This window comes from Asterias rubens, chromosome 2 (assembly GCF_902459465.1).
Source record: "Asterias rubens chromosome 2, eAstRub1.3, whole genome shotgun sequence".
NCBI classification, from domain to species: domain Eukaryota; kingdom Metazoa; phylum Echinodermata; class Asteroidea; order Forcipulatida; family Asteriidae; genus Asterias; species Asterias rubens.
The window spans coordinates 2,640,569-2,784,747 of record NC_047063.1 but is presented as its reverse complement, the minus strand read 5'-3'; the positions used below and the strand labels follow the sequence as shown (position 1 = coordinate 2,784,747).

Below are 144,179 nucleotides of genomic sequence, written 5' to 3'. Positions count from 1 at the left end.
TAATAATTAATTTTGATTTGATAAATTGCCAGAGACCATGAGATTCCAATTTGCATGCAGAGCGAGGATAGACGGAAGAGAAAGAAAGAGAGAGGGTCTGGTTTATGCAAACTTTTTGTTGCGTTAAGTTTACCGCAGATCTTCACAAGAGTAAACCACTTGAGGTTACTCTGCAGGGGCTTCAAGCACAATGCACTTTCCTCATCTTGTTGACACTGGGTAGCAACAGAGATGCATCTGGGGTGTTTTATTTATTTTACCCGGGTATAATCATGGAGGTAGAAATTCCATGGTATAATATAGTCCCCTTCTTTACCCACTATAGGAGTCAATAGAGGTAACGATAGCCACTAAGGTTGGACTTCAGCCATGCCCTATCCCCCCCAAAAAAAAACTTTCCGAAAAGAATGTGCTGATGGCAAGTTAAATATAGACCTACTTCTCTGGATTTCATGAAGTGAAAGTTTATCTTGGATCACATTTTTATTTATCTAAGAAGACTTTGTACTCTCGTGGTACTTTTTCTTCCTTCGTAGGACAGTGTAATTATAAGAGAATGGTGGCAGGTGGTCTACATAGTTAAAAATAGTTTTTTGAAATAGTTCTTCGGAGGCATCTGTGATTTGTCCAATACATTAAAGATATCTTACATCATATTTCTGTCAAAATGCAGAAAGGCTGCATGTTCTACAGGGCTAGTATTAGACAAGTTTTTCAGAGACAACTGTGATTTGTTCAATACATTAAAGATATCTTCATCATCTGTTAAATGCTATATACATCTATTTGCTCTAGCACAAGGCTAGTTATTGTTTTTTTTTTCTGGCCACTTATAATGCTACCATTGAAGCTGTTCTTTTCTAACTGATTTCCCATGGACCCGATCCCTAACCTTGCTGCTGACACTACCCAGCTAAGTTACACACCAGACCCATGTACTACTACCTTGTCATTAATATTGATTCACTGTACTTTTAAGTCTTAACATTGTAGTGTTTTGACCAGACCTGTAATAACCATGATTGCCTGGCAATAATTTGTCCAGCTGATATTAGTCACTTTATATTGTTTTTTTTTTTTCAAACCTGTTCTGCAAAGTAACAACTGCTAGCTGCTTTAGCCTCCCCTGAAGCAATTGTCATCCACAGAGGGGCTGAGGACGTTTGCTTGGCCTTACTTTCTAAATTGGATAAGTAGAAAGGGATTGTATTGTAGGTACCCCCCTTAAATCCTATGGTTGCAGAACAGGCCAAATGTCATATAAAACAGATGATGTAAAATTTGCTTTTTATGAAATCATTCCGTGACAATCTGCTGACAGTTATGATTCAACAGATTTTAGAAGGTTGAAACTGGACTGACAGTCGGTCGGTCGAGGTTACGTCTGCCCCAACCTTTTGGGAACTCATGTAGAGATGTGTAAGTAGTAGGAATCTGCTACATTGGGAATTAGTCACCGATAAACAGAAATAGAGGTTAAATGTGAACATCTTTTTCAAATCTTGTGCCAATCTGTGGTACTTTTGAGGGCAGCACATTTTGCTCTTTTGGCCTTGCCGCTGTTGTTAATCTGATCAATCAGAGTTGCCCTGACCAAGAGTAGGTCAACACTAACAGGGGTTAATGTTTAAGTGGCTTTTTAAAAGTTGACTGTAGAATCAGCCTTAGCTTTTGATTTGTTCAAAATGTGAGGCATTTTCCCCACGGTATGTTTGAGTCGTCAACAACATCACTAAAAGTAGACGGGAAAATTATATTTGACTATACAGACAGGGGTAAACAAGGTGTCTCATTCACCTTGTTTTTTGTTGTATTAATTTCCATGTGTTTAGAGCCAGCATTCTGGCTCAAGACACAACAACCTATCAGGCCTGTTTGCTTCGTTTTAGAAAGGGCAAGGGCACCAAGGCATGTTTTCCCTAGATAAAGGACACTATGAGGAATTTGTAAATTTCTACGGGAGCATTTCAAAGGCACCAAGGCAATGACCAAGGGGCATGGAGGCAATCTCCTTTGCTGCCTTCGTGAAAATTCAGGCCTGACCTACAACCTGCCAACTTCATTTAGCATGTCGGCAGTAGGCAGGGACGTTAGTTTTGTACAAACATGTCTTGAATATTTGTTAAATTGAGAAGAATTACAATTTCCCCGGAACCCTCTGAGACGTTTGGTCATTTAAAGTATAATTGCTTGTTTTTACATTTCCTGAGAAACTCTCACAGGTGTATTCATTATAATAGTCTAGACTGTTGCTTAAACTCTGAAATTGAACAGGCATTTACATCTCAAACTCTGACTGTATACTTTGGAGACCTGTTGAACTATTTATCAGTAGGCACTTAAAACCTTTAGCCAATAACAAATGCATAGAATAGTTACTAAACAATAACATGTTTGAAAGTTTGAGACGCACATCTAGCAGTTCTCAAAACATAACTTTTTAAGTTGAGACTTACTTCCCCTGGAACAAAATATTAAAGTGCTTGTCAGACATTGTTAAGCATGGACAGCTCTATAAGTTTTAAACTCTAGAACTGACCAGGCATTTACATCTCAAATTCTGACTGTTTCTTTCATCGGGAGGCGCTTAAACCCTTTGCCAATAAAACACATTTTGATACTTACTAAACACAAACATGCTTGACAGTTTGAGACCATCAACAACTCAGCACTTCTTGAATAAGTTAAGTTTTAAAGACTTACTGCCCATGAACAATACACAAATATTGAAGGAGGTCTACTTGTTAGATAATTAGGTGAGGTTTACAGTAGTACCATGTGAAAAGCTCTTTTTGAGTAGTGTTTGTTTGAAAAGAACCAGTGATGTTTTCAGAACCAACATTACTCAAGAGAGATTGACACATGGTGCAAAGTTTCAAATCCTAGTTTTTGTCAGCTATTTTTTAAGCATGAACAGCTCTTTGCAAATTGAGGAACCTTTGGATTGTTTTAGCCCTCAGAAAAATCATCAAAAATGTGATTAAAACATCTATCATGTATTCGTGTGTAGGTTAGCCCCTGTACTCTATCAAATGTTCCTACTTTTTTTCCCTATGGGCCAAATGTCATGTCTGTAAATGTGAGATGATGCAAAGTCAAATGTTCAGTGAGCAAACTCATCAATATTAAAGTAACTAAGGGGATAAAAAAAACCACTGTAGTTAAACACTCACCGAATCCAGCCTGACAGAAGTGCTGCTGTGGGTGTCTGTGTGCACACTGACATCCAAATCCAACCTGAAACATCTCCAGCAGAACGAGAAGAACAAAACTCAAACTTGTCAATTCCATTCTGATTCTTTCAAACGAGAATCTTTCCTTCAGGGATGAGTTGATGAGCGAGAACAAAAATCACAGAGTGCTTCAGAAAAAAAAAATCAGCTTGGATACGTTTAAAAAAAAAACTAACAGTGCAGCTGTTTCGTTGGTTGCGGAATGTTGTTAGCAGGTTTCCTTTTTCTTGGGCTTTATAAGTCTGAGGTCTTACAAGAGCATCTGATGACACCATCAATAGCACCCTTCCTGAGCTTGTTGTAAACACGTGCAACACTAATGACAAACTGAACACAACTCTGTATACACTGCCGTATTTATCCTGTCAAGAGGCTGTGGGCTGTTCCATTAATGGCCTGTTGTCCCTCTGGGTGAGCGACAGCCAATGGGGTACTATGGAGGGGTTGTGGTGCCACCAATAACAATGGTGTTTGTAGCTTATTAGTGTGTTGGAATGGGCGGTGCTTTCTAGATAACCTTAGAGATTGAAAGACAGGGTGTTTCACTGCACACCAATCAAAATCTTGTACTGGGATTCCTGTTTTGAGAGGGAAGGGGGGGGGGGGGCTTTCTTTTTGGGTCAGGTTGTTGATCTCCTTTTTTGTGGGGTAGTAATGTCGTTGTTTATACCAAGTGTTGCTATGCTTAGCCATACCATTGAAGTGCATTGTGAAGATGGTATTAATTTTAACACACATCCAAGGTTTTTCAAACTCACTCGTCATCAATCATCGGCTAACAGAGATTGCTGTTTTTGTTGGTAAGGTCGAATTCACCCATTGATAAAAACAGTGCTGGGGACTCTTCCTTCATCACACAAAGTCAGTATTTCTGTTTTATATATTTTCAATAGCCTACAGACAGATGTCGCTTTGTTGCGTAATATTGCTTGCACCAGAACACGTTTCAATGCACGTGAGCTGTCCATACAATATTATTTTTGGTAGACTGGCATTATCAGTTTCATATCCTTGCCAATGTAGGATTCTACTTTACCAAACAATTTGTTGATTTAAAGGTTGTGGACACTATTGGTAATTACTCAAAATATTTATTAGCATAAACCTTTCTAATAAATGAGTAACGGGGAGAGGTTGATTGTGAGAAATGGCTCCCTCTGAAGTAATGTAGTTTTCGAGAAAGAAATAACTTTCCACAAATTTGATTTCGAGACCTCAAGTTTAGGATTTGAGGTCGAAATCAAGCATCTGAAAGCACACAACTTCGTGTGACAAGGGTGTTTTTTCTTTCATAGTTATCTTGCAACTCCGACGACCAATTGAGCTCAAATTTTAAAAGGTTTGTTATTTTATGCATATGTTGAGATACACCAAGTGAGAAGACTGGTCTTTGACAATTACCAATAGTGTCCAGTGTCTTTTAAGGCTGGAACTCGGTCATATTTTTTTGATGAATATAATATCATCATCATCATCATCCTTATCCTTGGACGGAATAGTAGAAGCAGCTTTGATGAAATGGTCCCTGGTTGCTTTATCCCTCATGAGTTTGTTTGTTTGTTTAGATGATCTTCCCATCCAGGGAACTCGGCAAACTCCCACAAGGGGATACAAACACCAAGCTGGCAACAACCAATCTCTCTCATACAAACATTGGTTTAACGCCAATGATTATGAATCACAAAAATCAAGAAATTGTGGACCAGTAACTAGACAACAATGTTTATTCTAGTGAAACCAGCGGTTAGCTGGGGATTCGAACCCACAACCTTGTGATTGCAAGTCCTGCAGTCTAACCACTTGACCACGGTTTGTTTAGATTAAGAATTTTATATGCCAATGTGTACAAATTCATTGATAAAGTCTTACAAATAGGACAATTTGTTGTCCAGACTCAAAGGGAAGGTATAATCTGGTAATCACTCTTAAAATCAATGGCAATCAAAACTTTAGTCAGAAGCCTACCGCAGATTTCAAAAGTATAAAGCATTTTGAGAAACATTTCACTTTGAAGTAATGCAAAAAGTCATGACTTTATAGACCTTTAACCATAGACTATTGCTGGTGCCTCCTATATAGCCAATGTCCACCAACACTTTTGGAGTCAATTGTAAACACTGTTTTGGTCGCAAACAGTTGACTCCCACGCTTTTTGTTCACCTCTTCAAAATAAAGTGCTCACTTCAAAATCATTTTTCTTTTCGTTCCACCTCATGTGTAAAGTCCACACAATTTACATCCCTTACCCCCAAGCACTCTTCATTATTCCTCTTAAATACCCCCACCCATTTCCCCCCCAAAAAAAAAAAAAAAATGTAGAGTGAAAACTTTTTAAAAACAAGTCAATCAAGCGTGTCTTCCATGATGCAACAAAACCTTCCAGTTACAATAGAACAGTTTTCCAGAGAGCTCGAAATAGTTTTTTTATAAATCATAACTGTATAGGTATTGACGTCATGAGGTTGTATGACTTTAATGCATGAACGAATCCAGCTGTCATCTTCAAGGTAAACCGATGATGAAACAAAGGAAATGAACGTACTTTTAGGCATGGCGCACAGGATTGGCCACTGAACAACCTCCTTTTGTCGAGGGCTCCTGAATCGAACAACGTCACTTGCATAATCCAATCTTTCAATACTGGCTCTGTTTTGAATAACAGTGTTTGGTAAACCCCAGCCCCCATTCCAGAAAGATCCCCAATTATGGTTGTTTTGACAACATTTTAGTAACAGTTTAACAATAAGTTGACAACAACACAGTTCAAAGAAAAGGGAAGAATAAACCTTTATCATGGTGCAGCCATCTTGACTTTCCCCCATTGATATAAATGTTGCCAAACCGAGGCTGGAAGAACAAAAATAGTCTGGTTCCTATTTGCAAAATGATTTTAAGCATTCATTATTGTTATTCAATACGAGGAACATGACCAAGATGGACGCATCATTGTAATGTCTATTGACCAGTAGCTCTGTTTAACCTTGGAGAGGGGCTAGAGTGAATTACCCACTTAACCTTTGCAGTAACATTGAGCTAATATCGGAAACAGATCCCATACTTCAACTATAACATTCAGTTGGTTTTCCATAGTAGTTTCCAGAAGGTCACATCACCAACAATGAACAATGTCAACTACAGCAAGTTATACCCACGCAGATATCACATTGTTGTGATGTACTGTATAAGCATGGGATTGTTATTTTAGTAGGCCTACTCGCAGTACCAATGACCTAATTTTTTTCTGAAAGTTCACTACAATTCCCTGCGATATAATTTGGATAGGGAAGGATTAATGGTACTGGTGGGATACTACATGTAAATACATATTGGATGATCTGGTCCCCTGTCCCCTCTTCAATCAGCACCTGATCCATAAGTGGGAATGGTTGTAGATGAAAGACGACCACACGGGGATGGCCTACAACTATACACTAAAACAAGTTGAATTTATTTAAGAACATGCTGCGCTCTAGTCTTTCTGATTCTTTAGAGAAAAAATTTCACTGAAATTAAGTCCATCTTTCCGAATTTGGTAACATCCCCTGGTTGCACAGTCACCATGGTCAAGTGGTTAGACTGCAGGACTTGCCATCACAAGGTTGTGGGTTCGAATCCCCCAGCTTTGCAGTTCATAATCATAGACGTTAAACCAAAGTTTGTATGAAAGAGATTGGTTGTTGTCAGCTTGGTGTTTATATCCCCCTTGTGGGAGTTTGCCGAGTTCCCTTGATGGGCAGATCATCTAAACAAACAAACAAACAAACAAACAAACAAACAAACAAACAAACAAACAAACAAACAAACAAGCAAGCAAGCAAGCAAGCAAGCAAGCAAGCAAACAAACAAACAAACAAACAAACAAACAAACAAAATCTCCCCTGATTGCAAGATGCAAATGGTGGCAACTCTGGAGCAAGTCCCTACTTTTGATTCTTCTGTTGTGTCCTTCAGGATTTCCACAACTGTCCCTTAGAACAGAACCCTTTTGCAGAACCCTTTTTCTCTGAACGATACACATACTCATAAACAATTTTAAACAACTGGTTACCAACAGGCAACACAAATTTTCTCACAAAAATTGTGTGGAATATAAGAAGTAGCCGTCACTAGAGAACTTAATTTGTTGAAGTAATGACCAAAAGTACACCCTCCCTTATAAGTTACACTTGCCTTTGTTTCCAGTATGCCCTAATCCACCAATCAGATGCTTGAACTGGGGGTGGTATAAAAACCTATGTACTACTACTTCCTCTGTTTTTATTGCACAGTGTGTATTGTGAATGTCAATGCGTCACGCTCCGTATACGGACAATGCAAAAAATTACATTCCAAACTTTGTGCGCTTCGATGCGAAATAACGTACTGAAATTTTAAATGTGCGTTGACGTGAAACTGGAAGATAAATTTGTTATAACACGTGGGGTGGATTTCACAAAGCTAGTCCTAACCTAGGACTAGTCCTAGGCAATGCTAAGAGATAGGACCAGTCCTAAGTTAGGATGAGTTACTGGTCCTAACTTAGGACCAGTCCTATCTCTTAGCATTGCCTAGGACTAGCCCTAAGTTAGGACTTTGTTTGTGAAATCCACCCCTGGCCTCATTGGATGGGACGCAGAAGTGCTAGTTTTTCGGTATTCCACTCGCGCTTGTGTGATAACTTATAATATTATTTACTAATATTATTTACTTATGACTACGACTTCTGTACAGAGGCCTTGCAGGTAGCATCCTATAACCTTGTATCTATTTAGAGACAACACTTCTCAATGTTGTTACCTTGAAACTATTTTGATACTAAAATACCTCAGTTCTATCCTTGATAGAACAAAAATAGGTTTCTACACTTGAATTTGGGAAGTGGTGTTTCATTTTATAATTACAAGGCCTACTTGACAAATCAGTTTCCAAGTCACCATTTACTCTTGTTGTCGGGCCTTTGAACTCCCACGCATTTATGCCACCATGGGCTAAATGGAGTCTTTTTTCTCAGAATAAGAAACATGTAAAAGCCATGTGTTGAAAACTTTTTGGATACTAAAAAACGTCAGTTCTATCCTTGGTAGAACAAAAATAGGTTTCAAACTTGAATCTGCACTTGAATTCGAGGAAGTAGTTGGTATTTCAGAAGTACAAAGCCTTCTTGACAAATCAGTTTCCACTCTCTCCTAATCTTTAGTCTTGTTATTATTAGTCCTTTGAATGCCCACTTGGGCTAAATGGAGACTTATTTTCAGAATCTTTATTTTCAGAATACATGGAATAAGAAAGATGTAAATGCCATGTGTTGAAAAACTGTTTCAGGAAATTTCTGAAATATTTGTGGGGTTGAATCATGTCTCTAGTAATTAATTCACTCTGACGTTGATTTGGTGCGATTGGAATGCTCTTGAAAAGTGGAAGAATGCTGGTCGCACTCCTAATTTGTGAACTTGAAACCTGTTGTTTAGAGGAACTGACGTTTTGTCTATTAAGGGGTGACAGTGGCTATGAGAAAACCTAATAAAATGCTCTGCATACCTCTGACAAAGTGTCGTAATATGATAGAGAAATATAGAACAAGTAATAAACCACAAGGGAAACTGGCAGGGTAAATTTTTCACTAACTTGGGGTTGAACAAGGAGAAAATGACTTGTGACATGCGGATTGTTGTGCTGGCTTGCGCTCAACCACTGCGCTATCTAACCCTAATGTTGGTGGTAAAAGTTAGAGGGTGCCAGTCAGAAATATATAAACAGTCTTGAAAAATGTGGATCTCATGTGATTAATGTAAACACTGTTTATTAAATTAAATAAATCAATGAAAATTTATCTCAGAGTGTGGACATGGAATAACATGTCTTCTGAATTGAATCAAATTTCTTTAAGGAAAAAAATTCCTGAATGATCACGGTCAGTTAATCTGCTTTGAATACAATGTTCTTTTGGCTCAGGATGTTTGTGCAATTTGTATGGATAAAAAAAAATTGCTTTTGCACATTTTGGAGCCGCTGGTAAACTGAATTATCGATCAAAAGTGGTCTCTAAAGTATTTGTTCATATGGGACGCAAAGTCTTTGGTCCTGTGTGGTGTGTAATAGATGGGGTTGATTTAACAAGAGATAGGACGAGTTAGTCGTATTTAGGACTAAGCTTTAAGTTTTTAACTCTGTGTGAAATCGACCCCTGGTTTGATTTGCTACAGATTGCGCAAACAAATTTTCAGGAATTTTGGAGGATTTTGCATAACTATAACCCTGTTTCAGATTTGTTTTCTTCATTCTTGTTTCTTTAAAGTATCCCACAGATGCTGTAAGAGAGAAAATACCTTATTTTGAACTCCAACCTATTTTAATGTTTTACTCCTAAATCATTGATTCTTCCCTGACTCATTCATAATCTTGGATATCAAATTTCACTTTTAGTTTCCCCCCTCCAGACGTAAAAGCCCTTGACATTTAAAAACCGGGTTCCTCGTAAGATTCTTGCGGAAGTATCGCGGTTGCGCGGTGAGAAATGACGGATTTCCCAAGGAATGAGGCTTTTCCTTTAAATCACTCCACGGCTAGAACAAGCCATGTCAGGACCAATCCAGAGAAGTACTGATTACAGGAAATGCTGAGTTAAACAATTTGAGAGGAAATCGTCAGTGTGTTTGATTTGTTTAACATTAGTTGTCCTTGTTATGTGTTATTTGAGCTTGTTTGCCTGTTGAAACTTATGCAACATAAAAAGTGGCTAGGTTGATTTGACAAATTGGGGAAGTCCTTGCTTTTTTTAATGTTTTTTATAACTTTATAAAACAATGAAACATAGCAAATATCATATCAACGGCACCCACAGCAATTGCCCTGCATGGTGCCCTGGGCTATTGCTGTGGTGCACTTTAAAATTCCAATACAAATCTAAAAATTTCCTAATAGAAATGCCCCTATTACCAAAGAAACATTGCTGTGCCCCTTCAAGAACAAAACACTCAAGGCCTGCATGTACAAAAACAATCGAAATTTTTTCAAATAAGTCCAAACAATAGGGGAAAAAAAATGAGAAGTCCTCAATTTATCTGAGTACTTCAGTGAAACAATGACAATTCTACCCCACAAGGTTGTCTTTGTTCTAGTGATACCCCACAGAAGGAGTGCTTCAGAAAAGAATAGACCCCTTAAAAAAAAACTTACACATTTGGTAATTGTCAAAGACCAGTATTCTCACTTAGTGTATCCCAACATATGCATAGTTGGGGGGTATGGTTGGCTTGTGCGTAAAGCACTCGCCTCTCACCAAGGTGACCCTGGTTCGATTCCCGGCCAGGGCCATATGTGAGTAAGGTGCCTTTAACATCATTTGTTAGGGTGTGGGTCCTTGGGAGTGGAGAGGTGGGGGTTGGGGTTGGGGTTTGGGTTGGGGTACACAATTTGTAGTCAGTTGCTCAAGTTCAAGCATAACCCATTACAGCGCATGTTATCATCGTTAAGCTGACACAATTCTACCTTGACATCTGTTCAGTGCAGCGTAGTATATCAAATCATAACTGGCAACATATTTATTTACTTTAAAAATACAATAAAATAAAATATGGAAAAAAAATTAATGTAACTGGAATGGTAATTCCCAATTGGTACCCTATCGGCGGCGGCTGACTGTAAAGACATTGCTGAACTCTGCCAAGTTATGTTGTCTTCTTGCCAAATCAGACAGAACTGGGCAAGGGGGTCGTTTATGAGTTATTGGTTCTAAATTCTAGACGAGTTGAGGAGGTTTTTTTCGATGTCGTTTTTTTTTAAGTGTAATTTGACATTCAATCATGTGGTCGTTGGGGGAAGTAATAAGAATGACATTTGAGAAATGACTGGTTCCTACGATGCATTCCTGTTAGGGCTCATGAGAAACACAACATACCTTACCATGGGTTTCACAGGGTTTAGCCTTTATTTAACCCTTTATTCACATTTTTTGAATAACTACTCTCTAAATGCAAAAGAGTGAAAATCACTCTTTGAAGAGCCATATGAGGGACAACTCCTTTTTGAGGGGTCTTTCACTCTTGAAGTTTGCATCTTTTTGAGTGATTTTTCACTCTGTCCTGGAGTGAAACCCCTCTAAAAGAGTGAAATAACCAGCACTCTTTTTAAAGCGCCATTATGAGGGACCTTGAAATGTTAAGAGTGGTGTTTTTCACTCTTTTACATTTAGAGAGTAGGGCTTATTGTTAGCATTGTTCATTTCAGTATTCACATTTGGTCTGTAAACATGTCAACAGAAATAACATGAAACAAAACATTTAGTTTTGAGTTCAGAAATTGGGATACTACGTTAACATACTATATTGACAAATTTCATATTTGGACATTACCTTTACTTTGACCTCTAAATGAGAATTGAAATAAGTTGGCCATTTCCCACCGCTATGGGCTTTTTGGTACAAGCTGCTTGTGGCTGCGAGAGGGTCTCCGAAGGGCTAATCATCAGAAGAAAGAAGGGGGAGCCCCCCTCCCCCCACCCCCTTACTCAGATCCCACCCCACCCCTCCCTCAGCAACCCCCAATCCCAAACGAGTTTTAATATTAATGGTCTGAGATATTGTATATTTAATATTGCAAACGAAAATGCAAATCCTTTGACCCACGTGCCCCCTCCATCAAATGAAAACAATGGCTTGTCACACCACTGGCTATCATTTAAGTGCTCCGGAAAGAAAAGACAGAAAAAAAAAACCTACCAAAACCTGCACACTCCTCTTGGCTCTGTAAACCTGAAACCCATCGAAAGGTTTCTGCAGTTCCATATGGCCTTGCTAGCCTTGGAAGTACAATATGTTCTTCAGTTTGATTGTCACAACATTGATCAGAAAGTCCTAAATGCCCAAATAATGTTGCCATTTAGGCCACATTAGCGTGAGATTTAAAATCAGGTGATCCGGCTATCACCGGCTTAACTGTTTCAGAAAATCAAAACCCCTTTTTGTTTTGGTGGGGAGACTAAATCCTCCCCGAGCAATTCCAAACATTTAAAAAATGCGGAAACTTTTATCAGAACAACAGATTTGGTCTTCTTGGAGCTCAGAGAGCCTTCTTTTTGCACCCTGTGTATAATAATAGGATACCCGTTGTGTTTAAAACCAATCTGTGGAAGCCAGTTGCAAGGGCGTCTACTTCAGGCCAACAATTACACAAAGAACGGTTTACTGGTATGGATCCCCAATCTCTGTGATCCCAGGTGAGCAAGTATTATTGGGCGGACAATGGAAGGCATTCCAGGCATGTGGGGAATTTACCTGTTGTGGAGGCCGCAAGGACGAGGTGTATTGATCGGGGCAAGGTGAACAAACCAGGGTTCGAGGGGGATTGGGTTGGCTCTGATATTGCACTGTTGGAAGGTCTCATTTTTATTATTTCAAAATTGGAATTGGAATAAAAGTTTCCTTGGTTTTTTTTCTTCTTTGGTTGGTGCATGACACATGTCAATGACTTGCTGGATTATTTGTTGACCGCAGACTTTTTGTGATGGTAGTGGGGCAAACCCCCTGGACCTGCCACTCATTGTGAGGACCCGTAGCGCTGCATCAGCGGGGACTGGTAAATGTCTTGTTTTGAAAAGAAACTGCTCCTGGCCCGCCCGGGCATACCTGTATACATGTAAATCAGGGACCCTTCCCCATTGTTTCCCTCCATTGTTCTTTCGGACAACATAACTATTAATTTCAGGAATAAAAATGTGCTGTGAGGAGTTGACCTTTCCAAAATTATGACACATAAAAGGCTGGAAAAAAATGTTCTGAAGGCTCCGTAGGCACTGGTGTTCTGTATGCGTTTGAATTATTACACAAAAACAATAACAAAACGTCCATGTTTATTTTCCCCTGACACCTACGCTCTGTTTACATAAAAATATTTGTTCAAATAAACACTTCTTTATTTTGTATTTACCTTTTGCATTCACAGTACAGAGAGTAGATTCCTGTTGAATATTTGACCAAATTGACTAGTCTCAGAAGTTAAGTAGATCTTGCCTGAAAAAGAAAATCGCACCAACCAAAGAGAAAAACACCATAAAAAAGCCCAGGCACTGTGCTTAGATAATGGTGGAATACCAGGTCCACAAAGAGTTTAAGCGTCAAAATATGTGGCCAATCAGTACATGATTAAAGTGGGATTGAAAAACAATCCGATTAAAATACATTAAGTCCTCTCGGAATGCATTCTGCTGCACACCCTTATCGCTGTACTTTAACACTGCATCTTAAAACCCCCGCGAACAACAACAACAGTATCACAGGTGACCTATTGGTGGGCAGTAGACAATGTCAGCCACTTTAATAATGCCATGGGATATCTTCTGGAGTGTCTTGGAAGAATGGGGAGGCATTCCTCAGCTTGTGTAAAGGATTGTAGCTCCGGAATGCAGAGGTCTTGTGGTAACCTTTTGTACCCATAGGCCAGCTGAAGAAGAAGAAGCGTGGTGCATTGTCATGAACTCACTTTTTTTTTAATGCTTGGCTCAATCAGAGGTCGGGGCACATGAGTCTCTCTTGGTTGTGGATGGGAGAAGAGGAGTGAAACATTTTCTACCTTGATAGGGGTTGGGGGATTACAATGAAGGGATGACACTTCTCGTTTGAGCGGTGCCAAGATTTAATCCAAGTCTGTCTGGCACTGTATACAACCAATGGAGGAAGGATTTCACCACGGTACAACTCACTTATCAGGACTGTGAGAGTTTGTCAACATCATGAGAATTATCCCTGTGAATCTCTTTCCTATAGCAATTAAAAGCTTCTATTATGTTGTAGTCCCTATTTTTTCTTTTTATACAACGAATCTAAGTATTATTGATGGGTTTTTACTCTGATGAAGAAAGCCTATAAGTGTGAAACTGTTTGGTGCCTGCTTATCTACAGAGCTGGCCTTCTTAGGAACTCTAGCCCCTCCCCCCTCCAAAAGTCAAGCCCCTCCCCCCTCCAAAAGTCAAAACGGTAAAGTTGTATCAGGACTTGAATTTTGTCTGTGAAGAGGCACAGCAATTTTCTGGTACCGGGGTATGCACTTTGTTGGGGAAAATGTTAATTTTGTGTTGGAACTTTTGCAAAGGAAACCATAGCAATCGATGTGGGTGCCTTCGGTTAATTTGGGCCCTACCATTCAATTGACTCATACTTTTTAAATCTTGCATGTTTCAGTCATTTCTTTTAAAAAGAGGCAACCCTACCTACTTTCTAAATACTCCCTAAAACCTTGGACGAATGTGTCATCATGTTACATGACAAGTCTGGGGAAACTTCATTGGTTTGACCCCCAGTAATGTGCACTTCTTAATCTTCACTTCAGAGAAATCTTATAAAAAAGACCCTGTGTTTCACTGACAAACCAAAACGCCAATACCTCGAAAATGTGACACCTGGTTTTGACATTCCAGCTGCTTTGTTCCATTTGTATGAGCTAATTGAGTAGCTAATTAACAAGCGATATAGTTCTTTGAATCAATTAAATCCAGCATACATTGTCGCCATTAACCACAGCGAACGCTTGACAATGTTTGCCCATGAGCTTTTTGCAGTTGTGTTGCTTCAGGAGAAAGAGAGGGTCGTTGTTTTTTTCCTTTTCTACAGCAATTGTGAGCGGATGTTTTATCATAGATCAGATTATTTACCCAACACTAACTCTGTATGCCCACTTGAGGAGCTTTGAATCACCTGGCGTAAAAAGGAAAAGAAGCAAATTTCTTTGCATCTCATCTGGCTCTTATTTGCACATCCCTGGGAAAAGTGTGAGCAAGGTGTGAAGAAGTATGCCAAACAATAACTGGGGCGCTGGATTTGGTAAAAGTGCCCACAGCGTTTGCCACCATCAACAATAGCTTGATTGGCATCTTGGCAAGTGGGGCATTTTTTTTTTCTTTCTTTCACTGTTGCAACTTGAAAAGACGAACCATTATTTAACAAAATAGCCTCCTTGTTCATCGGAGGGGATTCTATATACACCACATATAGAACACTTTCATCTTGTTCTTGTCGCTCAGCAAGGGTTTACTCTCAAATAAGTTTTTGTGTAAATTTGAGCATATACTTTGTAATGGCAACTTCTGCTCGAAGTGAAATGCCCTAAATGCACAGCATACCCAGACATTGCATTTGGGGGTGGGGGGGGGTGGGGTCAAAGTCATTAATTTGGAAGATATTTAGTTGGCGGTCCAGTGGGTTGGCATATTGAAATCTTTCTTCAGTTGGACCCCAGTTCCAATCCTGTTGTGGGAGGAGGGGTGGGAGGAGGGGGGGGGGCACACTGAGTGGATTGGGTTTTCAGTTCCTACCTGTACTGCATGGGTTTCCCTGAAATAATTCTCTTGGGTTTTCCCTCCCACAGCTAGACACTAAAAAAATCCTTTAGAAACTCCATTAGGTCCAGTTTTTAAGTTTGTAATTCTGAGAATTCATGGCTTTACAGCTAGAGTAAACAAATATCGAATCTATTTGGGAATTTTCTTGAGCTCATTCAGGAGGGGAGGGGGTGGGGGATTCCCTTTGATGTGTAATGGAAGTCATTTACAGCAAGTGGGCTGACCATGGACCACACAGGTTTATTGATGTTTTCTGTAAACACATTTCTCTGACATCCTCTCATCCCTGAACAAACTTGGTGGATCTGGCAATTTCTTGGAACTCCAAGCTGTGTTTGTTTTGAGGCTCTTTTTATCTATCCTACAGGAACAATAACTTATCATAGAGCATGAAGTTAAAGAAGATGGTGACATCACTGGTTTATACAAAAGAGCCACAGGGCCGCACTTCCTGCTATGAGAAGGACACAGAAAATCCGATACTTTGTGGAGATCACACTGATTTTGATCAACTTTTTAATAGGAGGAAAGTGGGCACATCTCTCTAAACTTTTAGAGCTGTAAAACTATAACTTTTAACTTTTCTGTGTGAGGTTTGACATAAAGTGTCATAAATTTTCCAAATGACTAGTGTAGCATCTTGCCTGCCTGAAAGGCTCTTGAGTGTACAAGGTTCACTCTTTGTCCAACGCAGCCCAATGTCTTATACTTTATGGACATTTCACTGAATTTTATCAACTTTTAATAGGAGGAAAGTCTCTTAACTTGTAAATGAACTGTAAATTTTCACTTTTTGTTTTCTTTGGAAGGTATATGACATAAAGTGTAAAACTTCCCGTATGACTAGTGTAGTAACTTGCCTGCCTGAAAAAGGTGCTTGAGTGTGAAGGTTCACTCTTTGTTCTGAGCATTGAATACACAGACAATCTTATTCTGTATGGAGATTTCACTGATTTTTATAAACTTTTAATAGGAGGAGGAGAGTGGGCACATCTTAAAACCTGGCAGCTGTAAATTATAATATGAGACTTTCTGTGGAAGGAATGACATCAAGTGTTAAATTTCCCATATGACCAGTGTAGTATTTTGCCTGCCTGAAAGGCCATTGAATGGACACGTACAAGGTTCACTTTTTTGCAAAGCAAAGGTTACACTGTCTGTGGTACAACACATTGAATTTCAGTCAAAGGATAAATCCGATCGAATCAGCTCCTGTAAAGTAAGATGAGTAAAGAACAGGTGTTTATAAAAAGGCAATACACCCAAACCTGTTAAAAGCTACGTGACCAGACTCCCCAAACCACACTAACCACAGTGACGTCAAATTTCAACCAGAGTGTTGCCTGTGTGGCCGTGGGGTGATTCACGTGGTATGTCCTCCTTCCCTTCTGGCATTAGCTGCGGTCTGATGATCAGGGTCCAAGGAGGTGGGTGGACTCCTAGGTACCAGATGGCCATCGGCTCATCTTCTGGGAAGGCCGTTCAACCTGAACTTCCCCAATTACCTCTGGGATAAACCCAAACAACTGAATCCCATTCTTTTCTGAAAGCCAGAGGCTTAGGTTTTGGAAAGTTCTCTTGTTTCTATTGGGAAATATTTCTTGTATTTTTGCTAAATATAATGGTTCACTGCTATGATGGCAATGGTTGATTTGAAATTCTTTGGACTGCAACACTTTGAAATGAGTGCCTTCTATGTGACAGTAAAGTTAGTTTGATATTGAATATTAGACATTCACATAGATTTGTACAGCGAATATCAACTTTGCATTTTGAGTATTGGACATTGAATATTCACATAAATTTGTACAGCGAGTATCAACAGTGCTTTTTCGATATTGGAAATTGGTCATTCAAATAACTTTGTATAGTGAATGTCTACTTTGTATTGGACATTGAACATTCAAATAGCTTTATACAGTGAATGTCTACTATGTGCATCGATGTTGGATACTGTACATTCACATCTCTACAGAACCATACAACTCTTCCTTATAAACACATATAGCCAAGCATCTCATGCAAATAGACGTGACTCTTCCAATAACCAACTCATAACATTCATGACATTTAGCTGATGACTTATACTTCCTTGAAATTGAACAGGGCCCGCTACACATGAGATGTTTATTTTCCCTTAAAGATGTAGTACAGCATTGGTTTACTGTGATAAATTAGCGACTTTCACATTTTAAATCTTACTGACCAATAACTATTTCGCCGATAAAACCTTTCCAAACCTCTGGTCCGAATCTCTGCGAGAACAATACATCCCTACTGTCAGGGCCCAACTTCATAAAGCCTCTATAAGCACACAAGCACACTAAGCACAGAAAAATGTTTTTTAGCAGAAACAGATAACCAGCCCAAATCACTTTAAGTTTGCATTATGTTTTTCTCAAAGATTTTTTTAAATTAGCCGAAACAATAACAGGACAGGTTAATTTTTTCGAGTGAGTATTTTTAGTTTTAAAGATACTATAAAGGTTGCTGGGTATAGAAAAGCATTTTTTTTTTGTAGCAAAATTCCTTCCTCCATGGCAAAATACAAGCCAAGAAGATGTGGGATTTGAAGTAATTTTCCCAACAAGCGTAATGAAGTAGGGTTCAGAATTAACACTGGGCCTTTGGTTTTAATGTCCGGTCAGTAAAATCACAATGGGACAAGACTGGCATTGTGTTTTTCCTTTGAGCGAAAATCCTCATCGTGTCAAATCTTTGAGAATAAAAAGTTGGCTGTGAGTGTGATAAATATCTCTATCTTCAAGTAGGTTTGAATCCTTGATTCTGATTGGTCTATCCATAGCAACAAGAGTGTGATATAAACCTATATTGCACGGCCCATATCGCGCGCCAAGTTTGCGTGAAAATAACGCCTCGTTGGATATGGGTTGCAGAAGCGCTATACTTTTTTTCGTATTCCACTTGCCCTTGTGTGATAACTTATATTCAATTAATTTTCAAGAGTATCAAAGTATTATACTATGGCACATAAACACAAGTAAAATAGATCTTCTCTGAGTGCTTGTTCAACTCATTTTGATTCTGTTCTTGTAAAATGAATTCTGGTCCAGTCAACATTTTGAGCTACAAGCCCGGTAGTCTCTTGGATTTCCCCCAAAAAATTGAGCTTTGTGAAGCTGCCAAATCCCCTCGTATTCTCAATGCTGTTGCGTATCTTTAATGTGGGGCAGGAAAGCTTAATTTACTGAGGTCTAAAACAAAACTAGGCTCGCATTTTATTGCAACTCCCTGTGGACAAATATTTTGTGCTTTGTAATTGTTAGGGCAATGCTTGCAAATTTAAATTGTCAGTTTTGTTTTCCTTTCTTTGACTGTGAAATATTGAATTTCTAGTTTGCCAAACCCCAAAATTATGTTTGAACAATTTCTCTGCAACACTCTTAAGTCTTCCACTTCAGAATTCAAGCCTTGATTGTGCTGATCATTTCAAGCTGTGTTTTATTCTGAGACAGTCTCATTAAAGGAACACATTGGCTTGGATCGGTCGGTTTTTAAAAAGGGTTTGTAACAGTTTGTTATGAAATACATATGGTCAGAAAGATGTTTAAAAAGTAGAATACAATGATCCACACACATTTGCCTAGAAATTGCGTGGTTTTCCTTTTACTTTGCGAACTAACACAGTCGGCCATTTATGGGAGTCAAAAAATTTGACTCCCATAAATGGCTGACTGTGTTTGTCGACGAGGTAAAAGGAAAACCACATAATTTTGAGTGATACTTGTGTGGATCGTTATATTCTACTTTTAAAATATGTTTCTAATCATATGCATTCTATAACAAACAGTTACAAACGCTTTTTAAAGACCAACTTGACCGATCCAAGGCAACGTTTTCCTTTAATCACTCCTGGTAAGAAACGAGGGTTGAGGTTATCCCCATTAATCTTTAATTATGTTATGAACTTTTGTATGTTATGAACTTTTAAGTTGACCCAAGTGACCACAGTTAGTCCTGATCTCCTCTTGAAACCTTAAGATGCGCCTCATTTGACTTCCCTCTCTACCATCGCCTAGTTGTTATTGAGTTGACTTAAGATGGCAGCAGTAATTAGTCTAGAGTGCTCAAGTCTCCGTTCCGATCTTCTCTTCAGCCACTTCTCCTTGAAGATACCGCCTCCTTTGACTTCCATATCCCTAATCCCAACTGCTGAGAGTATGGTATGCCCATTTCTTATTGTTATAAAGTTGACCTAAAATGCCCAGTTAGTCTACAGTGCTCTATTTTCAGTTCCGATTGCTTCTGAAGCTGCAATGCTTTCTTGGGTTCTCCTTAAGAGGTTCCTCCGAGATCCCGCCTTCATTGACTTCCTCCTTCGCTCACCCAAAACACACCCTGACAGAATCTGTATGTCCCTTCCTTAATATTATAGAGTTGACCTTAGATAGCCACATTTAGTCTACAGAGTCTAGTCTCCGTCCTGATCTTCTCTTGAAGCCACCTTCCTTGCAGATGCCTCCTTGGGTTCTCCTGACGAGGCCTCTTTAAGATACTGCCTCCTTTGACTTCCCTCTTCACCATCTCCCAAAACCTACCCTGACATAGTGTGGTATGCCCCTTCCTTATTGTTATAGAGTTGACCTATGATAGTCACAGTTAGTCTAGAGTGTTCTAGTCTCCGTCCTGATCTTCTCTTGAAGCCACCTTTTCTTGCAGATGCCTCCTTGGGTCCTCCTTAAAAGGCCTCTTTAAGATGCTGCCTCCTTTGACTTTTCTCTCTACCATCCCCAGAAACACGGCCCTGACAGCTAGAGTGTGGTATGCCCCTTCCTTATTGTCATAGAGTTCACCTAAGATGGCCACATTTAGTCTAAAGTGTCTAGTCTCCGTCCTGATCTTCTGTTGAAGCCACCTTCCTTGGAGATGCCTTCTTGGGCTCTCCTTAAGAGGCCACTTTAAGATGCTGCCTCCTTTGACCAGAAGGAAAGTTACACTTGTTTAACCTTTAACCAAAAAGGCAACTTGTTCCCCAACTACCAATAACTTAAAACATTAATTATTAATTAGTTAAAAGAGATTTGATTTTCAAAAGTACATGAACCAAAGAAGTCGCAGTGAACTCGAGATATTTCTGGTTTTAATACTAAAAAGTTTCCATCTGTGAAATCAAATTTGCGCGGACTGTTGCTCTGAAAACATTGGACATCATAAATGAGCGCTTTGTTCCGTTATGATATTACTGCGGTAATTTTTCACCACAGGTCTTTGATTAGGCTCAATTTATTAACGAGATATGACAGATATTATTGGAAGGGTTGGCGTATACAGGACAAAAAACCTACAGGTTTCTCTGTCGCTGGTGGCTACATCGGAAATATGGTTAACAAGATAAGTGTTGGGTTAGTTTCTTAGTATGGAAATCCAATAATCTGCAGTGTCTTCCTGTTCCTTCATCCATCACTTTAGTTTGGGTTGCCCGCCTCTCCTTGTTTCTTTATGAAGCTGTTGCCTTTTTGTTATTACTACTTATCAGGGCTCGAATTTGAAGGGGAAAATCCACAAGATGGCTGCAGAGGTTGTAGCTCAAAACTTTTTCTGGACCAGAAAGTTTTTTACAGGACCAGAGTCAAAATGAGAAAAAGCTGTCAATGAAACTTATTATAAATATATATTTTTAGGGGTACAACTTTCATAAATACTCAACAGAGTTGAAAGATATTTATCTGACTCAAAGTCAATATTTAAAGACAGTGGACACTATTGGTAATTGTCAAAGACCAGTCTTCGCACTGCGGGTATCTCAACATATGCATAAAATAACAAACCTGTGAAAATTTTGAGCTTGATTGGTCGTCAGAGTTGCGAGATAACCATGAAAAAAAAAACACCCTTGTCACACGAAGTTGTGTGCTTTCAGATGCTTGATTTCGAGACCTCAAATTCTTAACTTGAGGTCTCGAAATCATATTCGTGGAAAATTACTTCTTTCTCGAAAACTACGTCACTTCAGAGGGAGCTGTTTCTCACAATGTTTTATACTAGCAACCTCTCCCCATTACTCGTTACCAAGTAAGGTTTTATGCTAATAATTGTTTTGAGTAATTACCAAAAGTGTCCACTGCCTTGAAACATAATTTTTTTGGTAAACAGAGATGAGGTGACATATTTTTCTTCAATCACACAAAACCACCGAACTTGCCAGTCATTAGTTTACTGGACCACAGCTTAAAGCACTGACTTTGCCTGAGGTCCAGTGAACATTTTGAGCCCTGCTTATGTACTGCCCACAGGGTGAGTTGCTTTTTGCTGGAGGCGTAAGGGGAAAGTTAATTGTGCAAAATATCGTTGCTGCTCAACTCAACTGATACATACAAAAAAGCACCTGTACATATCTTCTTGAAGCCAGGTTCATACTTCCTGCCATAGCATCCACTCAACTGAAATGTGCTCAACTCTTGCAAATCATTTGCTGTGAAAACAGCCCTGTGACGTCAATCGCTTTGCATTCGTACCTCAATCATGCCCCCCCCCATCAATCCAACTTGTGTCTGTTTATGATGCTTGCGTCACATTGTTGTTTACAGACATGGTTGAGATGACGTTATCCATTCTGTCACAGTCTGTTAAGTTGTTTTGCAAGATGATAGTTCCATTCTACATGATAACTTTAACATCTGTCAGCAGCAAAGGGAAAACTTTTGATTAAAGTTCGAACTCTTCCATATTTGAGTTGGTTGTGAGCAGGTTGACAGGGGCCAATTTAATGGCTCTGCTTATCGCAAGCAAATAATCTTCGCTTACGGAAGCAGTGAATTCCAAACTGACTTCAGGCATTCTACGCTTATACAGCTAGCACAGAAATTGGGCACTTGCACAACAGTAAGCAAAGAATGGTGATCTTAAGCGCAGAAGTTTGATTGTTTAGTAGAGGCATTAAAATTTGGCCTTGGTGGATATATTTTTCGGCAGGATTTCTCAAATTATTATCAGGTCTTTGAACCAACCCTAAGGGTTTGAGGAAATGTCAGATCATTTCATTAGACCCTTTAACCTATTTTGTGCGAGGCAAAATGTTTTTGAATGTTTTCGCTGGGATTCCCGTAGGAAGTGCTTCAGTTTTTCCCCAAAGAACTCACATTATGCTTTAATTCGTCTTGTTATTGCTCGGTAAATCCTTTTCCCCCGCCCCTCTGTTTTTGCACATTTCCTGATCATAAACCAACAGACAGTCCCCCCTCCTCTCCATTTAAAGCTTATGACCCTAACTACTAATCTAGAATGATCATGAAATACGGGAAATCCAGAAGATTTTGGTGTGTGCATTCTGTGAATCACTTTCCCCAAATCTTAATTAAGACTGTAAGCCTGATCGTCCAGGTGGCTTTTGGATTGCGTCTCCCGTCCATATTTCATCATATAGACCCAGATCTAACTGGTTTCCATGAATATGGGGATTAGAGTCACATACCAGTATCCATGGTAGCCTACTACGCCCAGCAGCTATGACCCCAAGTAAACCCTGGATGACCTCAAGAGGACACCTGTTTTGACCCCTGGTGTCCAGCGTCCGTCCAGCCAATCAGAGCCTGATTTTGGCATGATTCGCTCACACGCTCACATCGGCGTCAAACATGATTGGTTGAAACAATTCTGTAAAGAACATTGGAGTTGTCTGAAGAACATTCCGTCTTTGCGTGTGAAGTTTTTCACCCAAATTCATCATGACATACCATGGACATACTAACCAGTCAATGTGGTCATATTATGTGTTATTTTATTAGATTTATTAATACCAAAAACATGTTTCCTGTTTCCCTGTATCTTAAATATGTCTCCTGTAAATAAAACCACACACATTTCCAAAATTTTGTGCTGAAACACTTAAGTTTTAAACTCAAAAACAGATAGACAATTTCTCTCCCTAATTTGAAAGAAAATAAAACTTTGTCCTGATTGCTCTAAAAATTTATACTAACATCTGTAATTGGAAATACACCAGTTAGGCCTATTTGGTTTGAACTGAAGATGTTTTTTGATGAAATGTTATATTGTAATGTAATTGATTGGCATTTAAAATAGTATGGTGTGTCATTCAAAATCAAAAGCCAAAAATAACTTGAAATTTCAACTTTGTGTGTACTTCAAAGCTTTAAGCTTTAACCTGTTTTTTTTTTTTTTTTTTTTTTTTTTTTAATAAGAATGCTCCAAAAAGCAGTTTTGAAAACTCTTAAGTTTGGTATGGTTTTCTCATCTGAAAATTCTTGTCTGATTGATTGTTTTGTTGTTGTCAATGTATTGATGATTTATGGGCAAAAGTTTTAGGAAAGATACACCAAAGGTGATCTGTGAAAATCACCTGGGGATCCGGATGTGAAAAGCTGGATGTGAAATCTTTATAAACTACTTAGCCTGCATTACCTTGACAGGTATAAAGAAAGTATTTTACCAAACGGGTGTGCAGCCTTTAAGCCTAAATAATCTGTTTTTCTTGGTTAATTCTGCGTTAAATATCTATAAGTACCATTAAGCGGTTTGAAAAGTCGGGTTCACTGACCAAAGAAATGTCCAGTTGCCTTAAAAGGGAAACATCGGGAGTTTTGAAAAAGCAAGTCGACACTTTGTGGTACTATAATGCTATTACATAATAGTTTATTACACTTTGTCATCTCAAATGCTCTAAATGTATAAATTACTTCACAAACACTTAAAAGCACAAGAACATTTGTGCGAAATCAAAATAATTTGAGAATTAATGCTAACCTCTGCGTATAACTTCACAAATCTGTTTCTTTTCTCCCCCCATAAATACGTTTAAAATGAGGGTCATGAATTGGTAATGTACTTAAATGGCCATACAAATTTACTTGGTGAGCAGCACTGCAGCTGTATAAATTATGTTTAAGAAAGGATTGCCTTCGAAGTAATAATGATTTTGATAGTTTTTCACCCCAAAACATTATATTATGTGCAGCCAGAGATGTGGTTTGTACTCGCTGTCACCTTGTTAAACAAAGATGGATGTGCGTTCTTGTAAAATTACCTGACAGGTTTTGCTGTTCTGGCGACAAGTAGACTGTTGCATTCAGATGAAACCTCACATGTGACTATTATTGTAACTTACTCTTTTTAATTTTGCCCATAAATCAGAGTTAAATCGACACCAACCAATCTACGTATGACCGGTTTAGTCAATGAGATTGCACTTCATATAAGGGTGATTGAACTAACTGTCTGTTTTCCCAAGTCTTTTATTAGGTCTAGACTTCTTCCATCTTCAGTACTTCCTTTCCTTTGGAAAATATTCTTTTAAAAAATCAGCCATCTTTTTAACAACTTTATAGGATAGTAGTTCCTTTTTTAACTGAGAGTAAGGAGCCCTTGAAGCATAATATTATGGGAGACATGAGTGGCTAGTTTGGGAATTATTTTTTAACATCGGACCTCCTGTTTTGTTGTCGTGCCTGTAAGGTGTGATTATGCTCTAATGCTGATCAATCAACAAGTTGTGTTTAACAACACCTTGCTGCGCTGGTCAAAATGGAAAATAAGTGCAACGTCATCTGTGTGTTAGAAAACATGGCCATAAGAAATGGGATGGGTGGGGGAATTAATATAGAAATACAAAAAGTCCACTTGATTACTGTGCTTTTTTTAATAGTTCATCTCATATAACTTGTTTTTCACCAGACACTGATCAGTATTAAAAGCACTACGTAATCAGTACTTTCCCAAGTTCTGTGAAAACAAATCCAAAGGCAAATCACTCAGGTGGGATTCGAACCCACGACTTTTGCATTGCTTGTGCAGATGACTTACCATTAGACCGGCGAACTAGCCCGGTTTCTAGAGGCAGTTCGAATGGGATAGCATAGTTCATCTCAATGCAGAGCACTTTTATGGGAATGTTCTAAAAGTTGTCTGGATGATTCAAGATCAGGCAGCATGTTTTTGTTTAACTGTTTGACTTGGGTGTGATACGATCCCTGGTTGGTAAGGCATTTACAGGTTGAACGGCTTCTGACTGACATCCTGAACAAAGATATTGACAAAGTAGAGTGCTGCATGTTAATCTGCAAGTTACAGGTTCAAGTCCTGCTGTAGTCATTATTTCCGAGTTCAACCCAAGTTTTCGTTACTGAATTTCTTTAATATAATGTTGAAAGATTTGGGATATATCTTGAGTTTCTTAGTCAAAACTTAAGTCAAGAATTAAGCTGACAGGATTCTTTCTTTCTTATTTCTTGACTTTGCTTGCACCTTCGATCTCAAACTGATACAACATTGTTGCGAAATTACACTGCCTGACATTAGTTGGTACAACATTCGTTTCTAAAAACTTACATTTTTAAATCAAATAACTTTTAAATCTTTTTTGTCCCTTCTTTATTTGAATGTCCTCTGATTTAGCATTAATGAACATTTGCTGTTTCCTTTACCCCAAGGTGTAACACTGACTCATTTCTGGTCCTTGATGAACATTCTGAGATAGTTTGCCAAGAAAGTCAATTTCACTTGTGATGACTGACATCAGGTTTTTTTCCTGTGGTTTCATTCAAGTAAAATTCCTATATCCTCCCCCAATTTATCACATTTCCCTCCGACATCAATGAGGCGTATTTGTGAACACAGCTGGCGATCTCACTGCCGAATATATGTTATTATTCTTGTGCCCTGTTGTATACCCCTCACTAGTTTTGTGAAGTGAAGTGCTTGAGTAGGAAGTAGAGAAAGAGTTGGATGCTGGAAGTTGGACCAATTCCCCCCCCCCCCCCCACCGCAAGGACAGCATGCTGTTGATGTTTTGACCAATGGGTCAAAATGATGACACACTTTTAAACTAAAGTAGTTTGGCTGAAAAAGTAGCTCCATTACAGAACCCCCCCCCCACAAAAAAAAATATAATAATAATAAAAAATATAAAAAAATCCCATGCTACACTATTTAAGGCATAACCCTGCCTTTGCAAGTCATATAGAAATAAATACCTTTTTTTCCATGTTTTGTTTTGTTCGGAGGGTTGGAAAAGAGCAGTCACATCAGGTTATATTGTTTGTTACATTACACTGATGTGTATTAACCATTGTATAGTCTCTGTACTTTCCTGACTTCTGTCAAAAATATTCTTCGGCAAATCACTTGGGTGGGGATCGAAACCATAACCTTTGCATTGCTAGAGCAGATGTCTTTCTACTAGACCACCGGGCCACACATTTTGGCCAAAATGCATCGACTTTACTTTTTCTTGGTTCAAGTTGAGCAAACTGGTTGGATTGACAGCTTGCCCCTCCTGCTGGCACCCCTCTCAAAAATGGCACTTACCCCTTCCTTGTACCGGGAGATGCTGAAAGGATTTCCTGTAGTTTGTCACGCAAGTCATCAACGTATAATTGCATCAAGTTATGTCTTATATGATAAAAGTTTTAAAGGTGAAACACTTTTCAATTAGCGAGGCAGATTGTTGTTTAAGGAACAGTCGAGTTGGTCTTTGAAAAGCGTTTGTAATCGTTTGTTATAAAATGCATATGGTTAGAAAGATGTTTAAAAAGTAGAATACAATGATGCACACAAATATGGCTCGATATTGCGTGGTTTTCTTTTTACCTTGACGACTAACACGGTCAGCCACTAATGGGAGTCAAATGTTTTACTCCCATAAATGGCCGACCTTGTTAGTTTGCAAAGCAAAAGGAAAACCATGCAATTTTGAGGCAAATTTGTGTGGATCATTGTATTCTACTTTTTAAACATCTTTCCAACCATATGCATTTAATAACAAACGGTTACAAACGCTTTTCATATAGACCAACTCGTCCAAACATGTTCCTTTAATCTTGTTTAGATTGTTGTTAATCTTGATTAATTTTAGACATGTGGTTGTGTTCTGGCCGAGCGGTCAAGCGCGTTGGACTCCAGCACTGGTGTTTCTGATCAGCAGAGTTTAGGTTCAAGTCCTGGTCTTTGATACTTGTAGAAACTTTAACCTTAGTATTGCTTCTGAAAAAAGAAAGAATGGACTCGCCAGTTTACTGAGGAGGGTCCCTGTGTCTGCTTACATGTATTTTATTCACTGAGTATTTTTTGACGAACACTTGTAATAGACGTTAAATTTGCATCGGGGATAAAGAATACTGATTTTGTTTTTGTTACGCATACACTGATGTGTGTTAGCACTGTATACTCAGTACTTTCCTGAGTCCTGTAAAAAAAATAACCCAGGCATACTACTCGGGTGGGATTTGAACCCACGACCCTTGCAATTCTAGAGCAGTGTCTTACCAACTAGACTACCGAGATTGCCCGGTAGCTAGAGGCCATTTGAATCCATGTTCATATCATACATACACTTGGTTCACATAACAACAAGTCTGTAGAGGTCCCCTTTAATAATGAACCTGAAGAATTTTTATTGCACTTTCTAGCCTTGGTCAACCTAGCCCAAAATGTTGTCAAATTGCCTGGATTAATTTTCCCTGATGAAAATTGAGCCGAAATTGGCACTGGAGCATTCCTGGAGTGCAAAAACAATATTCGGTCATCAATCATGTTATATTAAATGGAGCCCTGTCAGAGCGGGTGTTTATGTGGGAGTTGGAGTCTAGTGATGTAAGATTCGTAGCTAGTGATCTCACAGCTTCGCGACGCGGATCAAATATGACAGGTAATGACCCTGGGTGTGTGTTTACTATTAAGTTGGACCAATCTGAACAGCCTGCTGACAAAAACAAGGGGGAAAGAATCAATTTGGGAGGAGGTTTGTGTGAGACAGTGAAGCTTGTTTACTCGAGACGATGTCAATTCTTATGACAATGACAGTTATAAAGTTTGGCGTCAAAGAGTATCCTGTTAATCTGAAGAATGAAAAAAATCAACAGTTGGCCATAATTTTGAAGTGATGTGGTTTTTTATATTGACAGGGATCCACCTGCTTGTATTTGAACCTGTTGATGAAGTAAGATATGTTAAAGAAAGTTGTAAAGAAAAAAGGGAAACTGACCAGGTACTTATCTGTTTGTTTGTGTCACCCCTGATTAAAGAGGGGGCAGGGAAAGCAACCACTGAGGCAGCCTTACTCCCCTGAATGTGGTTCAACCATGTTCTGGTTACAGACGGGATTCAAACTAGGGTCCACAGAGGGGGAAAAGCAGGGAAAGAAACAACCAAGGCAGCCTTATTCCCTTAACATGATTCAACCATGCTCAGGTCAAAGGCGGGATTCGAACCTAGGTTCCACCGAGGAGAAAATCAAAGATAGAAACTACTTAGCCAACCTGATGCCCCTGATTATCTTGATTTCATTTCTTTCAACCCGACTGAGGAGCAAACTTTGGGTTATGATGTGTCATTTTCTAGAGAGTTGTGAATCCAGTCATAGGACTTGACATTCTTTGACTGCACCCCCCCCCCCTTCATCCCTGAGAAATAAATGTAAACAAAGTTGTTACTTTTTATAGGAGCAACAGATTTCTTAAACTTTACACCCCACTCCATAGATTTGTAATCAATCATCTGAATCTTCTTATGCTTAAGAGTTATCCCCCATTTAAGCAATACTCCCTTACAAAAAAACCTCATAAGAATCTTATAGGAATCAAAGAAGTGACGGACAATCTATAGGAATTCTATAGGAATCCTATTAAAATCCTATTGGATTCTATAGATATTTCGCCTATAGATAGGACTTTTTCGTAAGGGCTATTCTGTGCTTAGCGAGTTTTTTTGCTTACACTACAGGCTTTATGAAATTGAGCCCTGCTAGCAGATGAAACTAGCAGAAAAGTAGGCGAAAGTAGCTGAGATTTTCACTAAGCGTAAATTGTTCTTAATCAATATGATGATCCATCTTGTGGTGTAAGCAAGGACATTTCTGGTAACTTGTGCGTGTCTACTTTTGAATGACTAACTCTACGCTTCTACCGCTTAACAGCTGTACCAACAAATCTTCACTAAACCTGGAAATTGTAGAGAATGGTCGCGGGAAAGCACGTTGCATATTTAAAGGCAAAGTAAACATTTGGTTTTTGTGGCCGGTTTGATTGTTTTAATCCCATATGAATGTAGATGTGTACAATAAAACCTATGAAAAAAAAAATTCCAAAGATTTTCACATTTTATCCTGAAAACCCCTCGTAAGAATACCAAATCTGAGAAGAGAGTGAGTGTTACTTACAGATTTAAATTTTGGGCCATCAAACTGATTTCTTTTTCTCATAAGCACATTACTTCAAATTGAAATGTTTCTCAAAGTGCTTTATACTATCAAAAGCTGCTGTAGGCTTTTAACCAAAGTTTTTATTTGCATTAACTTTAAGAGTGATTACCTAGCATTATACCTTCCCTTTAAACCTAAAATCATGGCATGGTCTTGACAAGTGCTACCTGGCGCACTCCGAAGGTGTGAGGGTCCAGACATGATTAGAGAGTATCCGAAATGGCATAAGTTTTCAGGAAAATGTTGTGGCTTTGTAAATGTGAAAAGGCTGCTGGGGGAAGTAAGGGTTTTTCGTTCAAAGTGCCGACAACTTCTAATTGGTTGACAAGTGCTTTATTTAAAGTAAAACTAAGTTTTCTTGGGAGAGAAATGTTTGATGTTTACTCAAAGCTTTCCCAGCTCTTTCTTGCAGCTTAAAATGACTTTCAAGGGTTAATAAGAAACCTGAATTTCAAATCCTCTTTGAAATAAATTTTGAACAAATTTTGTTTGTTTTTGTTACTTTTAAACGTCACTTGAAAGTTGTTATTATTGGCCCAGAACTTTTGTTTGTCTAGTAGTTGCTTTTTTTACTCAATGCACAAATTTTAAGTCCGATTGAATGTGCTTGGCAAGATTTTATTTTAATTTTAAAATGACTTTATTTTCAGGATTATTAGTTGTAGCGTCTGAAGGCCCTTAGGCTTTTAGTTTAACTTGCTCTATGGTTTAACACATGTAGGCCCTATTCTACCATTTTTAAACAAAAATTATAGACTGGCTTAAGCCGTTCACAATCTGTGGAATATGACATTTACAGCAAATCAAGTTAATTCCAAAGAAAACATGCGTGTAATTTGAGGAATTTCTTGCTAGTTTATAAATTCTCCGAGGGTGTTTTTTTTTCCTACCGGCAAAACCACAAAAACAGTCTCGAGCCCAAAAGGTCACCCTTTTTGTCCCCATATCCAATGTCCCTTTGACGTCACACATTGCCTAAAAGGGCACTCACTGCATACCCAGCAGGTTCTCTGGTTCCAATGACTGGAATGTCCATATATGGGCATCAAACATCTGTGATGTCACAATGAACCATAGTGGGAGGACGACCACACAGATCCCAGGGGTGGGCGGGTACTTGAGTTTGATGTGGGATTCCTTATACTTCAGACTTTGAAGACTTTGTTACTATTACAAGTCTTTCTGGAGACTTTGGTATAACTCTTTTATCGGACTTTTAAGGTCCAGCTCCACTGTGCATGTAATTGCTACATCTTTTGTTGCGTGCTACACAATTCAAAAAGTCATTTATTATCCGAATAAAAAAGATCAAGATGTGACGCATAGGGTAGTTAAGGGCTCAGTCCTGTGGGGGAAATCCACAAGCCCCTCAGGTCTATAAATTTACTAGAGTGATCATCAAAGTGTTTATTTACATCTTTTAACAAGACCAGTATCGAAATGAGAAAAAAAGTCAGTTATTAACACAGTTTAAATTGCACTTATAACTGTTTCCATTGTAACAAGTTTTAAGACGCGTTAGAGAAGTGTTATCTTATTTGTCTTAATGAGTATGAAGGAAACTTAAAGACACTGGAAACTACTGGTAATTGTCAAAGACCAGCCGTCGAGACAAAGACTCATGAAATATGCCCAACGCCGGCCCCAATGTAGAATACAAGACAACATTATAGTTAATATGCAGGAAGGAAAACCCCAGATACACACACAGGTAAAACCATAGCTTTAACCCTAATTGTTGTGCCACCAACAGAGGGCTCACTTGTATTGCCTGGTGGTCTGTTGAGTGAAAGGGCCTGAACACAGAACACTGTAGTTGAATACATCATCGACTCAATGTTGGAATGGAACAGCGCCCTCATTGTTACCTTTTTGTCAAGTAAGTTACCCAAAACTCAACTTTAACTCATAGCATTTACAATTTTGTTTAAAGAAATTGAGGGGGAAAAATGATGTGGTTAAAAAAAATAACAAGAGACTTTTTTTAATTTAATTTTGTTTTACATTTAATTAAGACATTTATTGTTGCTCAGTAGGCATGTGTTATACAGGTTACAAAAATACATGGTCGCAGTGAAAATATATTTGCATAAATGCAAAATTTTATTGGATCAATTGAATCAAGGTAAACCATTATAATTTTTTTGTTTTATAACTGTTAATATTTAAATATTTAATTTTAATATTTATTTAGGCTGTAATTGGTTTGTGCTATCACCATGTGTGCTATCTTTGCTGTGTAGATGCGATTGGAGTCTTTGTGCAAGACTTTGTTGTTCTCTTTATGCATATGTCATGTAGCCACAAACCATCAAGTTATTGCAGGAGTGTTTTATTTCCAGCGAATTTCCTCTATTAGTGGAATAGTCTCTTTGCGTTGAGTTGAGTGTGCACAGTTTTACTACAATAACTTCCAAATGTCTTCCACCAAGACAACGTAGATCTGTAGATATTCTACACAGCAAAGTAAGTTAACTAAATATCCATCTCTACCCATGGAGGTCTCCATACTCCACCATTGCCTTATATCTTATAACTTCATTTGATTACGTGGAAGTGTCGTGGCCGAGCGGTTAAGAGCACTGAGTTCAAACTCGTGTGTTTCTGATCAGCAGAGTGTGGGTTCGAATCCCCAGCCGTGACACTTGTGTCCTTAAGCAAGACAATTGACCATTGCTTCGTCCTTCGGATGGGACTTAAAGCCTTTGGTCCCATGTGTTGTTTAACGCATGTAAAACTACCCAGTGCACTTTTCGAAAAGAGAAGGGGTTCGCCCCGGTATTCCTGGCTGTGGCTGCTGTATGCGTCGTAGCACCTTGTAAACCCTTATAAGGTGCTAAATAATTGGGTCTCAGAATCCATCACTGCAATTACCTATCATTCTGAAAGTTTGTATATATACTCAGCGCCTTGAGTACCATGTTTTGTAGATACGTGCGCTAAATAAGACTTTGATATTATTTTTATTATTATTATTATTATTATTATTACTCAATTCTTCATAAAACTATAGATCTCACTTTGGTCTCTATATATTGAGTTAACCCTCTAAAAAAAGTTGGCAACTTTTATTTTAAGATGCATTAAATACTTTTAGTTATATATTATATAACTTTATATTGCGCGCTTTGTTTATTGTATTTACAGCTAGTTAGTTACTCCCATCCACTGAAAGACCATGCCTAACTCCTCGGCCGTTACTAACTTGTTCTTGGTTCCAAGATGCTCAAGTGTTGTACACCGCTAGAGTTCGCTATAATTCCTGTAACCGCTATCTTGTTATCAAACCACTACCGGAAGGATAGCACCCTCTTGTGGCGATCATTTTAGATATCAGTTAGATTTTCAGGACTATATCTTGGAACCAAGACTATTGTCACTAAACCTGTTCACATTTTCCTTATCTAGAACTCATCAAAAATGCCTCCAACATTATTTTTTATAATAAAAATTTTAAATTATATGTTCGACTGCAATAAAAATGTACAACTACAGCCAAATGTATTCTCTAGACTTGCAGACAGATTCAGCAGATATTTATATATAACACAGGGGGAGAAATACATAAATTATGAAATACATTAACAAGAAAGACATACACTGGTAACAAGAAAACCATCAGAACAGCTCAAGAACAGTTTTAAGGATTCAGAGGTCGTCAACTTTACCAGTGTTGTAGCCACGGTTGGTGGTGCCGGGGCCGGGCGGGCCTGCCCAGAACCAGCAAGTTTTGCCCAGCACTTTCAGCAAATGACACTGTTCTGCCCAGCACAGACTTCCCCCAGATTTCACTTCAGCATATCTAAACATGAATCATTTTGTTGAACCTCTCGCCCTTGGTGGACTAAATTGGATATAAATCCCACCACTAAAATTGGTCTAGCTACAGCACTGAAGTTTACATAAATAGGAAGTTTTTCCAAAGAATTTGTTTCCATATTCATGATCTGTTTCCTTTATTATTAAATACTATTTTGAAGCCATAGTCTCACGCGCCAAACATCTGGTTACCAGCTGACACCGTTATCGAGCCTCTTTGCACCAGTTTTCTGTTCTTTCTTGGCCGATTTTATCTTCTTCTGGCGTTCCTCGTGACATTCTTTGTAGCTACTGGTAGTGAGCCAGTTGCATCCACCTTCGGGATTTCTCACGCAGCTTGAGTATGCCCCCTCGCAATCCTCCACTTTGTGGCGGTAGGGAGCGAAGGGATTGTAGAAACACCCCCGGAAAGAGTCCAGTGGTCCTTGGGAAAGCGAGCGAGCGGGGCTGCTGATTTGTATCTGCGTTAAAAAAACACCATCAAAATTGTTTTAAAGATTGATTTTAATAGTGTTACTATTCTTGTTTTTTAATAAGAAAAACCCAGTGACCAATTTGCGGAAAGTGGCGATAACATTTTGTGGTTTGTTTATGTTGCTTCACATTGGCGAGTTTATTGCAGTCAAGTTGTCAAATGACTTAATCTACAATCCATCAAGCCTGTAACATTCTTTTTAACCTCTGTGATTTTAATTTTGTTCTCATTGTATAAACATTTCTAGTTTTGATTTTTTTTTTACTTCGTTAAAGGGAGGGTATACCTTTGGAATTATGTTAACAAAAAGTGACCGCAAAAATTGGATTGGTAAGAAGCACTGCAGCTGTTGATAATGTTAAACATTGCGAGAAATTATTCCCTTCAATTTTCTGTATTTTTGGGGGTTTGAATCCCACTCTAGTCAGTTCTTTGTTCAACCCAAAAATCATTTCAAAATTTACCCAGTCAGTTTCCCTGGTGGTTTATACTGATATCTGAAACAAAAAATCGCATCCCCTTAAGGTGATCCCCTGGATGCCGCTTCCCAGGTTGTATCGTAATTTTGGTGTGATCCCTGGCTACACTGCAGTTAACAGTTGTATGGCTTCTGACTGGCACCCCCGAAAAAAGGATATTGACAAAATAGGGACACTGCCAATATAGGGCTAGATAGCTCAGTTGGTAGAGCGCCGGCACGATATTCCGGAGGTTGTTGGTTCGAATCCCACTGACACTCTAGTCAATTCTTTGTTCAACCCAAAAATCTTTTTAAAAAGAGATATTACAAATGAAAGTCTGAGAAACGTTTTATTGTAAGCGAGTTCCAAGATGTTCCTGAAGTATTTTTGAACCAGGTCTTTATGGTTGAGGGTCGTCTGAGTCACCTAATGTTGCAATAAGTTATTGTCTTTGTCTCTAACTTAATAACTTATAATTAAAGCTTTCCACTATAATTCAATTTAAAAAATATGATGAAATTCATCAGAAATAATTAGAAAACTAATCACGCAAATCAGACTGAAAGTCAAGTGTTTTCTCGTCATCGTAATTGACATGGACCATTGGACTAGAAACATTTAATTAGTGGTGATCAAATTAAGGAAGTTTTGTTCTCCCTTGAGAAGTAATTGTTTTGAATCAAGAGATCGTCACAGTTGACGTCAACTGTCACATAATTGTACAGCAGCGAATGTGGCATAGGTATCATAGTTTGATGGATCACTAAATGAACTACTCTTGGAGAGACATTTGCCCACAATATCAGGCATGCAACTCCTCTGCGTTTCTGCGATTTTTAATCCTAGTATATGCCTGGCAACAACAATGTATAACTACAATCATGTAAAATAAGCCTAGTACATGCTAACCATGCACCTTAGAGCATAATAAACCTCAACATTTTCTAAGTGCCATTGTGGGTCTCATGTTCCGCGGCGTTTCGGCTGCCTCGCTCCGCACTTGCAGTGTGCCTTCGAAAATGTTCCCCCTTTTTTTTTTTCAATGGGCAGTTGCATGCCTGCAATATGTACTACTACTTTAGTTATAGGATCCAATATGACACTTTTGATGCGCTGGCAGCAGCAAATATAACAGTCCTTTTTGCGGTTCCGAGCATGCGCACACATGCTCATTACTGCGCTCGTAGGTTTGAGCACGCGCAAGACTGTCTAAAAGTCTCCCATTGATGCTACAACCTCTTTGAATTTAAAACCCCAACACAAAGCAACAAAACATTTTATTTATGAATGACTTCTCTAGAGCTGTGCACTTGAACCTGGAGGTCACAGGTTTAAGTCTTGGTTTAGTAAAAAAAAAAAAAATTGTTCAATCCAGAATTATAGTTTGCTTTTAATTTGATGATTTTATTCAAATTTAATATGATTTGAGGCATTGCATGGTGAGGTATCAATATATATTTGGTTTGCGGTAACATCATGTGTGTATCTACTTGCCAGGTAGAGTTTGCCAGGTACAGTTTGTTATTCAAAGTTGTTAAAAAAACAATTGATGATACAACCTCTTCTTAAAAATAGTAAAAAAATTGTTTAGTGTCTTACCGGGCATTTGCTGCAGTATCGTTGATACATATGTTTAAGTCCTTGACGCTGCGATCGAGTTACGGACTCCCACTCTGGTACCCAGTCACAAACGCTAATCTGCAGTTTGTCATCTCGTAGCTTTCCTGAGATGAAATATCAACAATTGATTACAAAATATTACTAGGTTCTTATATAGCGCTCTAATTCTAGGTTCTAGGTTTATAAGGGTGTATTAAAGTGCGCAGTATGAGATTTATTCTTTTATAGCACCATTGTGGTTTAAAGGTGCTGTTGCACAATCGCAACCACTTTTGTTTACGATAAGTGCACTGGATTCCTTTACATGCATTACACACTTAAACTACTATACGCTCGAAGGATGCAGTTAGTTTTACTTAAGGGCACAAGTGCTGCAACCCGGGACTTGAATCCACACTCTGCTGAGCAGAAACAAGTCATATAATTATGTAGGTTTTTGAGAAGTTTGACTAAACACATTACATTTTATGAAGCTGATCAACTAACCTGTGATGGCATATGTTTGTCCGTCCCTGAGCATTGGTAGCCCACACAATGCCTCTGAGGAAGGCGTGATGAGCTTAGCTTCTTCTCCTATCCCGTACTCCTCTCCTTTGAAGGTCTTCTGTACTTGGATGCGGTACTCGTACTGCCCTGCATACCCTTCCACAGGGAGCCTCGATCGCCCCAATACTGTGCCTCTGATCACTGCAATTGCAGAGGATGAAATTAAGGGGGAAGGTATATACTCAGGCCTGTGCATGCTTCGATTTTGAAAGGGCAAGGGCACCAAGGCATTTTCTCCTTGTTAAGGGCACCATGAGAAAGTTGTACATTTCTACTGTAGCATTTCAAGGGCATCGAGGCAATGGACCCTTCCCATGAAATATGCTAATTACATTCACGCATGCGTACAGACCCTGTTGGTTGGCAAACACCATAGAGTTGTGCACTAAGCAGATGCGCAATCGCGTCTGCGTCACGCACCCATAGCCGTGTACAAAACAGCGCGAAGTTCCCTCATTTTGCCAACCAAAACGTTAGTGCGCACGCGCTATGTGCAATTTACATATTTCATGGGAAGGGTCTATCACCTTTGTTGCCTCTGTGAAATATATTATCAGGTCTGGATATGTTTGGTAGTCACTCTTAAAATTATAGGCAATAAAAAACCTTTAGTTAAAAGCCTACAGCATCATTTGATAATATAAAGCGTTTTGAGAAACAGTTCACTTCGGAGCTAGTAATGCTGTTACATGTATAAAGATATCAGTTTTTATATGTCCAAAGTTTGAATGTGACAGTAACGTACACTTCTCAGATTGTGTATTCCTAGCCCCTATTTGAGATTATTCTTCCTCTGTGGACATTTCCATTTATACACCGATGTGTATTAAGCACTGTGTACTCTGTATTTTCCCGGGGTCGGTAAAAAAAATCCACAAGCAAATCACTCGAGTGGGATTCGAACCCATAACCATTGCATTGCTAGAGAAGCTGCCTTACCACAATTTTTTTTTATAAAAAGGTGCAAAACAAACACTTGTATTAACGTATAGAAAACACATGGAAGCATATGAAGGTCTGTTTAGACCAATTAAAAGAGGTGCTTTAAAGCAGATTTATTGTGCTCCTCATCATGAATAATGAAAGACCTGCTAAAGATCAAGAGAATGAAGTTGTGTTAGATAAAATAAAGTACTTACCGAAATCAGCGTCGCATACGTGCTGCTGGGGGTGTCTCTTCTGACAGGTGCAACTCAGTACCAACGAAACGCCGACAGTCAGAAATATACAGACGAACAAGGTAATGGAGTTGCCGCGTGTATCCATTGCGTGTAGTGACTCGTCGAAACCACAGCCTTCTGATAGAAACACTTCTACAGATTTCAAGTTTGGGGTTTTGGTTTGGTGTTTATTTTTTCGCACTGGAATGTCAACCACTCACCTGATTTGAAACTTGTGTCATAAGTTGAAAGTTTCCAGCTCTTTTTATTTGTATTGGATGGATGTTACATTACTAAAACTTACACCCTGTTTAAAAAAAAAGACGCCCACTCTATTAAGTCAGTTACACAGGTGTGCTGTCCAAAGGGGTGTGATGCAGAGAGTAGAACAGCAATTTCTTATGTCCTGTGGACTTAATTTAATCCTAGCATTCTCCACTCTGTGTGAACTGTTTTTTTATTTCCATTCATGCGTGGGTTGCATAACTTGATGAGGCTAATATACACTTGCGCCAAAAATTGTTTTAATGCCTGACAGATCTTTTTTTTTTAAAGCATATTCCGGTATTTCTGAAACTCAGCCATAGGGCGCAGATGACTGCTGAGTCTTGTGGGTGTGTAAGCCGTAAATAAGTCTTGACGATCAGAAGCGATGTTGTGGTTTTCTTAGAGTGGGTAATTTTTAACCACATGAGAAAGTTCAGCTGGGATAATTTGAACTAGTTTTGATTTGTGTCTCACCTAATTTTCTTTGCTGTGTATGTGACATTTGTGGACATGAACAGTTTAACAGCATGTTTTTATTGACTTTGTTTTTCTGTACCTTTGTAAAACGAAATTTAAGGTGATGATTTAATTTGAGGCCTTAATGTCATTGCACAGTTCAGTTGACTTCTCTGTAAAGTCCATAGGTGGCTCGGGATTTAAGTTCCTTCCAAGTTGGCAAATGTTTTCAAAACTTATAATTTGAGTAAACAGAGCTAAACTTATTCAGTAAGTGTGAACTGTTGTCTGTTGTTTTTTAGGTTATCCATGGAGCCCATTGATTAAAAAAAAATAAAAATAAGATTCTGCCACTTTAAGGTGAGGGCTGATTTGCGCTAAATCAACTGCCATCAGGGGCACGTTGCCTGCTACTCTTGTGGCTGAAACGGGGGTTATACCCCCTTAGGAAAGATGAAGGCATGGGTATCATCCATTAGGGGCCTGGCTGGTAGAGCTGAAGGCAATATCTTCCCAACTTGCAATGAAGCAATTATGGTTAAGTGTCTTTGCACTTCAGTCTCACGACCGGGGCTCGAACCCACACTCAGCTGCTGACAACACCAGAGCTTGGGTCCCACAGTGACATTTGGCTCTGGCTTCATCTATGACTATGGCTTCGCCTTTAATTGGCTCAGCAACAGCATATCCTTTCTTCAAATCAAAAGTTGTTAAAAATGTGATAAGATTTAATGTTTTCTTCCGTTGAGCTGGGAACAAATCGTGCTTGCAAGTCCAGGCTCTGTGGCTCTTTGTTTATAGTCAATCAATTAAGGGATTTTAGAATGAATTTAGGTTTTTTTTCCCCCTATCTCTCTTTTTTTCCACACATTGGATGTTCTGACCCTATTATTGAAATCTCAATTAAATCAGATGATGCCCTGATATCTCCAGGATGTAATTGGCATCCTTTGGAGTTAATATCTGTTTGGATTATGTGTCATTTTAAAGGATGACAGAGATGAAAAAATTACTAAAATCCAAAGTTCTTCTTCATTGGACATGGGTCTGTCTACCAATCACCCGCCTGATTTTTGCCATTGTTCCTTGTTGTAATCTTTAACAATTTTCCATTTTGTTTTTTCAAAGATCTTAAAACTTAAAATAATGTTCTTCTTGCTGGAATGTCCACATGTCTTTGATTGTGTGGTTTGTCTGTTCTTTCAGAGTACTTATTGTGGACTTTCACTTAACGGTGTTTTTAGCCCATTAGTCATCATCATTATCATTCAAAATGGTTATTGATATTGTTTTACTGCATCTTTAAAGTTCTTTGGGCAATCTTGGTGGTCTAGTTGGTGAGACACTCCGATCAAACTAAAATTGCACAGGTTGTGGGTTCGAATCCTACCGGAGTAATATGCCTGTGATTTGTTTTCACAGAGCTCGGGAAATTACTAGGTATACAGTGCTAAACACACGTTGGTGTGTACGTTTAAATTAATGTTCATAAATACCTCAAGTTTCGCTATTCCTATTGGTGGAGAGTGCCTCACGTGGGTGTGTATAAACCTTTGTTTATGACCAGTAAAAAGTGTTGAAACATGGGCGTGACACGCGAGCTTGTACCTGTGCTTATAAGACAGTTTCTTAATTCATATTGGTCGAGAGCAAAGGCCGGGACAGCTGTGCCACATAACGCGATCTGCGCGACGCGCACAGCATTCCCTTATAAGGAGTTGTTTACCCGAGGGCGACAGAGGGCCTTACCAATTCATAGCTTTGCCTCGGTAAAATTATCAAGAACCAGGCCTTGTTGGGTTTAAACCACTAGTTGAAAACCTCTTCACCACACATTGATTCCCTTGTTCTTGATCTCTGTGCAAATTTCCTTCTATTAAAATGATTTTGCTTTACTGCCTCTTTAAAGTTCAGCTCAAGGTAAATTCATTATATGTCGTCTCCATTACACAGCGTGAGTTGCACCATGGGATATTTTCTGTTAATCCAATCTCATAAGATACAATTCACTGATTTCACCTCATTTTGATGAGTTTTGTTTCTGCCGTTGTTTCTGTTAGTAATAAATGATTGAAGGATGCTTTAAAGCTTTGCCCATTCAAAGCAAATCTGGGTGACTGATCGAAAGCTTTTCAAAATTTGAAGCTTTCAAGGGATTGTATATGTTTGATGATTGGAACTCCTGTTGATTTTAAACCATAACACTAACCTGTGAAAATTTCATTTCCCAAAAAAAATATGGAGCAGTTATGTCCACACAGGAAGAATAATCTGCAATTGGAATTCAAAATCTGAGAAACGTTACTGTCAGTAATGCTTCTCAATTTCAATTTTTTTTCTTTTTTCTTTAATGAACAACTTATTTGAAAAGATGGGTCGCTCATGAATTTTGGACATACAATGAACTTTAGAAATAGTTGGTTGAACTGCAACCAGAGTGTCTGTTACAATGAAAGCTGTTTTTCCAAAAATTTATCAACATATATCCATTTCAGTGATCCAAAAATATCCCAGTTAGTCACCAAGTCAAAAATGTTACCATGGGGCCTACACCCACTATTGTAAGTCCCACATAACTGCCAATAACTTTCCCAAGTACTTATTGAGTGATTGTGATGAAATACATTTCCATTGACGTCTAGGTTAATTTTGTTTTGTCCTGTTTAACAAGACTGAGGAATGCAGACAAAACAACAGACGTGACGGAATTTGAGTTGAATGGGGGCTAGCAAACGGGAAAAACAACAAAGCTTCACACACCTGTGAAGTTCAGACGCACTTAACACTTCTAACCCAAATAATGTGTGCATTTACTTCTCTCCAGGGATTACCCTAGTCTTGGTGCAAGACATTCGTGTTAGTTGCTAAAACATCTATGGTAATACCATAGGCCCTACATGCAAATACACTCACACAAGTGTGTTTATACGCCTGCAACCGTGGACCTCCTATTGTCCCTCTTTTGTTTATACTCTAACTTTTTCGCAACCTCCCATTGTTTTTGTATATGTTTTTAAACCTTTCCCTGAACCGTGGACTCTAGTGTCCTCATTTGTTATAGGTCCTCGGTTTGACTGTGTATACCTACTAAACGCTGCCTTTTACACCTTAATGGACTTAATACACCTAAATGGAGGGTGTTTTTGTGAGCTGTGATTTCGCCTTGAATGTGGTGTGGTGTGGTGATCTGAAAGTATTCCAACAGCGCCCCCTATCATTCAATAATAATGTGCGCGTAAGGAAAGAAGTAGAGCCGAGGATCGCGATAGTTGAGTGATAATGGTCAACAACGTCGGTCTTGCACCAAGACTACAATTACCCCTTAACAAATCTTTTGCACACTTTCAACAGGTAAGGGCTACTATAAACAACCATTTAATTATGACAGGGCAAATGTCTTTCTTTAAATCCTACTTGGTTTAATTGACAAGAAAGATGCTGAGAATTCACCAAAATAAACTCGCTTTTATTTCTTCTACAAACGTTCATGTTTTATTCTCACTAACTTTGCATGCACCTCTAGACAAAACAAACTTGTATACTTTACTTATAATAACACAAACATTTTACCAGGGACAGGATGTTTTTAATCTTCAAAATGAGTTCAAATGGTATAGTCCTCCTTCAAGGTTTCGTATGGATTGTCATCTTTCAAGAGAGTGCACAAAATGTTTAATTATCAGTGCTGGCAAATATCCTCAATTCTAAATAGCAGGCATGATAATCTTCCTAGTTTTTAGTCTGTCTTCTGATTTGTTTGCCCTCAGAAAATCTGAGATTTTTGATGTCGAAAATATAATGCTGTTTAAAAACTTCTTTAGACATTTTGTTGACTTTTTACACTTCTTCCTGTGATAATTCTGTGTTTAACTATGGCACATATTTTAATGATATCATATATTTTTAGGGAGAAATTACAACAGAATATGATATTCAAAATACTACACTAAAATCATGCAAAGTTAAAACTGTAAAATGAGTTTCATTACTCCTTTTTATATTATTAACACTCATCTAGCCATTCATCAAAATCATTGAAAAGTTCCAACTCTATCAACATATTTTTGAATTTGTGACTTTCTTAGAATTGTTGTGAATTTAGCTTTCCAAGTGTTCAAAGAGATACCATTGGAAGGTATGGGTTCTGTTTGAGTGCCTACGGATACACACTGATCTTATTTTATGAGGGAATAATTTGTGTTATAACACCCCGTACAAATATTCTGCCTTTTCATTGGGATTAGAGTGCGTCACATGATATGTCTTATGTTTACTAGGCGGCGGCCGTGTGATAGTGCATCGTTTGGTGGTGATAGTGCATCGTTTGCCGTGTTATAGTCTGACGACTATCACACGGAAGTCTTTTTACCCACCTCGAACCCAATCAGTTGTGCACCTGTGTATCTGAAACAGGCGTACGAATATTACGTGTCCGAAGATGATAAATAGTCTGTTGGGGTGTTATAAAACAAATATTGACTGCTTTAACTTGTTGCGCCTCGGGAAAATAGAACGCTCTGAGGATCACCTCGGGAGTCGTAGTTTTAACCATAGCACTCGAAGCAGTCAATATTTGTATATTATCACATAGCAGGCCTTGAATAAAACGTATACCTGGAGACCACAGAGGCTATGGTCTCTGCCTCTGTTGCCCCTGGTCTTCTTGGTGCCCTTTCAGAAGTTTCCCATAGACTTTCCAATGGAAGTGCCCTTTGCAAAGTGAAAATGGCCTTGCCCCTCAAAGATGAAATTCCAGGCCTGATGTAGGTACAGTAAACTTGCTGGTAATAGATTGGTATTGGAAATGGAATTTGCCACGCAGAGGCTGCAAGATATAGGTCTGTTTTTATTTGTATCAATCTGGGCAAGCCTGTCAAAGTGTAGCGCTCAAGGCCAAATTTCATAGAGCTGCCTAAGCGACGAATACTGCTTGAAACATCCCTGCTAAGCAACAATGAGCAGGATACTAGTCACAAATTGTACATGTGACTTGGTATTTTGGCTGGTAACCTTTTTCTGCTTAGCACAGTTTTGTTTTACTTAGCTTATTTGTGTGCTTAAGCAGCTCCATGAAATTGAGCCCAGGTTTGATATCAATTTATGGACCCTTGCCACCTTTTGCAAGAAGGGCCACCTGTTTAGCCTCATTGAACTTATTGATTCGTTTCTCAACGCAACTTTTGTAGCGTTGGCCGCCTGTCCAAGCACAGTGCCCCTTCTTGACTGGTTTGCAAATGGAGTACTCAGTCTCGCAGTCTTCAATTCCAAGTTGTTCGGAGCCCAACGGGTCATGGTAGCAATCAGTTTCGGAGGCTGTGTCGTTATGGATGCCAGGAATACTACTGCCTTGCTGATCAATCTGTGAATTATACGAAATAGTCCAAGAATTCATTTAAATTTTCGGTTCAGTTTGGTGGGGTCATGGCCTAGCGGTTGAGAGCATCTCATTCAAACTATGGTGTTTCTGGTCAGCAAAGTGTGGGTTAGAGTCCCAGTCGTGACACTTGTGCCCTTAAGGAAGACATTTTTATGTGTGATGCTTCGTCCTTTGGATGGCACGTAAAGCCTTTGGTCCCGTGTGTTGTGTAACGCAAGTAAAAGAACAAAGAACAAAGTTTGCCCCTATGTTCTTGGTTTGATTGAAAGCATGTTACATAGTGCTATGTAATAGGAGTAGGCCTTATAATAAAAAACATGATATTTCTCAAGTTACTTGTAAGTTCCTTACCTGACAAGAGTCGCATCCCCGCAGAAATTCTTGCTTCAGACCTGCTTTTTGATCTGGTGAAAGTTCCTTATACCTGTGTACCCATTCGCACTGACTGAAGAATATCTCCCCTCCAATCTCCAAACCTGAAGGGGAAGGGTTTGTAAAAATAAAATATCTGTACAAATTTTGTCTTCATTGGCGGTTTTTAAAATATATTTTTATGCAAGACGCCAAACACACAAGGCCTGGGGGCTACTTCAAGGTGTGGGCTACAAACAACTATTTGTCCAGGGGCCATTTTTGGGCACATAGTGGGTGCGTTCGTTTAGCTTCCCTGGGTCGACCCTGGTCTGCCCCGGTACATGTATGTTCGTATAGCTTTGACAGGGCTCAACTGGGTCAGCCCCGAGTGCCCTTCTTGTGGAGTGGGTCACTTGGGGGTGACCTGAGGTGCATGTCGTCACCACGAGAGGGCGAGTGTGATCGTTAGTTTAGCTCTTGTCAGGGACACGCCCGGGTGAGCACCGCGGGGTAGACCCAGGGAAGCTAAACGAACGCACCCATTACTGTGGCTGAAACAGAGTTACCCCTTTACAGTCCATAAGGATGTAATGTAGGCTTGGGGATCATCCATTAGAAGCCTATAAGTATTGTTTTGTTTTACGGCAATTATGATTGCAGTGTGATGCTAGTTGTTATGTCTTTCATCGCTTTCTAGTGAGTGAGGCATAGTTCAATAACCATTATTTCAATTCTTTTCTTCTTCTTTTTTATTATCGTGGGACAGTCTGTTGAAATAAGCACTTAGCTAACCCCATGGAATATTTTACTTGTTTTGGCTGAGGTACTCCTTTAAAAAGAAAAAAAGAAAAAAAAATCAAAAAAATTACTACCTCCCCAAGTATAACCAGTTGTTTCATTAGTAGAAGCAATGTACATTAGTAATTGGCTGGTCGATACTTCTGGAGTTACTGTGAGACTTATCTTTAACTATCATATCTTGTAAGTGTCTGGGCTCTTCTTACGCAAGGAGAGAGGGATGAATGGTGAAGGAATGCCCCCACAGTAGAGGAATAAGGTACTTTGGCATTGTACTTTTTTGTTTTTTTGTTTTTATTGGAAGATGACTCGCACAAAAGAAAATGCTTTACCTGTCATGAGATACAAGGCTCCAGTTTTCATCTCCGTCACTCCACAAAGTCGGTCCGAGCTGGATGTGATCATAGCAATTTTGCGTCTCCTCTTTCTGTTCAGGACACCTTCTGTGTCTTTAAAGACCTTGTTGACCTTAACGGAGTACTCCAGCAAGGCCACTGTTGAGAGAAGACCGTCACCGGGAGATTTCACCTCCATAATCCGCCCCTGTATGACTGAGATGAAAGATACAAATCTTTTTCTGATACATAAATCTGAAAAAAATTACAATATTTATTTGGTTTGCGGTAACACCATGCGTGTGTCTACTTGCCAGGTAGAGTTTGTTCTTAAGAGAACTGTCTTGCTAGATATTCTACGACTGCGGATTTTTAACCACTAACTGGGCGTGTGTTCTTAATTGGTTTCTTAATTAGCTTGCTCTATGTCATCGTCAGGACACTGAAGTAAATGAATAAAGTTATGCATGAAGTGTTTAATTTTTGTAGTATGGCGTGTCGTGGCTGACAGAGGGAGCACCAGACTCAAGTTCATGTGTTTCTGGTAAAAAAAGTGTGGGTTCGAGTCCCAGTCAGAAACACTTGTGTCTGCAAGCAAGACGCTTAACCATTATTGATGGATCCTTCAGATGGGATGTAAATGATTGCGCTACATATTTGGCGGCACAGGCTGTATACTCCATAGGGAGCTGAGATGGTTTAAGGAATGATTTAAGGCCCAGTGACCAGGGGTAATAATGTTGAAGCGCCATGAGCGTCACTGCGTGACGAAACCTGAGCGCTATTTAAGAAGCCACTATTATTATTATTTTTATTATTATTATTATTATTATTAATATTAATTCTGTTGCTCCCGTGTATTGTGTGATCCACTTAAAAAATACCAGTGCACTTGTCGTAAAAATAAATAAAATGTAAAACATTACATGTGCTTTAACTAAGGTAGAGGTATCATACTTCAAAAAACATAGCTCCACATATCTTAATACATGGGAAAAAAGTGATTTGACACACCCCTTGGGCGTGATCTAGTGCTATATAGTGCTAGTGCTATATAAGTGTAGTACTGGTAGTATCCTATATAAATGTAGTACCGGTAGTATGTTTCAGAAGGCCTACCATCAATGACTTTTTATTTCTTCTGTGCCTCAGCACCTTTGAGCAAACTTTTGATTTAGGCGCTATACAAATTACATTTGATTGATCGATTGATTGATTGATTGATTGATTGATATCCTGACTAGGATGGGGGTCAGGTTAGAATGCCATATCGTTTCCCTCCATTCAACTCTGAGGACTCGGGTTCGAATCCCACCTCAGACCATGGCTTTGCATTTTTATTTTAGGCCCTAGCTGATTTGATACATCGGAGGCATTTTCTAAACACTTATTTTTCCGTTCGGTCCTTACTTACTTATCTCTTTTGTCTAACTTTAATAAGAATAAGAATAATAACATGCATTTATATAGCGCTTTATACCAGGTTTCTAAGTGCTGAAACAAGAAGTGTACGATAAAAAAAATAATGACAATTTAAAATGGGATGAAATAGCAAAAACTGAACAGCTTAGATTGATTTAAATAAGTGTGTTTTGAGAGCGGTTATAACTTCTCTCTTTTTTTTTCCATTTCATAAAGTGCATAGACTTCTTTGTGATTGTGATATGACGATACAATAATGGTTCAATATTACATGCCATGCACTCTAGGGCTAAAACAAAAAAGACAATCTATGAACGTCCAAAAATCCACCATATATTTGGGTCTGGATTAGCCCTATATAGGACTCTTTCTCTGTACACAGATACAGAGTCCTTACTATTGAGGCCTGTTTCTGGGGCGGAAAATTGTCAAAGCTTCATAACTCAGATCTTACCTGCAACAACAAGCCACTAATTTCAACAGATTCACATTCCAGTGCCTCATACATTTTTCTGCGTTGGGTTGTGGTCGTCATATATTTTTCACAAATCCGTCATTTTCGTGAAACAATGCAGCTCCCACCGCAGAAATATGTATGCTGCCATGGAATTTGAATCTGTTGATATTAGTGGCTTTTTGCAGGTAAGATTTGAGTTATGAAGCTTTGAAAAAAAATTCCCCCAGAAATGTACCCTGATATCCAGGACGTCACTGTAGTATAATACGAAAGTGTAAGGCCGCCAGGGCTAGGTCTGGATATGAGCGAGGATTAGAGCAAGTTGCTTACCGATATCGGCCCGGCATATATTCTCCTGAGGGTGTCTTATCGGACAGTTACACTGAGATGCTGGGCGAGGTGGCTCACTTGACGGCTCTTGCTCCTGCTGCCCGGATACCAGTGGCATCACAAGCATTAAGATCAACGATACCTTGGTCAATACCTCCATCTTTGGAGTGGAAAACGAAAACAAACTGTCTCCAGACAAACTGGAGGCACTGCTGTGTTTTCGCTCAGTGAAGAGGGTTTGATTTTTTTTTTTTTTGGAGACCACCCCCGCTTGGTTCGTTCGCCTCAGTGGCTGATATAAATGTCAAAGTGTTTGAGAGCCAAGACAGAACCTCGTTGCGCTCTTGAACCCCTAACCCCTTCTCCCTATGAATCCGTCATGATGACAGATATCTCATGTAGAAGTAGGTCTCATCAGCGGGAAGTATTCGATCCAACAACACAAATAAAACAAATTAAAGGGAGGTTGTCTTTTTTTATCTATAAAGACAATTTGCTTTGGAGCATACTTGAGCGATTTCTGCTTATTTGGAGGGTTTCTCATGGCTTCAAGACATAATGCAAGATCCGACCTGTCGTCTTCGTTCTTCAGTGGTTGTCAAGAAATCAAAATGAATTTGAACTCTACGATCCCGCACTAACCGCTTCAGAATGTCATTTCTGCCTCATGCTTGCCACCTATTCAACTCTAAATTCCAAAGATGATCCCCTGGTTTTTTTCCTTCTCTCCTTTCTTTTTTCCTGGTTTGCTAGCATCAAAGAGTAATTTAGTAGGCCTCCTTTGTTCTTGTGATTTTTACTAGCCCTTTTACTTTTGGCGGTTTTAATTTGTTGGTCGCCACTTGTAATTTTCAATGGTTGTAAAAAAACTGTCACTGTATAACTAATGTCTTGTTAATCTGTTTATAGTGCTTTATACTTTTAAGTGTGGTTGACTCTAGTCACCCACCCAAAGGATGCATCCCTACAGGGCTTGCATTTAGAGAGAAAGCCCACAAGGCCTTTGGGCTTGTGGCTCAAATAGTTGGTCAAATACTGGACCAGAATTATTTTTTTTTGTTCAAGACCAGTTATCAAGTTAACCCTTTTTAAATTGAATAAATGCTATTTGATAATATTTATTTCATTTGTCTTTATGAGTATGAAGTATTATGCCTTTACTCTGTAGAAATGAGAGGTATTTTATAAGACGTACAGTCAACATTTGAACAATTTTTTTTGTTCAAGATGTTTCACACGGATGTATTTTGCTTCACTGATATTCAATTACAAAACACAAGACTGCGTGACTTGTCTGGTCAAAAGTATAGTGGCTCAACACCAAGTTTAATACTGGCCCAACACCAAGTTTAGTGGCCCAACACCAAAAACTACTGGCCTGTGGGCCATAGTAAAATTTGAGCCCTGCCCTACTAGATATTATTTACTAAAAGTAACCAACTCTTTTCAAACAAAAGAAGAATGATAAGATTTCCACTAAAGCACGCAAAAAACTTTTTTTTTTTTAAATTGTAATTATGCAAATGTATTTATTTTTTTCACAAAAGAAGCTACATTACAAATTAAGGGTGACTTTAACAAAACAAATTGCACACAGCTTATGGCACAAACAGTGGTAAAGGGGGCACAGAAAACTCTTATTGCTAGGTTGTCTTTAACCATTTTTACAATTTGGTTTTAAGGTAAAGGCACACATTCAATTATTGATTTGAAAGATCACTGGGTTTAAGTACAAGTACCTATTTCTTGTTAAAACGTTTTCCATTTAACAGTCTCGTTGTTGACTCGTTGTTTTTGTTAATCCACCATCTAGGGAAAGAATTTTACACAGAATTTTATAAATTTGCTGTGACGTCCCCAAGGTCTATACTGTCATGTTGGTCTTATTTTAAACTTCCCCAAAACAGTTATTTTCAAAAATATTTTGTACTTATTTGCCATTAACTGTAAATTTTGTACCATAAACTGAAACTTTCAAAATTTGTAGTCATAACCCTTGGTTAATTAAATTTTATGATTTGTAGCCAAAACAGCTGTTATCCAACAAAGGATAAATATATTGATTTTAGCCAAATGATATACACATTAAGAAAATAAATTACAACACTTAAAAACAATTTACTTATTGCATATAATACAGAAATTTAAAATATCAATAAGAAATATGAAAAGTCATGCAAATATTATATAAATTAACATACAGATAAAATGGATTTCATGCAAGTGAAAGACTGATCAAGCAATATTTACAAACAAGTGGTGTCTGTACATAAACACCTTAAAAGCAGAGTTAAACCAAACGGAAAGGGACACATAATTCATCTTAGGTGAAAAAGAGAATGTAACTGACTCTAATGGGAAGGATCTTTGTAATGATGTTCCACAACATAGGAAGTCTTACATTACTTTAACATGATGTGATTGAGCCATAAATTGTCATTTAACTCATTACACATCCAGCAGCGCAACTAGCTCCAACAACAAGAAGAAAAGGACATGAAGATATGGGCCCAATTTCATAGAGCTGCTAAGCACAAAAATTAGCTTAGCATGAAACTTCTTCCTTGATCAAAGCAGGATTACCAACTATGAAAGAAAAAACACCCTTGTCACACGAAATTGTGTGCGTTTAGATGGTTGATTTCGAGACCTCAAGTTCTAAACCTGAGGTCTCGAAATCAAATTCGTGGAAAATTACTTCTTTCTCGAATACAATGGCACTTCAGAGGGAGCCATTTCTCACAATGTTTTAGCCATCAACCTCTCCCCATTACTTGTCACCAGTAAAGGTTTTATGCCAATAATTATTTTGAGTAATTACCGATAGTGTGCACTGCCTTTAAATATGAGCTCGGGTCTGAACCATGGCCACAGAGGTGGAAGGCAGGAAAAAGAACTACTGAGCCGAAACCCGACCCCACAATCAAGGCTAACATTATGCACAAGCTCATGCTGACTAACTTACTGAGTTGAAGGGCATCTTTAAAGGGTACAAACCAAAGATTTAAAGTGTGAGTTTTATACCAAAATCTACACAAGGGACATGTGTTATTCATCAGAAAGTGCACTCTGCCAAAAAAATGATTAGGCCTATAATGTTTTATAAATTTATTAATGGAGGTAGCGCATAAATATACAAGATAAATAAATTATAGTAAACATTGGTCTTTCTCGACCAAAAACAATCATTTTGGGCAATAAATACATTGACCACGGGTGTTTCTTCACTGGGATTCTTTTAGTGTCACATGGCTTACTCTCAGGTGTACCCTTTTTTAAGAATCGGTGAAGATGGTTAGTGTGATAAGATTCAGCTGTCGTGATTTTATAAATATAATTTAAATCTAACTTATTACCATAATTTTGTACAGGCCGTTTTTCTTTCACTTTTTTTGTTCTTCTGATGGATAACATTTTTACAAATGGCGATCTTCAAAATTAGGTCTCTAAATAAACACACTTTGTGTGGTAAAAAAGTACTAGTGCTGTTTAGCAGTTTTGCAGGTAGGTGACACTAGCATTGGTTTTTTGCATCGGCTTATGGATCCATCATTCATCAAAGACAACAGACCACTTAGCTCTTAAACAAGTCGGTTGTTATTTCTTTGTTGAAATTATGATGAAATTTTCACCCTACACTGTACAAATCTCTGTTCAACACATATTTTCTCTTCGCCTACTAGTTAATTGTTGATGACATTGGACACTTGGTTGTCATTAGCGCAGACGTTTCTGTAATTACTGTTGCGAACCCAGGTACAACCTTTTCCGTACCTGCAATCTTTGACGCAGCTTCTCTTTCTGGACAGTGAGTCGCTGGCGTTGAGATCAAGAAAGCAACCATTACCGACTGATTGGTACTCTGACTCTGCTCCGTTTCCATATATTGGGTTCTGCATGATGGTTGTAATAACCTGAAGAAAGAAATGGTAAAATTTGATAAGTCTAGGAAATATTAAGTGCATACTTTATCGTGGAACGGGGGAATCCTGCGATCATCATACATTGTTGTTTACAAACAGTATTACAAAGTGCATCTTGGTTTTATGACGCGATCCCTGAATAAACAGGGTCACATTGTGGCTAGTGATCATTTGATTGGGCCTAGTGAACCGCGCCACAACGTTGCCGCCTCTGATTGGACGAAAGTTCCCTACATAGAAACAGCATTGTCTGTGCGTTTAACTCTGTCTTTAGCTTCGCCATTACAACAAGCACACAACACTCCATACAGGTAGCTTTCAATGAATAAATAAGTGTAGAAAATATAAACAAATAGGCTAAATAAATAGGACTCCTAAACCTAGAAGAAGTATGGATGCGCTTCTGCGTCCCCTATTCAACGAGGCTGGGGGCAAACTTAGGGCGCTGCTTAGTTAGAACATGGAGGTAGAATAGAACGGGGTATGACATCGACCTTGCAATGTGGATCAGTATATTACACACGTGTTGCCATGGATCGACCAATCAGAATGGATGATTCAAGTTTGTGTGAAGATTCATCCTAAGCTCATCAATCACAGACCTGTTACATATTCTTGATGCAAACATAAATTTACCACTCTACCAACTGAGCCGTCTAACCCTAACTCTAATGTTCAGCCAAAAATGTACTTAATTTTACAGGCCCTGTACTTCTTTCTTGAAGGACCCCATCAATTTTCCTCTGGTAAGGGGCACTTCTATGTGGAAAATGTAAATTTGTTTTGAAAACTTGAAAGGGCATCGCAGCAAAAGTACAAGACACTCCAGCCAATGATATGGGTGCTGTGGTTAATTTGAGGCCTAAATTTACCTAGAGTCAGTTGACCTTAGTAGATATTTCTTACCTTACAATCACAGTTTTCGATGTAGACGTTCTTGTTGAGACCAAGCTTCTGCTGTACAGTCAGACCACTCCACTTCTCATTCCACTGACAGCCTTCGGAATTCAACATCCCACTTTCTAGCTCTTCAATTCCTGATTGAAAAAAAAAAATCAAGCAAACCAGTCCGAGATAAGAACGAGATGTAAAACAACATACTGGTTTATACTAAGAGAAGTTTGCGGTAACACCTTGTGGATATCTCTTTTTAGTACTGTTGGTTCTAAAAAGAACTGGGGTTGATTTCACAAAGAGTTAGGACCAGTCCTAACTTAGGACTAGTCCTAAGAGATATCAAAAACGCATTGCTAGTCTTAAGTTATGATGAGTAACTCGTCCTAAGTCGAGATAAGACTAGTCCTAACTCTTTGTGAAATCCACCCCTGGTGGTTTACAGCTCAATGTTCCGATCAGTATGCTCTGACCCTGATCGTCTTCAGGAGACGATCAGAGCATCAGTGAACATACTGATTGAAGACGATTAGAGCATTACCGGTAACTTAAGAGAGGTTTAAAAGTAACACCATTTGGATATCTCTTTTTGAGTAGTGTTTGTTCTGAAAAGAGCCGATGGTTAACGGCTCAACGTTTCAATCAGTATGCTGTGACTCTTACCGCCTTCAGGAGATGATCGTACTGATTGAAACGTTGAGTCGTAAACCGCCACTTCTTTTCAGAACCAAACCTACTCAATAAGAGATATCCACACGGTGCTTTTACAAACCTCTCTTAGTTACACACGCCTAACAGAACACCCAACATTCTCATCTGCTCACAACCGGACTTTCTCCTTTATTGCTCCGTGAATATGGAACAACCTCCCAGTACGCATCAGAAATTGTAACTCTTTGCCTTTGTTCAAAAATATCTCAAAACTCACTTGTCTCAGATGTAATTTGTTGTATTTATAGTTCCATTGGTTTTGCTCTTTCCAGCGCTTTGATCTTGATGTAAAGGCGCTTTATAAATATTTAGTTGTATGTATGTATGTATGTATGTATGGATACTTTCACCATGCAAAGTTTCAAATCCAACTTAGCATACAGGCAGTTCAAATAAGTTAAAACTCTTAATTAAGATGCATAACAAATTGTCTGTTGAAAAGCGCCCTCTTGTCGTCAAAAAACTGTGGTTTATTGCAACATACGGTCTTGTCAGAGTACCCAAGCATGGCTTTAATCATTGAGCTGTTACATAAATCTTCATAAACACTGTTGTAAATACCAACCTGTCAGCACGTACACATCACCAACTGCCAGACTGGGATAACCACATGGTATTGAAACGTCAGAGTTTGTTGAAGTGATCGTCAAGACGTCGTCTTCTTCGAGGTGTCTCGAGACGAGATCTGAGCCTTTAAAGACGCTGATTACTCTCACTGTGTAGTGCGCAATCTCCTTCACTCCAAAGAGGAATGTCTCCTCCTCATGGACGGCTTTTGACACAATTTGCGCTTTGATCACTGTGAGAATAGAAAGTATGTAGGTTAAAGGCACTATTGGTAATTACTCAAAATATTTGTTGGCATAAAAACTTACTTGGTAACGAGCAATGGAGTGCTGTTGATAGTACATAAAACATTGTGAAGTAACAGGGTTTTTTTTTTGAGAAAGAGGTAATTTCTCACTCAAATATTAACAGATTTTAGAAAAACCTTGTGTAAGCATCTGAAGACACAACAACTTGTACAACAAGGCATTTGACCTTTCATTCTCCTGTTCGATGACCAATTTAGCCCAAATTTTCACAGATTTGTTATTTTCTGGGATATACACCAAGTAAGAATACTGGTCTTTGACAATTACCAAAGGTGTCCAGTGCCTTTAATTGTATTGTGAAAAAGCCTCTTCACCAATTCTCCTTTTTACTCTATCCTGAGCAGTCTTTTGCCAGAAGCAATGCCCATTTATGTACCTAGTTCACCTCTCGGGGTCACCATGGTCCAGTGGTTTGACTGCTGGACTTATAGCCACAAGGTTTTGGGTTTGAATCCTGCCAAACTAATCACTGATTTTACAATGACTAGAATAAGTATTGTCGTTTAGTTACTGAATCATAATATCTTGATTTATTTTTAAGAGGATTGCAGCGAGTTTCTGAGTTTAAAACATTTTTAATAATAGAAGAGACGGATTCAAGGAGATTGTACCCGTTGCTCAAAATTGTAGACCTGATTAATTCTACAGTATTATGCCTTTCTTCTGGGCACATGGACGAACAGATTAACCCCCAAACATAATCAAAGATAGATATTTATTGCTAATATATCCATGCTCTGAAATTAAAAAATTCAAGAGAATTGCAGTGGTCGGTCACCATATTTGTACGCACGGTTCTACTTCAACATAAAGTCACCGAAACATAAATTCCACTTACCAAACTGTGCATCACACACAAATTCTTGAGGGTGTTCGATCGGGCAACTCCTCCTGCACCGGTTTTCATGATGACCTGGGTATGTTATCCTCCCTGCTTGTGCCAAGACTAGGCACCCAAGGATACACATCATCTCTACCACACACCTTGAATTGAGACTAGTTGCTGGCTTCATCTTCAATGTGAATTTGTCTTACTGTACTGTCACACAAAAATTGATCTATACTTTCACTAACTTGGTCAATCTGCTCCAGATTCGGAAAGTGCTCTAGATACCAAGATTGATGGTGAAGTAGTAGTCGGTAGTTGATCAATGCTCTGATTCTGATCAAACACGGCAGCTCTAGCCCTTTTTATCCCTTTCTGGGGTTTTGCCAGTCCCCTAAAGCTCCTCCCACTTTCTGTGCCACTCTGGGAGCCCCCAAACAGGTGGCGTTGAATTTCGTAACTTGATAATAAGAGTGTTGGTTTCAACCTGTGGGTGTCCAGCCAGCCACCGGAAGTCGTGATTCAATCATCAAAGTGCACCCTCCTCAATCATTGTTTTTGTATTGTCTTTTCCATTATGAGTGGTTAATCATGCGGAGAAACTTTATATTATTTGAAGTAATTTCAATAACAACTGGTCCATCTACTTGTGATGACTCTTTGCTAGATTTATTAAATACTTTCTTAAAGAGTACTTTCCTTCAAGGATAGTCCTTTAAATAAAAGGTTCTTGGCAAAACGTTCAGGAAGTTGATTTTTACAGTGACACTATTTTGTTGTTTTTGAGGCTCTATTTCATAGTATTACTTTAGCTATAAAAGACACTGGACACTATTGGTAATTGTCAAAGACAACTCTTCTAACTTGATGTATTTCAACATATGCATAAAATAACAAACCTGTAAAAATTTGAGCTCAATTGGTCGTCGATGTTGCAAGATAATAATAAAAGAAAAAACACCCTTGTCAAATTCGTGGAAAATTACTTCTTTCTTGAGAAGTACATTACTTCAGAAGGAGCCGCTTCTCACAATGTTTTATACCATCAACAGCTCCCCATTACCTGTAACCAACTAAGGTTTAATGCTAATAACTATTTTGAGTAATTACCAATAGTGTGCCTTTAAACCATATGAACTGATTCTTTACAAGATTTCTTAAAAGGCAGTGGACACTATTGGTAATTACTCAAAATAATTACATGTATTAGCATAAAAACTTACTTGGTGACGAGTAATGGGGACGTGTTGATAGTATAAAACATTGTGAGAAACGGCTCCCTCTGAAGTAATGTAGTTTTCGAGAAAGAAGTAATTTTCCACAAATTTGATTTTGAGACCTCAGATTTAGAATTTGAGGTCTAGAAATCAAGCATCTGAAGGCACACAATTTCGCGTGACAAGGGTGTTTTTTCTTTCATAGTTATCTCTCAACTCAGACGACCAATTAAGCTCAAATTTTCACAGGCTTGTTATTTTTTCTATGCATATGTTGAGATACACCAAGTTTGAGGACTGGTCTTTGACAATTACCAAAAGTGTCCAGCGTCTTTAAGAAAAGATGTTTCCGTCAAGGATATCAATCCAGGTTGGCAAAACGTTCAGGAAGTTGATTTTTAATGACTTTGTTTTGTTTGAGTAGAAGCTCAATTTCATTACTTTAGTTACAATGAACTGGATTGGTGTGCCTCAGATATTTCAACAGCGAGACCATCTGGACTCCAAGTTCAATGGAACTGGGTCGTAGTTGGTGTTTCTTGTGTCTTTACTTTATGGTTGCGTTTTTCTTTGCCAATGTCTGCTTGGAATATGGCTTTTTGGATAATTGTCTGTTAAAGGCAGTGGACACTATTGGTAATTACTCAAAACAATTATCAGCTTCAAACCTCACTTGGTAGCGAGTAATGGGGAGAGGTTGATGGTATAAAACAATTTGAGAAACGGCTCCCTCTGAAGTGACGTAGTTTTCGAGAAAGAAGTAATTTTTCCACGAATTTGATTTCGAGACCTCAAGTTTAGAACTTGAGGTCTTGAAATCAACCATCTAAACGCACACAAGTTTGTGTGACAAGGGTGTTTGTTCTTTCATTATTATCTCGCAACTTCGACGACCAATTGAGCTCAAATTTTCACAGGTTTGTTATTTCATGCATATATTGAGATACACCAAGTGAGAAGACTGGTCTTTGACAATTACCAATAGTGTCCACTGTCTTTAATGCTTTGAGAATGGCTTTTCCGATAATCGTCTTTTTCGTTTGGCTTAGTTTAATGACAACGTTTTGATTTTGTCTTGACTAATTGTCAAAGACCAGTATTCTCACTTTAGTGTATCCAAACATATGCATCAATTAACAAATCTGTTAAAAAATTGGGCTTAATGAGTCATCAAAGTTGCAAGAGAATAGTATATAAAGAAACATTGTTGCACAAATGTTTGCTTTTAGATGCATAATAAAAGGCTTCAGGCCTGAAGTTTTTAAACATTTGAGTGAGAAATTACCTCATTCTCAAAAACTACCTTACTTCAGAGGGAGCCGTTTCTAACATTTTTGTTATACTACCGACAGCTCTCCATTGCTTGTTGCCAAGTAAGTTTTTATGCTAACAATTATTTTGAGTATTTACCAATAGTTTCCAGTGCCCGTGACTTGTAATCTATCACTTGGATGCAATATTGACAATGTTTTTAAAAAAATTGTGAATTTTTCCAGATACTACACTTGGATGTGAGCTAGATTCTTGTAAACCACCCCATTAGTGCATCTGTATTTTGTCAGAGTCCCGGAGGATTGGACATCTGTAATTGATATTATATTCTGTCTGAATTAGGTCATTAGTGGTGAAAATGTGAACGATTTTCATCTTACCAAGTTCTGATGTTATAAAGGTTGGATGAAATAGCCATCTGTCCAGTTCTCATAACTGTTCCCTTAGGAAAGACTTTAAAACAAAGCCTTTTGTTTATTCACTTTGTATACATTTATTTTGATGATGGATTACCAGGAACTTTTAATAAAGCATGGCTTTAAATAATGCTCTTTTTTTTTGCGTCGGCGGAGCATTGACGTCAATTTCTTTGTCGCAATAGCAATGTTGCATTCTTCCAGATCTAATGACTTATAATTAATTAAGATCAAAATAACCCACTGATTGTGCATGATCAGCCAAGGAGAATGTCTCACAGATGTTCGGTCAAAGACTTGCGGCCGTGAAACCTGGATGACGATGAAACAACAATAATCATCATCATCATCATTATGAGAATATTGTAAATCTCCATGGTCATATCAATCTTAAAGGGTTGAAACATTGAGACCAATTCAAGAACTGACTCCGCGGCAGTGCATTTCATTACAATCCTATAAGCTAAAGTAGTAGTCCTGCCAATTTTCTATACTTTCCGCCCTGGTAGTAGTTAAAAAAGCAGGACAGTTCTTTTCAGAACTGAGAAGTCCTCTGAACATTCGATAAATCTACTCCGCGGTAGTAGAATAAAGAAAGACAGTTCTCTAAAGAACCAACTGTACCTGGCAAGTAGATACACACATGGTGTTACCGCAATCCATACTCTTAAAATTACTGGCAATAAAAGTTGTACCTTTTTTAGGGTTGAATTCTATAATTCAGGGGTCCGTAATTGTGGTCACAAACAGCTTTCTGTTTTTTTGACAAACTGTAGCACTCACTAGAGTCTCTCGACTAACGTAGAGCGGAAGAAATAACTCAAAACACCTAAAAATACCCACAAACTTTCACCAATTTAGAACAGAAACATCTCGAAAATCAAAACACCCCCTTCTGCACGTACGCGCAATTTACATCCAGCTGCTATTGACAGTTTTTGAATCGTAGTTTCACATCTTTTCCCACAAGGGGGTCTTTCTAGAGCCATACCAACAGTTTGTCTGCATTCCACAAGAATTACTGCGGTTGCTATGTTTTCATTTTTAGAATGACAGTGGTTTCTAGAACACAAATCAAAACACCTGGTTGGGAAGGAGTCCATATAGACCTACAAGATGTGGCATAGTTTGGGTGATAATGGCGAAAGTGAAATTAACATCTGTTCTCACAAAGTGTTATTGGACTATGCTGCAATGGGTTTTAATTCCCCTTGGGAAATATTCATGCCATAACTGCGGTCTTTGAAAGCAATTTTTGTTTTCAACTAGATTTTTTTTTATCCTATTGGCCATAGTTGATGATTTTTTCTACCCAAAATTTTAGGAAGACTAAGGTATAAAGTCAAAGTATGAGACTAAACACGTCTCCTTTGTTTTATCAGTACTTTTGGTTTCTGACTCGTACCACCCCCCCCCCCCCCTTCCCAATATAGATATTGACAAAATTAGGGGAGTGCAACATAGAGCTAGAAAGCTCAGTTGGTTGAGCGCTATCAAATATACCGATTGTTCAATATCGATTGTTCAAATCCCTCTATAGTAAATTGTGTTTACATACTTGAATCGAAAAAAACATTCTGGATTTTGTCTGGGTTTAAAAAAAAAAGTTGTTGAGTGGGTCTGTTGTTTCCACAGAAGAAAGAAATGCACTAAAAAACAAAAAAATACCTAAATAAAAATATTTCAATTCTTAGGCTCCGTCTCTGTAATATCCTTTGTAGTTCAGGATCAAGTAAATATTTCACATACCAAAGATTGTATCTTGACATTGCCTGCTGGCTTTGTTGACAGAAAATGAGTTTGGACATATTTCCAAAAACTTCCAGTTTGTATCAGTGGCCCTCCGGGAAATTCGAAATTTTGGAATCCTGCTGTGGAACTTTCTGTGGTTTTATGTGAAACGAACCATACTGCTCAGATTTATTGGTCAACGTCATACTTTAAATTGATGGTGTTGGTATTTTTATTCCACTTTCTTTCTCTTCAGGCCTTGAGCTTCGCTCTTTAAGGGGCACATCAATTTTCTTCTGGTCAGGGGCACCCTGTTATATGGGCAAAATGTATGTTTGTATCGGAACCTTGCAGAGGACACCACAGCAAAAGCACAGGGCACCACAGCAATTTCTGTGGGTGCCATGGGCTATTTCGAGGTCTGTCCGTGGTTGCACTCAAAATTCCGGACGAACATTTTGTTTCTCGACTGAAAGTTGTTCAACTGACTGTGTTGACTATCGAGTGAATATAAATGAGTTAAATACAGTGGGCACCGACATAGGCACCACCCACTCCTGTCTGCAGGAGATGTGATTAATCTCAAATAGATTTTTCAAATTTGGCCTCTAAAATTTACCAATGTTTTTTTTCCACATACTTTTTTCTTCTTTTTTTGTCCATCATTTATTAGAAACTAGGTTCAGCTGACTGTATTCACTATCGACTGAATTTAAATGCAAAAAATCCAGTGGGCACTGGCATACCCCCCCCCCTCATTTCTGCATGAACTGTGATTAATATAAAACAGATTTTCACCTGTTTTGTTTTATCTGAAATTGCTAAAAAATGAACCCCCCCCCCACCACTCTCTGTTAACTTTACTGGAAGTGGAAATGCAGCCTTTTACAAATGTAAATAGTGTCCAACTTTTGAAGTCCTACCTTTACTGTTCGAAGCAAAAAGCTTGTCGGTCTTGTATACTACTTTTAAAGGCACTGCACACCATTGATAATTACTCAAACTAATTGTTATCATACAAACTTACTTGGTAGCGAGCAATGGATATAAAAAAAACTTTTAATATAAAACATTGTTAGAAAGACTCTCTCTGAAGTAACATAGTTTTTGAGTATTCAAATTATGAAATACTTTAGGCCTCAAGCCATTTCTTAGGCATCATAAAGCACACAACTTTGTGCAACAAGGGTGTTTTTTCATCTTTCATTATTTTCTTGCAACTTCGATGACCAATTGAGTCCAAATTTACACAGGTTGTTTATTTTTATATATGTTGGGATACTGGTCTTTGACAATTACCAATCTTGTCCAGTGCCTTTAATATGACCTTCAGCTTCCTAATGATGTAAGAGTAGACTCATTGTGTCAAACATGATTTGTGTTTCAATGGCAGGTTCATGATCCGAACCATGAGTCAGCTTGATCATGAAATGTTTCAGGAGGAGTGATTTATCCTTAGTCTCTGGGAGATTTTTATTTTATTATTTGTGCAAATTGACAGTTAGCCCCAAATTCGTTGAATCATAACCATATAAAACTAAGAAATTGATTGCAGTAATGCTCTACTAAAAAGTTTTGTCAAGGTCATGGCCTAATTTCATAAAGCCTGTAAGCATAAGAATTTGCTAAACTCAGACAATTTTTGCTGAACAAAACTGGTTACCAGCCAAATTTAATAAAGTTTACATTGTTGCAACTATGGTGCCCCACTAATGTTTGCTTAGCAAATATTTTTGTTTGCTTTCTGAAATTTGGCCCTTGTCACACGAGGCATGTATGTTGTGTATTAAACAATAGTGTCCTGTGCCTTTAAAGACACTGGACACTATTGGTTAGTCAAAGACCAGGCTTCTCACTTGTTGTATCTCAACATATGCATAAAATAACAAATTTGTGAAAATTTGAGCCTGATTGGTCGTCAAAGTTGCGAGATAATAATGAAAGAAAAAAACACACTTGTCACACAAATTTGTGTGCTTTCAGATGCTTGATTTTGGGAATCTGAGGTCTCGAAATCAAATTCGTGGAAAATTCAGAGGGAGCTGTTTCTCACAATGTTCTATACTATCAAACTCTCCCCATTACTCGTTACCAAGTAAGTTTTTATGCTAATAAATATTTTGAGTAATTACCAATAGTGTCCTATGCCTTTAACATACGATTATAGAAAACAACTTGCAAAATGACGAACAATAAGTTTTTGTATTTCAGTAAATTTTGTTCATTTTCCCTCCTTCATTTTGGACTCTTGCTTGCTCACTAAATTTGACCAACAATTTAGCTTATTTTTTCTGTGCTGGGCAATTTAGGTCTAAATTTGCATTATCAGGAATTTTCAGGCCAGTAGTTTGTTTCTTGCTGAGCTAAACTTTTTGAGTTTCGGCCTTGCCCTGGGAATATAATGTTCCAAGAACATATACACTCAATATGGGTTAATTACTGAATGTCAAGCTTGAGGACTTGTAAACCTCCCCAGTGATGACTGTCTTTGGTCAAGCGAGGGGGTACTTCAAGTCATCAATAATGCACTACAGTAAAGATTAATGCTGTTATCAACAGAGGGCAGTGTGGTATTTTCCTGCTTGAACAGTTAAAGCTTTGACTTTCAGCATGTGCTTTGGAACCGGGGATGACAGGAGGAGGGCTTCATCCCCCTCCTTGACCAGTAAATTTCCATTGTTTTCGTCGTTCTTCTACTTCTACTTTGATACTCTGGCAAGTGTGCTGCCACCTAATGCCTTCAAAAGTCTCCGACTAATAAAGGAACGTTACAGACTGGGTAAGAAACAAAAAACGTGAAGATCACAGATTGATAAAAATTTACACGGTCTAATGATGATGGTAGTAGAAAACATCCCTTGAAATATTTCTCTCTGAAATTTCATGTTTGATGAGAAATAAATAATGAAATTTCACATTTGGAGTTTATCAGTCAGCATTTTATTCATTTTTGTTTTGGCGTTGATGCAATGCAAGATTTGTAATCGTTTTTTTCACTATTCTCTCGTGACCCAGATGGACGATCGATCTTGAACTTCTACAGGTTTGTCAGTTTACGTATATAGTGGATTACATAAAGTGCTTACACTGCTAGCAAAACCAATTTTGTAATGTTCCTTTAACACTCTTAAAGCCATTGGACACTTTCAAAACAGAACCCCCCTAAAAAGTTCACAGATTTAATAATCTGCAGGGTTTACAGAAGGTAATGGTGAAAGACTTCTCTTAAAATATTATTCCATGAAATGCTTTACTTTTTGAGAAAACGTTAAAACAATTATCAATTCTCGATGCGATATCAAGAATTTGGGATTTATTTTAAACACATGTCATGACATGGCAAAATGTGCGGAAACAAGGGTAGGTTTCCCCCGACTCCGATGACCGATTGAGCCTAAATTTTCACAGGTTTGATATTTTATATATAAGTTGTGATACACCAAGTGTGGGCCTTTGGACAATATTGTTTACCGGAAATGTCCAATGGCGTTAAAGTTAAAGCCTTTGTCCCAGGGAAATCTGTCTGCCGGTGGCGCTGTACCCTTTTTTTCGAATTTTTCATTATCATAGTACGATCGACAACAACAAAAAAGGAGTACACTGCCCCAGTTACTTGGATTAGTCTGCCGGAGATTCTGTCCCCCATATGAAAAATTAACATGGGCTGAAGGAGGATGGTTCAAAAGAGGGCGTTATCAAAAGTAGTTTGTACTCCGTTCGCCATGGGGGGATAGAATATCCCGCAACACCCTCCAGGGCAAACATTAAAACTTTAACTTATTGTTCTGACACTTTCTTCTTCAAAAGCCCTGACATTTTGAATCAGTCATTTAATTGTTCTCCTGCTTTGGGTAGATGTAAGCTCGCCTAAGTATTGAGTTGATAAGGAATACATTTGTCAACCCTGGCTTTTTATCAAACAGTGCACATGAGGGCGCCCTCTGTTGGTGATGTTTATATTTAATCAGCCTTGTCGTGGGTTATGATTTCCCCTTGACTGTGAAAAAGTTGTGAAACTTTTAAGTATTTTTGTTGTGTATTTTATTATTTTTTTTTTTTAGGATTTTGCACTTGCAAAGGTTGTGGGTTCGAATCCTACCCAAGTAGTATGTGATTTTTTTTCACAGAACTCGGGTAAGTACTGAGTATACAGTGCTTACACACATCATCTGTCTGTTTGGGTAACAACAAAAATTAATACCAAGTCCATCTTTGTGAAATCGTAAACATCATATCTAAATATTGTGCAATTATGTTACCGATGTCAAGTTTTTTCCAAACACTGTACACACATCCTTGTAATTTTAAACTTACTGTGTTTTATTACAATATTTTTTTTTTTACAAATTACAAAACGATTCATTTTTACTGTTAGGTACCTAGCTTTGTAATTTTCTTCTTGTTTTTATTTTTAAAGTTTTATTTTTATTTTTTTATTTTTTTCAGAAATAAGCCAATCTTATGTACAAAGATATACAAACGTTATATCCCAATATGCATCCTTTGATCACTTCATAAAAAGAAGAAGAAAAAGGCAATTGCCGTTAAATTAATCAAATAAAAGTTATAAAAGTTAACTGGCCAAATTTTAGCACGGTCCTATGATAATATTTCAAATTGCACATTAAACACAGAGCAAAAGTCAAGTTATTTACAAGTGGCATGCAGCATACATATTTTACATTTGTTTTTCTATTTTACACAAACAAAATTATTTGTACAAAAATGTTGTCTGTTTCTAGGGTAAAAGGGATCAATTGTTAATAGAAAAAGGAGGAAAAAAAACCTATATATTATTAGGATTTTTTTCTGTTGAATACAAAACATTTTTGGTCTTGAGATAGTAGTTCATGTGGAGTTGAACCCGAGACATAACATCTTCTTGTCGGGGTTCGGGAATCTTTTTTCGTTTTTTAAATTCACACACAACTTTAAAGCTTTCTTGATTTTTCTGCATTGTTAAAACTAGGAATACAAGCAAAAAGGTAAAAACAAATCCCCTAAAGAAAATTATTCTTTTTGTTTTTATAACTCACCAGGAGATTTATAATACTGATCTGTTTTCCTTTTTTTTATTCTTAATTTCTTATTCTTTTATAAACTACTGGTTACGATATTTCATGAAGTATAATTTCTCCTTCGAAGTACTGTTATCCCAATTTTATTCTTTTTTTAAAACTAACTTTTACTTTAATTTAGATGAAGCTATTCTGTTCCTATTAAAAATGTTGAAGAATTTTTCAAAGACTTGTGTTTTATGGACATGGATTGGTCTACGTTTTGGTCATTTAAAAAAAAATCTAAATAGGAACTTAAGGGAACTAAACGTTTGCAAATTTGGGAAAAGATTTAGATTTAAGAAACAAAACATTGTTAGCACATGTCAGACATGTTGTGAAGTATACAATGAAAACAATTTTCATAAAACTGTACAGTCATAAATTCCACAGTAAAAGTGATGGTACAACATTACAACAAGTGGTCCAAATCCGCTACGTTTTTTTCACACACAATTTTGTGTGTGAAAATTTCCTCTAAACAAATCCTTTAGAAAATAGAGTACATGGGTCGATTTCACAAAGAGTTATAGGAGTCTTAAGGCTAGTAGGCCTGGGCGAATTATTTGAATATCCGGTTTATGGCGAATAGGTTTTCCTATCCGTAACCGCGAATGCCTTTTTTTTCTTAACCGGATATCCACATAGGGCGCGAATAGCTATTTATAAACCGGATAGTTCTGTAATTACAACCAAGTAACCGGATATTCTTTTAATATCCGAATATCCGCGGACGTCGGGCGACAACTGATAGGAATGTTTTGTCTGAATCCTTATGAAACTTCTATTCAGACAGCATAAAACAGCATAAATTAAGTATTTAACTATGCTCACCTCCGTGAAGAGTTAAAACAATGACATTTCTGACGTAATTTGTTCAAAGATTACGAAAGTTTTCCTTCATGTAGAGTCAATCACATCAAATGAAAAAGCAAATCACCATCTTTAAATTAGATCCGGTTATTTTTATGAATGAACCGAGTGACACTGTCTAAAACTAATATCAATCCGCCCATACGATCTCATTCACAAACGAACAGCGCCCTCTAGCGGCAAAAAATATATATATATATATAATTTTTTTTTTTTTAATAGCGCCCTCTAGCGGCGAAAACAACTATTCGAATATCCGGTTAATTTCGGATAGTTGGCCAGCGGTATCGGAATATCAAAATTTCACTATTCGCCCAGCACTAAAGGCTAGTCCTAAGTAAGGATGAGTAACTCGTCCCAACTCGTGACAAGACTAGTCTTACCTCTTTTAGAAATCCACCCCAGAACACTTAACATTTTATGTTTGATTGGCATTCTTAAAAAGTTGCACTCAAACCCCACCCCACCCCAACCCTAGGTGCACTGCTCAAAACATAGTCTCTGTGAGACTATAGGCCACGTAACAAATGTTGTACATGCCAAGGCATTTTCTGGCAGGCAAGATAGTACACTGGTCTTGTGGTAAAACATTTTACACTTTCAGGCCTGTTTCTTCACAGAGGCATCAAAGGTCATAATTGCCTACATGCCCCCATGGCCCAATTTCATGGCTCTGCTTTCCGTAAGCACAGAATCGGCCCTTACGGAAGCAGGGAATTCTGTGCTGTTGGCAAGCCTATTTCACGGGTTAGCGGCGAATTTTGGCGTCTGCGCGTGCGTACTCCAAGTTACTAGGCATTCTACGCTACGCTTGCAGGTAAGCGGGGAATCGTGATCGTAAGCGCAGAATTCGGCGGTAAGCAGAGCCATGAAATTGGGCCCTGGTAATTGCCTTGGTGCCCTTGAAATGCCCCAGTAGAAAACAATTTCCTCATAGGGTGCCCTTCACCAAGGAGAAAATGCCTTGGTGCGTTTGCCCTTCAATAACGAAGCATACAGGCCTGCAATTCAAGAGTGATACAAATACAGCTAAACAAGTTTTGAGATATGTCCCCTTTCTTTATACTGAAGAGCTGAGAGAAAATCAGACAGTGCAATCTCCATGAAGTAAAATATTTGTTATTTTGTTAAATTCAACTGTGTATTTTTAAATCGTACCTGCCTGAAGTCCAGGCCGTGTGGCTCTCGTAAACATGTGAGTCACAGTTTAACCTGGTCTCAATGGCTAATTACTTATTTATTAATTTATCCATTTATTACTTTTTTATTTAACTTTTAATTTTCAACATTGATGTTGTACCTTCCCATAAAATTTGACGATAATGATAAATACAAAATCTCAAGGCACACGATTGTTGCTCATCTGCGTTCGAAGACGCAGACATTCCTTCATTGTCTGGGGCATGTACCACTTGCATCCGGCACCGTCTTTGATACAACGTGAGAAGTCCACCTCACAGTTCAGATCATGGTTGTCGAGCATGTGACCAGAGACATTCCAGATGCAGGTGTTGGGTGTGGTTGCCTGACAGTCGCCGTGGAAACAGGGTTTTATCTAGGGTGCAGAATAAGATTAAGACGAGTATAAGTCACAGTGAAGGAGTGAAGACTGCAGAAGAGTTTTGTGAAATCGACGGCAGTACTGCTATCAACAAAAGCACAAGACTGAACCCAAAACTAGACCTGCGTGCCTGTCGTGTTGCTTACCAGCATACACACTGATTGTTTGTGGCCTGTCAGGGTTTTAGGAGGTTTATTTGAAAGATAAAATGTGGAAGTATCATATGGCCTAGCAGTTAAGAGCACAGAACTCAAGCTCTGCTGTATCTGATATGCAGAGTGTGGGTTCGAGTCCACTTGTTTCCTTTAGCAAGACACTTAACCATTGCTCCGTCCTTTGGGTGCGACGTAAAGCCGTTGGTCTTGTGTGTTGTTTAACGCATGTAAAAGAACCCAGTGCACTTATCAAAAAGAGAAGGGGTTCGCCCCAGTGTTCCTGGCTGTGGCTGCTGTATGCGCCGTAGCACCTTGTAAACCCTTATAGAGTGCTACATAATTGGGTCTCAGAATTCATCACTGCTATCTTTCTGTAAGTTTGTATATACTCAGCGCCTTGAGTACCTTGTTTGGTAGATACGTGCGCTATGTAAGACTTTGATATTATTATTATTATTATTATTATTATAATATTTCAAAACCTGTTTCTCCGTACCTGGCAGGAATCACAGTATTGCTTGTAGAGATGTCGGATTCCCTGGCGTTGTTTACGTGTCAGCTGATTGTACTTCAGAACCCAATCGCACATGTTGATTGTGTACATGTCTTTCATTCTACGTCCTATAAAATCAAAATAGGAAAGATCTCTTTACAGGACATTGTGTGCGAGTTGTGAGGAAAAGGGGTTAGTGAAAAATGATTTTAGGAATCTTTTGTTCCATTGTGTAGAAGTCCCCATTATGGGTGCGTTTGATTTTCAACACATGCTGTAGAACCTATCTTTGTACTCCCACTGTTTGAAATTCATTTTAAAAAAGGTTTTTAGAGATGTCCCCAAATTTTTGTCACTTTGTCAAACCATTCGGATCCCTTTTACTAAAGGGTTTTGATACCTTTTGCACATCAAGTTTTGGGTTACTACTCACTGTGAATGAAGATATTTAACTGTAGAAGTTTCAGCTTCGTTACTCGTCGAGTTTTTGAGAAAAAAAAAAGGAAAAACCACCGAGTAATGTTTTCAGGAGAGTCGCTTAATATGACAGTACTGGTTAATATGTTGTACATGCTAAACTTATTTTCGTAACATTGTCTTACTCATTTCTCAAAAACTAAATACCTCAGCAGGTAACATTTTAAGGGAAGCTTTCTATCATCATTATCTTCAAACCGTGTCAGTTTAATGTAAATCTGTGGATTTTGTGTTGTGCACAAAGTACCCTGGGGTGGATTTCACAAAGAGTTAGGACTAGTCTTATCTCGAGTTGGGACCAGTTACTCGTCCTAACTTAGGACTATCCATGCAATTTGTATATCTCCTAGGACTAGTCCTAAGTTAGGACTAGTCCTAACTCTTTATGAAATCGATCCCCATACCCTTTAAAGACCTCAGATCACTGTCAATAGGTAGACACTCACACTCATTTTCACTCACAGAGAACTCACCAGTCATTACGTAAACCTCACCCTCTTGTAGAGGAATCCCACACGTTTCTCCGAGACGAGACACTAAGATCTCGGTGCGCTTTGTCGGCCCAGTCATTGTCTCTCCCCCTTTGAAGATCTTCTCGATGCGTACTCTGTAAACCTTCATGTTAGGGATGGAGGTGTCGTTGCCATCCAGTTTCATCTTTGTGTCGTTGTTGTCTGGCAGGAGCTTTGCATCGGGTAGGATCTTACCTCGTATCACTGAATCGTTGAAAAAAAGAAAAATCTATGTTGTTTTACCATGATCATATGAATTTAGCGAAGTTATATCTACTTATCTCGTCTCCACACCGCCATTTTCTGAACCGTTGTTATTGTGTTTTCCTGTTTTTTGTTTTGTCCGTGTCTTTTCATGTGTGCCTTCAATGAGTTTTGTCCAATCTTTGCACTTCATCTTTCTCATGGATATGTATGTATGTACACAAATGCGGGGTCTCCATCCAACAACTTGCTTTGAGGAGACCTCCCACTTAATTTTTTTTTTTTTTTTTTTTTTTCACCTATAAGTCTTATTTTGTTATTTTAAATAATTGATAAGGATTTGTATTGTTAATGGCCTTTATGATAATCAATTGTGTTTTAGTTTGAAACCGATATTGGCTGGAATCTCTACAGCTTTGTCTTGAGCTGCTGCATATAGGTTTCTACATTGTCTTCCATTTTCCCCTGGTATTAAAAGGAAATCTGGTCTGCTAGACTTGTTGCTGAACACAAATCCTAATATATATATTTTTTTCTTTCTCATAAACACTTCAATAGCTGTTACTTTTGTGTGGTTATTTATTTGTGACTTCAAGCAAAGAGAATTTGCAAACATTAGCTTGTGGATTTTGCCTCCTTTTCGGAGGACTCATAAAAATTGGACTTTGCACATTAGTGTAATGGTGAAACCACAATAATATTCTTTATTCATAAATACCTTAGTCAGTTTTGCTATTCCTATTGGTGGAGAGCGCGTCACGTGGGTGTGTATAAACCTTTGTTTATGACCGGTAAAAAGTGTTAATTCATGGGCGTGACAAGCGACCTTGCACCTGTTCTTATAAGACAGTTTCTTCATTCCTATTGGTCGAGAGATACGTTGTGCCACATCACGCGATACGCGCGACGCACACAGCATTCCCTTATAAGGAGTTGTTTACTCGAGGGCGGCGGAGGGCTTTACCATTTCATAGCTGGAGGGGTGTTGTGTTGAAAGAAGTCATTTAACAATTATAATTTTGCATTTATTTTACTTTTTGACCAAAAAGTGATGATGTTTTTGACCGAAAAGGTATTTATGAATGGGAATCAAAGTGTGTTGAATCGGTTTTCAACTAGTGGATTAAACCTGCCGAGGCCTGGTTCTTTATAATTTACCTCGACTTCGTCTTGGTAAAATTATCAAGAACCAGGACTCGTTGGGATTAAACCACTATAGTTGAAAACCTCTTCACCACACATTGATTCCATTATTTAATATCCTCAATTCTAGAAAGTTATATCAATTGATTTAATTTTACCATCACAATGCTGTACCAGGTCTTCCAAAAATGAAATGGTCATTTTTTGTACACAGGTTTGGCATGTTTATATTATTATATGAGGGGAAAACTTGTGTATTTTATTTCGCAGTTTCCTGTTTTGGGGGTTTTTTTTTAAGGGGAGAGTACAGTGTCAAGGAGTTTATAGGTGATGTCACCAGCGAAGCTATACACATATTCGAATACTTAGGATATGCTCATTGATTTTGGTTTTTTAAAAAAATGGTTTAAAGACACTGGACACTATTGGTAATTGTCAAACACCAGTCTTCTCACTTGGTGTATCTCAACATATGCATAAAATAACAAACCTGTGAAAATTTGAGCTCAATCGGTCAACGTAGTTGCAAGATAGTAATGAAAGAAAAAACACCCTTGTAACACGGAGTTGTGTGCTTTCAGATGCTTGATTTCGAGACCTCAAATTCTAAATCTGAGGTCTCGAAATCAAACTCGTGGAAAATTACTTCTTTCTTGAAAACTATGTTACTTCAGAGGGAGCCGTTTCTCACAATTTTGTATACTACCAAACTCTCCCCATTACTCGTTTCTAAGGAAGGTTTTATGCTATATATTATTTTGAGTAATTACCAATAGTGTCCACTGCCTTTAAAAAAAATGGTTCGAAATGGTTCTCATCTTTAAATAAAAATATGTTTGAGAGAGCTTGTTTTTTTTACACAGACCCTTTGGTTTGAAGCCTACAGCACTTTCGATTGTAGAAAGCATTTTGAAAACATTTCACTTTGAAGTAATGAGGAGACAGATACCAGTTTTTATGTCCCGAAATTTGAATCTGAGAAGCGTTACTGTCAGAAAACGGTTCTCAGATTTTGTATTCCGATTGTTACTCTGTGGACAAAATTCTCCTACTCGCGACCACGACTTTTTGAAATGAAATTTTCACATGTTAGTTTTCATCTACATTTATACACAGTTAAAACAATCAAACGTTCCAAAAATGAGACTTTCATCAGTTTTTTCCATAAAAAATTCTTGAAAGTCCGAAGAGAAGTTAAGTTTGCTTTGCATGATTTCATCTTCCTCCCCCTCCCCCTGTTTGTAAGCCCCTTCCAATGTGGCCATAAAAACCACTACTGCACAGGATATTACCATAACTTTGTTGTCATACACGTCTTCATTTGTAAATTAGTTCACATCTTATCCACAAACCCAGGCCCTTGCGTTCAATTTACCCCCCAACGGAATTGGGACTACCATAACACAAAGTCTATCGTCCAGGAAAACAAAGGGCCCAATTGACAGGTGCTACACATTACATCAATATCCTAACATCTGGGCCACCTGCCTGTCTTATTAGGGTGACTAATTCACTGTTCCTGAGTTCCTTTAAAGACCCAACATTTTTTTCTTCTTCTTCAGTCTCCTGGGTTTTTCTTGTTTGGGGGTTTAGGGGGGGATAGGATGTTGGATGTGTAGTACGGTTTATTAACGTTTCTATTGATTGAGCTCTTGTTCAATAATAGATCAATTATAAATGTCCGAACTTGTCCCATAGCTGCTCAGCTGAGTGCTGGATAGTTTAAATGCCACCTGGTTATGTGTCATTTTAGCTCGGGAATATTTTATTTGGGGGGGGGGGGGAGATCAAAATTAGTTGCATAGGGGATTAAGAGCTGGTGGAATACTGGCTTGTTTTGCAGGACATTCTGTAGGGACTAGAACCAGCAAAAAAAACCAACAAAAAAGTGATTTGTTTTTTTTTACGAAAAGTTGTTCCACATGATGACTTTTTTGTTGCCCAGTTTCTGTTATCCACATACATGTACTTTTGTTTTATTCACACATGAGCAATATAAAGTGATAGTGAAACACTCTTTCTTTACAAGACTCCAACCCTCTTAGATTTTCTTATCGAATTTAGCTTAAAGACACTAATTTTTTTCTGTCTGTTTGCCATTTTGGATAGTCTGACCTCTGTTAGACTGGGTAAAGCCGGGTTTTGCGAAGGCAAAGGCGATTGCGTTACGAATTTTGACTACACTATTTTTGAAGTTTGCCACAAATAATAAGCCAGTTGAGTGTGCACACCTCCTGTGAAATGTTTGCTGCGAAAACAGCTCTGTGACGTCACAATTCGCTTTGCATTCGCAGGAAGTATGAACCAAGCTCACAGTTGTGTGTCTGTGCATCTTTGTCTATCAAATGTCTGTCCGTGGCTTTTTTTCACACCGAGGTCTTAGAAAGTTGTACTCACCAAAATCAGCCCTGCAGAAATGTTGCTGGGGATGCATTGGCATGCACACACAGGCATCTCCGATGTGACTATGAACAATCACAGTTACAAGAATAACGTGGAAGCAGCTCATCAGCATCATGGCATCTTCTGCTGGGATCTCTTCTTGAAGATGATAAGGAGAGAGTGAATAGTGGAGCTCTTTCTCAGTGCATGTATTTATCCTGGAATGTAGGTGAGGGAATAAGACCAATGCGCCCTTAAACCCAACTTTTTAAAAACTGTCAGTATTTTTTTAGAGTATGGATCTTGAACCCTCTTTATACCCCCTGCTCCTGAACAGGAAGTTGTTCGTAGTAGACTGTCTCTAAGCCCGGCCCCTCGTAGTAAAGGGAAAAGGTAGTGGACATCACATCCTGTCATGTGACCTTGGCTCGTCCAATCATGCCTCATCTTAATCGTGACGTCCTATTGGTTAATTGCAGAGTCTTCCGTGGCGGGAACTAGCTTCGTAGGTTACATTCTGGCGTAGCGCCAAAACGGTCCCTTGTTTTTTCATCTTCTGATGTATCAAGTGTATTCCTTCAGGGGTCCAAAATGAAAATGTGTTTTGTTTTTAAAAGGGAAAGTACGTAATTTTCTTTTGTAGGAGTTAACTAATTACACTCCTCCAGTTGTCATGAAACACACCATGCAACTAAACTTTAAAAGTCCCATCAAGTTGAGTTATCACTGTGTCTCCTTTTGGTGAAAAAAAGGAAAGATTTATGTTGCAACGATTGCGGCATTCAAAATGAGCAACCTTAACATTTCTGGGTATTCAGGTGCCATTTTTTGAAGATTGATTTCTCTGGAAGATTGTTATTAGTATGAACTTTATAATCAGTGAGCTTAATAAGTTTAACCTAGCGCAGGCTAGTCGGATCTTTGATACCAATAATTAACTCACTCCGCGGTAGTGAAACTAATAGTAAGAAGTCCCTGCGATCCACTAAGCGACTAAAAACCCCTGCTGATTTCCTACCTCCTTCCCGCAGGTAGTACTTAATAAGCAGGACATTTGTTTTCAGAACTAAGGTGTTGTGGCTGAATTTGCCATCGGGGATAATAAAGTGAATTGAAGACAAGTTCTCAAGAACAATATACATGTACATAAAATAGTAGCTTATAATATGCAAAGTGTAATTCCGCAGACTGATAATACATTTTTTTGTTCAATGCTTTTCTTCATTGACGGGCGTCTTAAAGTGCCTGCTGTCAATTTTTAAGACGGGTTTCCAAAGTTTTTGAAGTATGAGACATATTTATGTAGCACAATTAGAGTGTACAATGTGCTGCTGTGCATTCAGCACCCACTGCCAGAAACAACGGGGGCAAATCCTTCCCTTCTCTTAGCAATAAGTAGACTCTTTTTTCCTTCTTCTGTGCATTAAAGGAACACATTGCCTTGGATCAGTCGAGTTGGTCTTTGAAAAGCATTTTTAAGCGTTTGTTATAAAATGCATATGGGTGGAAAGATGTTGTAAAAGTAGAATACAATGATTCACCCAAATATGCCTCGAAATTGCGTGGTTTTCCTTTTATTTTGAAAACTACACGGTGTTAGGCGACCGTGAAGGAAAACCGTGCTATTTCGAGGCATGTTTGTGTGGATCATTGTTTTCTACTTTTACAACATCTTTCTAACCATACGCATTTTATAACAAACGGTTACAACCGCTTTTCAAAGACCAACTCGACCGATCCAAGGCAACGTGTTCCTTTAATACACAAAATAAGGGATCTCCCACTTTAGGTCCCATCAGATGGATGAAGCAATAATGGTTGACTGTCTTGTGGACACAAATGTCAAGACCAGGAGTGGAACCCACACACTGCTGATAAGAAACACAGGAGCTTCAGTTTACTTAATACCTCAACAAACTGTAGGCCCCGCTTCGCTTTGTTAACCTTAGGAAACGCGTGACTGTATTATGATAGATCTGTTTGTCGGAAGTACCAGCCGACAATTTGACATCAACAAAACCTACTTTGTGATCACAACTGTTATCCATAATTGAAGAAAGAGGGGGGGGGGGGGAGAAGTAGAAGAAAACAAATTCTGAGCATTAAGAAATAGCATTTGACATCCCTTTTATGATCGAGGAAACAACGGTGGGACAAACATCCTGTGGGGGTCACATTAGTTGGCCCCTCGGAAGATCCCATCTTAGACACTTGTCATCTTGCAAGGAAATGCTCTTCAATCATACTTATTTTTTAAAGATTAAGTTCCATTTTTCTGTTTTTGATAAGCGGCTGATGTTTGCTGGGGTGCAAGATATTCATACACCCCCACCACAACTGTTGTTGTAGCTGGTCCTTTGTTAGATTCACCTACACTATGTGACATTGTGAATACTAATTCGCTTACTTGAGGAGTCTTACTTAAATAAAGGCACAGGAAACTTGATAATTACTCAAAATTATTTGTAAGCATAATAACGTACTTGGTAACGAGCGATGGAGAGATGTTGATAGCATCAATCATTGTGAGAAACATCTCCCTCTGAGGTAACTTAGTTTTTGAGAAAGAGGTAATTTCTCCCTTAAATATTAAAAGACTTCAGCCAAAATTTTCCCAGATTTGCTATTTTATGCCTATGTTTGGATACACCAAATAAGAATACTGGTCTTTGACAATCTCCTAAAGTGTGTTCATCGGTGCCATTAATAAAGCATGAGTAAATACCTTGTCTAAACTTCTCATGTATTATGTCATTTCCTGACATTTCAAACTCCATGTTTAATGTTCTCTGTATTTCAAGTCGATATTAACAGGCGGAAAGCATGCTAATTAAAAGCATAAATGTTTTCAAGTATGGCCTTGGATAAACCTGTACACCAGATATCACATTTAATTTGTTCTTCTAGATGGCACTTCCTCCCAGCAATTAACTGTTTCCTTAGTTTGCTTCTTAATAAATAAGATGATAGGCCTCTCTTGCCCCTGGTCAATATGCTACTGAGATTTTTATTTACATAAAAAGAAGTGTTCACATTGAGGATACAACTTTCGCAGAATATTCATTTTGGTTTTTTAAACATACACCGATGTGTGTTCGCAATGTATACTCAGTACTTTCCCGAGTCCTGTGAAAAAATATCACAGGCATATTACTCGGGTGGGATTCGAACCCACGACCCTTGCAATTCTAGAGCAGTGTATTACCAACTAGACGACCGAGGTTGCCGGGTAGCTAGAGGCAGTTTGACGTAAACTGTGCTGCAATCTCCATCGCAATTTTGTTATGTTTTTTAAAACAACCCTCTATTTTGAAAAACATTTGTTTGGAAGCACGCCCATTCCCCCAAACCATAATGACATTAGCACAAGCCAAAATTTCCCGCTAACCCATGAAGTCACTTGACTTAAGCACACAACCTACCCTGCTTCCACAAGCACTGTCTATTTGGTTACGGTAAGCAGAGCCTTTTGTCACCCACACACTCTTGCGTTTCTGAGATGAACAGCTACTCCAACAGCTTTGATTCCACGTACTGCATCTTATTGGAACTCCTGGAGTGCTTTTTTCCATCCATCCTACAACTTAGACTGTTTTAAGAGGAATATCAATTCCTACTTTCAGATCCCCAGGTACTTTTCATCTTAAAGCTTGTCCTCCTGTAGCCCCTTTAGACTGGCTTTTTAGCCTTGTTTGGGGAAAACTTGCATATAGTGCATCAACCTTTAGTTGTTGCGGGCAATACTCCTCCCGAAAACAAACTTTCCAGCGAAGGGTCCTTGGAATTAACCCATCAGCACAGGTGCAAGAGGTTACGCCATGGTCAGAGTGTCAAAGCCCAAATGAATCATGATTTTTAACTTCTGTAATACGCTGAGAAGTGGCTAATTTTTGTGTAATTGTTGTATCAACAGAATTGAGATTTGTCCATTAGGGAGAAACAGGTGCTATAGCTATGAGGTCGTCTTTACGGGTCGGTTTTGATCCTGTCAATTATTCTGGTCCTGCGCCCCCGCTGTCAAGACGGGTACAAATCAAAGTGAAGTGATTAACACTCTTTCAAATTGTTGCTGTTGCCTTCGGACAGTGAATGTAGACAACTCAAGTAATAAACCACAAGGGAAGCTGGCTGGGTAAACAGTTATGGGTTGAACAAAAAAATATTGACTAGAGCGGGAGTTGAATCTGTGACCTCCGTGTTAACGTGCCAGTGTTCTACCTATTGAGCTATCTAGCCCTATGTCGGCAGTGACCTCTCTATTTTGCATCTTTGTTCAAGGGTTGCCAGTAAGAAGCCATTAAACCTGTAACTGCTGAGTAGCCAGCAGCCGATCTTCACGAAATGCTAGGATTAATCCTATCCTGACTCGTCCTAACTTAAGATGGGTTCAATGCATCCTAAACGTCTTCGGAAACAGAGCTTAACTTGCCTAAGTCCTAAGATCAATCCTAAATTAGGAGGAGTTTGGTGAAAATCAACGTCAGGGATCCCACCAGTACAAAAGTGGGAACTGTTAGCCAGGGATCACGACAGTAATGCTTCTCGTATTCAAATTTGTGGTCCTAAAAACTGATATAATTTAACATAACCACATTACCTCAAAGTGAAATATTTCTAAAAATGTTGTATACCGTCATAAGCTGCTGTAGGCTTGTAACCAAAAGTTTTAAAACTGATTACCAAATGTATACCTTCCCTTTAAGAAATGTTTCTTACAAACCACAACTTATTAAGGATGTTCTCCTGGAAACACAAGGTCACACTGCACCTTTAACTTGTTGACAACGACTTTGATTACTTACTTCCTCTGAGATGTGTTTTCATAAAATGAAGTTGTAACAATATACAAGGGAAGTTGATTTTATTCCGTGCTTCACATGATGGCTGCAGTGTTTGCAACAGATAACATATAGAACTGACACTCTGACAGTTGATATAGAAAAATTACTGTGTTTTGGTCTGTTTGACACCTGTATAAATACAGATGGGCTTCAATGCCATTTTAAATGCTACTCCCTGAAAACATATTTTTATATGAGATCGTAATCATGTTGGAGCACATGGAGACAAGAATCTACGAGCGCGAACCCATGAGAAAATTAGAGTCGAGTACAGAAATATAATTTCCTGAATCATTTTACAGCTCTGACCAGTTTAGAACTCTAATTCCAGCCATATCTCATCGGGCCCCCAAGCCCCCTTTCAATGTTGGCTCTTATTGCACAGTCTTCTTCGCTCCCATCAAAATCTGCGTTTCCATCAAATTCTGCGTTCCAACGAGCGGGGGGACGGGGAGAGAATGTTTATTATTGGGGGGAAGTGCACAGGGACTGTTTTACTTGTAACGCTGCGAATGGGTGGGTAGCCCAATCATTTTCGGACAGGATTGTAGCTTTCAGAAGTATGCAACTTCTCGGACAATGGCACAAGTGCCCTTTAAACCAACTTTGGCCTCAGTAGTTTAAACAGTTCAAGAACAAAGATTCTGCAAAGGGTTAATTGTAACAGTTTACCACATGATCAAGTGTTCGGTGTGAAAGTTTGTTTTTCGCAGGTTTTCTGACAAGAATGTGTGTATCTGTAAAGAATATTGAAAGAAGTGTTTCGCAGAAGTGATAACAAGAAACAAGCTCCTTTTTGTTTCAGGTGTTGATTGTATTCTAAGTGATGCCCCTTAGTTGACTCTGTCTTGAGTTTATTTCCCTTCCACTTTCTCTTACTTTCTGCAACTAATCAGCTTGAAAATAATCATTTTCATTTCAATTCTGTGCTAAATGTTGGCGTCATTCCAAAAGTGTGATCACGCGATTGAATTTGCATGTGATTCTGGAGTAGCCAATTAACTCCTTCATTGACACCTGCCTTGTTTTCATGATCAATTTCACTATCTCATCAGTAGTCACAGTTTGTTATTCAAAGCTCATTTGCATGTGTGATGTCACATGCACACTTTTGGCCAATCACAGTTTATCTCTGACATTAACTCTTCTTTCTTTATTGATTGTGTTGCGAGTCTCGGGCATCAAATAGTTTCTCGTTGTTGTTGGAGTGCTTTCTTCAGCAAATGCTTTCCTTTCACTCTGGCCAATGAAGGTTGAATTCTATTAGCATCAAATTCAGAGTGAACATCCTATTTATTGTTTCCTTTTTACCCCTCCCCCCCCCCCCCAACAAAAAAGCTATGAATTGTTTCTTCTAAAACTGCATCAGTATAAACTTTCCAAAACTATTGCATCATGAGTGCATGAACAGTTTCTAAAAACCCATTTTTTGTTATTGCTACACAAAACTCTATGATTAACTCATAGCTTTAATCAAACCTGCAATATAATATTAACTTTTACTAAACCTAATCTGCAAACCACTCGTTAAAAACATTTTTCAGATTGATAAACCGGATTACCTAATTTGAATATATCAAAAAGTAATAACTCCATTTGACTCCTCTGTTAATTTTCTTGCAATATCTAGTCAAAACCCAGCTCCTTATAGGACAAATAGTCATGTCTTATAAATGATTCCTTTTAATAGAGGAAGCGCTAAGGTCAAATATAGTTTTGTGTTGCACTCATTTTTCAATAGATAGAGTCCTGATGAAAGTGAGGAAAGATAACAAATCTCTAAAGTAAATTTTTATTTTAAGTGGCGAAATTGGAAATGTGACGTAAACGAACCTCAAAAACAAATGGGTCTGCACATTTCATAGAGAAATTTGTTTTGCCATCTTAAAGATCAAATTCAATGCAGCTCTGATTGAATACCGTTAACATTCAGGATTTAACCAAATTTATCTGTAAAAAAATGTACATGTGTAAAAAAAAATCATAAAATAATTTTGGATTTTAACATCAACTTGTACTTGAAGGGTTTTAAACACAGTGGCACTTTAGTCTGCTTTAAGGTAAGGTTAGACACTTGTTACGTTTTTCATCTACAGTATAATTTATCTCCATAAGAACTCTTTCTATTTGGACAATGAGTGGATAACCCAAACTTAAATTTGACCTTAAAGCCCCCTCTTTCAAATAAATGTTGTTGGCATTAATCATTTTTGTTTTCTTCTTCTTCTCTTTTTTTCTTTTTCTTGGCCATGCACTTCACACCTATAGACCCTAAAGTCAGGACAGTGTCGCGCACACATGATGCAGGTGATGTCCTGTTCGTCATCTTGATGTTGCCATTTTTGATTTTTGTTTCGTTTTTTATTTTCTTTGTTGGTGGTGTTTTAATTTTGAGAATGCAGTAATTCCAAAAAGGCTGTTCTGTGACTCAACCATGGCTGTAACAACACTGGACTTATTTTGGTTTCTAGTAAAATGTAGGCTTAACATTGTTTTTTTTACAATATCTTTTTAAACTTACACTCTGATATTTATCTTAACATTAAAATCAAAGTCTTATACAGCGCACGTATCTACCAAACAGGGTACTCAAGGCGCTGACCATATACAAACTTTCAGAAAGATAGGCTATTGCAGTGAAGAGACCCAATTATGTAGCACCTTATATGGGTTTGCAAGGCGGTACATTTTGTAAAATATATTTTTTCGGTTGTAAAAGAACAACCATACACAAATTTAGAGTTTCTTTTGTATACGCTAATCATTATCTATAAAAAAAATCATGTAAATATTTTTTTGTCAGCTCAATTTATTTTTCTGGACAACTAATTTGTTCTTAATCAAAACAGGTCACCAAATTTAACATAGTATATTTGTTGGTGATTTAAAGTGTTTCTATTGATACGAGGTGTAATAGGTGAACAAAACATTTGCCTTTCACTTTAATGCAACAAGTATGAAAAATTGTCCCAAATCGAAATAGCCTACTCTACTTGAACATTTAAATAGTCTCTTTTTTTTTTTCAAAAGCATGAACATCAATTTGCATGGATTGTAAATCATTTTGCATCAACAAAGTTTTGAAGTTTATTTTGTCTCATGTTGCATGCAATGTCAGTATATAGGTAATAATGTGAAATGAAGAAATATCAAATTTTGGAAAACCTCGGTGGATACATTGTACTTAGAAAACAATAGTCCTAGAAAACAAACCAAGTTGAAGTATGTGATGTGTAAATGTTGTCACAGTTGTGTGTTTTCTCATGGAATTTGTTCCTCTTTGTGCAAGATTCTTTGTTCACTCTTTTCCTGAGCTCATCGCATCTAGATCGTCAACAATGGATATTTGACAATCAAATGCCCTTTTCTTCCTCCAAAATCTGTGATCAGGGTCACTCTGAACATTGTCACACTTCAAGGCTCATAAATAACGCAATTGAAACCCTCTTTGTCCATCTCCAACCTTCATCTTGTTTCCTCTTTCTCTCCGTCTCATCCCAAGATGGCATCGGAGGAGCTCCCTTTCAGAAGTTCAAACTTTAAAAAGAGTTTGGAAGGACTATCGAAGGAGTAGTGTGTGTTGTTGTCAAACGCCAACTCCCATGCTCTGGTGTTTTTGATCGGCCGAGTGTTATTTCGAGTCTCTGTCATGACACTTATGTCCTTAAGCAAGACACTTAACCATTATTGCTGCGTCCTTAAGATGGGGCGAAAAGCCCCAGGGGCCAATTTCATAGAGCTGCTTAAGCAACAAATTTGCTTAAGCACGAAAATAGCTCACTTATTTTACACATGTTACTGGCCAAAAATGTCATGCCATATACATTGCTTATGACTAGTATTTAGCTGTTGTTTACTTAGCATAACAATTGAGTGGAGTCTTGGCCGGTAATCTGATTTTACTAAGCGATGAATTCTTTGCTTAAGCAAAATTTTGTGCTTAAACAGCTCTATGAAATTGGGCCCAGGTCTTGTGCACTTAAGATAATCTAGTACACTTATCATAAAGAGAATGGGTTCAAAGAAATCTTTAATTAAAGAAAATGTGTGGGGGGGGGGGTGCGGGCTGGGGAGGGTGTCTGGCGAAACCCATTGACCCCATGTAGGTGACCTTTGTAGGACCCGGGTAGAAAACCAATGCACATGTGAAATTCCAGTTCAAGATGAGATCAGAATCAAAATTGGGTTAGGGAAAAATTGAAAGGCCGGGATAGATAACACTAAATATCTCCTGCTGATGTGTGGAAAAGAAATTATAGCAGTTGTCTGAACCTTCTTACTAACCTTTTACCTTTGAATAACAAACGCTTAATCAATCAAATTATCAATCAATATTGCCTACTTATCTGTATTCTTATTTGAACCAGTGATATGCTTGTTTGAATGATCTTCCCATCAAGGGAACTCGGCAAACTCCCACAAGGGGGATATAAACACCAAGCTGGCAACAGCCAATCTCTCTCACAAACATTGGTTTAAGTCTATGATTATGAATTACACAAATCAAGAAACTGTGATTCATTAACTAGACGACAATATTTATTCTAGTCATTGTGAAATCAGAGGTTAGCTGGGGGATTCGAACCCACAACCTTGTGATTGCGATGACTTATAGCATAGAGTTTAAGTTGTCCTTGCTCTATTGGTTAAAGTATTACCACAATCGGTAGGAGTTGGGGACAAAAATGAAGACTGACGCCAGAGTGAAAAGACTTTTCACTCAAAGTGCACTGATAGGCTCAACTTTGACCTTCACATGAACCCTACAGAAGGTTCATTAGACTCATTTTGTATACATAAGGGGTGTAAGATCGAACCCATCACTGTCAAAAAGATTCAGTGTCTGCATCTTTAAAGCCACTGGACACTATTGGTAATTGTCAAAGACAAGTCTTCTCACTTGGTGTATCTCAACATATGCATAAAATAACAAGCATGTGAAAATTTGAGCTCAATTGGTCGTCGAAGTTGCGAGAAAACAATGAAAGAAAAAATACCCTGTTCACACAGAGTTGTGTGCTTTCAGATGCTTGATTTCGAGACCTCTAATTCTAAACTTGAGGTCTCGAAATCAAATTCGTGGAAAATTACTTCTTTCTCGAAAACTATGTTACTTCAGAGGGAGCTATTTCTCACCATGTTTTATCAACCTCTCCCCATTACTCATTACCAAGTAAGTTTTTTTATGCTCAAAATTATTTTGAGTAATTACCAGTAGTGTCCACTGCCTTTAAACTATGATGAAAATAAGATGTCATCTCCTAGGGAATAAAAATGTTTCAAGTTTTTGCACCTTTCTCCTCGACCAGTGAAACAACAAAATACTCACTCATTCAGGAAAAATCACTTCACATCTTTCAATTTGTCTCGGAGCAGCTCCCGGAATCTGATAACTATTGAGTTGAGAATCTGTAGACCTGGCCTGCTTTAATAACTGTTGACAGACGGGTATGTTTGAACTGGGTTATATACTGCCAGGAGATTGTTCATTCATGATTAGTGATACACCCCTTTGTTTTATGTAGAACGGTTCAATACGACAGCATTCTCTTCAACTTACCAACGGTGGCACGGTTGGCTTGTGCATAAAGCGCTCGCCTCTCACCAAGGTGACCCCGGTTCGATTCCCGGTCAGGGCCATATGTGAGTTGAGTTGTGCGTTGGTTCTCTGCTGTGCCACGAGGGTTTTCCAGACTATCCGGTTTTCCTCCCTCAGGAAAAAATCAAACACTTTCGATCTTGGCTGTGCTCTGTGGTCATAATGGGTTGATGTGGCTGGCAGCTGAATGCGCCCTTGCATGCCTGCTTCTCGAACACGTTGTAGCCGCGTCCTTCGCAATTCAGCTCTTAGCTGCGAGTAAGGACGATTAGCCCCCCAAATTATTATTATTAACTTCTCCCTGAGTACTCGACATAATTTGTTGATAATAGAAAAATTGTAACTAAAAAAAAGCTTTACATTTATTCTTATCCCCAGTAAAGGTATGAATTGTATCAATGTCTAAATCTCTAATTATGAGAGAAAATAAACTATAAATAATAGTTAACTTGCAGGTATAACCATGTAATATTTCTCTATTGATGAGTGTTGGCTCTGAAACGAGCCGGTTTGGTTTTGGTGTTTCGTACAGTATACTCTGCTCGTCTTCAGGAGAAAAAAAAACAATTTTGACAGAGTTGAGTAACGAAAAAGTAGAAGTAGGTTGATGTTTGCATCTGCATGACAAGTTGTAAATATGTTGAACGTCAGTGATATCATATAACAAAAACAAAACCAAATTTTTGTTGGAGTGTAATCAAAGTTTGATCATTGCCTTATGTGTTGTTATCTCTCTGCAGTTGGCTACTCCGAAGTTCCCAGTCGTTGTGAAAATCGGTCATGCACATGCTGGAATGGGCAAGGTGAGAAGTCATTATATCATTTCCCCTTAATAGATGTTGGGATTGGCATTGGGATGAAGAATATTCATCTTGGTTTTACCCATGTACACTGATGTGTGATAGCATGGTAAACTCGGTCTTCCCGAGTTCTATGAAAACAAAACCACAGGCATATTACTGTGGGCGGGATTGGAACCCACAAACTTTGCAATTCTATAGAGCAGTGTCATACCAACTAGACCACCGAGATTGCCCGGTTGCTAGAGGCAGTTCGTATTCTCAGTGTTGGCAGTGTTGTACTGCAACGACACTCAGTACCGAGTTATAATAGCACACATTGGTGTATATGGGTAATACCAAAGGGAATATTATTTCCTCTGTTCTGATTATTATTATAATTGTCATGTATTTCTGGTAATGAAACCAAGGATGCCTCATAAGTGAAGTTAATCACTACAGCTCTCAAGCTTTACGAAACCTTCTTGAAATGCTAGGATGAATCCTATCTAGAGTTAGACTTAGGACGGGTTCGATGTGTCCTAACGTCTATACGGATATATGGAACTGAACTCGTCCTAAGATTAATCCCAAGTAGGAAGAGTTTGTGAACCAGAAACACTGGGGTTCCCCACTCTTCCATGATAAGTATTCTGGGTTCTGTTACATGCACTGGCAATCCTAGTACTTGGGACCTTCGGCTTAATGTCCCATCTGAAGGACAAATCAGTTGATGGTTAAGGCAGTGGACACTATTGGTAGTTGTCAAAGACTAGCCTTCACAGTTGGTGTATCTCAACATATGCATAAAATAACAAACCTGTGAAAATTTGAGCTCAATCGGTGATCGAACTTGCGAGATAATAATAAAAGATGGGCTCAATATGGGCTCATGGAAGGGTCTTTATGTGAGGGCTTTTGCGCAATTGACACCTTGGGCCCCACAGGAGATTTCTTTAGATAAGGAAGTTAAAGAAATATCCCCCAACATTTGGACCCAACAAACCGCTTCCGTAATGTGTGCGCACACAGAAGCGTTTGTGCGCATACAAACAAAGTGTTAAACCATGCGAGGTCAAAGGTTCATCTTGCAAGATGCTGCCAAGTTCTAAAAGTAGGTATCATCTGGCATTATTCACGTGCCTTGAATTGTGATGTCAGATGCTCGGGCTTCAGGGAGGTTGGATTGGAAGTGAAGTTTAAGGGTTGAAGGAGCTCAAAGTGTCTCTAATTTGAACAGGAAATATCTGCAGCGTTTCCCCAGGGGTGCAGCAACCATCACAAGACCATTGCTCGGCCATTTAAGACACAATGAAGATAGCTCGAAGGAGGTCGAGGTGTTATGATTTAAGACAAAGATGACTCATTTTGAAAGCAATGACTCTAGGAGTACAGAGTCCATTGTTCTTGAACTGTTATTTAAACTCTTATGTAGCCGCGATGTCAAAACAGGCTGACTGGGGCATGCTTGGATTTTGATTTGACTTAAAGACACTGGAAATTGTTGGTAGTTGCCAAAGACCAGTCTTTTCACTTGGTGTATCTTAACATATGTATGAAATAACTTGTGAAAATTTGAGGTTAATTGGTCGTCGAAGTTGCGCGATAATAATGAAAGAAAAAACACCCTTGTCACACGAAGTTGTGTGCTTTCAGATGCTTGATTTCAAGACCTCATAATCTAATTCTGAGGTCTCGAAATCAAATTTGTGGAGAATTACTTCTTTTTTGAAACTACGTTACTTCAGAGGGAGCCGTTTCTAACCATGTTTTATACTATCAACAGCTCACCATTACTCATTACCAAGTAAGGTTTTATGCTTAAAATTATTTTGATTTAGAATTTGAGGTCTCGAAATCAAGCATCTGAAAGTACACAACTTTGTGTGACAAGGGTGTTTTTTCTTTCATAATTATCTCGCAACTTCGATGACCGATTGAGCTCAAGTTTTCACAGATTTGTCATTTTGTGCACATGTTGAGGTACACCAAGTGAGAAGACTGGTCTTTGACAATTAGTGATAGTATTCACTGTCTTTAATGCACTGTTTGCCAAGAAATGTCAGAAAGAATGATTATGTATGAAGCGTGAGGGTTTCCGATAATAAAAAAGCTGAAAATTTGCCAGAAAACTTTCAGAGCTAAAACAAATTAAAACCTGTAATTTAAATCTGGCGGAACAACACAATTAGCCTTTTTGTGATATGTATGACTTTAAGAGTGCACTGTTTGGTTTGGGTGTCTACAGGCAAATTTACCCAAACCAAATAGTGTTATAGTATAATGTGTCAACCATATCTCAAAATGGCTTATGAAAAGTACCCACAATAATTTTTCCTGAGTTTTCAATAATAATTGTTTTAATTTGGTTTCATGTTTTCATGCCAGGTTAAAGTATCCAATCACCAGGATTTCCAAGACATTGCCAGCGTGGTGGCCATCACAAGTTGCTATACTACCACAGAATCTTACATAGATTCAAAGTATGACATCCGCGTACAGAAGATCGGCAATACCTACAAGGCATTCATGTAAGTATACTTATCAAATCATTTATGTGGGATTGATTGAAGACAAATTTACTATACACCGGATTGAATAACCCCTTTTTGCTATGATAAGTCGCCATCTTGTAGGGCAAACCGTATGCGCGTCCAAACGCGTACATCATCGAAGCACGCAGCACGCAACATTCCCGGTTTGATTTCTACGGCAAATGCACGCACACACACGCCCAGACGCCATCTTGCAGGGTCGGATATTTGAGCCGCATGACGTCATATTCAATACAGTCTATAGCTGGTTTTGAATTAACGACCTCCAGATTAATGTGCTGGGGTGGATTACACAAAAGAGTATTAAAACACTAGTCTTATCTTGAGTTAGGACAAGTCCTATCTCGAGTTGGAACAAGTCCTACATTGTAAGCTAGGACTAGTCCTCTTTGTGAAGTCGACCCCCATCAGGTGCTCTAGCCATTTAGTTCTATATTGTCAATATTTTTGTTTGAGCGTCCCAGTCAGAAGACGAACCTTCAGCTGCCCCCACAGTGATCCCCTGAATGCTTATTCCCAGGGGCCAATTTCATAGAGCTGCTTATATAAGCAAAAAATTTGCTCAAGCACGAAAATAGCTTGCTTATTTTAAGTTACTGGCCGAAATTTCATTCCATATACATTGCTTTTGATTGGTATTTAGCTGTTGTTTACTTAGCATAACAATTGAGTGGAATCTTGGCCGCTAATCTGATTTTACTAAGCAGGGATTTTTTTGCTTTTGCTTAAGCAGCTCTATGAAATTGGGCCCTGGTTGTATCGTAAGGGCAACTTTAGGGGGGAGCCGGGACATGATTTTGGGGTGCTTTTTTTTAATTTATCGAGCCCTTTTCTCTTTTTGGGTGGAAAGGTTTCTGAAGGGGGAGGGGCTCCCATCCTCACATCATGGCCCCTTCTGGTTATGCCATTGACATGCCCCCCCCCCCTTCTTGTTTAATGCCAGTGGTGGGGTTTTGGGGGAGGGTGGGTTACAAAGCCGAGTGGCAACAATTACCTCATTTCCAAGAAACTTTCGGTGGATAGAATAACAAACTTAGAGTGAGCAATCAAGAATGAACCCCTCGAGCACCTTTTTTGCCAGGATGGGCCAATTTGGTGCTCGGCCCTATTTGAACCCTTTTATCATTAAAGTATGGTTTCATGCTCTTGCCTTGAGTACCTTTGAGTAATTACCAATAGTGTCCACTGCCTTTAAGGCTAACCTGTACCCATATTATTTCTGACAAAGCCAACTTTACTGATTCACATCATAAACCAGATATTATCAGTTTACTCCAAATCTGCAAAAACAGGAAGTCCTGGAGAAAGTACAAGTTGACATAAAAAGGACAGAATAAATAGAAAATCAAAACATGACAGTGACTTTTAAAACTGTTTGTGTTTTTTTGTTGTAATTGTTTTGTCTCTTCTTTGTGGGGTGCTTCAACACTCTCTTATCTGTGTTTCCACCACCTTGGGTTTTCTAGCATGCATGTTGCTGCAACTGCGAGGGGCCCCCATAAATTCTTCCTTAATGACAGCCAATTTCCCTTTCTGGGCCTCTGTTCTAATTTAATAAAACAAAGCCCCTTGATCGTACGCTGTGTATGACATGTTTTGAAGCGTTGCTCTCACATTTTTTCCTCTTATATCAGTATATTCTTCTCCTGGACCCTCTGTATAGGCTCAGAGTGCAGACTACCTGCAGGAAACGCTTGAAAGAATTGAATTCTGGTTTCAATTTTGCAATCAAAAGATTTATAATAGATGTTTGCATCGGGGATAAAGAATTTTGTTTCTTTCTTTTTTACCCATACACCGATGTGTGTTAGCACTGTATACTCAGTACTTTCCCGAGTCCTGTAAAAAAATATCACAGGCATGTTACTCGGACCACCCGAGTAACATGCCTGTGATATTTTTTCACAGGACTCAGGGAAGTATACAGTGCTAACCCACATCGATGTATGGGTAAAAAAGAAAGAAGAAAAAAAGAAGAGATTGTTTAAGTTTTCTTGTGTATGATAACAGAAACTGGTTTCACACTGCCGCATCAAGAATCAAGAAAAATTGTTTGTTTTTTGTTCAACCCCAAATAAAGTAAATTTCCTTGTAGTTTATTACTTGATATTTTAAATCAAAAGTCACATCCCTTATGGTGATCCCCTGGCCGCCTCATCCGAGGTTGTATCGCAAACTATGGTGTGATCTCTGGTTACACGGTACTTACGGGTTGAACGACTTCTGACTACCCCCCCCCCCCCCACCCCAATAAAAGTTTACAGAATAGGGAGACCGCAGGTGGTGGAGCACTGGCGCGGGTTCCGGAGGTTGTTGGTTCAAATCCCATTCTAGTAAATTGTACTTAGTTCATCCCAAAACTGTTTAAAATTGTTTTACCTAGTCGTTTTCCCTTGATATAATAATCTGAAAAGTCACAGTGAATATTTACTATTTGTTCGATAGTTATTGATTTTGTGGAATTTTATCACCCTTCTACTATATAGTTTACAGTTTCAAGAAGTAACTTTTTTGAGCATGACTTAAAAAAAAAATTTATGAATTGTAATTTAAAAAAAATACAAAAAAGATGAGTCAAAACACAGTACTCTACCCTATAAAGCTCTTTCTTGGAAAAGGAGTGATTGGATGTGTGCCAAAACTTGAAGTAGTCAATGGGACAAAAACGATTGTGATTCACCAGCAACAACAATTCACCTGTTTATTTGTCAACAGTCACGATGTCCTTGTTTACTACTTCTACTTGTAAACACTTTCTTCGTTACAAATAACATGCATTCAATTAAACTTATTGATTGGGCTTGATTATAATTGAATGCATGTGGTTATGGGTGGTGAACTTAGTTTGACTTTTGTGAAAATTGACACACAAAATAACTGCGGCATGGAAACGGGTGTTTGGGCGGGGAATTGTTGTCCTTTCACACAAAGTTCAAATTTTAAATCAATTTATGAAATAAAGCAAGGGACCCCTACTAATTTACTCTTGTTTTTTTAATATTATATTTAAAGGAACATTACAGAGTTGGTTTTTGCTAACAAACAGTTGCTGCAGTTGCTGGCAGTGTAAGCACTTTATGTAATCCACCATATACATAAACTGACAAACCTGTAGAAGTTTGAGATCGATCGGCCATCTGGGTCACGAGTTTTTGCATCGATGGCAAAGTAAAAATGAAAAAAAAAGCTCACTGAGCGATAAACTCCAAACGCGAAGTTAGATTATTTATTTCTCATCAAATATGACATTTCAGACAGAAATATTTCAAGGGATGTTTTCAACTATCGTCATCGTTAGACCGTGTAAGTTTGATGTAAATGTGATGTTCACGAATTTCTTACAAATTCTGTGACGTTTCTCCAGCTTTGTGAGACAGTAGACATCCATGAGGTTCCCACATAAAGACGGAAAATCAACTTCAGATTGAAACATTCCTTAAAAAAGATATGTGGCACATTATGCAGAGCCTCAAAAACACATAAGAAATTGGTGTTCGCCAGCAAATGCTTTTTTAAAGGCATTGGACACTATTGGTAATTACTCAAAATAATTATTAACAGAAAACCTTTCTTGGTGACGAGTAATGTGGAGAGGTTGATGGTATAAAACATTGTGAGAAACGGCTCCCTCTGAAGTGCCATAGTTTCCGAGAAAGAAGTAATTTTCCACGAATTTGATTTCGAGACCCCAGACTTAGAACTTGAGGTCTCGAAATCAAGCATCTGAACGCACACAACTTCGTTTGATAAGGGTGTTTTTTTCTTTCATTATTATCTCGCAAGTTCGATGAGCGATTGAGCTCAAATTTTCACAGGTTTGTTATTTTATGCATATGTTGAAGGCTAGCCTTTGACAATTACCAATAGTGTCCACTGCCTTTAATTGTAACAAGTAATAAAAACCACCAGGGAAACTGACTGGGCTTTTGGGTTAAACAAAAGACAAATTACTAGAGTATGACTTGAATCTGAGGAATGGAATTCTAAATACTGTATCTCCCTGACTGCAAGATGCAAATGTTGGCAGCTCTGTTGTAATTGCAGTCTCTTTAAAGACACAGGACACTATTGGTAATTGTCAAAGACCATTCTTCTCAACATATGCATAAAATAACAAACCTGTGAAAATTTGAGCTCAATTGGTCATCGAAGCTGCGAGATATGAATGAAAGAAAAAACACCTTGGTCACACGAAGTTGTGTGCTTTCAGATGCTTGATTTCCAACTTGAGGCCTCGTAATCAAATTTGTGGAAAAATACTTCTTTCTCAAAAACTACCTCACTTCAGAGGGAGCCGTTTCTCACAATTTTTTAAACTATCAACCTCTCCCCATTACTCATTACCAAGTAAGGTTTTATGCTAATAATTATTTTGAGTACCAATTGTGTCTACTGCCTTTAGTGTGTCATTCAGATCGTAGAAAATAACTTGAACTAAACTTGCGTTCATTGCCAATGTCCCACTTTCAATGACATTAATCATGTGTTCCTGAAATAGTCCGATGACGTTTGCACGTATTCTCAAGGACAGCTTGCCACAGAAACCTTTTTCAGTTGACCTTGTTTTACAACCCCCTTTAAAAAAAATTGTAACACTTCACATGCCTGGATTTTCATCTTTGAACATATTGAAAGGGCAAGGCCATTTTCATTTCGCATAGGGCACACTTCCATTGAAAAAATCAATGGGAAGATTTTATCAATTTTTCGAGAGATTTCTCAGTTCTGAAAAGACTGTCCTGCTTTTTAAACTACTACCTGGGCGGAAGGTAGAAAATCGGCATTGACTACTTCTTTAGCTTATAGACCACGGAGAGAGTTCTTTAGTCTCGACTAGCTTGCTTTAGTCACTGTCAGAAGACTGAGAAGTCTCTATTATAACAAACTCTACCTGGCAAGTAGACACACACATGGTGTTGCAAACCAAATGTACATTGATCCATGCAATGCCTCAAATCTCATATAAGTCTGAGTAACTACAAGTATTAACACTTAGAATATATTAGGCTGAAAAGGTCTCTCATTTTAGAAATCTCTAAATGAAACTTAAACAAATACTCACAAAGCTGACCACCTGTTTAAAGTCATGTTTAACGGCTAATTTGCAAATCTAGGGTAATCTTCCACAAAATCTGTCTGTAAGCCATCAATCAAATCTAAGCCTTGACCTACCGTCCCTAAAGTTCATGTTGAACCCCTTTTGCTCATCAGTCGGAAGAATAAAAAATTAGAGTCATTGATGTGTCACATACTATAACCATTCAAATATCTGGGCAAGTTAACCCATCATGCAAAATTAGAAGGGTTTTGTATTATAGCTCCAAGTATTTCTAAGTAATCTTTCACTTCTGAGCGATCACTGCTTTTCAAATACGACCTCTCAAAGTAAGAATTTAATTTTTGAAAGCTGTTCAGCTGAAAATAATCAAACATAATTCTCCCAACTCTTTGCAACATATGTTACACATCCACACATCCGTTCATTGTCCATCTACCCAATGGTAGGTTTCCAAAAACATCTTCACGCAAATCAAGGTTTCAGTGAAGGTTTCAGGCTTTAACTATTCATAAACTTTGGCCAATCACAGTTTGGATTGATCACCTTATTATCGGATGCCAGGTTTGAAAAGTCTGGGGGGGGGAATTATAAAAAGGAACAGTTTATCAGTGCAGGGCAATGCTTAAATTGACCTGAAATGCCAGACGAGGCACAGTCACATCATTTATTACGATTATCATAGACTCCTTGTAATGGATTGTCTATTTATAAGACAGTTTTGCCTGAAAATATTTTTAAAATCGCTGCTGAAAACTAAGGATTTTTACTTATTTTAGCAAAAAGGAGTATCTCATTTGAGGAAGTTGGATACTATTTTATTTCATAACCAGCAAAGGCAAGTGGCAGGATACTGAAACTTTTCCAAAACTAACTGCAGACTAACCAAAGTTGTGTTATTTTTTGAAAGACTTGCCAACGCTTGCACTTATGTTGAAGTGCACTTGCCCCCGCATGCAAAATCGTAATTAATTTTGTCACCAGCACAACGTGTTTAAATGGCCGGGGCTTTACCGCGGCATCCGGACTTTAAGCTAGCCAGATAAGCTCGTTCAAGTTGTCATGTCTCATTTGGTCGGCCACAGTAACCAGGGTGGGATTAGAGACGAGAAATGCGGCGTCAAAGTAAATCAAATAAGACGGTTTCAGAATTCAAGGTTACTCACGTGGCGCAGGGTCTGTCATCGTTACATGTAACCACAGAAACATAAAGATAGAGACTTGTGAAGAGGATAAGTTTTTGATTCCTTGGTTCTAATTGGCAGGAAGTTCACATAAAGTTACCCAGGGTAGGGTTTTACCAACTCCCGGGGACCTGCAAACCATGGTATTGTGTTTACATGCCTGTATAGTAGATTAAAGTAACAGTAGGATTCCTTATTTAGAATTCTAGGCTTTGCACCCTGAAGTGTGTTATTTCATCTATAGACTGAATCGAATATGGCGTCACCCTTCAAATACCTAGCTGCCCTACAACATGGCGTCTGTAAGCCTGTGTGGGTGTGCATGCGTGTGGCGTGGAAATCAAACTGGGAATGCTGAGCGTTGCGTCCCCCTAATTGATGTACGCGTTTGAGCGCATACAGCCTGCCCTACAAGATACAGCCTGCCCTACAAGATAGCCACTTTCATAGTAACGAAGGTTTTATTAGATACGGTCTATTCAGCTACTTGTCAAAGCCTGCACAGCATCTAGACAAGGGTATTTGTAATAAAGTAATACAGTACTCCTCTATACACCTTGTGCTATTTTAACTGATTACTCAACCTATGAATTTGAAGTTAGTTGGGTGTTTGGTTTGTGGGCTCAACGAGCATACCAGTATTTGGAGCTCACGCTAATACACCTCTCTTAATATTTATGCATGACGTCATAATTCTTACCCAAAATGAGGCTATGGGCGCACGTCCCCCATCACATGCAGTTGCTGCGCCTATTGCCTCGTTTTGGGTTAGCATTGTGACGTACCTCATGCATAACTATTAAGAGAGGCGTATAAGCTTTGCTTCTTGAAGTGAGCTCCGCTGCAGTATCCCCAAAGTGTTTTTATATCTATCTGGCTAAACTGCTTTATTATTGTGTACATAACATTGCATATTATATATAGGTTTGTTCCTGTGGAAACTAATTACTACAGACCATGAGATCCCGACCAACACTTTATGCTTTCAAGTGCAATTTCATAGTGTGTTGTAATTAAAAAATGCTGTTTATTGTTTGTTTGTGAAGCGCAATTACCATTTTTGGAATGTGTTAAAAAAAGACCTGTTATTATGAGGTGATCCCTCTGCTGCTGTTGTCTGGTAAACTTGCGTGTGATCCCAAGGTACACAGCAGTAATGTGTTGGAGTGGCTTCTGACTGGTATCCAAAACAAAGACATTGACGAAAAAGGGACACTCTAGATCTAGTCAGCTCATCATTTGGTAGAGCTCTGGCACATTATTCTAAAGATCGCAGGTTCAAATCCTGCTCTTGGCCCCATTTCATAGAGCTGCTAAGCACACAAATTTGCTTAGCATAAATTTTCTTCCTTGATAAAAACAGGTTTTCCAACCAAACTTCCATGTGATTTTCAGGGTAAGCAAACAACAGCTGAATACCAGCAACAGGCAATATGCAACAAATGGAAATTTGTTTGGTAATCCTGTTTTTTTGTCTAGGAAGAAATTTCATGCTTAGCAAATGTTTGTGCTTAGCAGCTCTATGAAATTGGGCCCAGGTAAATTTGGTCATTGTCTCCAACTAAAAACTATTTTACTTTTTTCTGTCTCTTACGTTTCTGCAGGAGGACTTCCATCTCTGGACATTGGAAATCCAACACAGGTTCAGCTCTTGTGGAACAGATTGCCATGTCGGAAAGGTTAGTGCAGATTTAAATCTGTTCATAATGAACACCACAAATTATAAATCTATTATAATTATGTCTCGGACACCAGAACAAAGAGTGGATTTGAAAGCTCGGCATTCAAATGAAATTTTAAAAAAATTAGCAGGGAGGTCTTAAATGGCTTTTAAAACCAGCACAGCAGGGTTGTGGTGGTGCCATCCTGGACCAACCCGTAGTCAAGTTTTTTTTTTTCCAACGGCACCCTGCAAGGTTTTAAGCAGCCAGTTCAGTCTATTTCGCTACTCATTTATTCCCATACCTTTCTGTTAAAAAAACATCCAAAAACCTTTAAAAGTTGAGAACAAATCTGACATTATATTCATCCCTCTTCGATGTTGCATTGGATTTTTATCTAGTATGTCGAGTACAACTAGCTCCTTGCACAGGATTTGAACCCGCACAAGTCAAATGTGCAACTGACCAACTTCAATTGGGCCGTAAATACTGCTGCCTCAAAGCGATTTTTTTTCTAGCTTGGATTTACATTTGGTAAACAAGCCTGTGTAGTTTGATGAAGGCAAAAGCCTCGGCCACAAGCCCCAAAAGGAACTTTACACCCTTTTCATAGTTGACCAAGCGAGCCTGAAGTTAAACTTAAAGGAACGTCACAGAGTTGGTCAGAAACAAAATCGATCACAGATTTACATCAAACTCACACGGTCTATAATGATGATGAGTAGAAAACATCCCTTGAAATATTTCTGCCTGAAATGTCATATTTGATAAGAAATAAATAATTTAACTTTACGTTTTGGAGTTAATCACTCAGTGAACGTTGTATTCATTGTTTTGTTTGCATCAATGTCATGCAAAATATGTAATTGGTTTTTCACTGTTTTCTCGTGACCCAGATGGCCAATCGATCTCAAACTGCTACAGGTTTATCAGTTTATGTCTATGGTGGATTGCATAAAGTGGTTACACTGCCAGCAACTGTTTTGTTAGCAAAAAAAAAAAAAAAACCAATTCTCAGTCAACCTCTGAATAAAATGGCGGCTCCATCAATTTGATGACAGCTTAGCCACCTGCCTTCACCACATGATAAGAAATGAGTCTTAGATGCTGGATGGGTGAAGGACTGTGGTGTGTGTGTCACTCCGACCTAAGTCTCCAAAGAATTCATCTCGCTGCCACAAAAATGTTTCTTCTGTTACAAACATTGGCAAAGTCACTGTAAATTGGATCGAGTAGGAATACTTGTTCACTCTTTGTTTCCTGTTCCTGTACCTACTTTAAAACCCCTTTTTTGCTTTTGCACCATTTATTTGAGTGATGAAGTGATCATATGTGACCATCCACCACCAATGGGCTGTAAAGTTGACACTTTTACTGTTATGGGCTCAATGCATTTTTGGAGAGAGTGTGTAATCAGCTTCAAAATGATACCATCCACATTTAAATCAGACTTTTCTTGACGAAGTTATGATTTCTCAAAGCCACCTACTTTTTTATTCAGATTTCTCAAAGATTTCTTGAAAACCCAAACAATTTAATAGGCTCTGCAATGTACAAGTGCAACTTTACAGCCTATTGGTGGTGGATGGTCACATATGGACTCATTAGTAGTTTTCAAATGGCTCCCTGCCCCCCCCCCCCCCCCCCAAAAAAAGAAAAAAAACGAAAGAAAAAAAACGGGACAAAAGCATTTTCAAGATTTCTCTCTCTCATGCAAAAAACTGTGGTCAAGCATTCTTTAGTCTTCATTTTACAACCAGTCATTATATTGTATCCACCTATATTTATATAGGATAAAACCAGTCAAACAATTCCAAAAAACAAAAGTATACCTTCCCTTTAAAGACAGTGGACACTATTGGTAATTGTCAAAGACCAGTCTTCTCACTTGGTGTATCTCAACATATGCACACAAAAACAAACCTGTGAAAATTTGAGCTCAATTGGTCATCAAAGTTGCAAGTAAATGGTGAAATTTGTGTGCTTTCAGATAGGAATAAAAGACTTCTGGCTAGGAGTCTTTTAATATTTTAGTGAGAAATTACCTCTATGCTACTTCAGAGGGAGCCGTTTCTCACAATGTTTAATACTATCAACAGCTCTACAATGCTTGTTACCAATTCAGCTTTTAAGTTAATACTTGTTTTGAGTAACTACCAAACGTGTACCTTCCCTTTAAAAAAGAGTCGAGTTTGATACCAACAATGTATAATGAGTGGAGACTTAAGTAGGTTGAGCAGTAACCTGTCCCATTTTGTGATCGATGTTTGCACGCAGGCAAACTCATTAGTGTCATATTAGCATCTCGTGACATCCCCCTTTCCCCTCTTGCTGCATCGATCAGGCCTGTTGATTGGGCAACGCCTAAAAGCAAAGTACAACATACTAAATTTTAAGCTCCTCGACCTTTTCCCCAAGGTTATAAAGCTGCTAAACAGAAAAATACTGCTTAGCAGTTTGTTTTGCTAAGTGGGACACCAGCTGCAACAGTGTGAAAACCTAATGGAATTTTGGCTGGTAACCAGTTACTGTTAAAGAGTTTTGTTGTGCTTTACAAGTTTTTGTGCTTATAAATACAGACTTTGTAAAGTTTTGCGGAACATGCATGTTTATTACAGTGGTTTAAAGGGTGCACATTATATTTGGATTGGGTGCTTGATTCTGTCTATTAAAGGGAAGGTACAGGTTTGGTAATTGTCAAATACCAGTGTTCTCACTTGGTGTATCCCATCAGAACCATAAAATAACAAGCCTGTGAAAATTTGGGCTCAATCGGTCATCGAAGTTGCGAGAAAATGATGAAAGAAAAAACACCCTTGGTGGACGAATTTGTGTGCTTTCAGATATGAATAAAAGACTTCTAGCTAGGAGTCTTTTATTATTTGAGTGAGAAATTACCTCTTTCTCAAAAACTACATTACTTCAGAGGGAGTCGTTTCCCACAATGTTTTATGCTATCAACAGCTCTCCAATGCTTGTTACCAAGTCAGTTTTTAAGTTAATATTTGTTTTGAGTAGTTACCAAACGTGTACCTTCCCTTTAAAAGCGTTTGTTATGAAATGGTTGGACAGCTATTTTAACAGTAGGATAAAATGATCACATAAATAACCCTTGAAATTGACATGTGGTTTTTGTTTAATTTCATTGACGAACAGGGTCCTCCATTTTGCCACACTAATTTTTATGCCAACAGTGTTTGAACTTTTTCTTTTCTTTGTCTCGTTAGAGAACATATTGTTTGCTACAGGCCTACACGGAGGCAACTGCCTCCAGCCGTCGATTTCACCAAACTCTTCCTAACTTAGGATTAATCTTAGGACTTGGGACGAGTAAAGTTCCATATTCAAATACGTAGGACGCATTGAACCCATCCTAAGTTAGGACGGGTTACTCGTCCTTACTCGAGATAGGATTAATCCTAGCTTTTCGTGAAATCGGCTGCTGACCCCTTGGTGTCTTTGAAATGCTCCAGTAGAAATTTACAATTTCCTCATAGGAGAAAATGCCTTGGTGCCTTTGCCCTTTCAAAAAGTTTGTTATAAGAAATTCATGTGGTTTATCTTTAGATTCAAGATGTGGGTAGATGAATGTTCGGAGTTGTTTGGCGGCATGGATATCGTAGCAGTCGAGGCAATACATGGAAAGGATAACAAAGACTACATCATTGAGGTATGTAACCACCGACTTTGAAGCTCAGGACAAAACGCTAAGTGATGTCCAAAAAAAAGTCTGGAAAAAGAAATTAAGTCAAAAATCAAGGCGAAGGCCCTTCTCCTACATTCCTGGTCCCAATTTTATAAAGCTGTTAAGCAGAAAATTCTTCCTGGCAAATTCCTTTGCTAAGCAAGAAATGAGTTGGGAAACCAGTCACAGCCATGGTATAATATTTTGGTTGGTAACCTAATTTTGCTAAGCAGTTTTCTTCTACTTTTCTAAGCAAGTTTTTGTGCTCACAGGCTTTATGAAATTGGTCCCTGGTAATAAACTATAAGGATGCCTCATTAGTGAACTTAATATGTGGCTTGCAGGCCTGAGGAAACCTCAGCTCTGCGAAGCTGAAACACCAGGGTTAACCCCCTACTCTTCCACAATAAGCTGTCAGAGTTCTTTTGCACGCACTGCGGATCCTAAGTACATGAGAGCTACGAGTGATTGTACTATCTCAATGAAAAATGCATTTTAAAAGTACCACGACCTGGACTCGAACCCATACTTTAATAATGTCAGAAAAGTCCTCAAAGAAAAAACTAAAGCACTTTCTTCAAACAAATAATGGTACCATTCTCTTGTCCTCTCTTGTACATTCGGTTAAGATCACCAAATTCAAACTCTGGTGTTTCTGATCAGCAGAGTGTGGGTTCGAATCCCAAGCCGTAACACTTGACCATTGCTTCGTCCTTCGGATGGGACGTAAAGCCGTTGGCCCCATGTTTTGTGTAACGCAGAACCCAGTGCACTTTTCAAAAAGAGAAGGGGTTCGCCCCGGTGTTCCTGGCTGTGGCTGCTGTATGCGCCGTAGCACCTTGTAAACCCTTTTAAGGTGCTACATAATTGAGTCTCAGAATTCGTCACTGCAATAACCTATTTTCTGAAAATTTGTATACACTCGGCGCCTTGAGTACCTTGTTGGTAGATACGTGCGCATTATAAGACTTCAATATTATATTATTAATTACCAAAGTGTCTTCTTGATGTTTTATGTGAAGATTTTCCTATTGTGTGTGATATTTTCAATTTTCAAAAGTTGTATTCTTTTGTCTCTTTGTATTGAACTTGTATATTTTTGTCCAAAGCCATTTTAATTTCACGAGTATGAGTGATAACTTTTTATCTATCAATCTATCTACCTTTCTTTCTATTTTTCTATCTCTCTTTCTATCTGTGACCCCAATTTAGCATTTTCATTGTATTGCATTATTTGTGCTTTAGGTTGGTTGGGGGATGTTGATCAGTTATTTATCTTTTTGCTCAATGGCATTTGTTAATTGATATGTGTTGATACTTGTACTCATTTCTCATTTTTGGCAAATGTTTATTTGTATTGTTTGTGCTAGGGAATTCAGTCTTATAACCGCGAGCAAAACATTTTTTGGCTGATATGATGTTCATAGCATACAATTGGCCTAATCCTATTTACCTTAAAACGTATGTAATTGATTTGTAAGAATGTATCTTTATGATTTTATGTAAAAGTAAAGCGATTCATTGATTGATTGATTGATTGATTGACTGATTTGTGTAAACCCCCTCTACGTCTTGGCTCATTTTGTGTTGTAAGATACCGTAGGCCTAGTTCTATTTACTTTAAAACATATATGAATGTACCTTCGTGCATTTTACTTTTCAAAACAGACACTTTTTTTCATTCACAAAATATACAGAATTTACAAAAACATAGACAATTCAAATTTACATTACTAACAAGAAACGTCTGTTACAATTTGAATGATTGATTGATTGATTGAAAGATTGATTGATTGATTGATCGATCGATCGATCAATTGATTGATTGATTGATTGTTTTTCAGCCATGTTAACATTCCAACTAATATTTGTGTAATATTTCCATCAGGTGAATGACTCATCAATGTCACTACTTGGAGAGAACCCCGAGGACGATCGCAAGCAAATTGCAGATATTGTGATTCAAAAGATGCATGCCACACACTTGGCAAACTCCATGAGGTGAGGGAAGAGATGGAGAGATGGTGTCCCATTACTTTGGACTAGTGTACTAATTGGTACTCGTGACTAGAGTTCCACTTGGTATGGGACTAGAGTACTACTCAGTACTTGGGACTAGACTCGTGACTAGAGTACTACTTGGTACTTGTGATTAGAGTACTACTCGCTACTCAGGACTAGAGTACTACAACTCTGGACTAGAGTACTACTCGTTACTCCGGACCAGAGTACTACTTGGGACTAGATTACTACTTTGCACTCGGGACTAGAGTACTACTCGGTACTCAGGACTAGAGTAGTACTCGGGACTAGAGTACTACTTGTTACTTGTGATTAGAGTACTACTTTCTACTCAGGACTAAAGAACTACAACTCGGGACTAGAGTACTATTTTGTACTCAGGACTAGAGTACTACTCAGTACTCGGGACTAGAGTACTACTCAGTACTCGGGACTAGAGTACTACTCAGTACTCGGGACTAGAGCACTTGGACTTAAAGTTGGACTCGTGTCCACAAGTACTCTGCTTTTACTTGTGACTTGACCTCTTACCTTCAGCATTTACTTTGCTTGCTTGACTTATTTATCCATCAATTTCCATCAGAAAGATATCACGGCACAGAATAATAACTTTGGCAAGTTTTATGGATGTTTATAAAACTGATAAGCCCTGTTTTGAATCGTATTCATGTGTACAAATACGATAAATAATATTTTGGGTCTAAAAATAACCCTGTACAAAAAAAAACCACTTGTTTTCAACAGCCCTCCTGTCTGGGGTTGAGAAAACAAATGACGGAGGAAGTCCATCCTAACACAATTGAAGGCTCGTCAATTAAATACATCTGTGAGAGAACCTTTTGGGGGAGGTGGTTGAGGGTATTCATCGGCAGAGGTATCACCTTTAGCCTCAATACCTATGAATCAAAGCAAGCTGTCCACGGAGATAATAAACCCGATTTATGCAGCACTTGTAGAAGCTTCTCTTAAAGGCACTAGACACTATCGGTAATTACTCAAAATAATTTTTAGCATAAGAACTTGTTTGCTAACGAGCAATGGAGAGCTTTCGATAGTAAAACACACTGTGAGAAATAATTGTTAGCATAAAACTTTCTTGGTAACGAGCAGTGGAGAGCTGTTGAGAAACGGCTCCCTCTGAAGTAATGTAGTTTTTGAGAGAGAGGTAATTTCTCACTCTAATATTGAAAAACTTCAGAACTGATGAAGCCTTTTTTTAGGCATCTGAAAGCACACAAATTTTCACAACAAGGGTGTTTTCTATTTCATTAATCTTCTGCAACTTTGATGACCAATTCAGTCCAAATTTTCACAGGTTTGTTGTTTTTTGCATACATGTATGTTGGGATACACCAAGTGAGAAGACTGGTCTTTGACAATTACCAAAGGTGTGCCTTTAAAGGTGTTTACATATGGAGAGCCCAAGAGTTGAGGGTCCTCGTGGGACCTTTACTAATCAGTCATTTCATCAGGGGGTGACTTTGTCTCATCAATCAAGGGGTTATTGTCACTAAATCTTGGCTGTGGAGGGCAGTCTCCATGTCCCATGGGAATCAGAAAGGAGGCGTGGTCCAGGCACGCGAGTCTGTGTGGCAGTGATGAAAGCTTTTCAGTTCAACTCGAAGTTCAACATTTGAATCTAAAATCACTTGTTCTGGCGCTTTAAACCTGTGTTTGTCAGGATTGATTCAGCTTTTGTTTAAAGGCAGTGGACACAATTGGTAATTACTCAAAATAATTATTAGCATAAAACCTTACTTGGTGATGATTAATGGGGAGAGGTTGATGGTATAAAACAGTGTGAGAAACGGCTCCCTCTGAAGTGACATAGTTTTCGAGAAAGAAATAATTTTCCACGAATTTGATTTTGAGACATCAGATTTAGAACTTGAGGTCTCGAAATCAACCATCTAAACGCACACAACTTCGTGTGACAAGGGTCTTTTTTTTATTCATTGTTAGCTCGCAACTTCGATGACCGATCAAGCTCAAATTTTCACAGGATTGTTATTTTATGCATATGTTGAGATACACCAAGTGAGAAGGCTAGTCTTTGACAATTACCAATAGTGTCCACTGCCTTTAAAGGCATGTGACACTTTTGGTAATTACTCAAAATATTATCACTATAAAACCTCACTTGGTAACGAGTAATGGGGAGAGGTTGATAGTATAAAACATTGAGAGAAACAGCTCCCTCTGAAGTGAGGTAGTTTTCGAGAAAGAAGTAATTTTCCACAAATTTAATTTCGGATGAGTAACTCCTCCTGACTTGAGATAAAAACAAGTCTTAATTCTGTCTAAAGTCCACCCATGGGTTTTAATTTCATCGAGAGATAGTCAATGCACTACCCAGGGTATTCTGTAAGGTTTAATAGGTCTCTGATGCTGATTGGTATGGTCTTTAAGTGGTTGGTCTAGACATCTTAAGTCCTTACTCTTTCTCCCTCTATAGTGTCCTAGGCGATATTAAACAGGCTCATCCTAAGTTAGGACGAGTAACTCGACCTAACTTAACACTAGTCTTAACTCTGTGTAAAATCCAACCCTGGGTTTTGACTTTATCGAGAGATTTTCAACCCACTACTGGTATTCTGTAAGGCTAAAAGGTCTGATGCTAATTGGAAATGGTCTTGAGTGGTTCGTCTAGACATCTTAAGTCCTCACTCTTTCTTTCTCTCTCTAAATCCAGGCTTTCTCTAAATCTTCTTTCGATTTCGATGGTCTTACTCATCCATCAAACATCTGGTTAGAATTCTAAAATAATTACAACTCTATGGTATTTTTTAGATTTTTTTTGTGAAGATATTATCAAGTGCAGATTTAAGATGTTTCAGGAACAGTCGTGGAATGATTTCCCATCCCCGAGCTATAATGGCCTGGTCTCAGACAACACAGTTATTAGCTTGATTGGTGCGTTTGTTGCTTCGGAAGCCAGCCACATGTGGATCTCGCAGCTCTATAATCAATCAACTAAGCAGGTGTCTGAAAATACTTTCAGATAGAACCTGCTCCTGAAATGTGCATTTTGTCACAAAGATGGCGGTGGAACATTGACAGAGTAAAATGTTAGTCATTCATCGCAATATATTCTAAGTGCCCTAAGAGGTATGATGAGAGATTCAGGGCCAGATTAAGTATTTTGGGGGGCCCAGGGGTCGATTTCACAAAGAGTTAGGACCCATCTTATCTCGAGTTAGGAACTCGTCCTAACTTAAGATTAATCTTAGGGTCTGCATGCTACAGTGCAGGGTTGGGACTCGTCCCATGTCCTAAGATTAGTCTTAAGTTAGGAAGAGTTTTGTGAAATCGACGGCTGGACACCAGTGTTCTGTAGGCCCTAGATATTCATGTTCTGTAGGTCCTAGGCACCAGTGCTCCGTAGGCCCTTGTAGGCTCTTGTCACTATGCCATAGAAGGCACCAGACCCTTAAATTCTCATCAACTTTATTTTTTTAAAGTTATTATTATTGAACATTGCAGCTACAAGCTGAATTGAGTTTAAAATACAGAGAATCATAAAAAATAGAAATATTAAAAAGTTACCACAAAAAAAACCAATTTGAAATACAAAGTTGGGTTATACTACACGTTGCCTTGGATCGGACGAGTTGGTCTATGAAAAGCGTTTGAAACCGTTTGTTATGAAATGCATATGGTTAGAAAGATGCTTTAAATGTAGAATATAAGGATCCACACAAGTATCACTCAAAATTGCACGGTTTTCATTTTCCGTCGCGAACTAACATTTATCAAAGACCAGTCTTGAAAAATAAACTCATTCGGTCGTCGAAGTTGCGAGATAATAATGGAAGAAAAAACAACCTTGTCACCTGAAGTTGTGTGCTTTCAGATGCTTGATTTCTGGACCTCAAAATCTAATTCTGAGGTCTCGAAATCAAATTCAAATATTTTAGTGGAAAATTACTTTTTCCCAAGAACTACGTACTTAAGAGGGAGCCGTTTCTCACAATGGTTTATACTATCAATAACTCTCCATTGCTTGCTACCAAGTAGGTTTTTATGCTTACAATTATTTTTAGTAATTACCAATAGTGTCTAGTGCCTTTAACCTTTTTGAGACTGTAGCCAACTTTTCTCTCATAAAGCGAATCAAAACACTGCATGAATTTTACCAACTGTACTTTGAGCAGGTTTTTTTTCTTCTGCTTGACAACAACATTTCCTTTAAAGCTCCTTCTCACCGGACACTCCCTTCTGCCTTCTGTTTTCTCAACTCAAACTTTGTGCTAGTCTTTAGTCAAGGCGCTCATTGCTTCCCAGATGGTGTGTACAACACGAGCTACAACACGAACAGCCCCACCACTGCTAACATTGGGTGCGTTCGTGAGCTTCCCTGGGTCGACCCCGCAGTGCTCCCTCGGGTGAGCCCCTGACAAGAGCTAATCGAACGATCACACTCGCCCTTTCGTGGGCATGCTCCTCAGGTCAACCCCATGTGACCCACTCCACAAGCAGGGCACTGGGGGCTGACCCGGATGAGCCGAGTCAAAGCTATTTGAACGTACCGGTGCAGACCGGGGTCGACCCAGGGAAGCTAAACGAACGCACCCATTAAAAAGGTTCGTGAGAGCAGCAGCGTACACAACCGGGGAAGCCAAGAGTGCCTTGACCATCAGACTAACTTTGTGATTGCACTTAGGAAGTCTGCCGGAAGCAGTTAGCACTTTTTCAAATACCCCAAAGCAAAACCCGGATGGATTGTGGAAAAGAATCAAGTCTACCATTGCTGATGGGGACTCGCTGGCGCAAACAAATGTACAAACCAAAAGTGTACAGCCAGTGTAGATCTTGAGTAACGGGTTTAGCATAACCCAATACTCCCCGTGTTTAACAAGGAATGTCCTTCCTAGATCATGTGCAGGATTCACTCATTAAAAAGTTGGCACTATATCCTCGGCCCGCGACTATTTCAGAGCTAAGGATTGGACGTGTTGACATGTTGGGATGCTAGTGTACTTGAATGAGTTTTTCTTCTGAACAGTCTGGGTTGGTTGTCATGGCTACAGCCATGGCAGGTTCTTTCTTTATGCGAGTGCGTTTTGAAGTCAGGGAGCTGTTTACGCTGAAACTGTTTTGCAGGAGTTGAGCACATTTCAACTAATACAAATGATGCAAACAATTTGTATTGCATGGAAGTATGAACCGGGTTTAAGTAGTCCAGTGCGTTAAATTCAGGGCTCAATTTCATAGAGCTGCAGAAGCAGAAAATATTGCTTAATAATTTTCTGCTCAGCAGAAATGAGAAGAATACCAGTCACAAATTGAACAGGTGACAAGGAATTTTGGCTTGTAACCCTATTTTGCTAAGCACAATTGTGTTGTGCTTAGCTACTTTTTTGTGCCAAGCTATAGCTTTTGGTTTCAATCCCGGTAATGACACTTTTGTCCTTTAGGCAGGTATAGTTCTGAAGGCAGAGATGATTGTTGCTGCCAGCATAGCTATGTGTTCCAAGCACATAGAGTTATAGGGCTGCGGCGCAGCGTCTAGGCATAAAAATCTCTGATGTTAAGGCCAACATTTATGTTGGTCAATGTGTGCTGGGTCACTGTATTATTTTAGAAAGTTAATACACTTCTGAAGTAAATTTTTTGTTTACTTAACTAAAAAGTTGTCTGGTTTCGGTTGTTGTGTCCTAAAATAGTTGTGTAGATGTTTTCTGTGCTTAGATACTTATTGAGAACTGTTAGGGTCTTAAAATCTTTAATTTAATTTCCAAAACACGCAGATACCCTGTAAATGTCCCACTATCCATAAGTTGAGTGTTGTTTTTCTTTACAGCAAAACTCCATCCAGTTCCAGTTTGTTGGGTCCGCCAGTTTCCTCCAACAGCCACAGCCCCCAAAAGTCCGGCTCCCAGACTCCTATCACACCCAAAAGCACAACCCCTACATCCACTCCACAGAGAAGCCAGTCTGCAACTCCAACAAAAGGGACGGCACCTGGTGCCATGGGAACAGGAGTACCGCCCCTGCCAACGAAAGTGACACCCACAGAAGAGGAAGATACATTTAAGAACCTTAAGAAGACTTTTGCAAATATCTTTGGAGATCTCTGAATTGGAATTGCGCAAGAGTTTGTTGAAAATGGCCAATGTCATTTGCAAAATGAGTCTAAAGCTTCCACAGCTACAGGCCCAATTTTATAGAGCTGCTTTAGCACAAAAAAATAGCTAAGCACAATAAAATTATGCTTACAAGACTTAGGTTAGTAGCCAGACTACCAAGTGACTTGTATCCTGCTCATTTCTGCTAAGCAGAAAATTCTTTTTGCTGACGCTGCTCTATGAAATTGAGCCCAGTTTCCATACTGATGACGAAATGCAACAGTACTTATTTTCTGTACTGAAAAAATGAAGGGTTGCTGGGGTGGTGTCAGGTGGGAGGTGGACTGTTTGGTCAATGTTCGTGTCCCAAACTTTGTCTTGAGAGGATAAGGGGGAAGTTTAAGGTGTTTAAGATATCAACTAAATTGTTGATTAAAAACTGATGAATTCCTGTTTTACTTAACCATTTAATTTTTTGGTTTTTTGTTTTTAAAACAGAGAGATCTGCCATCGATTTCACAAAACTCTTCCTAACTTAAGACTAATCTTATGACTTAGGACGAGTCCAAACCCTACACTGTAGCATGCAGACCTTAAGATTAATCCAAAGTTAGGACGAGTTACTCGTCCTAACTCGAGATAAGACGAGTCCTAACTTTTTGTGAAATCGACGGCAGTCCTCATATATAAATTTGATGTTCATGAGTGCAATAAATGATTGTAACACTTTTGTGAAAATAAAAGTATTTTAACGGGAAATAAATTATATATATATATATACATCTCATAAGTTGAACTACCAGTGTTTGTAATAATGGGAATCGTTCATGTACAGATCTAGCTTATGTGTTTAAAGAGTTAATTGGGTTTCAAGTTTAGAATTACACAGATGCTGTTTCTAAAAAATGTTTTAAACATTTCAGTTATTTATCTTACATATATATATATGCATACTTCCTGTTCTGTACTTGTATGTGAAATACCACAGATATTTATGACAACAATCATTATAACTATTAAGTTTTCCTAAAGGAAAACAAAATGTGCTATTAACTCCTAAACTATGTGCATGTAAATACATTGAACTAACGAATACACTAAAAACACTTTTTTTCTTCCCCCCTGATCTTTCACAAGTTCAAACTAAGTCATTTTGTGGTAATTTATCTAATTGACTTCTTCCATCTCTAATTATTTATTTAACGATATATTTTTAAGAACTTACTGTTTTGAAGAAGTCACTAAGTGAACTTGTGCAGTAATTTGTTTCAAATTTGGTGGAAAAAAATAACCTTGAAGAAATGCTTACTGAAATTACACGCGTTTAATTGTTGTAATTAACCGAATTCATCTATGTGAACAGGTACTTGTGTCTAAACCCAACTACCAATCTTTAAACTATACTTTTTAAAAGGGAATACTAAAGTCATGTTCCCATTGGACTTTTCAACAAAATTAAATCCAATGGAGATGCAAGGTAAACTGCTCTCCCTGTCAACTTACCGCAAACGTGACGTAAAACTTACAGGCCAAAAGAGGTCCCGGAAGACTTCTGTGCAGCCACGGTAACTGAACGGGGCCGCTAAATAGCTCTGCGCAGTAAACCTATTGAGACCACGCTGGAAAACGCTCTGCAACGTCGTTGAGTAAGTCCAAGTGGGAACGCACAATAGAAGTACACTACTTACGGCTGAAAGAGGTTGTAGCAGACTTCCGTGCAGCCACGGTAACATATCAGGGCTGTTAAAGTACAATGGAAACAGCTCCGAACTGTAAACCTAGCGTGACCACGCTGTAAACTGCTATGCAAACGTCGGGAAAACAGTCCAGGTGGGAATGCACGGTAGAATGGGAGACTTTCAGGACGCTTGGTGGCAGCAGACTTACCAGGTTAAATCCATTGTTCTCGGTAATGTGCGCATGCTCAGAACTACGTAAACGATGGAAATTTACCTGGTAAGTCTGCTGCCACCTAGCGCCTCAAAGTCTCCCATTACACCAAAGCCAGTCACAGTAATTTTCCACGCGGCAGCAGAAGAAAAAGTCCAACACGACGGCTTAAGTCCAAACAAGTTTTACAACAATCTGCTTTCTTGAAGAATGCACATCGGATGATTCATAGTGGACATTCAATGTAAACAAACAGAGTAATACGCAAGTCACAATTAAAGATGAGGCCGAGCTTTGTGAGCAAACTCTAGGCATTGACTGGCGTGTAGAGGGTGGTGAAAGATCGCACGACAGGGCGGTCACAGTCAATTTGTAAATTTGTAATCTTCTGTTGTTCTGGCGCCCGCCCGATGTGCGCAATGCCACCCAGACCAGACATTGGATCAGAGTTAGTCAAACTATTGTTAATTATGGTCCTTGATTGAAATTATTTTGGTTTCAGACAGGCAAAGTTAACATAACATTTACAGTGGCTCGTCTCTTGACAAGATCGACGTCTGAAACCTAGTCGCTCTAGAGTCGTTTCAAACAACTGCAACAGCCGATCTTTTCGACCTCTAGCGCATCCAGTCGCTCCTAACTGTTTCAGACGTCAAACTTTTCATGTACTTGGTTTAGAATTTGGGTTCAGCGTGACCCTAATCGTCCATCTGAAATGGGTGTTACTCGAACATGCAGTATGCTGACCCTTTTTATAAAGAAAACGCATCATCTGAACATGGGATGGCTTACTTCGATCCAAATTTATTAATGGTGTTCATGTGTATTAACAAAGCAATACCATATAAATATATATGTAACATAAACTATAACAATGTTTGTAAAATGTAACTACTGGTTGTTAGAAGATATGCAAAAATGTGTCAAATGTGTTTGTGATTACTGAATGGGTAGAAAATGAATTCTTTTGATGGAACTCAGAATGTGAAATGAGTTCCAATTGATGATAAAATCCTTCCTGCTTTGGGTCGTGTCGACACTGTACATCAAATCTTGCAGCCCTTTGCTGCCGTTATGGCTATTTTAGTACAAGCCCTTTCCCTGCAATACACATGTAGGATGGACATTTATGACTTCAAATGTTTTGCGACTGATGACCTCAGTCACTGTGGTCAATGTTGATCGAGCGATTTGGTACTAGCGGACATGGCCTTCACTTTGATAATTTGGATGAGTGGAAGTTGGTCAAATCTTTCTGCCAATTACAGCCACTATTGACCCAATTCACCTGACGTCATCTTTGAATTATCTTTGATGTGCCATAAGGGTGGGCAATGTCAATCTGTGCGTTATTCAGTGAAGTGCGCATTTTAGGCGATGCAGCGTTTACACGTAAACCTATTGACCACCAAAATGGTGAGCGTGGCACATTCGCCACATGTGACATGCGTGCAAATGGGTCAATAGTCATTTTGGCGCAAGCCGTTATAACGCTGCCATTATCCTCGGGCTTTAAGCAAACAGTGCTAATTCAGCCATGTCCAAAACCAAAGCTAATACCATTGTTTCAGACCTATCCCAATATATAATAGGGATTACTTTCAACGACTGTTAACACCCCTTCATCATAACCGAAACCATGGTACATTAGTACTGTCATAGTAGATTTAGCCATCAATGACAAAACCCCTGCACAAGCTGCTATATGCAAATCAATTATTCCTAACTGTATAATTAACAATTCTTTTGACTAATGTAGAAGAACAGGGGTGATATGTCGGTCCTACTACTTGCCGTCAACTCGCCTTCAACTCCTCCAATATACTTTTAAAATCCACAAAAGAAGCATAGAACTGTAAAGTATTAGCTAAAAGAGAATTCTCATAAGTTTTAGGTTTATATTTTGGAATGAAAATTGAACTTTTTTAACTTTGAAAAAATTCATCTTTAAGAGTAAACAAATGTTAGTAATACAATTTAATCCTGTGGATCTTTTATCTTGGGACTCAAACGCCACTTATAGTTGTAATTCTGAGGTCAGAAGTCCAAGTTTCCGCTATGCACTGTGTGTGAGCAATGTGGTTCACAGTATTGCGTTACCCATTAAAAATATGCTTGTATACCTTTTTTACACATCGCGCATAAAGAACACAAGGATTTCCAGCCTTAACCTCTGATGCAATAATTACACGACTTAAGATTCCTATTTGTTTCAACTAGTTGTTTCAAGGTTTTGGAAAAATTAAATTAGTTGTAACTAAATGTAACTACATTGATTGCCAAATGTTCATATTGACTTCTTACAATGTCACAGTGGGCTACCGTCTGCTATTATGGGAGTCAATGTAAGGAAAAATGCCAAATTTCATAAACCCGTTAAGCAGAAGATTCTGCTAAGCAAAAATTGAGTGGGGCACCAGTCACAACAATGTAAACCTTATGTAGTTTGTGCTGGTAACCTGTTTCTGTTAAGCAGCACTTTTCTTTGCTTAGCAAGTTTTTGTGCTTACAGGCTTTATGAAATAATTGGGCCATGGTGAGCTTGTAAACGCACAAGCGCTACCTGAAATGCATGCTGAACAGAAAGGGAAAATTGATTCCTAAATAGACCTTAATGCATTGACATCACCCAGACGCCATCTTAGAGGTAAATCGATGACGAAACAATAAAAAGGCAAAGGTTTGTATGCACAGCGCACAGGTTTTGCCAATGAATGGGCGCTTTTTTAACCTTGAGGTGAGTGCGCCCTACTGATATGACATTGTGTGCATAAGGTCTATTGTGTTGGCAAGATTTATTCTCAAGATATAGTCAGGTGAATGACAATTTATCATGGCTCAACCAATTTTTGTAATCCCGAATCAGTCGCAATTATATAACATTTGTTGCCAAAAAACTTATTGATTTTCAGAAAGAATGGGTGAGTCTGTATTGTCTAAAATTGTCCGGTTAATAGAATTGTGTTTCCACTGAGAAGTCTATTTATAAGTCAACTTGTATGAAGATTTGAAACAATAAATCATTTGATTTGACCCCACATGTATTTTTTGGTTGTTTAATTCGGCTCTGGTTTGATTCCTGGCAACGGCCATTAGAGCAAACGGACAACATAAGTAAACAGTATTGTCCAAAGGCCCACACTTTGTGTATCACAACTTATATATAATAAAAAGAAAACTCTGAAAATTTAGGCTTAATCGGTCATCGGAGTCGGGAGAAAATAACGGGAAAAACCTACCCTTGTTGCCGCACGTTTCGCCGTGTTATGATAAGTGTATTAAATAAATCCGTTATTCTCGATATCGAGAATTGATAATTGTTGTAATGTTTTCTCAAAAAGTAAAGCATTTCACGGAATAATATTTCAAGGGAAGTCTTTCATCATTACCTTCTGTAAACCCTGAAAGTTATTTCTAAATCTAAGAACTTTTAATTATGTACTGTTCAGGAAGTGTCCAATGGCTTTAATGATTTGTTTCGTGGCTGATGAGCAGTCAAGCACATCAGACTCGAGCTCGGATGTTTCTGATCAGCAGAATATGGGTTCGAGTCCCGGTCTTGACACTTGTGTCCTCTAGAATGACACTTGACCATTTGGATGTGACGTAAAGCCGTAGGTATCGTGTGTTGGGTAAATGTGGTAAAAGAACCCAGTTACACTGATCCCGAAGAAAAGGGGTTATGCCACGGTGTTTCTGGCAGTGACTGTTGAAAGCGCCACAGCACTTTGGAAACTGTTTCATGGTGCTCTGTAAATGAATGGGTTAAATTTGTGTTACATTGCGCCGCATAGAAAAACAAATTGTGTTTTTTTACATATAGGTCTGAGAACAGCGACAAAAAAGCCTTCAGAAATGAACGGCAGCAGCAGACTTGCTATTTTTTATTTTTTTTTTTTTACTGTTAGATATTGAACACGTATTCACACTTCTTTCAACTACTGAGGCATCTCAAGTCCCTCACAGAGAAATAAGTCTGAGCAAAGTAGAGAAACAGTTCTGTCCTTAGAAAAAGAAACCTCGATTGTTGCCTCCAGATCGGTGGCCCCGACTACCGCCCAAAGGGTCTCGTCTGTTGGGAACTCGCGGCAATGGATTCAGAAGAGGATCACGGCCCGGTGCTTGCTCCGGAAATGGGACGATATCGGGTTGTCTTGAAAACGGCCCGATGGTTGGATCTCTTCTGATGGGAATGTCGTGAGGTTGGCCCAGACCGGCGAAGGGATCCAAATCATAATTTCCACCCCTGTAGAAATTGAAAAGAAAGAGACGAAAATGTTACGGGATTTTTACAGATGGAGTATCTTGGCAGAGGAGTTTAGCACACTGAACCCAAGCTCTGGTGTTTCTGATCAGCAGAGTATTGGTTCGAGTCCCAGTTTTGACACTTGTGTCCTTAAAACATTCAAGTGATTGCATGGCGCTTGTAGGACGCTTTTAAAAGTATGTGCATGTCAAAGTACAAAGCAGTTCTTCGCAATTCCAATTCAAATTCATCATGTCTTTACACAGTCAAACTGCATACATTTAGAAATGTCACAATATCAAAGAATGAGAGGGGACCAGTTGATCTTTGACTTGATGCCTCCTTTGACGGCTACCGTGCTTGAGTCCATTGCATGAGTAGAACAGCCACGTGTTTAATGATTAACCAACAACAAAGGTTATGGGAGAGAAGTGCATGCTGGAAAAAACAGCCTGGCAGCATCGGGATCGAGGTTGGCTTTCGCCTACTCTAAAGTTGGTCTGGTACCCAAATGCACTCACCTATAACCTGATGGGTATCCAGGCATAGTCGGGAAGAGCGGTTGCGGAGGAAAGAACACCCCTGGTCTGACCGGTAACGATCGATCCATCAGATTCCTCCTGTATCTCTCAAGATCCTTCTTGTTCTTGTACTTCTGTTTGTAAAGCTATGAGAAAGATTGAGATGCAGGGATATTGCTCGGTTAATACTTCGTGCGAATGCAAAATGTGATACCAATGTTGACGTCACAGGGCTGTGTCGCAGTGAATGTGTAGTAGCAGGAGTTGAGCACTGGGAATTGTCCGTTGCCAATTCGTGATGACAAAATTTGCCGGAAGTCTGAAACCGGGCTTGAGCGTTAAAAGATTGAAATAAAAAGATCAAACCATCGCTCATGAAACTCTTCAACCTCTTGACATTCAAAAGAATTGCAGCCATGATATTCTTTCCTAGTTTGTCTTGCTCTTTTCCGAAGGGTCCAATATCATGCCTTGTTCGGAGTGTAATTAAAAATCAAATGGCGCTTCTTGGAGATTTGATAGTAAAAAAAAAAAAAAAAAAAACGATTCTGAAGGGACTGTTTCTTACCAAACCTGCCGTCAATATCACCAAACTCTTCCTAACTTAGGATTAAATCTTTAGACTTAGGACGATTTCAGTTCTGAATTCGAAGACGTAAGGATGCATTGAACCCATCCTAAGTTAGGACGGATTACTCGTCCTAACTTGAGATAGGATTAATCCTAGAATTTTGTGAAATCGGCCACTGTTACCTCTTTCCAATCGAGATTACTGTCTGAGTCCCTGCATCCAAAATCCCTGAGGAGGAGCTGTCTCCATAGCGACATATCGGCGGCCATGTTGTAGAAATGTTGACATACCTCGGCAATATTAAGCAGACTAGTTGCATCCAGATAGCTCAGAATCAGGAGCTGGGTGACAAGACAACATTTTTACAAATATTTCATCACTTTTTTTTTAACCCGGAACTACCTAAATACAGGTTTTCCCATAGAGCTCACAAATGAGGCAAAACCATTAGATGACCAAAAAGTTTAAAAAAATTCTTTGGCTGCGCTGCGCATCTCAAACTCTCTTCCACTTAATCCTAGATTTTGTTTCTGTACCACAAAATTCAAATCTATTCTCTAAACTTATCTTATGTCACGTGTTTTCAAAGACTAATTTTGTCATGTCTGTTTACTTCTGTTTTGTTTTTGGTTTTATTGCGACTTGAACACCCAGCAAGTTGGAAACGAGTGCGCATTACTCGTATCGATATCTGGTTATTTATTATTAATTTGTATTATTACTACTCTCATTACTAGTGATATGAGATGGAAAACATGACAAAATATATATCATAAGAGAATAAGGTGCTCTTTCCAACAGTACACAGTTTGTTGGCGCGATGTATGTATGCAAGGCAGGAAATAATGATTGCAGTAATAAGCACTAAATGGGCTTAGGGTGGCGACAGTAGTTATGTCCTGTGACCATTAGAAACACTTACCTGGACTTCAGGAACTAGACCCAGTAGACCATTTAGAGGAACAAGACCCAGCTCTGAAATGAAGTTAACAAATAACTTTGGTCAATTAGTTCTTTGATTGGTATGTTTTTGGAAGCTCATCGTCCTCACTCACAGCTGAGAAGCTAAATTGCGAAGGGCGCAGCTACAAAAGGGCGTATTGTTGCCGAGCAATTAAGACCATCGGACTCAAGCTCTGGTGTTGTTTCTGATCGGCAGAGTGTAGGTTCGAATCCCAGGTGTAACACATGTGTCCTTAAAGCCATTGGACACTTTCGGTAAACAGTATTGTCCAAAGGCCCACACTTCGTGTATCACAACATATATAAAAAATAACCTGTGAAAATTTAGGCTCAATCGGTCATCAGAGTCGGGAGAAAATAATGGGGAAAACCAATAAATCCGTAATTCTCGACAACGAGAATTGATAATTGTTTTAATGTTTTTTGGAAAAGTAAAGCATTTCATGGAATAATATTTCAAGAGAAGTCTTTCACCATTACCTTCTGTAAACCCTGTAAGTTTTGTAAATCTGTGAACTTTTTTTTTTTCTGTGCCGAAAGTGTATAATGGCTTTAAGCAACGGATGGGACAGAAAGCTATTGGTCATGTGTGTTGTGTAATGCATGTAAAAGAACCCCTTATCGAACAGAGAAGGGATTCGCCCCAATGCTCCTGCGATGAGTCTTAGAAGGTCTGATGGCAGGAAACAGTAGCGGCCGAAATGCGCCCAATCCTGGCTAAAAATTTGAATTAGAGTAGATGATGGACTCGAAATAAGAAGACTTTACCTGATCTTGTCGTCAGCAGCAGAGGATAAGCAACTGCATCTTTATAGAGTCTGGACACCTGGGGAAGATTGGTATACCGTGGCTGAGCATCATCTGGTAATCAACGACACCAATAAAAACAGTAAGTTATAATAATAGCAATAATACTAGGTTCTTATATATAGTGCTTTATCACACCCCCTAGGGGTGTATCAAAGCACTCAGTATGTCTTCCTGCTAGGTATTTTGGTGCTTTGTTTTAAAAAGTGTGAGACCTTTTCCAGTAAGGTCTTTAACAATTATTTATCGCCAATGTTGTGTAATTCCCGTAAAAAAAGAACCCAGTAACACTTTTTCGCTAAAAGAAGGGGCTGCCCATGCGGTGTTTCTGCAGCACCTTGTTGACACTTATACGGTGTTACATAAATGGGTCTCATAATTCATAAACCCCAAAAACCTGTCTGGAAATAAATAACGATTAGCCCTTTGAGACGCCCATAGATAAAGTCTGATCTCAAAACTTATATCAGGGATGTGATGGTCTGTTGAAGAAAAATACCTGAACTTTGAGCGCAAAGCGTGAAAAATTGCGAAGCCTGTTTACATACATTTATCTTTCGGTTTGAGAGCCCTACAATGCAATCTAGGGTGTTTCGTGTGGGGTGGGGACTTAAAAAAACTGATGTTCGGTTAAAAACAGAGAAATCATATCCCTGTATTACATGTAGGTGTATTGATTTAAGAAAATTTACCATAATAAAGAAGATAGCCATGGCATGCAGCCATTATTAATCTACACAAACATACCTACTGTTGTTACATAGTCACTTGGCTTTAGCTGTAGATTAAATCGAGCTTTACCAGATGTCACCCCTGCAAAGGAAGAAAATCATGATAACAATATAAAACTGGTGAGCAAAAAGGCACTGGACGCAAGTTAATGTGGAAGACTAGTTTTCTCACAATTGATGTACCCCATTGAATGCATACAATAACAATTCTGAGAGAATTCTGACTCATTTGATCATCAAAGGTGCAAGAGAATAATGAAATACCACAATTTTGTGTGTACTCAGATGCCTAATAAAAGGCTTCAAGCCTGAAGTCTTTTAATTTTGAGTGAAAATTACCTCTTTCTAGAAAAACTATGGGGGTACTGTAGAGGGAGCAGTTTCTCACAATGTTTTATACTCTTCAACAGCTCTCCGTAGCTCGTAACCAAGATAAACAAAATTTGCTAACAATAATTTGAGTAATTATTACCAAAAGTGTAAATTAAATTAAATTAAATTAAATTCACATTTATTTCCCGTGCCTTTAAGAATGAGGGACTTATTCCAGCTGATTAAAATATTTTTGTTTATATGCACATCAATTTAATAGCGCGGGTTGCTGTAGGACTTCCATTTATTTGGGTGCGCCCACAATAAAGTCAAGACCAACCTAGTTGTTTTGCTGTAACTTGACCCTGATGTACTCTATGAACCAATAATTCCCAGGTATTGAACACAGTCAACACGTACACCGAAAGGCTTAACAATAGCCCTTCCCCACGGATAGATCTGTAATCTCTCACTGGGGGCTGATTATGCTGTGTAATGTAGGTTTTTGCAGGACCATTTAACCTTTGACGTACTTTGCACAAACAACAAGGTACAGGTAGGCCTACTGTCTGTAAGTAAAGCCACATAGAAACAACTCCACAGACACACCAGAGGATTCAAGGCATATTCAGGGTAACTATTAGCATCTAAGTTGGTTCAACAAACAGGCAGTAGTTTTGGAGGTTTTTTTTCTGAGGGCCTACTCAGTAGTAAGTAATTTATACACAGTATGTGTTAGAGGTTTCCCTCAGTAGTATGGGGGTAAATACACAGTAGTTTTACTTGGAGGTTTTCCTTTCCGAGGTATCCCTAGGTAGTAATACAGAGTACATGTAGTTTTATAAGTTTTCCTTTCTGAGGTTTCCCTCAGTAGTATGGGGGTAAATACAGAGTAGTTTTATACGTTTTACTTTTTGAGGTTTCACACATTAGTATATATATAGAGGTACATTGAAGTACATTGTAAAATACACAGTAGTTTTAGAGGTTTCCCTCAGTAGTATGAGGTAAATACACAGTAGTTTTCCTAAGTTTCCCTAACTTAGGTTTCCCTCCTTAAAAAGGAGGTAAAGGAGGTAACTTCTCTTAGTTATATGAATCTGAGAAAGACTTCAGGCCCTGAAGCTTTTCTTCCGCATCTGAAAGCAGACAATTATCTGCAAAATGGTGTTTTTTTTCCCTGTTTTTTTCTTAGCAACTTCGATGACCAACTGAGTCTAAATTTGCACAGGTTTGTTATTTTATGCATCTGGGGATAATACACCAAGTGAAAATACTGGTCTTTGACAATTACCAAACGTGGATTTCACATAGAGTTAAGACTAGTCTTATCTCTAGTTAAGACGAGTTACTCGTTCTAATTTGGGACTAGCCATACGTTTTTCATATCTTCTTCTAGGACTCGTCCTAACTCTTTGTGAAATCGACCCCCAGTGCCTTCAAATACCAACTGATGGTTTTCCTTGCACTGAACTGAAATATTTGTAATCTGTGTTTCTATTTCTTCCATTTAGGTTCAACAAGGCTGTTTTAAGTGGAATCTACTGTATGTATCATGGCAAAACCTTCCCAAACCCAACTCCTCAGGAGGGTCAACTTTTTGGTTGCCACCGGTTTTTTGCTGGTGCTGGGCATTGTGTACATCGGAATGACCCACGTGGATATCAGCGTACCCAACACATCTAGGGTTGGTGACCGGCTAGCCTTTGCCCTACGCTGGCTGATCCTTTCACTGGTACCCTTGGTGTCCTGTGTGCTGGTAAGTTATAACCTCATTAGGCCAAATTAAAACAAAAACATGTTTAGTGTCCCCGCCCGCTTACTTTTTAGAGGCCACATTAATTTTGTCTTTTCTTTTTAAGAAAAAGGATACGTTTTTACAATCTCAGACGAAAACGAATAAATTTTGAAAAACAGCCCAGCAGTTTAAAAATGTTAGAGGCGGCCATTTTTTATCCTTACACTGTATAACATCTTTTTAATCTTTTCTTTCAGTTAGTTGCCCGAACCCGTGGGGCCAACATCGAGACGGCAGGCTACGATCCCACCCTGGCAGTATCACAAAAAATTGTGGAAGCTAAACAGCGGGTCCTCCAAAACACCTTGGAGCAGACCCTGATCCACGCGATGGTCGTTCTGGTCATCAGCTCGTACCAAGAGGGCCAGAGTCTAAAGATCGTCCCGATACTCGTCTTTGTTTTCCTCTGCGGGCGAGTGATGTTTTCCATCGGGTACCTGGCCACGGATAACCGCATAAATCGCGCCCTGGGATTCGCTATGACTTTCCTGCCCAATATCTTGGGCACATTCTACTGTGTGTATTGCTTGTACACCCGAGGTCCTGGTGCAGGTATCCCGAGTGAGTAGTGGACACATCACCAGGGGGTTCCAAACTAACACTGGACAGCTGGAGTAAACTTAAGACCGTACAAGTCTGACGGTCTCGTATATTTGAATAAAAACACCTCACTGCATTTTTTATATAAACTTTAGAAATACAAATACGAGTGTTAAAATATTAGCCAGGGCTCCAAATTAACCAGTGGCTCCAAATTAACACTGGACCACAGGCCTCAGGCCCATGATTTTAGCTTTGGGCCAGTAAACGTAAGAACGTACAAGTCCAGCAGTCTTGTATTTTGTAATAATAACACCACACTGTATTTTTATACACAGACTGATAAACAAATATCTTTCAAGTCATTTGAGTATTGAAGTAATGTATTACCTAGGGCTTAAAATGGTTTTCAAGAGATTAGGGGAACCCACCCCGCCCCTAAAAGGGAGCCTTCATTTGCATAAACGTGACTTTATGTCGGTAACCTGAGCTGCCGGGCCCCCTGGCTGTGTGCATATAGAGACGTGTGCACTGTGTGGCCTGGTACCTAGGCGCGTGTAGTTAGGGACCAGACTCTGTTTGCCGACGGTATGTTTGAATTCCCGAAAGGGGGGGGGGTCATGACTTATTCGCTAATTACGCAAGTCAGATATGTCGGGAATAAACAAAACACATTTTATTGATGTTCAATACATATATCAGAAATAAATGACAGCAAAATTAACTGTTTTATTTGAATTCACTGCAGCATCCCTTTAAGACTGTACAAGTCCAGCGGTCTTGTGTATTTGAATAATAACACGTCACTGCATTTTTTTAAAGACTGATCTTTCAATTGAGTATTGAAGAATAACCCATTATTAAAATGAGATGAGTCTTCTCTTCATGCTTATTCCACAAACGGCTCAAAATTTAAAAACCGTGTAGAAAGTGTTCTCATTTTTTGTTACAAATTATCTGGTCCTTTTAAGGTTTTATACTGCAAGCCATGTAATGTAGTCTTGTTGATGTTTCCCTTAATTTCACGCCTTGAACTCACCAACATAGATGGAGTTGGTACTAGTTGGCAAGCTGGTTGCAAAATATTTGGTTCCAATAGTGTCTCGTAGCTCTCTCTCTGCCATTGAGATTGACTAACGATCTTGTATGGAAACCAGTCATCTCGCCCCCCAGCAAAATCGCCCACAACAAAGTCGCCCCCCAGCAAAGTCGCCCACTACAAAGTCGCCCCCCAGCAAAGTCGCCCACCACAAAGTCGCCCCCTCACTTACAAAGTCGCCCCCTGTCAAAGCCGCCCCTCACAAAGTCGCCCCCTGTATATATGCAAAGTGAAATGGTGTAAAATACGACACGTGTAAAATTATATTAATTTTATTTTAACGCCATTGGACACTTTCGGTAAACAGTATTGTCCAAAGGCCCACACTTCGTGTATCACAACTTATATATAAAATAACAAACCTGTGAAAATTTAGGCTTAATCGGTCATCGGAGTCGGGAGAAAATAACGGGAAAACCCACCCTTGTTTCCGCACGTTTCGCCGTGTCATGACATGTGTTTACTATAATCCGTAATTCTTGTTGTCGAGAATTGATAATTGTTTTAATGTTTTCCCAAAAAGTAAAGCATTTCATGGAATCATATTTCAAGAGAAGTCTTTTACCATTACCTTCTGTAAACCCTGTAAGTTATTTGTAAATGTGTGAACTTTTATTTTTTTTTTCTGTTCCGAAAGTTTATAATGGCTTTAACTCATACAAAATGTGAAAAGAACAATAGTTAACATCGCGTCTTATTATATAATAGTGCTATTCCTGAGAATGAGTACTGATTTGAACATAATACCTCCTGGTCACTGGGCCATGTATTTCATTCCTTAAAAACCACCTCAGCTCGCTGGGAATACAGCCAGTGCTGTAATCCAGTTACATGCTTCTCCTCGTTGAACCCAAGTCTCGACACTTTTGGGGTTCTTCAGCTGCGCCACAATCCGTTATAATCCATTATTATCAGTTAAATGCATTTTGTTTGGTCGAACGCTTGTCACCTGGTGGGTCTATTGACCCCTTGCACGCACGTCACACATTTTGGTGGGCAATAGGTATTTGTGTAAACGATGCAACGCCAAAAATGCGAGCTTCACTGAATAACGCTCAGTGACATTGCCCACAAAATGGTGCCTTCAAGATTATTCTGATGATGACATCAGGTGGATTGGGTCAAGATGGTAACATGTTCTTAAAGGAACACGTTGCCTTGGATCGGTCGAGTTTGTCTTTGAAAAGCGTTTGTAACCGTTTGTTATAAAATGCATATGATTAGAGAGATATTTTAAAAGTAGAATATAATGATCCACACAAGTATCACTCGAAATTACGTGGTTTTCCTCTTACCTCGTAGACTAACACGGTCGGCCATTTATGGGAGTCAATTTTTTGACTCCCATAAATGGCCGACCGTGTTAGTTCGCAAAGGAAAAGGAAAACCACGTAATTTAGAGGCACATTTGTGTGGATCATTGTATTCTACTTTTAAAATATCTTTCTAACCATATGCATTTTATAACAAACGGTTTCAAATGCCTTTCAAAGACCAACTCGACCGATCCAAGGCAACGTGTTCCTTTAAAAACATTGTTGGAAAATTATATGTGCTACCAGAGTGGTACCGTAGGGTGCACTGCAGTTGGTTGCCAACAAGTTGCCTGGAAAAGTTGCCTCTTGTGACTTAAGGCCCTTACACACCAAACAAACCCAACCCCTTGTTGACAACCACTTTTGTAGAGTAATTCTTACCATGAATTGCCAACAGACTTCCAACTGGTACACACGCTACACAGCAAACAGCGCCCTCACATGCCGGATGGTGGTAAGTCAGCTTATGGACGCCATTGACTCTCCAACCGTGAGGCATGTTTGCACTGATGTCGTCGTGGACGACGGCGAGTACGTCCTCCGTTTGATCGTCCGATGATGAGGGTGTCGATTGAGAGGGGTCTGCTGATGAGTTCAACGAGCTACATATGCTGCAATGTTTTAATATCTGTAAAAAAGTTAACATGAGAGGGACGTTTTAGTAATTAAAGACTATTTTTGGCTAACAACAACAACATTTCGAGAGATCGCCTTACTTAACAAGGCCTGAAGGCCACTTCAAGGTGAGGGCTACACCAACAAAATGTTACCATTTGTTTTTTGTTTTGCATATAGCTTTCCATATTTCTCCAACCTTGGTTGACAAAAACTCAGTCTGTGGCATTGCGATAGAAAGTTCTACGTATAATCCTAGTGAGGTTCTAATTACCTCGGCGTGGAACCCCGTCTCCAACATGAGTACATGAAGAACAATGCACAGTGCTTCATTCAAGCTCTTTGGTCTGTTCTCCAGAGACAGCACCTTCAACCTCTGGGGAATCAAACAGTCTGTCGCACTACGGCACAGCATTGGCTCCTTGACTGCCCTGGGCAGAGTATCCTCCTCATCTCTCACTTCCTCCATGACATGTCCGCCTTGCCCTGGAGTCCTCCATGATGCAGATGGTTGGGACTTGGGCATTTCAGTTGTTCGATTTGTCTCTGAAGTTTCTTTCAACTCTCTTTGAGCATTAAGACTTCGCCGATCCTCTTCCTCGACTTCCATACGAACAGGATCAGGGCTTGATACCTTTGGAGCGCCTTCAGCTCGAGACGGCAAGATACTTGTAGGATTGTTTGAGAAGCCAGATGACTGAACAGCTCCCTCGTGAGTCCTGATGATGCGTATCAGATCACCGGACACAATATCAAAGTGAGAGAGAGGTGTCTCTGGGTCCCCATGCAAGGCCTCGCGACCGTTCAGACTCAACTCAAAAGTAGCTACATCATGTCTGTATTAATTAATGTATAAAAGGATAAATAAAAAACAGAAATTCATGATTAAATCTCTCCATTTCGTAGCTTTAGACATTAGACTTACTGTTTCATAGCATGTCATGGCCGAGAGGTTTTGTCTAATTGGACTCGAGTTCTAGTTGCTGAGTCATTAGGGTGATGGTTCATGACACTTTTTAAAACTAGAATTGCTTCTCTTCACCCAAAGGTAAAATAGGTACCCGTGAGGGCAGAGACGGTTCTTGTGACTGATTTAGCGTAGTGTGCTACACATACTTGGCAGCACTGGCTGTATTCCCAGCGAGCTGAGGTGGTTTTTAAGGAATGAAATACATGGCCCAGTGACCAGAAGGTATTGTGTTCAAATCAGTACTCATTCTGAGGAATAACACTATTATATAATAAGACGCGATGTTAACTATTGTTCTTTTCACATCTTGTAAGAGTTAAAGCCATTATACACTTTCGGAACAGAAGAAAAAAAAAAAAGTTCACAGATTTACAAATAACTTACAGGGTTTACAAGAAGGTAATGGTAAAAGACTTCTCTTGAAATATTATTCCATGAAATGCTTTACTTTTTGAGAAAACATAAAAACAATTATCAACTCTTGACATCGAGAATTACGGATTTTTAGTAAACACATGTCATGACACAGCGAAATGTGCGAAAACAAGGGTAGGTTTTCCCATTATTTTCTCCCGACTCCGATGACCGATTGAGCCTAAATTTTCACAGGTTTGTTACTTTATATATAAGTTGTTATACACGAAGTGTGGGCCTTGGATAATACTTTTTACCGAAAGTGTCCACTGGCTTTAATCTGAATAATTAGCCTATTCGGAATTGCAGCTGCGCATGTATGTTGCTGCTGACAACGCATTTTGTCTAACTCCCTTGACCTTTTGACAATAGACCTTATGCACATGACGTCATTTCAGTACGGCGCCCCCGCATTGAGGTCAAAAGGAGATTGTTCATTGGTCAATCTATGTGCGTTTTGATTATTCCGTCACCGTTTGACCTCAAAGATGGCGGCTGGATGACATCAATGCAAGGTCTATACCAGCGGGCAGCGGGTATTGTCAAAAGGTCACACGAGAGATAGACAAATTGCATTGCCAGCAGTAACATACATGCGCAGCTGCAATTCCGAATAGGCTTACCCAACTGCTACTTTTGCACTGGGTCCCCCCTCGCTAAGATACTGAGTGTGATAGTTTTGGGTACCATAAATCAGACAGATAATGCAGGTAGGTGGCCGGGAGACTTTCGATAAAAAAAAATTCTAGACCCAGTAACTGGGGCTCTGTACTTGATCACTGGGTCTAGGAAGGATGCTCGTTCTGTACTTCTAGAAACTATGAGGCTCCCCCCTCCCCCCCCCCCCCCCCCCCCCATTTAAACATGGATGAACTAATTTATTCCTCCGTGATTTAACCATGCATTGACTGATCATACTGATCATTGATGAGGGAGAGGGAGATGATTATTCGTAAAGTTTAGTTACCCAAAAAGACTTGCGACTGTGCCTTTGACTGCATCAATGGTAGGATCTGTATCGAACTCTACTCTTTGAGTTCGACCCTCGAGTCTTACTCTCAACTTCATGGTGTTTTTTCAGCGTATGCAGATTGAAATAAGACAATCTATGTCAGAGACAAAATGCAGATTCACACATTTCATAACAAGCTTCGACGAAGCTTCTTGTAAACATTAAATAGCGCCACCAAGCGACGACAAGATCAGTCTCCCGCTGAGGTTTTTTTTTCTGACAGATGCCGTCCAACTTTCACTCAGTAGTGTTTTTCTAAATAATCTGATGATGTCTTTAAATGATTCTAGCGGTTTTTTCAAATTCTGATAAAAGCGATGATAACTTCATTATCAGTTTCCTGAAAAAGAATTTGGAAATTAAATACAGCCGACAAACTAATGTCCACACACATCATAAATTTTGTGCGTACATCATTCAACCCATGGAGCAGTAAGTAATGTTCAACCAGACAAAAAATAGCAGTCCTGTGATTATTTTGGGCTTATTCCAATGTGTATGAATAAGGAAGAAATAGTAAAGAAATTCTCAGCATATCACATTCTCCTTAATTTGGTGAAGTGGTTTTGCCACATCAGAGTATGACAATACCGCGGTACAATTCCGACTTCTTCAGAATTTGAAGCACCGTTAGAACGGTCTAGCGCCCTCTGTGGTCAAAATGTACCAAGTCTGGTTCTTATTATGCATGCAATGCTAACTATACTAGGCCAAGATTTGCATACATTGCTCCCATTGGCTGGTGTATGTATGCTTTATAGCTTCAATTATAAACTTTTAGCCGCACAGAGCACCGTTCATCGTGTCGCAAAGACCAGTTAGAGAATTCTACTTACAGGGGTTCAAAACAGTCTAGCTCTAGATTGAGTTGAGTTAATGATGTTGACGTGTTATTTGTTTGCAAAGCTCTGAGAGTCTAAAATGGCCACGGACTGCTAAGCTTGCATGCTGTGCAGCAGATTCGTCAAAAAAGGGTGGGGTTGATGTCAGTTCCCGGGTGCCGCGGGCCCAATATAATTCCCCTTTAATCTCCAAAATGTCCTTCCTGGTGATTTCTTCTTCTTCTTCTTCTAAATATTACTTACATAACTATACTGTCAGCAGCAACGCAACATCACATGCATCAGAGCTTGTGTCTCCAAAAAGACCATCTTAGGTAGGCTTTAATAATGCATCATTGTGAAGTGGTAATTGATCGCAGTATTAATTTTTGAGAAAAACCACTAAATCAAAATTTGAGGCACCGTTAGATCGGTTAGGCGCCCTCTTGTGATTGACTTCACGCACTGTGATAGTTATATTCCCCTTTATCTCCAATATTACAAAATTATGAATTCAAAATTTATAACTATTTTGTGCACTGGACAACAACACAAAACATTTAAGAATTGGCTATACTAGCAAACTGCTTGACCCATTCAAAACATCATCCACTGGACTTGGTTGCAGCAGTTCTTCCCGTTTACGGCACGGGGCGTAGTACGGCACGGGGCGGTCCACCGCGGTGGCATTCGGAGGGAAGGGCTCGTGGGGGCAAGCGGAGCTCTGTCCCCCACAAGCGTGCACGGCCGACGCGGTCCGTTAATGCAGGACAGAGAGCGCGGTTGGGCCCACGGCCGCCTGGGTGTTAAATGCACTGCTTTATTGTGATAACCAGTATTCTCACTTGTATCTCAAAATCTCAACACATGCAAACAAAATCCGAATCTGTAAACAATTTGGCTCAATGAGTTGGCCTATCGAAGTTGCAAGAAAATAATGTAATAGAACACTCTTGTTGCACAAGTGTGTTTTCAGATTCCTGAAGAAGGCTTCAGACCTAAAGTATTTTTCGAAATGACTTCTTTCTAAAAACAACGTTACTCCAGAGGGAGTCGTTTCTCACAATGTTTTATAATATCAACAACTCTCCTTTGCTCGATACCCACAATTAAGTTGTTCGCTAGAATATAATGGGTCACTTTTGAGTAATAAGAATATGACCCAAAGTGTTCAGTGCCTTAAAAAATTAGCCTTTTTGAGATATGGGGGACACCGTGACTATAAAATACAAGTGCACTGTTGGTTTGGGTGTAATTCAGACAAATTTAATCACCAACACAACAGTTGTATAGTGACCACCATATTTCGAAACCAAGTTTCGACCACAGCAAAGAGGTCTCCATTCATTAATTTCTACATGTCGCGCATTAAACCCCGTCAACAGCAAAAACATGCCCACCGAAAAGCATTGGTTCTGGAGTCCTCCATTAAAGCCCACTACTTTCCACTGTTTTGTTCTCCCATAGCCGATTTATGAATAATTAGGCCACCTGGAGTCTTGTTTTTACCAATAAAGTCCAGTGATTGGTCAGTGGTCGCTGTGGAATGTCACCTCATCGAGGTCAGTCTTTATTATGCAAATTAGGAGGTTTGCGCTTTTTTTTTTCTTGGCAAAAATATCGTCTGCTCGGCATTTAACTCGTGTAGCGGATGGCTGGAGGACTGCATGCTGTATCTCTGCTCTTCGTGGGACTTGGACGTCGCGTTTTCAGATGAACTTTACCTGTAAATTTAACGAAATTCTCACCATTGCCAGTCATGTGCATTCAGAAACATTTTGGCAATAACTGTGCACTTTTAGAACTAATTCTGACAGTCTTTATTGAAGGTTTGGTCAAGTATACACGGCAGGGAGAAAACCTCCTTGCATTTTTTGTCAACGACAGGCGACAGAAGTTTTTATATAAAACTGCAGTTCAGATTAAATTCACTGTTGAGTGCTTCAGTTCATCTCGTGTGTTCCACGAAGTTAATTCCGACTACAGACTTTAAAAGCTAAATGTTAACTTCGGTGTTGAGCTGCGAGGTGGCTGGGGATAACTCCGGTGAATCGCCGCGGAGACTGCAGGGTAAAACTTCACGACCAAAGCCGAAGACGGACCATTGTCATTCAACGAAAGCCGAGGACACCGTTTCATTCAGCCGACAAAAGGTAAGGGATAGCCATTCTCAAACCCTAACTTAGCATGCTAAGAGGAACACTGACCTCATAATAATTTCTTAAACTAATTAGTAACATGTAAATTATGTAAGCATACTTTGGAGAACTTTTCGTAGAGAAAAGCCATTCATGTGGTGTAGTTCTCGTTGTGCTTTTCATGCCCTCTAAGCCCGGGGTGGACCCATCCGTCGCAAAGGGGCACTGCATACCATGCCGTCCGATAACCGCTCCAGCAGGGCTTCGGTGGCTCGAGCTTCATGCAGACCGTTGGCTGGCTGTCGGGGAAGACCTACTGCTCTAGAGTAAGCGGAGCAAAACTAGATTAAAATTCCCAAATCTAGTAATTTGTTTTGTTTTGAACAATCCATAGAAGAAACACTGGACCTAGGTAATTTGTTCAATACAAAAACACCAGAGAATTAGAGAAATCAAAATATTACTTGTTAACTTCCATGGTCAAGTGGTTATAGGATATTTTATTTTTGTTTATTGATTTATTTTATTGACAATTCTTTTATCACTTGAACTTTTTGTTTGGTTTATTTGTTGTTTTCTCCAGTCAGAGACAGTGAACAACTGAGGCAGCTGTTGGCGGTGGGCCAAAATGGTGAACATTTTGAGGTAGCCCAGCAGTGAGGTGAGCTCCAGTCCAATGAAGCTTCAAGAGCTATGATGGGGCTGTTATCTATGGATATGTGTGGTATGTGGACGTACATTGGAGTTCGCCAAAGGATCAAGGTAAAAACAACTTGGCCACATCCGACCTCCAATTTTTAGTTCACTTCACCTCGTTGCTTGGACTTAATGCAATTTTTGATTAATTATTTATTTTATTTTTATAAAATCTCTTGTGCAACTGAAAAAACAATCTAGTAAGGTTTCTTGAGACATTGATGTACATTTTACTGCTGTACAATGAAAAACATACAATGGAATTTCACAAAATGATTAAATCATTTGAACTGAATGAACATAAACTTTTCTCTTTTGAGCTGTGATTATTTCTAAGAAGAAAGGTTGTTAAATTTAATTAGTGACCTTTCTTAAAAAAAACAACTAAAAAAATTAATTAGTGATATAGAGCACTATTATAGTGGAGGTCGGATAATGCTAGTTGACCTAAATCAAGACCAAGACAAGATGAAGACTGCAAAGAGTAAGAGAAGATCTAACCCGTTCTCTTGCAGAGTCCCACCCCTCGTACCAACCCTCCCCTCGTGACATTCGACGACCTTGTTGATGTTGTCCTTGCTTGTGCTGCTTTTGAGGCGACTTCAGAATTTCTCGGCATTTCTTGATGTGCATATTGGTCGAAGCCAATGATGCTTTTTATTTAGGAGACTGGTCTTACTGGAAATTTCTGTTGGTGAAGATACTTCAAGTCGTCAGTTGTCATGTTAGTGTATAATTGTCATGATTTAATATTTTAAATAGCATAATGTTTATAAAGGATAACAAGTACACAATTCTTCTGTAAATCATTCAGAATAGTTTTCATTATATTAAAAAAAAATCAAACCACAAACCAACTACCATAAGTGCATTACAGTCCAATCACCATTCAATTGGTCACTAGTGTTTGATTTGGGAATATTTGAAATATATGATATATATTTGATATATAATGATATTTACATATTCCTTATATCAGCATTACATCGATTCTGAATGAACACATTTCCAATGGAACAAAAATAACATTGACGAATAAAAAAAAATAACAAAAAACATGGCTGAAATGCTATTTTAGATAAAATTTCTTGTAAAAGAATAGAGTTAAAGAAACCTTTTTGCAAACACTTGACTCTTAATGCTCCCAAAATAAGAATCGTTCAAACGAAAGCTTACTTAAATACTTAAGCAAATTATTTGTGAGCGCTGCGAAAAGGAAGAGAAAAAAAGAGAAACTGAGAAAGATGGGAGAGAAGAAAAAGAGGAGAAAAAGAGCAGATCATCCATGGGGAAGAGATGCCAGAAGTACATAAAGGTTTGTATTAATGGTGAGATAGTAAAGGCCTAGAGTATTAGTGTTGGCCTAGAAATAAGACTAACTATCTATTTATCAACAGGTTTAAGAAACAGGTTAAGTATAAGGTGTGACTCGTGTAGGATTTAGTCTTGTTTCAAAGATGCTAAGGACAATAAAAACAAGTCCTGAAGACGTCTTGAACCAAAACTAAGAACTACGCTGTCATCACCAGTAAACCCTGAGCTCAAGTAGACGATGAAAACTCCCTTTGATGTCCCTGATCAGTGACTGGGAGCAAGTCTAGTCAGCTTTTTGCAGCAAAGGTCAAGTATAACAGGTCAAGTATAAAGGCGGAGTGTCTGGGTGAGTATGAAAGAACAATAACCCCTTTTCTCAACAGCGACTAACTTTTCTCTTCACAGCGTTTAACACTTTTTTTCCGCAGCCTAACTGGCCTTCTAAGGCTACACTCTTTTTGTTTTGTTTTCCAGTCTGTAACCAGTTCTTGCTAAAGTGGATGCTGTGGCTAGCTAATTGTGCACAGATGACAGCTGTTTGGTAAAGTATTAGTGCATCGGGTAAAGTATCAGGTAATAGTGAACCCGACCTTGGCTTACTGATGAGGTACCCCAAAATGCTAACCTTTATTGATTTTTTTTTTCCAGAAAGCAGATCGTGTTTTCTCCTTGAAAATGATGAAGTAGTTTGAGTGCTGAAATCTTCTTTTCTATTTGCTGAGAAGACCAGTTGGGACTGGGGTTATGCAATAGAATTAGTAATGTATCGATTATATAAATTACAAGTTCCTGATGAAGGAACTACTTACTAAATGGGACAACAACTCAATCAAAACATCGAGAGGATTGCTTTCAAATGTAACGGCTTATTGACGAATTTGGAAGGAGAAAAAAAAATGAATTTGGTTTTTAGTCTCTTAAACAAATCACTTGCCAGTAGTCAAAATACTAGTATCAGTTGAGGTTCTAAAACAGCAAGCATGAACAATTTGCCAACCACCTAGGTAAACTATTTAAGAATTACTTGCTCAAACAAAATTGTGTTGACACAATCCAAGCAGTATTAAAACTTTGCTGAAGCAATAGAAGTATCATAAAAAAATATTTAGAGAGAGGTTAGTATGTCTTTGCCTACTAAATTTGTTCCCTCAGTTCATGGAATGGTAACAACAACCTTTTTTTTAAGAGTCACATACAGACTACTTGTGCACAGATGGCAGGTATGGGGACACTGTAGCAGGCATGTGTAGAGTATTAGGGTCCTCTGGTAATGTGTGTAGTGAACTTGATGTGGTACACCAAAATGCTAACCTTTATAGAAACATTTTCTTTCAGAAAGCTGATCATGTGTGGTGAAATCTTCGCTTGTCTTCGCTGAGATGATGCCTACAAGCAGGGACTGGGGTCACGGACAAGGTTAGTTTGTATTGGTTTTTTATATGAATGTAAACCACAAGGGAAACTGACTGGGTAAATTTTGAAATGATTTTTGGGGGTTGAACAAAGAATTGACTAGAGTGGGATTCGAACCAACGACCTCCGGATTAACGTGCCGACGCTCTACCAACTGAGCTATCTAGCTATATGTTGGGTGTGTCCCTATTTTGTCAATATCTTTGTTCAGGGGTGCCAGTCAGAAGCCATTTATTTTATGATAAGATCACACAAGCGCAAGTGGAACACAAACAAATAATTATAGCACTTCTGTGTATCATATTAACAGGGCTGAAGGCCGAGTTGGATATGTGTTGCAGATGTGCTATATTTTTCTGTATTCTACTTGGCGTGTGTGTGATAAATCTTGCTTGCCGCACACATGGAGCCGCACAGTAGGCCTAAAGATGGATAATCAAAATCCTTCTCAACTTCAACTTTTGCATATGGCTTAAAAAGCCCAATTTATTGTGTTAGAATACACATAATGCAGGCATTGTATTGGCAGTGCAGTATAAGTTTATATTGCACTCCTTGTTGCCATCTGGATCAACCAATCAACCAATTGAATATTCAAGTTTGCTTGACGATAACAGATACCTACTAAATGGGACAACATCTCAATCAAGAAGTTTTTGTATCTAAATACTAGACAGCTCAAGTATGAACGACCAGCCAATCAACAAGGTTAATTAAAGCAGCAGTTCTAACTTGCCTTAACAAACTGAAAATCCTTTCTGAAACATTAGAAGCCTGCTCTTCTTGCAATTCATCATAAAGACATGTAAATGAGAGAATTTGTTTTCTGCTATTATTGTCCCTCAGTCCAGCAGTTTCTTGTGGAGTGGTGTCTACAACTAAACCTATTTTTGATGAACATCATTGGAGGATCCAGGGGCGGAGAATTAAAAAAATAGTGCTCCAGGTAAGTTTGGAGAAAAACAAATCTGAAACTTCGCTTTGAAGGGGGGTCCCACAAATTTAGCATAGAAGTTAAACACAGACTAGATTGACTGGCACCTCATCAGCCTCCGAAAACGCCCGAAGTAAATAATTGGCCAAATAGACCATGTGAACCTGTGTTACAATAAGTGTGACCTTTTACATTCTTTCAGTATTCTAGTGGCAGGCACAATGCTACACAGGTCCTATGGAAAAGTTGACATTTGTGTCATAATTTCCACACAAATCAAAGAACTATGAAAGTAAAAGCTGGTCAAGTTTTGAGATGTGCCCGCTTTCATCATATCAAAAGTTGATAAGAATTGAGTGCAATCTCCATAAAATATAAGATTTTATGATTTCTTCCATTAGGCTTTGTACAAATCCTGCCTGCAGGAAGTCCAGGCTGTCACAGGTCACATCTTCTATTGCCAAACCACAGATGATTTGGCCAATATAGCTTCTTCTTCCTATGTCAAGTGACACAACCATATTAATTATTTGGCGAACAATGACAATATACAATTTGGCACATCTGTCATGTATTCACTTTGTGTACACTCACACCAACCCTCTTTGGGCACCATGGTCTAATTATGTAATTGACACATGGCCATTATCTGTGTACACTTGACTCCAACCTATGCAACTTGAAGTTCCACACTGAACTCATTGTTGCAATTATAAAGCACAGTATTTAAAATTTCGATTTTTGTATTAAAGGCTGTGGACAATATTGGTAATTACTTAAAATAATTATTAGCATAAAACCTTACTTGGTGATGAGTAATGGGGAGAGGTTGATAGTATAAAACATTGTGAGTTTCCATGAATTTGATTTTGAGACCTTATAATTTAGAATTTGAGGTCTTGAAACTAACCATCTAAAAGCACACAGCTTCAGGTGACAAGGGTGTTTTTTGTATCTTTCATTATTATCTCGCAATTTCGACGACCAATTGAACTCAAATTTTCACAGGTTTGTTATGTTATGCATAATGTTGAGATACACCAAGTGAGAAGACTGGTGTTTGACAATTACCAATAGTGTCCAGTGTCTTTAAAAGTTTTTCAAACAGCACATTTGTCACAATTCCAGGGGCACTGGCTTCCACTCCAAACAATAGACTGTTACTTAAAGAGAATGTTGTCAATGTTTGTGACACAATTTTGTTTACAAACATTCACAAGTTCCGTTTATCACCTCTTTTTTTACAGTTAAGTCAAAAGAGAATAAGCTAACAAAATATTATCAACTGAAGACAAAACTTATCCCCAAGTGTTTTCTATTTCAAAACGCTAAAGAAAAAATCTATGTTGAACCAAAAGGGTACATGTTTTGTATCGTTTACAAGTACATGAAATTATTTAAAAAGATTTTTTACATAAGGTGTGTATTTAACTTGTTGGACTAAGATAACCCTACTAACTTTGATCAATTTTAAAATTACTGAAAATGTGATGAGATAGACCCTAATGAAAAATGGCATTATTATTCCTTCTTTACACGTGGGTCATTCCTAATCCTAATCTCAGAAGGATCAAAAATGAAAAATCCTTAGTAGGAGAAAGTCAAAAGTTAAGAAAATGCTGGTCCCATGGGTAAAACCTCCGCTTGTAACATAAACAAGGCAACATTATAAAAATACATGAATACATAATTTTTGATGACTAATTTATCTCAAATTTTCATAGATTTGTTATTTTATGTATTTGTTGGGAATACTGTTTTTTTTAATAATTACAAACAGCACTGTTACCAATTATCAACTGCCTTTAAAGAGATATATAACTTGGGTAATTAACTCACTGCTTGTTTCTATCTTATATAGTTGTAGATTTTAACCTAAAATTAACTTCTGAAATGTTCATTTTATTACGCATAGCAGCATTTTTGGGATAAAGTCGAAAATCAAGAACAGTTATGTCCATTGCGGAAGATAAGTCTGCAATTGGTGATATACATACTGAGAAACAGAGTTTTTCAAAATTAATCTATGAAACTGTTTTATTTTGTACCGCAGATTGAAATAATGACATGCATCAAATAAACTGTACTTATGTGAGTCAATTCTAGCCAGATGACTCTCCACTGCAAGTTCAACCATGCAAGTGACGAAGGGTAAGTTTGAACAATTTCGACGTCAAACTTTTCTTTGAAAGTTCATCCCACAAAATTTGGCAAAGGATCTAGTATCAATTAGCACCTGTGATGGTTTAAATTTGTTGAATTTAAATAATACATTAACTTCCATTCTTTGCAACGAATTGCATACAACCAGTCCGTGAAAATTTTCAGTTAAATAGTGGTGAAGTTTTTCAGAAAAGGATTCGTTAAACCTCAGAAAGAAAAATTTAAACCTGGATCTATGTGAGCATCAGTCAGCATGGCCAATGAGTTGAAGAACTGGCCGAGGCTGGAAGCGAATTTCCTTTCATATGATGACAACAAGACTTGACTATTGCTCACAAGAACTGATGCTTCACATGAATCAAATGAGTTTACTTTAAAAAAAAAATTGAAAAATTGTTTAATTTTTCTTCATAGATTGAGACGATGACCTTGGAGATGTCATACACCAAATCTTGAGGCTCATCAACACTTTTTGGACCGTGTGCCACTATCTGAAAAAGGGCTGCATGTCAACTTCGTGAAGTGACATCTGGATGCCTCTTGTGAGCCCGTAATTAAAGCTAGGTTCCTAGCTCTTTTTTTAGCCTAACTACCAGCGTTTTATGGACGGTGTCTGAATTTGTGTTTTGTTTTTGCTATGGCTGTTGCTATGGGCTCATAGTGTGCTATATTGCATCAAGTGGTGTATCCATAGCCACTTTTTTAGCCATGCCCATAGTTTATTGTTCACAAAGTAGACTTATTTGTTTCTACCAAACTCCAACAACGCAATGTAGCTCGGTACCTCACATCAGCTGATAAAAATTGGCCGGCTAGGTGGCCTCATTGGCAAGGCATTGTCGGTTTATCATTGCAATCAAGTACAAATGTGAATGGTAGTAAGGAATACAAATGTAAAGATAGTACTGAAGAACAAACAAACAAACAAGCACTTAAAATATCAGACAATTCATTTTATAATTTTTTCCCCCCAATCACATTGTGGCAGGCCTGCGGGGTAGGGGCCAGTCCCCGCCCATAACTCTCCCACCCCTATACACCACTGATGGCTACAGATCAATTAGTAAACAAACATAATTTTAAATAGTAATCAAATTTCGTCTTTGCTAGACTCGCAGTGATGGTCATGTGCCCCATGCACATGGCCATGTGAAATAGCAGCCACTGATACTGTTTCTCATTGTATGAAAAGGTGCCCGACTAAATTGTCTTCTAGGTCCAACTTTAAAGAGCTTATAAAAAGATTCCATTACAATGCAAAAAACAACCTATGAAACACCAGTCACAGATGCTAAACATGAAATGTTATTATAGATGGTGACTTTTTCTGGTAAGCATAATTATTTTGTTCTAAGCTAGTTTTTGTGAAAATACAAAATTTGCATGCATTTAAAATGTCGGACCATTCATTTATGTTTTTTCCCCCAATATAATTGTGGCTGGCCTGCGGGGTAGGGGCCAGTCCCCGCCCATAACTCTCCCACCCCTATACACCACTGATGGCTACAGATCACATGTCAACCACAAACAGATCAATTAATAAACAAACATAATTTTAAATAGTTATCAAATTTCTTTGCTAGACTAGCAGTGTGGTCATGTGCCCCTTGTAAAATAGCAGCCACTAATCAGAGAAATAATTTAGCTCATACCAATTAGTAAACACAACGGAAACTGTATTTATTCATCATTAATGATGATATTGTCGAAAACTAACGCCTTCGCATTTAATTAGTATGAGCATTGAGCCAGATAAAAGCCTTGAAAAGCTATTGTGTCCATTTTATCCTTACAAAAAAATATTCGAGAGCCGATTATTGTTCCCAATGGGAGCTTGTACTTTTATACAAACATTACCGAAAGGGTAAACAATTGTGCATAAATATTAAGCTATCTTTTAAAAATTGAACTACGATTCGAGTTGTTTACTGCAAGAATCTTGAAAAATTGGTTTTCAGAAACTCGGGCAGTGCAGTGACTAGAGAGTTAATACACGTAAACCTAACTGCCCACCAACATGGTGAGCGTGGCATTGGTCGCCGCGTGTGATACGTGTGCAAGGGGTCAATATGAAAAGGTACCAGGCTAAGTTAAGAGCTGCTTAAACAGTGCTTCTTGAACAAGTTCTGTTACTTATAAGCAAGTACAAAAATCTATGAAATACCAGTCACAGATGCTAAATGTGCTTTAGATGGTAATTTCTTTTTCTGGTAAGCATAATTGTTTAGTGCTTAGCTAGTTTTTTGCTCAACAGCCCTATGGAAATAGGCCACGTGGTTCAGTTTGATAAGCAGTTGAGTATTGCCTATACATGTAAATGGTTGATGGCTGCTCCATTATGGTTTTGATTTCCAGCTTTAGATTTATGATAGTAATAAAACTTATATACTGTAAACAAAATTAATCTTGTTTTAACTGGTGAAAATGCAACTCTGTTTTGATTTGCATTAGCAATTATTCATAAATACCCCAGACAGTTTCTCTACTCCTATTGGTAGAGAGCGCGTCACGCGGGGGTGTTTAAATGGTTGATAATGACCAGTGTTTATAACTGGCTGGCTTCCGGGTGTCAGGCGCGCAAGATTATCACGCGGAACGCAATTCATAGCTATTAGTAACAGCCTTATCTATTTCTAAGCGCGCGCGCAATCTATTTCTAAGCACGCGCGCGTACACACAACCCACGCGCAACAGACTCTTCACAAAGTTTTTGAAAAAAATATTTCATACCTCGAATTTTCACATTGTCAAAGTGTCTGTAATTGTATTGTTTTTAACGTTTTTTAACAAAAGGGCATATATGAATGGGAGTAAAAGAGTGGTGACTCGTTCTTAATTGTCCGTTTAAAACCTTGCAGGGTGTTGCCGTGCGTCAAAGGCCCCTGCTTCGGCTCGGGGCCGGGGCCTTTATCACACGGGACGACCCTGCCGGCTCTAAATGGCCGTGTCAGAACTCATTGCTACCCTTTTATTCCCTTAAATATACTTAAACGAGACTGTAAACATGTTTTGTTCACACTTCATTCTAGACAAAAAACATATTAACATAATGATTACTCAAATTCTGATTGTTGTGTAGCATTCTGCTTTAGAAAGTGGTCTAAAGTTCTACTTGTGCATGAGTCATGGGTTGTAGCTTAAAGCCTGATATCATAGAGCTACTTAACCAGAAAATGTACTCAAAATAATTGTTATAACAAAAACTTGCATGGTAACTAGCAATGGAGAGCTGTTGATAGTATAAAACATTGTGAGAAATGGCTCCCTCTGAAGTAATGTAATTTTTGAAAAAGTGGTAATTTCATCTTCAAATAATAACATAGTTCAGTTAAAGCCTTTTATCTTGGGTGTTGGGAGGTTTTTTTGTCATGACAATGTACACTGCAAAGGTAATAAAATTTACCTGATTCTCTATCTTGTGTCGTCTTATTTTGTGTGCTTTTTTGAAGAAAAAAAATCAACTTTAAATTGTTGACACATTCTTTTGCTTATTTCCCCATATACAATAATGATGGCTCCATCATTTCCACATGCCTAGTGAGGCACTGGCCAACTGAAACTGAGTTGTTGTAATGTGTGGAAGAGATATAACCTCTTTAAGGATGTTCTTTCTGAGAGGGGGGAATCTTTTTCTTGAGCTTGATGGTCAATTATAGTAGATGTGGGGGGGGGGGGGCAATGATCCCTACATATTTGCCCTCATCTTTTGACAGTTGTATCTGATCTCCACAAAACTTTCTTACTTGTTCTATTTATCTAATTTATTTAGGGAATTCTTTTAGGAATGTGTGTTTTCAGCTCTTTCCAATGGGTTCCAACTCTATTTATTTTATTAATGGAATTTGTAAACGTGCTTATTTCTAAAAAATAAAAAAAACAATACGACCCAAAAATAATTTATAATCGCCAGTCAGGCCTCATATCATTTCATTCTGTGCTCCCAAAGTTTTTTGTAAGTGGAATAAAGACACGAATAATTGATAAGCCAGTGATTACACTGCCCCCAACGGTGAACAAAGTAAAGAGGGGCCTATCTAAACACGTTTGCATCTCGTTATGTTATTATTTTGGACAAAGTAAGATTACATTGGAAAGTACGATTTTGGACCAAATGTTTGCACACAAAAAAACGTAGTGAAAATGCCCTTTAAATATATGTACATTTTTAAAGTACCTTTTAACCCCATCGTGTGGAATGTTTTCAAATGAAAGTTTGTTGCAAGTTTCATAGAAATCACTTTCGACGTTTCGGACGGATAGGGGGCGGGGCAGTATATGCCTATGGAAAGCTTACATAACTGCACGTTACCAATGCCATCATTGTATCCAATGAATTCACTGGTTCTGAAGATGAACTGAATTACATGTCTTTATCCTCGCGAATAAAGACAGGGGCTATGTCTATGTCTACTCCAGCAGGAGTGCCCTTGAAAAACACCCCGAACATCTGACGTCACAGCTTCAGGCTAAAAAGTGTAGCGTGCGTTGCCATGGCATCGAGTGCTGCCAGCTAGCAAAGATCGGGTTGTGAAATTATCACAGAGCCACACCTCGCCCGGGCAACAACAGAAACTCACGGTGAAAATGGCTGGAGAGAAATTTCTCGTTTGCCTTTTTGCTCTCAAGTTACTGATGTGCCCTTGTGTTCTGACAAGTAATTGCTCGCCTGGATGGGAACGAGCTGGCAAGGCATGTTACCGTCTGTTGGAGACACGAATGACATGGGACGAGGCAGATGAGGAGTGCCGTGCTTTGGGTGGTGGCTTGGCTGTACCCAGCTCCAAGACGGAGCAAGATGCTATATGGGGGATAGCCAAGGAGCACTTTGGATCAGGTAGTAGGGTCTGGATCGGTTGTCGCAAGAAACAGGGAACTTGGCACTGTATTGAACATGATGGTCAAGTGGTTACCTTCACCGGCTGGGATGATGGTGAGTCAAACAACAATGGATCAGGAAAGGTTGAATTTTGCGCATGGATGAGATCTCATGATGGAAGCTGGTGGGACGGGAAATGTACCAACAACTACAAAGCAATATGCGAGACCTCCCCTGACACCGACGTTCACTCTTACTGCACCATGGCCGACGATAACGGTCGCATCTTGAGCCGATGTCTGACCGGTCATGCCATCACGGAGTTGCCGCTCAAAGGTGTCATCGCGTGTGGATCAGCGTGCCGGGATGAACCTCGTTGCCGCTCCTTCAATGTGCGTCATGGAAGCCATGGTACCGGCAAGGCATGTCAGCTGAACGACAAGACACGCCAAGAAGCGACACACGACTTTGTGGAAATGGCTAATTGCTACTATTTTGACTTGTGAATTGTTACACACGGACAATGTTTCCGATTAATACAAATTCCAAATGTATTTATTAATGGTACGGTATCATCGCAAGTTCCTAAGAACTTGCCAAAATCCTAAAGTTTTAAATTTGAAAGCAGTACGAATTCAACGTAACTTTTAGCAACACGCGATTGTCAAGTTTCAGCATTTTAATAACCTTTTACATGTGTAAACTTTGTGACGTAAATGTTTGCATTATCCATTGACTGTTTGCATCACGACTTCGTGCAGTGCTCCATGAAACAATCATTTTGTGTGAATGATGATCTATATGTTTGTGTCACCAAGAAACGTATTTACTGTTTGCATCAGGTATTCGCATTGTGCTACATGAACACATTAAGAACTTACATGTTTTCACCACGTATTTCCTCTGTCCTCCATGATTCAACATTTATGTCACTAAACAAACACTAGTAACCGATACATTGCAACCATGTGTAATTTAAAAAGCATTCAATACCATTTCATAGTTTATTATTGTTTAAACCCAATTTTCACAGGTTTGTTATTTTATTCATATTATGTACATGTACACCAAGTGAGAAGACCGGTCTGTGACAATACCAAAGGTGTCCAGTGCCTTTAAAGGAACTGGAGACTAGTTATTATTGCTCAATATAATCGTTAGCATAAACGTACTTAGTAACGGACAATGGAGAGATGTTGATAATTGAGTCATTGTGAGAAACGGCTCCCTCTGAAATAGTTTTTGGGAAAGAGGTAATTTCTCACTCAATTAATATCAAAAGACTTCGGGCCTCAATCCTTTTATTATGCATCTGACGTCACTTTTCTTTCATCATTCTCTTGCAACTTTGATAACCAATGTAATATTGAGTAAAAATTGTCACAGATTATTTATTTGTTGGGATACACCAAGTGAAAATACATACCCCTAGTCTTTGACAATAATAATTTGGAAAGTGTTCAGTGCCTTAAACTTGATTGCAAATTTCTTAGCTCCTGTAGTTTAAATGTTAGTATAGAACAATATCTGCCTTATTTGCTGATGGCAATAAAGTCTGATATAGGGACACGCTAATGGCCTGCCAATTATTTTGTGAATGCAAAGTTGTTGTACTTATAGTGCGTTGACGTCTAATAACAGGGTGATTAAAGGCAGTGGACACTATTGGTAATTACTCAAAATAATAATTATTAGCATAAAACCTTAATTGGTTTACGAGTAATGGGGAGAGGTTTATGGTATAAAACACTGTGAGAAACGGCTCCCTCTGAAGTGCCATAGTTTTCGAGAAAGACGTAATTTTCCACGAATTTGATTTCGAGACCTCAGATTTAGAACTTGAGGTCTCGAAATCAAACTTCGTGTGACTAGGGTGGGTTTTTTCTTTCATTATTATCTCGTAAGTTCGATGACCGATTGAGCTCAAATTTTCACAGGTTTGTTATTTTATGCTTATGTTGAGATACACCAACTGTGAAGGCTAGTCTTTGACGATTACCAATAGTGTCCACTGCCTTTAATGTTGCGATCATGTAAATCGATTGTATCTCTGCTACATGTTATGTCCCTGAGTAATGCATAAAGTTGAGTGCCATTTTCGGCCACATACTAAACATGTAGGCCTCTCCTTCAATCAATAGGCCCCAACACTAATGGGAGGGTGAGGGCGTTTTTAAAACTATACGGTTGAAGAACGGCTGAAAATAGACGCCTCCTTAGAAATAGTCCGCATACCATGTATAAACTTTCAATAAACAGTTCAATTTTAATGGCTGCATCATCTTTGTTAAATACCATAATAATAACCCACATTAAATCACAGTTGACAGGTGGTCCAATATTATGGTAATTAACAATGATGGTATACTATAGCTTTCAGAGTCGAGTCGCTAATGTTTTGAGAGCTGAGATTATAATGATCCACCCAATAATTTTTTTTTTGCAGAATATAATAAAATAATGCAAGTAATCAATGTCAACGGACGTCTTTACTTTGTAAATTAATGTTGTATGCCAGTTAATAAGCAAAGGTCCTTCATAAACTGAGTAAACTTGATATAGAAGGTGGGAACTTGTAGTTTCGTCTGACGCGAGACCGCCCATAGTACAATGGTGATGGGTCTATTTATGACAGAAATTCTGCCTGGCTGTATTGAAGGGTCTGGGTACTTTTTGTACCACAGAACACAATGTCCACAGATTTACATAACTTACACTGTTTGAATATAATGGTACAAAGCTTCCCTTGAAATATTACTCGCTGAGGTGCTGTAGGTTTTGAGAAATGAGTAAAACAGGTAACGAATATAATTTTCGTCTCATGAGACGAACATTATTTATCATGTAAAACGTATTTTCGTGACATTGTTTTACCCATTTTCAAAAACTACAACACCTCAGCAAGCAATATTTTAAGGTAAGCTTTCTATCATTATATTCAAACAGTGTAAGTTATGTAAATCTGTGTACATTGTGTTCTGTGGTACAAAAAGTAACCTAGACCCTTTACAAATTCTGCCTGCCTGGATTGTCCTTGAAGCTTCAGCATTTAACGACATGGTACAGACATAGTCTCATACACATCCCCATCATTCTTGCTTTCTTTCTCGATGCCTTCGCCAATACTGTCATAGGTCTCATCATCGGTCTGACACTGCGGGTTTTCTCTCCCATGGGTATCCATGTATCTCTTACGGGCGACTTGAGTGTCATTCGGAGTCTCGTGGTCTTCGTTGAAGACTTGGTTCATGTACACTCCACCAGAGCTGGTGGTGTCATCTTTACGGAAACCGACTTTAAAGATCTTACTTCCATGTTTAGAGATCGCCCCTTTGTATCTTCTCTTGTAGAGCCTCCGAAACAAGAAAATCAAAGCAGCCATAGAACAGGTTAGGGCGAAGGTAATGAATATAGTAGGGATATCAGACACGCTCAGCTGGAGAGAAAATTGGGGTGTGTTTGTTGGAGATGGAGAAGGGTCTGAGATTTGGGAATCTGGATTTGTGACAGTAACGTTCACCATAGCTGTGTCAACCTCACTGAGCACGTTTTGAGCCCGCAAGTGTAGACCCCTTGGTCAGCAAGCTCCAGTGGTGTGATAAGCAGAATCCTCCCCTGGAGAATAGAGAATCTTCCTTGCCAATCGTGAGGTATCTCGGTGCCGTTTGGTGAGAGCCATGTTACGGTCGGAACAGGAATGCCAGTAGCTGTACATTCAAGAGTCGCACTCTGCCCAGACACGACTGTCACATCGTCATTGTCTGTCATTGTCAACGGAGGTTGACAGGAGAAGTTGGAGATACCCAAGTCTGTTATCACTGCCCCATAGTGTTGCTTCGGTACTTCACATCGAGGCTCAACGTACGGTGGATTGTTACGCAGCCAGTTTCGCAGACCCGTGAGCCTACAGTCACACTGCAGTGGGTTGCCTTCTAGCTCGAGATGGGATAGTTCTTTGTTCCTCCCAGATAGCGAATCACCAGGCACGACTTGGATCAGGTTAGAACTCATATCCAGTACTTGCAAGTTATCACAGAAACCCAAGATAGTTTCTGCGTCGTGAATCAGATTGTGAGCCAGTGAGAGATACTGTAGGTTTGTAAGATTAATAAGAGCACAGTCCTGCAGGTCGACCAGCTGAAGCTCATTTTGGGATAAGTCCAAGTTTATAATTTCAGGCACCAGTTGAAACATCAGCATGTTGACGCTTGTGAGTTGATTCCCTGCGAGGTACAGACGCTTCAACGACAACAGACCCATGAAGTAATCAGCATGTAACGTGGTGAGTTGGTTGTTGGTGATGGACAGTTCAAATAAGATAGACTGGTTGAAAAATACTCCAAACAAAGACGTCAGGGCATTGTCGTCGAGATACAGTGACCTTAGCATGGTTAGTTGACTCAGTGCAGTGGATGAGATGAACAAGAGACGATTATTGGCTACATGCAGTTCAGTCAGATCGACAAATCCTGACAGGGTTGTCGAGGACAGGTTTGCTAGCAGGTTGGTATCAGCGTTTAAGAACTCTAGACCTTCGGCCCAAGGTGGTTGAATCAATGAATCGAATGAGTTGTTGCTCATGTCCATTCTCTTCATCGTGTTTCCGTACCGACTGATGTAGAATCTATTCCAGTTTGACAGTCCATTACTGCCTACGTTTAATGTATCTGGAGTTGCGTAAATGCTTACCGACCGTAGTTGGTTGTGATTAAGTGAACATACATCGATGCTGTCGTCTGGGCCATATAAATCCAGATATTGTATTTTATTATGATCTAAAAGAAAAGAAGTAGGCCTACCTCCGTAACCACCGTGCAAATGAAAAATCACACTAGTCAGTCGGTTAAACTGCAGGCTGATATCAGTATGTAACGGATCAAACAAGTCTTCATGAAAAGAATCGATTAAATTAGAATCGGCCGAGAACCGCTGCAATGTGCCGCAGCGTGGAATATTGAATAATGTAATGGAGTTATAGTCTACTGAGAGCTCAGTGAGAGAGCTCAGCTGACACGTATCGTGCAAGTAAGTAATTACATTGTGCCCAACATACAATATCTGCAGGCTATCTAGCTCACTGGATTCCAGCAGTGACGTCACATCAGATATGTTATTGTAGTCAAGGTACAGTTCAGCTAGCCTGAAGTATGTGCCATTGAAATCGTCTGGTGACAGCTCTGATACACTCAGAAAAAGAATGGTAAAAAAAAGTTATGTTAAATGTGTTAAGAGAAAAAATACTTAACATAAGTAAAAATTAATGAAAAATTTAAACAAAATGTTTGTGTAAATAAAAAACTACTCAAATAGTTAGTAAAACTAATAGTTTACATAACTTAGCAACTTTAAACACATATTATGCAAATTTTACTGAACTGGTTGTAAAAGTTTACATGGTGTTTAGTAAACCACGATATTTTACTCAAGTATTGTGCAAAATACGCAGCGTGTGACTTGTCTGCTGGGGTCGCGCTCTGCAGTACCACAGTGTAACCACACACAACGTAACGAAATGGATCTCATGAAAAAAAACCTTCTTGAGTGGAACTTCCCTCATTTAGTTGAGACGTTTGAAGGTAAGTACTATAACATATTTCTGTATTGATGTTATTATCTGTAGTGATAGACTATACACGACTCGTTAGCACGAGTTAGCACAGATAAAGGGACAGTTGAACGTCATATTTTGACTGACAACACTTTTGAACAGTGACTTGAATATCACAAATACATACGTAGGTCTGATCAATGGTCCCCGTATTGTGCACATAGTACACGTACAGCATGCATCGTTGAAGACCATTGTACACATGTGTACATCGCCACTGTGTTAAAGCACCACCACTGCATACAGCCACGGTGCATCAGGCCAATGATTGGGCTAACTTTAATCTCTCATTTGTTCAGAAGAACAATCAAATAACTTTTCAACATTTTGTCTTTACAAGATACTGACAAATGATACAACTGACTTAAATGCAAATTCTGGGAGAGGGGAATCGCACAAACACATCTACCCTTTGTTTATTTTAACCTGTTAAAGGAATTATTCAAGAAATCTCACCCCCCCCCACACAAAAAAAAAGGACGAAAGAAAAAGAACAAAAAGAAAAATCAGATAAAGATCAAGAAAAATCAAAGTTTTCAGGTAGCCTACTGTTATGTGGGATTGCATATATAGCACCAAAATTATCTCTCCTCCTGGGATCCTATCACCTTATTCCAGAACTGCAAGTCTCCATCATTGAACCTTTTGTTGATTTGTTTATTTTTTAAGCCCCTATGTATTTGTTTATTTATTTTATTTTATTTCA

The 144,179-nt window shown here is 38.7% G+C and overlaps 8 protein-coding genes and 1 long non-coding RNA gene across 11 annotated transcripts in view; 3 read left to right on the top strand and 6 right to left on the bottom strand.

Moving 5' to 3' along the window:
- Window positions 1–3,548, bottom strand: part of LOC117307165 (metalloproteinase inhibitor 2-like) — a 13,478-nt gene extending 9,930 nt beyond the window's left edge. The window contains exon 1 of the mRNA XM_033791836.1: window positions 3,174–3,548. Coding sequence (XP_033647727.1) covers window positions 3,174–3,291 — 118 coding nt within the window. The 5' untranslated portion in view covers window positions 3,292–3,548. The remainder of the gene's footprint in view (window positions 1–3,173) is intronic.
- A 29,981-nt stretch (window positions 3,549–33,529) lies between these two features.
- Window positions 33,530–47,974, bottom strand: LOC117307375. The gene is made up of 8 exons (XM_033792116.1): window positions 47,594–47,974; window positions 45,382–45,600; window positions 44,249–44,373; window positions 43,627–43,879; window positions 37,777–38,013; window positions 36,578–36,778; window positions 36,071–36,195; window positions 33,530–33,996 (listed from the first exon to the last, which is right to left on the bottom strand). Exons 1-8 carry the CDS (start codon window positions 47,751–47,753, stop codon window positions 33,724–33,726), a joined length of 1,593 nt encoding a protein of 530 aa, XP_033648007.1. The 5' UTR covers window positions 47,754–47,974; the 3' UTR covers window positions 33,530–33,723.
- Window positions 47,975–50,366: 2,392 nt separating this feature from the next.
- LOC117306255 (metalloproteinase inhibitor 3-like) lies at window positions 50,367–55,396 on the bottom strand. The gene is made up of 4 exons (XM_033790894.1): window positions 54,835–55,396; window positions 53,687–53,920; window positions 52,423–52,553; window positions 50,367–51,507 (listed from the first exon to the last, which is right to left on the bottom strand). Exons 1-4 carry the CDS (start codon window positions 55,007–55,009, stop codon window positions 51,277–51,279), a joined length of 771 nt encoding a protein of 256 aa, XP_033646785.1. The 5' UTR covers window positions 55,010–55,396; the 3' UTR covers window positions 50,367–51,276.
- A 6,692-nt stretch (window positions 55,397–62,088) lies between these two features.
- LOC117307091 (synapsin-like) lies at window positions 62,089–106,308 on the top strand. Of its 2 annotated transcripts, XM_033791748.1 has the most exons (8): window positions 62,218–62,237; window positions 79,425–79,463; window positions 83,496–83,558; window positions 85,923–86,065; window positions 93,934–94,008; window positions 97,558–97,660; window positions 99,564–99,676; window positions 105,501–106,308. In XM_033791748.1, exons 2-8 carry the CDS (start codon window positions 79,455–79,457, stop codon window positions 105,775–105,777), a joined length of 783 nt encoding a protein of 260 aa, XP_033647639.1. In that variant the 5' UTR covers window positions 62,218–62,237; window positions 79,425–79,454; the 3' UTR covers window positions 105,778–106,308. The 2 variants fall into 2 exon arrangements, with proteins under 2 accessions (XP_033647640.1, XP_033647639.1); XM_033791749.1 differs by lacking the exon at window positions 79,425–79,463 and having other exon boundaries at window positions 62,089–62,237.
- On the bottom strand, window positions 66,323–72,635 carry LOC117307092 (metalloproteinase inhibitor 3-like). Its single transcript, XM_033791750.1, has 4 exons — window positions 72,331–72,635; window positions 68,548–68,790; window positions 67,601–67,725; window positions 66,323–66,943 (listed from the first exon to the last, which is right to left on the bottom strand). The coding sequence occupies exons 1-4, from the start codon at window positions 72,449–72,451 to the stop codon at window positions 66,728–66,730; spliced, it is 705 nt and encodes a 234-aa protein (XP_033647641.1). The 5' UTR covers window positions 72,452–72,635; the 3' UTR covers window positions 66,323–66,727.
- A 4,700-nt stretch (window positions 106,309–111,008) lies between the features above and the next one.
- On the bottom strand, window positions 111,009–123,817 carry LOC117307119 (F-box only protein 7-like). Its single transcript, XM_033791779.1, has 9 exons — window positions 123,526–123,817; window positions 121,449–122,010; window positions 120,941–121,187; window positions 115,511–115,576; window positions 114,725–114,817; window positions 113,916–113,968; window positions 113,176–113,334; window positions 112,423–112,568; window positions 111,009–111,901 (listed from the first exon to the last, which is right to left on the bottom strand). The coding sequence occupies exons 1-9, from the start codon at window positions 123,624–123,626 to the stop codon at window positions 111,661–111,663; spliced, it is 1,668 nt and encodes a 555-aa protein (XP_033647670.1). The 5' UTR covers window positions 123,627–123,817; the 3' UTR covers window positions 111,009–111,660.
- On the top strand, window positions 116,275–118,714 carry LOC117307120. Of its 2 annotated transcripts, none has more exons than XM_033791780.1 (3): window positions 116,275–116,439; window positions 117,321–117,565; window positions 117,802–118,714. In XM_033791780.1, the coding sequence occupies exons 2-3, from the start codon at window positions 117,362–117,364 to the stop codon at window positions 118,171–118,173; spliced, it is 576 nt and encodes a 191-aa protein (XP_033647671.1). In that variant the 5' UTR covers window positions 116,275–116,439; window positions 117,321–117,361; the 3' UTR covers window positions 118,174–118,714. The 2 variants fall into 2 exon arrangements, with proteins under 2 accessions (XP_033647671.1, XP_033647672.1); XM_033791781.1 differs by lacking the exon at window positions 116,275–116,439 and adding an exon at window positions 116,441–116,516.
- A 7,007-nt stretch (window positions 123,818–130,824) lies between the features above and the next one.
- LOC117307392 lies at window positions 130,825–134,756 on the top strand. The gene is made up of 3 exons (XR_004521086.1): window positions 130,825–130,898; window positions 132,940–133,037; window positions 133,464–134,756. It is a non-coding gene; the product is annotated as an uncharacterized LOC117307392 (long non-coding RNA).
- A 6,625-nt stretch (window positions 134,757–141,381) lies between these two features.
- On the bottom strand, window positions 141,382–142,646 carry LOC117307374 (leucine-rich repeat and fibronectin type-III domain-containing protein 5-like). The gene has a single exon (XM_033792115.1). The coding sequence runs from the start codon at window positions 142,459–142,461 to the stop codon at window positions 141,382–141,384; it is 1,080 nt and encodes a 359-aa protein (XP_033648006.1). The 5' UTR covers window positions 142,462–142,646.
- Window positions 142,647–144,179: the final 1,533 nt, after the last annotated feature.

Excerpts from the sequence above, each read along its gene's own strand:
- LOC117307374 (XM_033792115.1), bottom strand. The coding sequence starts at position 142,461 with ATGAAGAGAATGGACATGAGCAACAACTCATTCGATTCATTGATTCAA.
- LOC117307120 (XM_033791780.1), top strand. The coding sequence starts at position 117,362 with ATGGCAAAACCTTCCCAAACCCAACTCCTCAGGAGGGTCAACTTTTTG. Across the intron at positions 117,566-117,801 it reads CCTTGGTGTCCTGTGTGCTG|TTAGTTGCCCGAACCCGTGG; the intron begins GTAAGTTATAAC and ends CTTTTCTTTCAG.
- LOC117307091 (XM_033791748.1), top strand. Across the intron at positions 86,066-93,933 it reads AATACCTACAAGGCATTCAT|GAGGACTTCCATCTCTGGAC; the intron begins GTAAGTATACTT and ends ACGTTTCTGCAG. Across the intron at positions 94,009-97,557 it reads CAGATTGCCATGTCGGAAAG|ATTCAAGATGTGGGTAGATG; the intron begins GTTAGTGCAGAT and ends GTTTATCTTTAG.
- LOC117306255 (XM_033790894.1), bottom strand. The coding sequence starts at position 55,009 with ATGAAGCCAGCAACTAGTCTCAATTCAAGGTGTGTGGTAGAGATGATG. Across the intron at positions 52,554-53,686 it reads TGATGTGTACGTGCTGACAG|GAATTGAAGAGCTAGAAAGT; the intron begins GTTGGTATTTAC and ends TTTTTCAATCAG. Across the intron at positions 51,508-52,422 it reads TCGAAAACTGTGATTGTAAG|GTTATTACAACCATCATGCA; the intron begins GTAAGAAATATC and ends TTCTTTCTTCAG.
- LOC117307092 (XM_033791750.1), bottom strand. The coding sequence starts at position 72,451 with ATGATGCTGATGAGCTGCTTCCACGTTATTCTTGTAACTGTGATTGTT. Across the intron at positions 68,791-72,330 it reads TTTCTGCAGGGCTGATTTTG|TGATACGAGGTAAGATCCTA; the intron begins GTGAGTACAACT and ends TCAACGATTCAG. Across the intron at positions 66,944-67,600 it reads AATACTGTGATTCCTGCCAG|ATAAAACCCTGTTTCCACGG; the intron begins GTACGGAGAAAC and ends TCTGCACCCTAG.
- LOC117307375 (XM_033792116.1), bottom strand. The coding sequence starts at position 47,753 with ATGGAGGTATTGACCAAGGTATCGTTGATCTTAATGCTTGTGATGCCA. Across the intron at positions 43,880-44,248 it reads GGGGATGCGACTCTTGTCAG|ATTGATCAGCAAGGCAGTAG; the intron begins GTAAGGAACTTA and ends TATAATTCACAG. Across the intron at positions 36,779-37,776 it reads CGTATGCGACGCTGATTTCG|TGATCAGAGGCACAGTATTG; the intron begins GTAAGTACTTTA and ends CTGCAATTGCAG.
- LOC117307119 (XM_033791779.1), bottom strand. The coding sequence starts at position 123,626 with ATGAAGTTGAGAGTAAGACTCGAGGGTCGAACTCAAAGAGTAGAGTTC. Across the intron at positions 115,577-120,940 it reads AAGTCTGTTGGCAATTCATG|GGGTGACATCTGGTAAAGCT; the intron begins GTAAGAATTACT and ends CTTCCTTTGCAG. Across the intron at positions 114,818-115,510 it reads TGACTATGTAACAACAGTAG|ATGATGCTCAGCCACGGTAT; the intron begins GTATGTTTGTGT and ends GTTGATTACCAG.